At 29.7% G+C, this 115,599-nt stretch overlaps 3 protein-coding genes across 4 annotated transcripts in view; 2 read left to right on the top strand and 1 right to left on the bottom strand.

Moving 5' to 3' along the window:
• Nucleotides 1-3,993: 3,993 nt before the first annotated feature.
• On the bottom strand, nucleotides 3,994-21,591 carry LOC107451562 (cysteine-rich secretory protein 2-like). The gene is made up of 8 exons (XM_016067701.4): nucleotides 21,463-21,591; nucleotides 19,638-19,718; nucleotides 19,186-19,322; nucleotides 16,810-16,903; nucleotides 13,262-13,407; nucleotides 10,402-10,508; nucleotides 6,619-6,710; nucleotides 3,994-4,213 (listed from the first exon to the last, which is right to left on the bottom strand). The coding sequence occupies exons 2-8, from the start codon at nucleotides 19,705-19,707 to the stop codon at nucleotides 4,071-4,073; spliced, it is 789 nt and encodes a 262-aa protein (XP_015923187.1). The 5' UTR covers nucleotides 19,708-19,718; nucleotides 21,463-21,591; the 3' UTR covers nucleotides 3,994-4,070.
• Nucleotides 21,592-45,130: 23,539 nt separating this feature from the next.
• LOC107451564 (uncharacterized) lies at nucleotides 45,131-82,477 on the top strand. Its single transcript, XM_016067703.5, has 3 exons — nucleotides 45,131-45,255; nucleotides 80,335-80,445; nucleotides 81,893-82,477. Exons 2-3 carry the CDS (start codon nucleotides 80,352-80,354, stop codon nucleotides 82,318-82,320), a joined length of 522 nt encoding a protein of 173 aa, XP_015923189.1. The 5' UTR covers nucleotides 45,131-45,255; nucleotides 80,335-80,351; the 3' UTR covers nucleotides 82,321-82,477.
• A 28,901-nt stretch (nucleotides 82,478-111,378) lies between these two features.
• LOC107451566 (F-box only protein 28) overlaps nucleotides 111,379-115,599 on the top strand; it is a 24,006-nt gene continuing 19,785 nt past the window's right edge. Inside the window, exons 1-2 of one of the 2 annotated variants that reach the window (XM_016067707.4) lie at nucleotides 111,379-111,798; nucleotides 115,488-115,599. The exon at nucleotides 115,488-115,599 is cut by the window's right edge and continues 137 nt beyond it. In XM_016067707.4, coding sequence (XP_015923193.2) covers nucleotides 111,715-111,798; nucleotides 115,488-115,599 — 196 coding nt within the window. In that variant the 5' untranslated portion in view covers nucleotides 111,379-111,714. The remainder of the gene's footprint in view (nucleotides 111,799-115,487) is intronic. The other variant, XM_016067705.4, reaches the window with a different exon arrangement.

Below are 115,599 nucleotides of genomic sequence, written 5' to 3'. Positions count from 1 at the left end.
ATAGAGAAAAATTTTTTTTTAGTGTGGATATTTTGCTATTAAAGTGATAAATATTAAAGGTAAATAACAAATAAAGTGAAATAAAGACAATACTGAAGTCTTGGTCTTCAGAATAACAACCACTGTGAGATTTTTTATTTTATTTTGTTTTCAAACAAGGTAAACAATACTCAAATCTAATTTCAGATTGAAATTTTTCCTGTAAAACTGTATTTTGGTATTTTGTGTTTTACATTTTAAATTACACATTTTTAACACATGTTTATAAATTTTTGTCATCTTGATTGAAGAGTTAACTTAAATAGTGTTTTTATGAAAAATACTTCTTATAGTGAAAAAGCTGTGTTGTGATTTTTAAACAAAAGACTTTTGAAACTGATAAACTGTTAAGTAAAAAAAAAAAACTGTTGAAAATGAAAATTTTAAAATTGCTGATAATGCTACTACAGATTTTTGATTGTGTTAAATTTTTTACAATGAGAACATATGTAAATGTTTTATAATTTATATTACTTTTATATATTGTTACCATTACAAATTTGGTTATTTTAATTGTGCTTCTACCAAAGGGAAGATTTTGCAAATGGATAATTTTTAAAATTTTTGGATTGTAATTAAACATTATTGGCGAGGGGGGATGTAACATAAAAAGCTTCAATTAATCTTTTTATGTTAGTTTCTTTGCTATAAAACTTCATCCTAATTAATTATTCTAAACGAAATACTTTCTCACACTTTTAAAAGCCACATCCTGTTCTTAAATCTATTTTTGGCTCAAGTATGCATTTAATTAAGAGCAGGACATTTTTCCCTTTGCTATGCGTGGGAAACATTCGATCTATTTCATAAACCAATAGCAACTACTAAGATTTCCCTCTTTCCCTAAATGAAGACATATTACGGATTTTACTTTGCAAGATTTTCCCTAACATATAACCAAGGAGCACAACTTTTCGTGTGCACTTTTACTCATTCTCATGACTGCTCTTGTCTAATAATTAATAAATAAATTTTGTACCCTCCTTCCCGACCTATGACCTGTTTTAATCCTTCCACTCGGCAACGACGTTATATATATATATATATATATATATATATATATATATATATATATATATATATATATATATATATATATATATATATATATATATATATATATATATATATATATATATATATATATATATATACACAAATTAACATGAAAAACATGAATAAAATAAAAATAAAAAACTAAATGGTAGAGAAACAAGAATGGTAAAGGCAAATAGTCGTTGTCAAGACACATCTAATTGCCATAAATAATGCGATATTTCTGAATAAAGAATAATTATCCTAAGATAAAAATTATTCTTTATATGTGTCGATATCGCAAAAACCTAATGTAGTAAAAAATCATGAAATAAAAGAAAAATGTAAAAGGAAATCAAACTTACCGGCGTGAATTAAAACGCGGTTTAGGTTTAAAAGTACAATAATAAAACAGTTAACAAAAATCGCGAAGATGAAAAATATTGCTTATAGCTTGAATCGAATAAAATAAAATTAAAAAAACATTTGATCGAAGAAGAAGAAAAAAATGTTTAGGTAAAATATTAGTGCTGCCATCTATGAGAAACAATTAGTAAAAAGGTAATAAAATTGAAATAATAATAAAAATGTTTAACGGATTGAATAAATTAGCAGTCTTAAAAAAAAAAAAAAAAAAAAAATCATTAATAGGGAAATTAATTTAAAAGTCAGTCTGTCAGGATAGAAAGCCGTTTATAGACTTATCCTTCATTCATAAAATCTAACAGAATATAATATTACAGAATACACATATCCATCTTTCATAGGGTGACTTATTTAAAAATCAGAGCCTGCATACGGGAATAGAAAACCGTTTATAGGTTTTATTCTTCATTCATACAACCTTACATAATTTTAAAGTATACACGTATCACCTGCATTCATTTGGGGTGGTTCTTTACGAACCAGAGCCCATTCCACTTATACAAAAATAAAAATAATTAAATAAATAAATAAATAAATAAATAAACTGTTTATTATACTAGACAATTAAAATTAAATTAATTTTAAGAGGCTACAAATATTAAAAAGTAACTAAAAAATATTTAACTAATCCAGTATAAAAGGTCATACATCCAAACCATTCCGTCCAGTGGCTTTAGGAATAGTTTATCATAGTTAGTTCCTACCTTGAAAAAATCAGAGCTTATTCTTAAAACAGAAAAATTAAATAAAAATTAAAAATTAATGTACCAAGTTTTTTAAGATTTTTTTAAAATAGAAATTAATGAACTAGGAAAATGGCTATTAATTAAATCGTTTTTATATATATCAGTATCTAATAAAAACTCGTTATAGTTAGAATTATTCCTGTAAAATCTATGAATTTGATTGGCAATAATATTAGAAAAAACCTTATTGGCTAAGTTAGAGTTGAAATCTATGCATTTTTTAACTGGAAATTTAAATTCATTTCTTTTGTCAAAAAGTTTAAATGTAATATTTTTATCTGCATTAATATTAAGAGTCAAATCTAAAAAATTTGCTGAAGAATTACTATTATTTGTTTTATTAAGAATTAATTCATTTGGATAAATATGTTTTGCTAGAATATCGAAATCATTAAAATTAATAACTAATAGATCATCAATGAATCTGAGAAAGAGAGAATCAATTGGAAGATTAACATGTGATTTTACAAATCTATATTCTTGTAGAAAAAGAAAAATATTGCAGATGTTAGTACTGAAATTATTTCCCATGGGAATACCATTAATTTGTTGAAAAAGGTGGTCATTGAAAAGAATATAATTGTTGTTAAGGTTAATATGTACTAGAAAGTTCCAGTTATCTTCATTAATAATATCACTGAGATTAAACATGCTATGAATTTGAAGAAGGTCATCTTGAATTTTATTAGTTGGAAGGGAAGTATAGAGGTTTTCGAAATCAAAACAGTGAATTGAATCTACATTTTTTAAAGTTTTTAGTGTATTTAAAACCTGAATGCTATTTTTAATATTCCAATTTAAATAGTTATTATTATTAGTAAGTTTATTAATTTTGTTATAAACTTCAGGTATTAACAGCTTTAACCAATCCGATTATTAATAATGGCCGTTTTCCATGCACTAACGTTTCCATTAATCTTTTGTAACGATGTTGAAATTTATGAACTCAATATTTCACAAATTATCTATCATCAATAGATATGATGATAGATAAAAATAAATTGAATTTCTAATTATTTTATTTCAAATTGAGACATAGGTAAATATCCACAATTCGCGTAGAGCAGCTTTATTATCACAGCACATAGACACATTAAACTTACGTTTGAGTTGAAGTTTCAGTAAATTATACCCAATTTATTACATTTACCAAACTTCATTCACGCACCAAATTAGGCGTATAAAATATTCGTAAGTATGATGGTCTTCAATATCACAACTCCCTCGTTTGTTAATTAAAATATTTTTTTAAAAAGTAGATGAAGACTACAATGGCCCAGATAAGGCGTTTCCTTCCCACTGCGACAACCTGGGTTCTAATGACTGTGCTGGTTGGTTACTTGGTAAAATGCTCCCGACTAGCTCGTACCAAAGAATATATAAATGAGTATCTCATTTATATATTCTTTGCTCGTACTACAGTGATGGAACAAAACATCTTCAGTTTCAAATTAACCCATAAATTAGAGCCTCCTTTTGTCGTTCGGCTAACCGTGTGAAGTTTTCTTTTTCGTGTAAATAAAGATAGGTTTGTTCAAAATTCCTTAAAGGGTTCAAGTTAGCCGAAGAAATTTCAGTGCTTTTTGGATTGGGATTAAATAATAACTATTCAGAGATAAAGAGAAAACTAACTTCTGACCAAAGTACAAATCCGTTTCATAGATCGAATGTTCACGCTGGTAATAAAGGAAATGCAATACAATTATCAAAAAATATAACACTTAAAAATTCAAAATAAAAGCCTTTTCGAACCTTTAAAAATTTTATTTACGAGTTTACAGCCTTTATTAATAAATTGTTCATTCCTGTTTCAAAAATCTATTTTTATCGAATTGCACCATCACATTTGCATGTTGCACGACATGCTTGATATCGATCAGTTGTCTCATCCTCACACAACCAGCTGTGCCAAGTGGAGTTCAGCTCACCACAGTTCGTCCAAAAATCAGCATAATTGCAGCCATTTGCTAAATGATTATATAAAAATTTAAATTAAGCTTGAACACACCTTTTTAAAATATGCACATCTTTTACTTCTATTATAAAACAAGATTTTTTTTTCTTTTGTCGTATGCCTGTTTAGGCAGCGGGGTGCGATTGTTCCTGTTTTTAGTGGCGCCATCTATGGCCAGGAATTCGACTTCTGCCACGCCATTCACACAACCACAACCCGTTTATAGGGCGGGTCACATTCACACACAAACGAGAAAGGACATAGAACACACAGATAGAGAAAGAAACAAAAACAATAAATGACAAACTATTGTGAAAACTACAGTAATTACTATTAAACTTTAACTATGTTTCTTGATACAATATGGTTAGTTCTCGAAGGTGCATCGATTTGAGCTGTACGACAAAAGCGAATAAACGAATTCCATAAATTATCTAGAATTCGTCAGTTGATTTGTCAGTTGTTTATAATGTTATAATTCCTCTTCTTAATTTATTTTTGACATTTTGGTGAACATCCTGTTAATTTGTTAATTCAAAAGCAAAATAAAGTTGTTATCGACAAAAAGAAGAAAAAAGAATAGTGGTATGCCTGATTAAATTATTGTAGCAAAAAATTTCATGCGAATTACTTACACTGTAAAAAAAAATTTTTTTATCTAACTCAACACCAAAAAGGGGGGTAACTAGTTTACAAAGTGGCCATACATAACTCTTTTCAATCTGAAATTAGTTTTGCTCCTATAACTATAATTTTTTTTAGATTACAGTAATAGTTTATTTTTTGTCAAAATTTACAAATTTTAAAACGTTATATTTAACAAAGGGTTTAACAAAGCATTGATGTGACTAACTCCTAAGGGAACAAGGCACATCATCAGGATTAAACTTTCATAGGACTTCATGATATGAAATGTCGTTGTATGCTTTCCTATTATAACCTGTTCTGAAGCACACGAAGAAGGAGTTCATAATATGAACGAGGTCCTAACAGCTCACAACGAAATTTTTAGGCATGGGTTCCAACGCAACTTTAATCTTAATGATGAACCTTGCGTCTCCATGAAGTTTTTTGTAACATTTAAATGACTCCTCGTTGCATATAACGTTTTTAAACTTGTACGTTTCGGCAAAAATTGGAGTAAAATCGTCATATTTAAAATTAAAAAAACTGCAGCTTAGAGAGAGACTGATTGCAGATTTGAATTTAAAATTATGGAAGTAACTAAGATCTGTAACAAAAATTTAATGCAACAGAAAACAAAAAAAATTTTCCTCAGTGTAATCTATAGAATAACTGATGACTATACTTATATCGTATGCACATTGCATGCTGATAAGTCTAGTAGCTACGAGCTACAAACGAAATTATATTTCGTAGAAAAGAATATGATTTTGAATTTTTATTCTTGATTTTCTTGAAAACTTGAAAATGACAGTTCTATCTCATACAGTAAAACTTGTGTAAGTTGACCACTTGTGGTACATTGTTTTAGTGGTCAACTTAGACAAGTGGTTAACTTATAGAGGGGGTGGGTAATTGTTTACTTTTTCGTTTCCTATATCATGTTGATATATATTTAATTTTTTTTTACTTGATTTAGGAAATATTCAAATGAATATCTTAAGAAATGAGTTTAAACCTGAATGAACTTCAATTTGATACATATAATTCTAATATTTAACTAATTTCTTTAAAAAAAATTTTCGTAAGTTACGCATGTAAAGTCTTTAATAAATATAATTTCTTAAAATATCAGAACACAAAAACATGTAATTTGAAACCTTTAACAAAATAAAATTATTTGAACACTTTAAAATTTATTTACTACACTTAAAGATCAAAGACCATAAATAAAGGATCAAAGCATATTTCAGAGCATTCATTTATTCAAATGCTCACTATTGCAACTGGAAGAGCAACTTTTCAACTAACACACCTGTTTTCAATGAACGGATGAAAGAATTGGTCAAAAGCTGACCCTTTACAGTTTCCCCTGATGGTCAACTTACAAAAGGGTTTAGATTAGTTTTTTACACTATTTCACCAAACAAGTGAAATTTTAACATACATTGCCAAAATGACAGAAAATTTTCTGAATTATTTTTTCTGGTCAACTTATGAGGGTTTTAGAATAGAATTTCATAATACTCCTAGACAAAATTAACTTATTTCAGTGGTCAACATACAAGATAGACAGGTGGTCAAGGTGGTGGCTTTATATTATATAGGAAAAATTCCGTTCTTGATAATTGAGGTCAACTTATGCAGGTGCCCAACTTACAAGGGTGGTCAACTTGGCTGGTTTCACTGTATATCCTAAAGTCCGCAACATTCCTAAGCCTGCATATTTCAGAAGTCCGTATTGATTAAAAAAAAACGTTGGACAGGCTTAAATCATACTTAATGGATACTTACTACAAAATTTTTTAAACTTGCATTGTCCTTCACAAATAGAACATGCCGTGCCATTAGTATATGGATAGTCAAATCGTTCTGGGTGGTTTCCTCTGAAATAATAAATCCAATTTCTTAAATTATAAGTTAATGAAATACATATTGAAATCTACATCAAAAGCCTTTAATAAAAATATCTTCGATTAAAAACTATAAAATCAAGTGGCAAAAGAGTTATAATTCAATAAGTTATTTTCTACTATATTCAGTAGAGGAGAGTAGCCTGAATCTTGCCATTTTTCCCATTTAAGTTTTTGTCAGTCAAGGATCACCGACAATAAAATACTATCATTCAACTACACCTATATTATTTTTTAGTAACAATATTTACGCAGTATGTTCTGAAAATTAATTCTTTCTGGAAGGTTCGCAAGTATTATGATTTAGGAAACCGGTTGCCTAATTGCAAATTGGTTCGGTTGAAGCCTTCAACATAGATGGCACCGACAAATCGGTCGATCAAATCGCATTGCAACCCGATAATTGCACGATCACTACTTGACTAACCAGTAGGCTCATCATTTAGATATTTTTCAATAGTCTTTCTTTTTCCTTGGAATGAGGAAAATAAATCTCATCATAAATATATTAAATCTCATTAAAATTTACTGAAATAATTTATTTTTTTCCCGGACTGATTCACGTATACAGCATGTTTTTCTGCTGTCAAAATGGTTTTAGCTTAATCAAGGCATCTGATTTGTTAAGTCATTTTAAATATTGTTCTCAGTAGTTGCAGACTTATTTTAAGCCTCACTCACGATCTTAGAAATTTGGTTAATTGTACGTTTATTTAGTGAAAAATAGTTTTGAGCCACTTTTTGATAGTTTGGATTGGTAGGTAGGTACTTGATTTACGTCGCACTAGAGCTGCACTATGAGCTAGTGACGACGGTCTGGGAAACATCCCTGAGGATGACCCGAGGACATGCCATCACAATTTTGATCCTCTGCAGAGGGAATGGCTCCCCTGCTTTGGTAGCCCGATGACCTGAGCGCGTAGTCGAGCACTTTACGGTATAACAGTTTAACGAGGACCGATACAGCGCACCCTCGGTCCTTACGCAGGCTGATCAAGGTGGTCACCCACCCGTTTACTGACAGCGGTCAGGGATGCTTGACTTCGGTGTTCTACTGGGAACCATGTCCTTACGATCCACTGCTGGACTTGACAGTTTGAAAAAGTACCAGTTCAAATGGCTTAAAATCAAATCAATTCAAATGGCCTGTTCAGTATTTGAAGTTGATACGTTGCTCCTAAATCGTACCAGTCGATTTAGAAATGCACATGAGGTGCTATTTAGGTCACAACAAAAAGTTTTAAATAAAGTGTTGTTCCAAGCCTCAAACAACAGTTAGCTAACAAAAATAAAAAAATGCATAAAAGACTTGAACATAACAGAATATGTAACTTGAAAAGTCATATAATGTATAAAATAATCTGTTCATTTCTGTAGATTTGCTACACCCTTACACAATATGTTCAAAAATTACATTGAAAATGAATTTACATGAAAGATTATTTGAAATAAACACGTTTCGTGAGTACACAGCGACTGGATTCTTCTGCACGAATCTCCATGTGAAAAAAGCTTCATAATTTATCCACTAAACCGTTCTCTATACGATGTTGCTTCAGAAATTAGGGATGTTACTATTTAGGTACAGAACGATTTAGTCAATATGGTCATTACGGAGCTCACAACATATGTTTCAATTTTAATGAACCCGTTTGATTGGCTATTCGTTATATGTGACTTATTATTAGTTTTAAACTTTTTCATACGTTTTTGATTTCTGAGTATACTACCAAAAGTGACCAAGTCAATAATTGGCAAAAGTTATAACGTGTACTCAAGTCGTTAAAAAAACTGTTTTCTTTTTGGAAAAGGAAATTAGTCCGAATTATGTATAGCAATATAGCTAATAGTAACATATATTATCATGTACCAAAAATGAAGAAGTCTATTAAATCGAAATTTCTACAGTTAAAAATATTTAAGTCTAGTTGTCCATTTATATTTGATAGCATAATTATCGACGGAAAAGTAGACAATTTAAATATTTACTTCGATTATATAGCTTTTCAGCTATATTAAAAACTTTAAGCATTATAAACATTTCCGATTACACAATAATATTTATTATTATTGTTATTATTATTATTATTAACATATTATTATTTTCATTGCGTCTGTTTACAAGTGATCCCCAAAACTGCATCAATAAGATTTGAAAGCTCACTTGCAACACTACCTGTTATAATCTGAAGTCCAATTAATTTTTAGGATTTTCACAATTTTCTAAGTGAAGGTAATATTAAACTTCAACAGCAGTGGAATACTTCCTTTTCGTTCTGAAGAATTTTAGAATGAAGGGTGTGACTAAATTATACTCCACAATCAAACTACATGCACTAAATGACTGGAGTTTCACCTGTAGTATTTTTGACCTTCAAGATGTTCTACATCTTCTCTCATACAGTTGTAAATATAGTACAGTACCATTTATGAGTCAACATCAGCAAAAATGAATTCTGTTTTAGTTGGTCTGAACTTTCGATGTCCTAAACAGAAATGTGATATCGGTACTGACATTCTATAGCGAATTTTGAAAATTCTAAATTATGCAACATAAATTACTTTATTTTCCAATGCATTCAATGGCCAAAATCGTAACTAGTTTATGAAAGCTCTTTTGTTAATTAATTTATTATTATTTTATGTGCTGTATAAAACACGCCTCGAGTAGTTGAACTCACATTTAAGAAGGTAAGTTATGCCTTTCTGAATGGAGTATGACCCTATTAGTGATGAGATGGATTCAACCTGAGTCTGACATGGGCTCGGGCTTTTTAACAAATTGAAGTTCACAGGCTAATGATAAATCTTTCATGCACGAAAGATTGCATAACTTGCAAGGTAAATAATTCCCAATCACTCACAATCGTCAATAACTATGATGATCACACCTAACACAAAAATAATAATTTTCTTAATTTTATAAGAGTTTTTTAAATAAGAATTTTTCAAACAGAAAAATTTAAGAAGGTTTAAAAGATATGGAAGTAAATGATCCTAAAGAGAGAGAAATTAAAAAAAAAAAACTGAAATATTAGTTTTTACAACTACGACTTGGTCACTTTTGGCATGGTCACTTTAAACATAATTGGTATATCCGTGAACCCGAGAAATACATCATGCTATTTTAAAAAGCGCAATTAAATGGTTCTAATCTGAATAAAATACTCATTAGCTTTCACGAGAATTCCCCTTAACCAAAAATCTGAGAAATCTTGTCTGCTGCTATGAGAGCAAACGCAAAACCACTTCTAAGGATGGAGAAGTGAACAAACAACTTAACACGTAACCACAGCAACAGTCAGCACGGAAGGCTAAGGCTCTGAATACCTGTATAGTTTGTTTACAGAAAAAACTTCCCTTATCACAAAGACTTAGCCCGTCTGTTGCTATGAAAACAAGAAATAGCACATTTCAACGAGGGAAACCTCTCTCTCTCTCTCTTTCTCTCTCTCTCACAGAGCCAAAACCTGTTATAAATATTCACCAAACATCCCTACTTGAAGTAGTTGAATCTCGTAACCACAGTCACCGCCACTGCTCCAAACGAATGGCGAGGGAATTTCTTTACATAGACAGACTATACGAACGGATTAACGTTAGGCTGACGTCTGGAGGAGTTCTCATGAAAGTCAGAAAATACATTATTTGAATGGATACTCACATTGGGCAGTAGTTACATACATAAGTAAAGTAAGGGAATTTTGTGACATTATTTGCCTCACAGTAATTAAAACCACATCCCATTCTATGAGTGCTGTACCAAACCATCTGAGGAAAGAAAAACATAAGCATATCAATAAACAAATACAATTTTGAAAGGATTTTATTCGAATTTGAATTCTTTCCAGTTTGTAATTTTCTTTTAAAATAAGTTTCATAAATCAGTAATGATATCACACAGGTTTTTCTTATGATTAACACTGTCTCGCTCTTGAACTCAGATTTAAATTAAGATGGAAAAAAATGCTTTTGCTAATAAGAATATTGTATAACTGCTATTTTAAGCTAATTTATAACAAATGCAAAATTTCTTTTTTAATTTAAAGTATTGTTTCAATTAAAGAGCCTTGCACAAAGGAGAAGATATAAAAAATAAACTTAATCTTTTTCAAAAATACTTTCTTTAATTTATCCATCAGTCTATAACGTTCATTTAAACAGGCAGGTAATGTTTCCCATAAAGAGAAAATAGCGTCACAATCTTATTTAATTATTAGAATTTATTTAGAAAAAAAAAACATTTAGTATATGTTAAAATATATTAATACGTAAAATAATAATTTAGAAAAATATTTGAATCCAAAACTATATCTTTATGATGTTTCAAATCTAAATTGTAGTTCACATAAAGAAAAACAATCACTTAATTTTAACATATAGGCGTCGACCATTTTTTATTTAGTATTTGTTATTGGTACATGCAATAACAGGCCTTTTTTCGCGAAGCATAGCTTTTTTTTATTTAGAATTCTTAATGTTATTATTTTGTTGATAAAAATACTAGACGAAGATTCCACTGTATCAATATTAAAATAATTCTGATTTAATTAAATTACATTTATTAAACTTTATTCTGCACGGAAGACAAGCAAATATTTATATAATTATAAACTTTACAGTTAAAACTAGAGTCTAAAATTAATTTCTTATAAAAACTTTAAGATAAATATTATGAGAAAACCCATTTTTCAGAAAAAAAGAAAGGCGGAAATGAAAAATACTTCTCAAATTTTTACCTAAAGTTTAACTTGGATAAATCTAAAATTTTTTTTTTTGCTTATTTTATAAAAAAAAATTTATGAATGAAAGAAAAATTCTTTAAAAAAAAAGCGTGTTTGCGTATTTTTGGAGGTTGGTTACAAGAAAAATATCTGTGAAGAGTCATATTATTTAAACGTTATCTTTTTATTATTATTATTATTAATGTATTTTTTTGCATTGAGGGTTTGAGAGTTATGTTTTAAGTGCGAATCACGCTTTATAATATTTGAATCAGTAATGTAAGATTAACACTTTATCCATAATGAAAAATATATGGTTTATGTATGAATTTTTCTTAAAAAATGCCATAAATGTCTTGTACAATTATCAGAATGTAAGCAATCAGGTTAAAAAAAGAACATTGATTTTTCATAACATTTTATGGAAGAAAGTTTGTTTGTTTGAGAAAAAAAAAGAAAATCACATTTTTAAGTCAGAAAAATGTTAAGTTATATATATTTAAAATAAGCTTTTAGATAAAATCACTATTGTATGTTAAAAAAAGCACTGCACCAGTAAATTTTGACGAGAAATACTAATTCCATAACAGAAAAAAATTAAGTTTGCTATTCTTAAGCCAAAAAACTGTGCCTGAATTGTTCAAAAAATGGGTGAAAGCATTTGCATATTTTTCATTCTTTTGATAGGAATTATTTTGAGGGAAAACATTAATGTCTGAATAATAACATCGGGGGACAATTGTTTTTTTTCTTTCTTTTTCTGTTGCATGCGATTTTTTAACAGATTTGTAATGCTTTCGCATCACTGATTTCAAATTTACAATAGGTTTCTTTATCTTTTAATTACAGCTTTTTCTTCTTAAATTGCATTTTATATCTATTTTTTCGAGAGGTATTGATTTGTTATGGGAACATAGAGGACTTTGCGACTCGAGAAAATTTTAACGTGCATCAGTCACAAACTATACGCGGAGTGTTCAGTCTGCGGGGTTTGAACCCATGAACTGTAGGACATGGGCCCAGCGCCTTACCGACTAGGCTATCCCGGTCTGCCAGTTTTTCTACGTTTTGGAATGAACTGGTGAGGGATTGTTTTTGTTCTGTTTTGCAACGCTGATATTCATCAAGAGAAACAAAAATTCGCCATTAAATATGTATGCTTTTAATTTTAATAAAGATAATTACATTTTAAGTTACATATCTCTGAAAATGATTTAATTTCTATCCATTTCCGTCCTGTTAAGCCTAGTTCGAATTCATTTTAATATTCTTTCTGTGCTACGTGTATGTCCGATTTACAAATTAATTTTATTTTAAGAATTATTGTATAAATGCATTCTAAATTTATGATTATTACTTTATATTGTATTGTAAAAATAACTTTATTGACTCTTATGTATATCTTATTCTATTGTAATTATTAAATTTCTGATCAGGTAGTGTAAAAGAACATTAGTGAAACACTACATTAATGGCTATGCATGGTGGTTCGCTACACCACTTTGCCCTAGTGTAGCTGCCACCATGTTTAGCGTTGAGTTACACTAAAAAATTTTATAGCATAACTGAGTTCAATAGAATACATTTGAATGAATAAATTGAAACAAAAATATTCAAAAATAGCAATACATTAATTAATAAGTAAGGAAATTTTGTTTATATAAATCCCCATAGGTTGATTGCCTTGGAGAAAATTGACTCTCTTTTTACGTCTGAATAGCACCGTTAATGTAATGGTCCTTAATGAAGTAGAGTGAAAATTAAATTCTAAGAATTAGGAAATGGACAAAATTTACGTACTTGCGTGTAATGTCCAACAACATTTGGATCATTTACGTCTTCTCCATATGTAAAATTTAGTTTTTCAAGGAACCACGCTTTGGCAGCAAAAAACCAAGGAACTTGAACATTTGCTACAAAGATGTTCTGTCCGCAAGAGCCAAAATCTGAGTGAATATGAGACAGCTTTCATAAACAAATAAATGCCACATAGCTGAACTAGATATTTAAAAAAACATTTTCTTCTGTCAATTAATATAAAATAACTTATGAGTAGGCGAAAAAATACGGATTATGATAGAAGTTATCTTTTTTTGATATATTTACAGATCTGAATCAAATAAATTTTAACTACAGAATTCCAGATCTAAGAATCTATGTAGGTAAGGTAAAGATATACATGATGTTTCGTAATGACTATCCTTAATGTAAATAAATGTTTAGAATTATTGTGACGAAAGAAACCAGGAAAGTATATGCTATGCTTAAGGGATCGCAAAAACAAAACCGAAAATGTAAACATTATCGAAATATAACAAATAAATATTGCGGAAAATGGTATTAAAATCTCCAAAATGAGTTTGATTGTGGGCTGATAAATACTTTTCCACTTCTCATAGTTTCACTGGCAATCAAACCAGTTTTTAGAATTTTTTAAACACCTTTCTTCCTTAATAGTGATTTGTAGGATATTGATAAGCTTCTTTTTTTTTCTCTCCAAAATAATTTTAGTGAATACTTTCTCTATTTCGTTTTTGGCGGTGATTTTATAAATATATATGAAGCGATAATGGTTACGGAACATTCGTACATGTTTCGCTTTAAGTTATAGATCCGGGTATTGTACTTTATAGTATCCGATAATTATTTGTAATAGCATCACGTCTCTTGGTCAATGTGTTGGATAATATAATAATCACATAAAAGGGTAATTATATTATAAAGGATTATCAATGAAGTTTGGTAATAAGTTGAAATTATTAATAATATAATAGGTAATGGATAATTATTAAAGATATAGATAATTAAATTAGTTAAATCAATAATAGATAATATTGAAAATTATTAAATAAATTATCTTAAAATAACCAAGGAGTTACTAATGAATAACTGACCAAGAACTATACTAATTCTAGTTAGTAATGATACTTATCAAACGTGTACTTATCAGCTTATATTCGTGACTGTTAATATAATGGTTAGTTAATGAAATAATAAGACTTTCATTTTCATAGGTTAGTCATTATTAATAATAAGTGGCGGTTTACTTTTAATGATGCTGTAATATAGAACGCGCGCTAGCCAAAAAAAAAGAAGAAAGAAAAAAAAAGAAAAAGCGGATTACTTTGAATAATTTTTTATGTAATGATTGGATCTCCACGTTCTCAATCTTAATGGATCGAGGGGTTGGCCTCAAATTGGATAATTAATAAGTGCAGACTATATTTTAAGTTACGAAATCAGACGCAAAAACGGACTTGCTCTGAATAAACATACCTTTCTTTCGATGGTTTCGGATTTCTGACACCGAAAATATAGGAGGTAGCCACAACATAGGAAATATGGTCCCAATTGTTTGTTCAAGCGAGAGTTCTAAAGTTTCGACTCCTTAATGTTAATTTTACTTTTATCGTATTTCGCTGTATCTCGAAAACTTTTTAAACAAATAGAAAAATTTTTACACGTGATTCTAAAATTCTTTTATCCAAATATAATTCTCTGAAAAATATAATTTTTAGTTACTATTTGTTATTTTTTTATTTATTAATGGTTGAAAAAATTTTGACTAGTAAGTTACATAATTTTTCAGGATATAATTTTAAAGAATATAATTTTACAAGGCAAAATGCAAAATTTGAGCGAAATTGGTCGAATAATTTCTGAGAAATTGAATTTCAAAATTCGATTTCTCATTACTATTCGGCGAATTTTGCTTAAATTTTGTATTTTGCAATGTGAAATTACATTCTTTAAAATGATGTAAATAATTTTATACCTTACAATTTAAAATATTTTCGATCATTCTTTAATAAAATAACAAAAAATAATAAATATTTACTAAGCGTTATTTTTGCATTGAGTCATCTTTGGATAAACGAATTTGATAATTGAGTGCAAAAAATTTTCAATTCACTTAATTAGTTGAGATATAGAGAAATTCGAAGAAGTAAAATTAACATTAAAGAATCCAAACTTTGGAGCGTTCTCCCTACTTAACTATGGGGACCATATTTTTCTGATTGCTGCTACCCCCTATATTTTGGAGATCAGAAATCAGAGTCCTCCGTAAAAAAAAGGTATGTTTATTCAAAGAAACTACGTTTTTGTGTCTAATTTCGTAACTTAAAGTATCGTATGCAATTATTAATTAGGATATTAGAGGTCACACCCTCGAGCCATTAAGATTGAGTTCTAGAACGTGAAAATCCGATCATTAGATCAAAAGTTATTCAGGGTAATCAGTTTTTTTTTCTCCTCTCACTGCACTAGTTTCATTAGACTTGATGGAGATTTGGATGGTATTTCTATTGCACATAGTGTTTTATTACACCTTTCTATTTATTTTAGTATTTTTGTTAAGACTTATTTGAGTACGATATGTCATTGTTGGACTACTGGAGTTATAATTTGCGAAATCAGACAGTCCGTAATTTGTAATTTTGAAGCCAACCTGCAAGGGAACATTTTTTCCATTGGGACAAACGTGGAGTACTTCTTGCATGAAAATATCCTCATTTACGTTGCATAGAGAGGACAACCACGAAAACCTCTCACGGTTAGCCCAACGGCATGGGGATTCTAACCCATGATCCGTCAACCACTGAGTATATTTTGCGTGCCGGGGGCTGAATTCTCATCAATAGCCACCACTGGGATTCGAACCTGGGGCACATTCATTGGGCGATTGAGCCGCCATGGCCCTAATCCGGACATTTAAAAATATCAGCGATAATTAGCATAAAATGACGAAACTTTTTTATTTTACAATTTTAGAAGCGTTACGCCATTTTGACGCAACGGAGTGCTGAATTTATTTCTTAAAACTCATTAAGGCCAAGAACAGGTCAGTAATTTTCTTAAAATAAAATATTTAACGATAAATTATGTAAATTTTAAGATATGCAAATACGCCTTAAATTAAAATGATTTCAAATTAATTATGTTAAAAATAAAGGGGGTGGGGGAAGCATACTGGCAAATATTCAGGTTTTGTGGATCCACACCTCTTGTAACTTTTGTAATTTTTTTTTTACTCCCTTTCCTTTTGCAAAAAAGGAAATGTTATGGACGATATTTAAGTAGAGCTGATAAACTAAACCCCTTAATTTATTCAAAAGCCATTTTTAATGTAACTATGCATTATTAGAAAATCTTTTATGCATACTATCATGTTAATACCTATGTTGTTACTTACATAAGTAAATTTTCATGATTTTTCAGAATGTATTTTTGTATAGAACCTTAATTTCAATAAGGAAGTTTGTATGTTTTTGACTAAATTAGAACTTATTTAACACTCGCAAAAAGCGTAAATATTTTAACTTATTTAACAGCGATGAATTTTTTACCTTCCGTCCATCGCCCAGTGACGTTGTCATGTAAAAGTAGTTGGCAAGACTCAGCCCAGCGCTGTGCATCTTCTGCTGCTTCTTCATGCCAGGACTTGTATAAGAAAAAAAAAGAATGAGTTCATTTTTCAGCAAAGAGAAATAGAGGTGCATACAGTGGTTTATACCAGAGTTGCCCATAATATAACACTTGAACCAAAACCTTTCCAGAAGCATCACTGACATGCTATGTATCTAGATATTCTTGACAGCTTACAACGTGAATAAATTTTACGAAATATATTAATCAAAAGAAACACAATAACATACATCGAAGAGCCCTTACATTATGACCACCCTGCTAATAACATATAGGACCACCTTTAGCCCTCAAAACTGCTAGCATCCGCAGTGGCATTGATTCCAAAAGGGGCTGATAGGTAGTCTGAGGTATCTGATACCAAGCGCTCATCAACTGGTCTTGCAATTCCCTCACATTGCGAGGGGGTAGCGTGGCAGTACGAATTTGGTTTTCCAAGTAGGACCACAAATGCTCTATTGGATTAAGATCAGGTGCATTTGGGGGCCAAGACATGACTTGAAAGTCACTGGAATGTTCCTCGAACCAATCCATGACGATTCGACCCTTATGACACGGTGCATTATCATATTGGTAAACACCATCCCCCGCAGGAAAAACTGTTGCCATGAATGGGTGAACCTGGTCTGCAACTATGTTCATGTAGCTTACAGCCGTCAGGGATTGTTCTATGGGGATTATGGGTCCTAATGTGCCCCATGAAAACATTGTTCCAGGGTGAGCCCATTGTTACAGATGGAGGGTGGTCATAATGTAATGGCTCTTCAGTGTAAGTTGTCCTAAATTTAAGGAAGGGTTGCAAAATTTATAGGAGCAAAACATAAAGTAGAGAGAAGTAGACATAACATCCGGAAAGTTAAGTCATACCCTCACAGAAGCTGCCATATTCCGTGGTTCCTAGGCCACGATCGAACCCTTCCTCGCAACCATAATTGAAAGAGTTATTTTTAATTCTAATAAAACAATTTAACGGTTCTAAACCTTATGAATAAGTGAGATAAAAAGTTTTTTCTTCTTAACTGCAACATCAATTTGGTAATGACCCAGTTGATAATCATTAAATACAATTCATCAGAACAGTCATTCAAATATATTTGAAATGCACACATACTTTTTTTTAAAAAATTGAACTGTTGAACAATGTGTTCAATAGCTGTTAACGAAAACTATCCTTTTCTCAGGTAGTAGTATTGTGTTTTAATTAATTTCTTTTTTTCTTTAGTCTGATTAAATGTAAGAGCATTGAAGTTTTTTTTTTGAAGTGAAGTTTTGCCGTAAGAATTTTTTTCTTTACTCTTAACTGCGATTTCCAGTAAGTTTGCGAAAATTATCAACCCAATTTAGGTGCCACAGCTATTCCTCTAACATATGGGGTATTCCCTCTGATTCTACAATGATGTCAGTAACTGTCTCTGTAATCCGGCAGATTAATAGACATGAAAGACATAGACTTGCTTCTTCACGAAGCCTAAAAGGTTTGAGATCAGATGAGCTTGGGGGTTAACTGGGAAAACTTTTGTTTTATTTTATGTCTTGCTTGAACCTATTTAACAATACTTTAGAAAAATTTAATTGAAAAAAGTAACTGCCATCGCTCCTTCATCTCCGATATTTCAGAAAGCTATTGGATAGAAGTATATGAAATTGTTGACATTTATAGAAAACTGATTAAGAAACACTTTTATATGACAATGTTGCTGATGTGATCTCAGAGTCCCCTTTAAGTCAAAACTGATTTTTTTTCTTTATGTACGTTGCTTAGTTTGGGGAAGACTGTTATCAGGACAATTAGAATTTATTGCTGTCGCATACTCTTATAACTGAAGATAAGCACAACCTCTCACATTTTTTAAATTTCGAATTGGTTTTGAAATGATTAAATATTTTATTTTCGTTCATTTTACGTTTTATAAGGATTTTACGTTGTAGAGGAAAAACTAGTAAATTATAGTTTTTGCAGCCACAACTTTTATGTCTGGATATGAAAAATCTTAGCCATTTATTTTAGATTTCGAATTAGTTTTAAAGTTATTATATTTCATGAAGAATAGCAAACTATTATTACAGCAAACTGCGCAAGGAGTTATGAGGGTTTCTAAGCGAAAATTAGCAATGGCATAGCCTCCGATATATTTTTAATTAAGTATAAAAGTGCTTAAATTATAAAACGCTAATATGATTAAGATTTATGGAAAATGATTAAGCAAATTGATCTGATAAGAACTGCGCAAGAATTTTCGGGAGTTGGCGAGTGACTGCGAGCATGAAGCGAAACCCCTAGAAGTGTTTAAAATTACCATTTCCAGCATATCAGCTGCTGGTGGATCAACCTTAGACCGAAAAAAATTGTGCGCTAGCAGTATTTTCCTTTTCGTTGAATTGTTTGTAGGGTCCAACTCAGAAGGGGGAATAGCTGTTCCATACAATTTAGGACCTATAATGTAATAAAGAAATATAACAATTGAAAAAAATTTGCCTTGCAATATAGAGTAAATAAATAAATGCCCTGTATTTCGTCAATAATTTAAATTAAAAAGAGAAATTGTTATAATATTTTAGTTAGTTTACTATTCATTTTTAGAAATGAATAAATGAAAAGTTTGATTTTTGCTCAGTAAAAAAATTATAATAAATTAAAGTTTTTTTCAGATAGAGTTCTTTTTAGGAACTTAAAAATTTATTAATAAACTTAAAAAAACTAAATCAAAGCAGAAAAACTAAATTAAATACCATAGAAGTTGGAACTTACGAGAAAGCTTTGGAATCGCCACGCATATTGTCACCAGAATCAAAATAAAGCCAAGTTCTTCAATTCTCATATTTTCTTCCTCTGCAGAGAATTTTTAAAATTTTTGATTTTTCAATGACACAAGCTGATATAAATAATTATGCTAGGTAGTTACAGTGAAACTTGTTCGAATCGGAGTAATCTGTTATTTTAAATAAAATGCAGATTGATTCAAAATTTTGTTGAAAAAGTTGGTAAAAGTTATGAAAGGTAAAGATAACTAATTTAGTGACTTATAATTTTAAAAAAAATCGGTTTTTGAGTAGAATTTAATGCAGAACGTTTTTCTGTAGGGGTAATTGTAATATTACTATCATATGATATCTTGGTGAGTATACAGCTCGTGACAGTGGGGTATAATTTTGCATAAAAATATAAACTAGCTCTCGGGGCAATTTTTTTAACATGATTTTCAACATCTCTCTTTAAACATATAATTAAAAAAAATTTCAAATCAAGTTGAAATGATATTTTTAACATTAGTGTTGGCTCAGACAAAGAGAATAAAATGAAACACACTGTAAAGAAATACCTGATAAAAAGTTCTGGCACCTAAAATGCAGCATTTGTAAACTAGACTTTACTGTAAAATTAATTTTGAGCTTAAAATTTTATACTTTGACAATAATCTTTTCTGTGATACTTTTTACGGTAATATTTATAAAATTAAAGTAACTCAGTGATCTTAGAGGCAATATTACAGTAAAAATTACGGTACGTTAGATTTTTTGTGCCTTAAAATGTTGCGGTAAAAAATGGATTTAACAGTAAAAATTCCTGGCAGACATAGTACAGGTACTTTTTACCGTTATGTGATGCAGAATTTTTTTTACAGTTTTCCCGTTATCATCAGAATACCTTCAGTAGGAAAAAATATCTGAAAAGGTGAAAATTTCTAATATACTTTTTTCTTCATCCCTGCCCAGCGCCTCTGTTTTACATGCTAAACATATAATTTAAACTCTTTTTCAAATTTTTTTGTTGTGTGGACTACTTTTCGTTAAAAAAAAAAGTAGATATTAAAATTCAAAAATGTGGAAATTTTTTTCTTTAACTTTTTCCGTGAGAGCTGTAAAATCCTTTCTAACTCTATTCCTTTTTAACTCTATGTAAAATCCTTTTTATAAAATATATAAAAATTTTATATTCACTTCTCTCAAAAAGTACGCTAACTCTTATGTATCGAAATAATTTCATAATAACTATATATTATTTACTATACCTTACAAAACTATTTATCTTAGTGTAGCCAAGCTTCATTAAATTTTTTCTCATTTGATAGTTGTAATAAATACATACTTCAAATCTTGTTGCTTTAATCTTTATTTTCACCAAAACGAGTTTTTTTTTTTTTTTTTTTTAAATTTTTGGGGCAACTCGATAATTAACATTTATGAAAGATTATGACTGTAACTTTCTTAAATATTTGAGGCTATATACTGAATTAAAAAATTCATATCTAAAAATTTTTTAAGTCCAGATGGAATGGAGAGCTTTAAAAAACAATTTTTAATTAGCTTATTTTTTATCTCCTTATCATAATTACTGATGCTTTCGGAATATTTTCTTTATTTCATTCTTATTTTTTGCATTAAATAACAATAAATTATATTGTAGTCAGACTTCAAAATTTAAAGACAAATTGCAAATTTCCTTTATGACAATCAATTTGAGGTATTTGACGATAATTTCGATTGAAATATAGACTAACAAGTTTGGAATAGGAAATATTGGCTAATCACTAAAATTAATTGAAACAAATAATTTCTAACACTATTGAACTTACTTAAATGAAAATCAAACTTTCTAGTGACTAATGCACAGGAATAGAAAAGTATTAATATGAGTGAAGATATTATCCTTAATGTAAATTACTTTGACTAGAGAAGAGAAATTTTATCCGCGACGAAATGGGAGTTGCAATGCGAAAAAAAGATCATTGAACTCAAGCAACTGTAATACTAGAAACATTCGATTTAATTTTGTAAACATTTCAGCAAACACTGCCTTAATTAAGAAATGTTAAAATTAATACTTATTAATCAATTAGCAATGCAAACTATTAAGAAAAAAATCTTATATCGGATTTTGCATTCACTAAAATGAAGTTAATCAGCTTATTACTAAAATGACATATATATATATATATATATATATATATATACAAGGCCCAGAGGTCGACCAAAGCTGAGATGGGCCGACTGCGTGGAAAGAGACTTTTCAGTCTTAAAAGTCTCAAACTGGAAGACAACTGCCAGGCGGAGGCAGGCCTGGAGGAAGTTGATTGAGAAGGCCAGGGCCCACTCGGGGCTGTCGTGTCATTGAGGAAGGAAGGATATATATATATATATATATATATATATATATATATATATATATATATATATATATATATATATATATATATATATATATATATATATATATATATATATATATATATACCGGAGAGCCATTACATTATGACCACCCTTCATCTATAACAATGGGAACAATGTTTTCATGGGGCAGATTAGGACCCATAATCCTCATAGAACAATCCCTGACGTCTGTAAGCTACTTGACCATAGTTGCGGATCACGTTCACCCATTCATGGCAACAGTTTTTCCTGCGGGGGATGGTGTTTACCAACAGGATAATGCACCATGTCATAAGCGTCGAATCGTCGAGGAGCATTCCAGTGACTTTCAAGTCATATCTTGGCCCCCAAATTCACCTGACCTTAATGCAATAGAGCATTTGTGGTCCTACTAGGAAAACCAAATTCGTACTGCCACGCTACCCCCTCGCAATGTCCTTTCAAATTATATATCTTGGTGAGGTAAATAATTAAAGGATTAAAAAAATATTAATTTTCTCACCCTCATATGCACATAGTTTACTAATACTACTTTAAATTTTAAACTGTTGGTGTAAAAATTTTAAATACATTAAATAATTTCACGAAAAAGTTTCGAACCGGCCAGAAGAGAGACGTTTAGGTAATTTTAATTTTTTTAAATTAAACTGTCAAAGGATATCGTTCTCATATCCATGGGAATGCATTCGAATGGTCATGACTTAAAATTTCAATAAGTAACACTTTTCTACCTTAAATCAATATTTTAATATTTTGTTTGCCGCGATACTCTTTTGGTTTTTGGTTTGGGAGAATCACCCTCATACATATTTATGCAATGTATTTCTTAACAATTCTAAATATTTCTACATTCTGTTTATTATCAATTGACATATTTCTAAAATTCAATTACTGGCATTTCCAAATATAATTAATAATTCTAATTAATAATAATATAATTATTAAGTAATAATTCTAAAAAATTAATAATTCTTAACAATTCTAAATATTTCCATATTTTGTTTATTATCAATTGACATATTTCTAAAAATTAATTACTGGCATTTCTAAATATTATAATTAACAATTAATAATTGTAAACAATAATACAATTAATAAGTAATAATTCTAAAAAGTTAAAAATTCTTAACAATTCTAAATATTTCTATATTCTGTTTATTATCAATTGACATATTTCTAAAATTTAATTACTGGCATTTCTAAATATAAATAATAATTCTAATTAATAATTCTAAATAATAATATAATTAATAAGTAATAATTCTAAAAAATTAATAATTCTTTACAATTCTAAATATTTCTATATTCTATTTAGTATCAATTGACATATTTCTAAAATTTAATTACTGACATTTTTAAATGTAATTAATAATTCTAATTAATAATGAATAATTCTAAATAATAATATAATTAATAATTAATAATTTTAATTAATAATTCCAAATAATAATATAATTAATAAGTAATAATTCTAAAAAATTAATAATTCTTAACAATTCTAAATCTTTCGACATTCTGCTTATTATCAATTGACATATTTCTAAAATTTAATTATTGGCATTTCTAAATATAATTAATAAGTCTAATTAATTATTAATAATTCTAATTAATAATTAATAATTCTACATAATAATAATAATATAATTAATAAGGAATAATTCTAAAAAATTTATAATTCTTAGCAATTCTAAATATTTCTATATTCTGTTTATTATCATTTGACATATTTCTAAAATTTAATTATTGGCATTTTTAGAAATTTTTCTCAACAAACTTTCATGTCCATACATATTTATTATCAATCTTATGGATTATGGACAATTTGTTTATGCATGTTTTCAATGCAAAACCTTTCTTATAATACCTCATGAGTCCACTGAAAACTCATCAATTTCTAAACAGAACATAATTCTGCTGATTTACCAAAATTATATAAAATTTTTGAAAATTGCAATAAAATATAAGGTAATTGAAATATGAATTAGTACTTATGCTTCATATCAGCAATCATTTACTTTATTAGAGTCATGAGTCATTAATAAACATATAATCATAAATTTTTCCTTTATATACTTCTTCATAATAATGTGTAATTTAGTGATCAATCTGATGGCTGACTTCAAAATCTATTTTCTTTATGGGAGAAAGTCACGAAAACCGATGAGGGGAGGGGGAGAAACATCGCATAATTCATAGAAATGTCACTGACACAAAAACGTGTTTTAGCGTTTATTACATTTTGACTAAAATTTTATTTAATAAAATAAGAAAAATTACAAAACATGAGATATTTTTCTTCCATTATGTTCATTTTTTTTATTTGTTTGAAATGTGAGCTATTTTTCGCCAAAATGGTGACCATAATTATCAATGATATAGATGATAGAAAGAAATCGATTATATATTTTATAGGGTGTTATAAAAAACACCCTATATATGACCACGTTGAGTATATATTTCTGAAATCCTTGTAAAAAAGTAATTTTAAAAAGTATTCGCTTTGAGAGTCGCAAAAGAATATTTAAGTTAAAAAATAATAAAAGCACTTTTGAAATGATGATTCATTCATAACTGATTCTAATGATTCATAACTGAGAAAGGTAGCACAGGAAGCATCAAAACCTATTTTATTGCCAAACGAAACAGTGAGGAGTAATTAGAAACACTTTGAATTTTCATCAAACAATCAAACTGATTTTTTTGATTCTGTCTTTCTCATTAGTGATTCAGCAGGTTCCAATATTGTTTTTTTCCTCACTTAAATATTAACTTGTTATGTCTTAGGTGTTTACTTTTCTATTTATTTCTTGAAAATAATTAGGTTAAAATCCCAGCAATACGAATTCTGTACACGGCTCGCACTGACCCCATTTTTGACGTAAAATATCCTCAGTGGCAGACAAAAGTTAGAATCTCCATGCCGCCGGACTAACCGTGGGAGGGTTTCGTGGTTTTCCTCTCCATATAACGGAAACATGAGTTATTTCCATCAAAAGGTCTTCCATGAAGAATAATTTATCCGGATGCTTGATCAAGGAGCTTCCTCGTCTTCTGGATTGGGATCAAAATTACAAGGCTTTAGTGTTAAACAATAATTGTCGTAAACTCAGAAATGAATCGGCTGTTCAACGCTAGTTATAAAATAAATTATAACAAAAATGTTTGTGAAAAATGATCCAATCGCTTAAAAATATGACATATTACATACGTAAGTGAAAGAAAAAAGATAAGTATATACATAAATTAAAAGATAATGAATATTTAAAGAAATAAAAATAAATTATTTACATAATTGAATCGATGAGTCCAAAGACCAGTCATCTCCACTTTTTTTCCTTCAAAATTGAGATTCTTTCAATTTTAACTAACGTAGATACATAGTTAGAATATAAAAATATCATGTCTCCTTCTTGGTATAGAGAATTTTATTTAATAAACGTCGTTGAACAACAGACCCAATTCTGGGGTTACGACTACCAATGTTCAACTTCGTATCCTTGTAATTTTGATCCCAATCCAAAAGACAAGGGAGCTCCTGGATCAGCACCTCCAGAAGTATTGATTTGTTACGGAAACACGGAGGACTTTGAGACCTGACGGATTTAACGTGCATCAGTCACCATTTACTACACGTGGAGTTTTCGACCAACGGGGATCGAACCCACAATCTCTTCGACAATGGCCCAGTGACCTACCAACCAGGAAATCCCGGCCTTGGTATAGAATATTGTGGTTAGTGAAATTTCAATTTAGTTCAAAAACATACCATATCCCGTACATGACCTGTTCTCGGAATAAACTTGAAATTACACTGCTAGATAGCTGACGTTGTTGCTTAATGAAATTCCACATAACCTGACAATTAATTATTTAGTTTGAGCTTTTTATTTTTTTGATGCTTTTTATCACACACTGCGTGATTCAGAGGGTTTTCGTTAGATGGTATGTTCAAGAAAATAAAGAGGAATGAAAGTAACTATGAACTGAAAAGGAGGTGACTGCAAGCAATATACTACTTGATTTCGAAAGCTGGTATCTAGAGCAACGTAGGAAAAATGTGTTATCAAAATGCTCCGATGGAAAAGCAAGAAAGAAGAACAGTTTCAGTTGTCACATTACAGCAATTTTACTTATAAGAGCACTACACCTGGTGAAGTTGAAGCATCCTCTTTCATTGATGGTTTATGCAGATATCAAAAAGGCTTTTACAATATAAAGAAAAGGAGATTTTGTCTTTCTATGAAGAAATTTGTAGGTGGTCCAGCTCAAATAGTCATAATCCAAAAGATTTCTTAATCTATGCAAATATCCATGAGAATGTATTCTAGGATTTAAATACTTTATTATTATTTTTTTTTTAATAATGGCAGGCACTGAACTTTTGTTCTTTGCCTTAGAAGATGCCGGAAGTGTTGCTCATTTATCGTTACCCAGTGGGCACCTGTGAACCAAACTCACGGAGGCGAGCAACATTACCCACGCCACACATACCCGTTCATAGAGTGGGCCACATTCATACATTCACACATCAGAAGACAACACAGCGTGAAACATCCATGCCCAGATCGGGATTCGAACCCGCAGCCATTGGCTTCGCAGTCAGGCACGCTAACCACTCGGCCACCTGGCCGGCTTAAATACTTAATTCTCATACTATCTTAAGTGTCTAAAGTGTAAAAGTCTTAGTGTCTTGTAAATACAATTAATAAAAGTTCAATACACTTGAAAATATATCTATTAATAATATAAACTGTTAACTAATTATAGTATTAGGAATGAATAGTTAAAATGAGTATTTAAAATAAAGTTAATGGGAGAGCACTAAACATTAAAATGTACCTGTTAATTATCTAGACTCTAGAGCCTAAATCAATTATTATAATTTAAGTTTCAAAATGCAGTCAATAGGAGTATATACTATAAAATCTATATTTTAAACTATAATTAGCCTATCAATTGTCAGAATAAAATTTTTAGACTAACTAAGGTAAAATACACTTTAAAACATATCTATTAACTAAAACGAGCTTTTTAACTATTAGAATATTAAAATATTATTTTACATATATGCTACGTATAAATTTTGTAAAAACAAAGGAAAGTATTAATAAAAATCTATGTATTTAGATTTTATAATCATGAACGTTTTGTTTGTAGATTTAAAAAAAAAAGATAAAATAGAAAAGGCTTAACAAAGCCCGCCATTGCATTTTAAAGAAAATAGTGTTCCCTCAAATTTTTTACTGAAACAAAAGTTCCTGTTTGCTTAAGGCAGCTGTCATCTTTATCTGTCTTTTGGCTATTTGCATTTCTTCCATTATTATTATTGTTTCTTTTCTTCTCATCGTTAACTTTAACAAAATCCTTCAAAAGTTTGTCTTATTTAATTTTCCTATTTTCACTTTTTTATGCTAAAAAAATGCAAAGCATCCTTCATATCCAAAACAGAAAAAAAAATTCTGAGCTCTGAAATGTTTATCTTTTCTCATAGATTTTATAAAGATAAATGCATGCCCGAAAAAACAAAATGTTCAGTTTTTTAAACAATTTATATCAAATATAAATATCAATTTCAGCTTGAAAATATTGACTGAATTGGTCAGATTTGCCAAAAGTTTGAAGATAATCGTTTTAGTAAAAAATTTTTACCTTATGAAATTTCAGATATTTCTGTACTCAATATCATGAACTTTTCTTTGTTTTTGTCGAAACCTTTTTCTACTAGTAGATAAAATTAAGTTAAGAAGTACCGACACTCGAGGTGCTTGTACTTTTTACCGTAAAGTTCATTTTTACGGAACAAAATTCTGATATACCGTAATTTCTACAGTAATAATTACCGTAAAATCACTGACTCACTCTAAATAATAAAGATTACTGTAAAAATTATGGTATAATATTTGTCGCGTCAAATTTAAATTAAAATTTTCCAATTAAATTACGTTATTTTAATTCAATTATCTTCTTCGTATATATTTTTTTAAACAATTGTAGAATAATTCCTTCTAATATATAATTTATAATTCCACTTTTAAGATATCAGTACATATTTTTAACATTTTATAATGAATTGTCATTTTTGAACGAAAAATTTGTCTAAATTTTCATTGTTTAATAAAAATAAAATGTTCAGAAAAAATAAAAGAATCTGAAAGAAGACTTAAATGATAATAAATTTTTAAAAAAACTAATATTAAGGAAATTAAAAGTAAATGCATTTTTAGCTTCACTGTGTACTAAGCTATGTCTGTATGACTTTTTTACTTGAAATTAATTTTTCAGGTGAATTAAAAAAACTGAACTTTTGAGTTTATGAAATTTATGAATTTTAAGTTCGAAACTGGTATTTAGATTCAAATCGTTGTATCCCAACAATTGAATAGTCCTTATTTCATGTTGAATGGTTGAAAAGACAGTGGAGGTGCTTTTGTTCTATTATAGTGAACAAACAATTCAACAAAATATCATCAATAATGTGTTTCTGTTCATGAAACCCACAAATATACTCTTTGAGGTTGATTTAATGCTTCATTCAAATTAGAGTAGCTGACTTCTACTTCAAAATTACCACTTTCAACTCCATGCATGTAATATGAAAATTATATTTTCAGACTATTTGTTGGTGCAGTTATCAAATTATTATGAGAAAACTTGAAGTTATTTTTATCGTAATTTGGTGACTAAATTGCATGAGACGAAAAAATTCCCAGTTCTATTTAAATTTTATTAATTTTGTTTTATATTACATTTTGTTTTATATTTGTTTTATATTACATATACAGCGTTTTTGTTTCAATGTATATTTGATCAATATATAATGACTGAATAAATAAAATTAAAAAAGAAAATTTTTGTACAAACTGCCAGAATATGGTAAAATTTATCATGTTTCTGACTCTATGATAACGCCAAAAAGTTTGCTAGGTATTACTGAAGTGATTTAGCTATAATTTCGGCAAAATTAACATTAAAATATTGTTTTTAATAAGTGATTAAATTTGGTAAAATTAGGAAATTTTGGGTAACTTTAGGGTATCTTTGGGTAACTTTAACTTAAGATAAAATTAGGTAACTTTATCATTAACCCTTAAAGTATGCCATGAAAACCATTTATCCGGTTAAATTTACTTTTCAACTTTGTATTTTTTACTAAATGTGTGATAAAAAAAACATAATTCTAAAAAGCGGAATTTTACGAAAACATATGAATAGAAAAATTTCCAAATGATAGGTTTAAATACCGTATATTTTGTTTTTATTAACCAGAATTATGCTTTTTTTTAATCAGAAATGTCATTACCATGCAGTTCTGTAATTTTACCAGATTGTTTTTTCGTCCGTGTAGAATTATGAAGATTTCTACTTAACCATTTTGCCATATTTTTCAAATTACAACGGATATCCTGTTGAAAGAAAATTAACTTTACTTCGAGAAACTAACTATATTTATATTGCTTGTTATTTCATAGTCATCTGAATTAATTACCATATCCCATGCAAGCCAATAAAAAAATAAAATATGTACTTATATTGAAGATAAAAAACTAGTAATTTGATCAAAAGGTGCTTAGATAATTTCATTTTTTTTAATTACACACTGTCAACCTGTTTAATGTGTTTCATTAACATTAGGGTATAATTGAAAGAAGGAAAAAAAACTGAACAACTTTTTTTTTTTAAATTATATTGGTACACTGTTAGAAAGTTTTTGGAAAAAATGGTTAAATAGCAGTTTATTTAATTATTACCATATTTAAACAAAATAATCAAATAGACATAAATAACATGGTATTCAAACTGTAAACTGTGAAAACAATTGTTTATTAACTGTTTACACCTAATATGGTGAAACAACCAGAATATAATCGCACCAATTAGGCCCACCTAATAAAGCCACCTAGTTCCTTGCAGCTGGGTCCATATTGTAGACGAGAGGGCTAATCTGTCAATCTCATGATCGAGATCGCTGGTTCGAGTCCCAGTGTTGACACTACTATATCCCTCCCATTCCCTTCAACAGATGAAGAGATTCCAGTGTCCTGTACTCCCCAAATTGTGACCCTGGATTATTGGAAGGCGAAACTCTCATTCAGGTATAGGTATCAGCATCATAAAACAGCTTAACACAAAAGTACAGTAAGTATTTCTTAGGATTTCGAAACCATGCTAGTTGTAAATGGTTTAAAAAAATCCTTTAGTGTTGTATTCATGATATTTTAACCCAACAAGTTTTAAACGGTTTCAAAACAATAAATGTAAAAAATATTCTGTACCATAAACCTTACGGTTAATTGGATGGGCAGACATCAATCTGCCCATCCAATTGCTGGTTATTTTATCAAAATTCTAACAATGTTAGACAGATTGATTTTCAACATTAAGAAATATTATAAAATTTATTTAAAACTAAATACTAATTAACATTTTAAACAGGTTGGCTGAAAAAACATAGACATTTTTCACTTGCTTGCAATATAATTATAAAGATAAATGCATCATTCAGAGGACAGATTTCTATGTCTGTCGAAAGATTCAATCAAATATTTAATTTGAAATAATATTCGATAACAACAAGTGACTGTGAATTCTAAAATTGAAAGAGAAGATTCCCAATTAAAAGTTATATGTTCTGGATCTAAAACAAAACAAAGCAATAGATAGTTCTTTAGCGTTTTCTTTAAGCAGAAAATAAAATTTGGTACCGGAGTCAAAATTTTAATAGCGGTAACACCCAAAATTCGATATCATAATTTTACATTTTTTGTCGTTTTTTGAGAAATATATATTATACAAAACAATACCCCAAAACGATTTTTTTTCATTTAATTTATTTTGCAAGATATTAACAATAAAAATTTAAAGCTCTTTTTAATTAAAAAATAAATATCTAAGGATAGAATGAATGGATTTTAAAAAAATGCATCTCATTTTACGCGGAAATAATTGAAGTTTTTGATAAAATAATTATAATAAAACAAATGTTTAAAAAATTTAATTTTTATTGCAAAATTAAGTTGTAAAATGAAAAACAAAAATGTTGTTAATGTCGTACAAAGCTCAAACAAAACCCATTTCAAAGTAAATTTTATTCTGAACAAAATGGCTTTTCAAAAAAAAATGGATCGCAATTCCATAAAAAGTTATAGCTTTTTCCGCGAAACGCTGCACCGCGGAGGACTCTGTTAGTTATTTATAATTTATGCGCTGATTACCTCACACGCTGCGCGTTTTTTCATGTTTATACTTGAATTGTAACGACCGTTTGTTAAAGTAGTTCGGAGTGCTGATCTACGTGATAATAATTATCAAAGAAGGTAACTTTCAATTGTTACTTAACTTAGTAATATCAACTTTAATAATAATTATTGTTTTTTTTAACATAAAATTACATTTCTAAGAAATACATTAATTGTAAGAATTTGATTTGTATATTTATCACGAAATTCAATTATAAACTTACAGATAAAATCAAGAAATGGTGAACTATTGCTGCAACCCGCTGAACGAATTAAAGCATCGAAGTGTCTACAAAAATGTTACGCTTCTCATGGCGAAGGGGCATGCGATGGTATTGGTGGGACGGTGAAGAGGGAAGCAGGAAAGAGTAGTTTACAAACACAAAATATAACAACACCTAAAAAATTGTTCGATTGGGCATGTAAATTTTTCGATAATATTCAGTTTGACTTCTGCAAAAAACTGAACTTGAGAATGAAAAAAATTGGAAACAAGATCTAAGAAAGCTTCAACAATTTATGGAACTAAAGAATACCATACTTATTTATTTGAAAATTTTGAAACTCTCAAATGTAAAATATATTCTTCTAGTTCCAAGTTTGAGCTCAAAAAAATATGTAAATAAATTATAAATAACTAATTATTCATAATATTATTCACCTACAATTATAAATGAAAAATTTATTATTTAGTATAATGTTTGTTATTTTGTGAAACTTTGGTTGAGGTTTTTAAATTCCCTCCAAGTTAACTAATACAGCGCAATTGAGCGATCAGCGGAGTGGAGTGGCAGAGCCCACCGCGGTGCAGCGTTCCGCGAAAAAAGCTGGAATTACGATCCATTTTTTTTTGAAAAGCCATTTTGTTCATAATAAAATTTACTTTGAAATGGGTTTTGTTTGAACTTTGTACGACATTAACAACATTTTTGTTTTTCATTTTACAACTTAATTTTGCAATAAAAATTAAATTTTTTAAACATTTGCTTTATTATAATTATTTTATCAAAAACTTCAATTATTTCCGCGTAAAATGAGATACATTTTTTTAAAATCCATTCATTCTATCCTTAGATATTTATTTTTTAATTAAAAAGAGCTTTAAATTTTTATTGTTAATATCTTGTAAAATAAATTAAATTAAAAAAAATCGTTTTGGGGTATTGTTTTGTATAATATATACTTTTTAAAAAACAACAAAAAATGTAAAAATTATGATATCGAATTTTGGGTGTTACCGCTATTAAAATTTTGACTCACCGTTATATTGATAATAATATTACGCTTGTTACACTTGAATCAGTTGTCTTGCCCATTAGCCTGAAAATATCACTTGGAAAACTTGTTTTATATATTAGGTGAGAAATGACATTTTGAACGATTTTTGCATCTATTGGTAGAAAATACCGCTTGAAACAGCCACTTTATATTCTGGAAATAAAATAATAATTGAAACAGTTGTTTCGACATTTGATAAGAAAATAGCCCTTGAAAATGTTGTTTTGCAAATTGGTAAGATATAAAAGCAAATAATAGCAGACGCTAGCTGCAAATTGGGAAAAATAAAAGTTATTTTTATCGTCAATTATTTCAGTCAAATAGCGCTTAACGGTTAATGTAGCAAAACACAAATATTTAAAATTTCGGTGAAAAGAAACGTAAATATATCGTACTGTATAGTAATGATATTTCTTGTAAGACAAAAAAACATAATTTTGGTTAATAAAACTAATATACGGTATTTCAACGATATTTTAAGATATTTTCAAACGATTTTACGATATTTACGATATTCTGGTTTTCAAAATTATAGTTCTTATTACTACACACTTTGTAAAAAATACAAAACTGAAAAGTATATTTTACCAAATAAATGTTTTTAGACCATATTCTAAAGTGTCATGGTAAATTAACACATTTTACCACATTTACCAAATTTTAATTAACATATATATTTTAATTAACATATAAATGGAAATTAAAAATTGAAATATAAAACTATATTTTAGTGACAATTTTACCAAAATGATAATCGGTAAAAAATGCCTAGCTTTTGAGTATTCCCATAGAACCAGAAACACGGTAAATTTTACCATATTCTGGTTAATTTTGACCAAACTTATTTTCGCAGTGCGCGATCAAAAATTCTGAAATAATAAATGACAAATTTTTATACATTTTTAACGATATTTTAAACCATTAAAAAAGTTGCTTGAAACTGTGAAAAGGTACTATTTCAATTTAGGAGTGAGAAAAATAATGAATCAAATTTTAAATTCTGTTATTTTATAACAGACCCTAATGCAATTTATATTAGTAAAACGCAGTTTCAAGTTTATAAATGTTTTGATAACACTTAAGTTAAGCACCATCTCGGTTTCTAATTTTGCAGCTTTTAGGTTTCGAAAGAAAAGCATAAGTACATTCCCAACTCGAAATTGAATAATTTACATTTGGTTAGCTCTGCTACATAACTTGTTCTCTAATAAAAAAAATAAAATATTCCTTCAGAAAAATTGATTTTGTGAACTAAATCCTTTTTATTTATATTAATGAATTTATAAAGAAGTCTTTATTGTTTTAAACTCGTGATAGATTATATAATTTCATAATGAAATTAATTCTTTTGATTTAATCAAGAAAAAAAACTATTTTTGGAGAAGAAAATTATCAAAAAACTTTTTTTCTTGCCAACTGAACGAATCCTTTAAAAATCAATCAATAAAATGTCTTGTTTCTTAATCAACTTGCATTTAGAAGTCAATGAGTTATTGACCCTTCTGATCAAACTTTCTTTGAAAAGTCATGTTATATATAGGGGTGTGGTGCCTGGTTTTGCTTAAATGTTATGGCAAATGTAAGCATTCATTTTTTCGGCCTTTTGCTTGCTTTTGTTTTTATAGTACAATTGACTAAAAAAATCAATTATACTGAAGCCGATTGAAATTCTAGGAATATTAACAACTTTTTTAAAAATAATTTAGTATTATTTACAATTCGTTATAATTAATAAAAGTTACATAATGATAATAGAAATTTGTCACACTCTCAGAAAATAAACTCACACTTTTAATGATTCATCAATCCGCGAGAAGCATTTCATTAATTTTGTGAATCACTTCGTGGCGGAAAACAAACTCTCAAATATATGACGAAAATGTTTTCTTAACTCGAAACCTCATCGTAGGGCATTGTGAGAGATTATTAACTAGAAGGACAAAACTAGAATAAACACTAGACAATCGAAAATAAAGGGGCATATCAAGACGACCAGCTTGAATGGTGTTCAAAAAGTTGGTGTCATTCCAGGAAGATCCGGGGTTCGAATCCCGCCTTGATTATGAGAGTACTTTATCTCACTGTTCTATCTGTCTTTGTTGTGTTATTCCACCTATATGGAACCCGCGTTATAGTGTATATTAAAAAAGTAAAAGACATTAGGCACTACGAGTTATTTTTATTTTCTCGAAAAAAATGTAATAACGAAATACATTTTTTCATTTTTAAGAAATTCGTTTCCTTGAAGAAGTGAATATAGTTATTTCTTCGCTTAAATGAAATTCTTACTCGGAACCTATCGCTGGTTTAAAACTAAAACGACACTTCTGCACTCACTTCTGATGTTATTTGAATGAGAAGTGAGTGCAGAAGTGTCGTTTTAGTTTTGAATCAGCGATATACCAGGAAACGATCTCGTCAAAAACAAAAAAAGTTTCAGGATATTTGAGTATCCATTTTTTACAGGGCAATCATTATACACATTCAGTATTATGAATGGGCCTGGTTGGTAGGGTGCCTGACTTACGTTAGTGAGAATGGGAATCTGAATCCAACCGGCCTAAGACTCTTTGTAATGGTGACTGGTGCACGTTAAATCTGCCGGGCCACAAAATCATCCATGTTCCCATTACAAATTCTACATCTGGGGATACTAGATTGGAGATAGATCGTTCTCTGGTTCAGGTAAGGTTCTAGTTCAGATCTGTGGATGAATGAATGGGTTCCCCCTACAAATGGGTGTGACGTTGAAGAAGTTGAACTCTTGGTCATAGATAGCACCACTGGAAAATAAGAGCAATCGTAATTGGAAAATAAGAGCCTTAACGGCCTACGACGACAACATTATTATGGATATTGGGTAAATTCAAAAAGTTGCATTTATCATATGTATCTGCTTAACAAAATAATTAAATTTAAATAACATTTTGAAAATCATATGGCTTATGAAGTAATATAACAAGAAAAGTAAATTTCATAAAAATAAGGATTTTATTCCGTGGTCTTTCTGAACAGAAAATTTACATGTTTCCTCTCTGCTAGAAAGACTATAATCTTTACATTTTTCGGTAAATATAAACTTCTCTGCCAACTGGTCTGTGTAATGGACAGGGAACTGGCCTTGCTTCAGAAAGGTCCTGGGTTCGAATCCCGGGGAAGGCACGGATGTTATTTCATTATCCGTACAATCTGTCCTTACTGTGAGGGAAACGTTGGCCCACCTAATATGGTACCCCTGAAAAAGTGGCTAGCAAATCTGCCGTGCAAATGCCTGTATGACGAAAGGCCATTCCGCAGAAAGGCCATTCCACATTGGAAAAAAATTAAATAAGCGTCTCTTGAAAATAACTGAGGAATCATTCAAATATTGTCTTGAAAAACGAAAACCTTAATTCAACTCCCCACTTCTAAATTATAACGTTTATACTCCGGACTTCAAAATTTTAGTTCATATCAGGGCTTTAAATTGAATTTTAATATTTTACCACGTTTATAACAATTTATCTTTGTGTATATCTGTTCGGGTGGAATTTTGAAATCGATTTTAATTTACCACGTTTATATCAACTTGCTTTCGTATATGTCTGTTCGGGTGGAATTTTGAAATCGATTTTAATTTACCACGTTTATATCAACTTGCCTTCGTATATGTCTGTTCGGGTGGAATTTTGAAATAGATTTTAAACTAACTTCCCGACTAGCTACAGACTTCAAATTTGGCACATAATTCAGAATCGGATGACAATGCATGAAAATGAAGAGAAAAAAGACATACGAAGTAAAATAAAATTAAAATTAAAGAAAAATTAATATTTTTGCGATTGTCTTTTGTTGTCGATTCGATTATTTCAAATTAGTGTCACATGTCAGTTGAAAAGTTTTGTGTACAGTGAGTGAAAAAATTGAGATTTTGGAAGTGAGTAAAAAAATAATAATAATAATAATAATAATATTTTTTAAAAACCACGTTTTTGTAGTGGAGAATAATAATTAAAAAACAAAAATTTGAAAACGAAAAACGTGGGGCACATGAAATACATAACAGTACATATACACATACATATACACATTTTCTTACTCATACACAACCACATGCACATCCACGTTCAGATACAATTACAGATATGCATACTCATATTCTCATAAGCACGCATACTGTTACTGTTATGCACCCCACTTTTTTCGTTTTTCAAATTTTTGTTTTTTAATTATTATTCTCCACTACAAAAACGTGGTATTTAAAAATATTATTTTTATTTTTATTTTTTTCCCTTTTAAATATCATTGTACATTATCAACGTAACTGTGGAAAATCCTCATTGCGTCATGAATTACAATTCCAGTACTCTCCGAGTATCTTCGTTATTAAAAATAGTAGTGTTAAATATCCACTTTTATTAATTCCCCCAATTCCAATATACATTGTTTTTATTGAAATAAATACAAATGAATATGAAATGAATTATTCCAAGAAGTTGTATCAGTAAAATATCATCTGCTCATCTTGACACTCAGAACTAGTTTCGCTTATATGATTGTCGATTTCTTAGTTAATGATATCAATTCAGTTATTTTTCAACCATGGTTATCCTATGACTGTTTTATAGTTTTAATTTACTAAGCTTTATGTTTCAACCTCTTAATAAATCACTTTATTATTTTCATCACTTTAAAAGGACGTTTATTTTCCAATTGTAACAAAATTTAATACTAATCGATTTATTTGAATCTGTTTTAATTAATAATTCTATTTTGAAATATTTACTCTCACTTTTTAAAGCATATGACACAAAGAAAAAAAATTTGGTAAAATTACTATTCTGTATTTCTGGAAAAAAATATAAAGGAAATAAATAAACATTATTCTGGTAATAAAGACTAAAATATACGGTATTCAAACTATTCAGTTGATAATTTTTCCGTTCTTATATTAACGGCTTAGATAAAATTTTAGTTTTTAAAATTATAGTTCTTATTACGACATATTTAGTAAAGAATACAGAACTGAAAATTAAATTTAACCGAATAAATGGTTTTCTATGCCATAAGCTTTAAGGCATCGCGATAAAATTGACAATTTGTACTTCATTTACCAATTTTTATCTCATATCTCATATTATAAAATCACTTTTTATTGTTAATTTTACCTAAATGATTACCAAAGTGCTTCGCAAATAACTAACGAGCTTTTTGGAGTTCCCATGGAGTAAACTTTACAATGTTCTGTTTATTTCGAACGTACTTTTTTACTCGGTGATAAGCTGTTTAATATTGTGCATGTTTAAGTATAACATTATCAAGAATTTGTACTTAATAAATTTTTATTTTCATTTCTAGAAAAAATTTACAAAAAAAGTACGCATTTTTTTTGTGAATAAATACAAGTTGATGCACTAAACACGAAATGAGAAATGCAATTTGCAACCAACCAATATGACATCTTGGTTTGTTTCTTCAGTTTTGAGAGGAATTTTATATTTTTACCTAGTTTGCTTTTTTCATTCTCTATAAATAGTTTCACGGTGCTAAAATCTACCTCGTAAAAATAGGTATTATTAATTTTTAAAGTTAATGAAAAATTAATGTTTTTTTCCATTTATTGAATTTTGAAATTGGTAATAAAGTAGAAACATAACGGCAGTGCTAAATCTTGCTGACAACCGCATTTTAATTGCAATTTACTAGAGTAAAAAATGATTAAATACGTAATTATAACACTCAAAATTCTTTATGTGCATTGTATTTTATAGAAGACAGATCCTAACATGCAAAGAACTATTTCAATATAAATGAGAAAATTAACTGTAACTTTCATTTTTCTTTTATCGCATGATAGAAATTCGGTAGTTAAGATGTTACGAGTTTGTTTAGGCGTGGTTCGTATTTAACTCTTTTGTTTGAGACAAAATAGTATTTTTATATATTTTTGAAATGTGCCTCTGAATGGGTTTCAGTTAAATGGCCAGGAAAACAACTTTTTTGTTTAACCATGATCTATCATAACAATAGGATTTGTGAAGCTATTTTTTGAGGTACTATTATTATACAATATAATAGAACACGTAACATTTCCTTTTATTAAAACATTTTTAATTAAAACATAACACATAACATCTTTTATCTATATATTAACAAGCACTTGAAATTAGAATCGAGTAACTTTATCATACAAAAAAATTGATCGAAATTTTTTTTTCGGGCAAGCTGCTGTATAATTTAAAAAATAATATTTTTACTATTACAATATAACTGCTCTAACTCTTATTGATCACAATATCAGTTGATTAAATAACATATTTATTACCTAACATATCTCTAGTTTATATCCACTTGGATCAGTCTGCGTAGGGACCGAGGGTGTGCGGTATTGGTTCTCGTTGAACTGTTCTACCGTAAAGTGCTTGCCTACGCGTGCAGGTCGTCAGGCTACTGAAGCGGGGGTGCCATCTCCATCTCAGAGGATCAAAATTGTGATGCCATGTCTTCGGATCATTATCAGGGCTGTTTCCCAGACCTTCGCTAATAGCCCATTGTGCAGCTCTAGTGCGACCTAAATGAACTAACACTACAACTCTAGTTCGTGTCTTTAAAACTATCTTTCTATCGTGTTCTTCCTTTTTGCACTATAAAAGAATAAATAAAAGCAAAATCTCTGAAAAACAATATTTTGCTTTCACATCAATTTCAGATGGCAAAATTTATATAAAATATACAAATACTTGACAAAACTTTAGCATAAATCTGTAGTTTTTAATTTTTAAAAATTCATTATTTTAGCACCCAAAAAATGAGATATCTTTTAATAAGGACATATAATTCAGATTTCTGTTTTTGATTGTGTTATCTTATAAAGAATTAACTTAAATTAATAAGTTTGATAAAAGTGATAATGCTCATAAGTTTATTAAAAAATTCAATTTTTAGTGCATAAAGTATAGATAATATAGTACAGTGTGTAAATGCTCTTTCGTCGAATGCTTCGACAGATTTTTCACAACTATGGTTGAATTTTAGCAGCTCTCGGCAAGCTATGGTAAGTATGTCAATACAATCTTTTAAGAACTCACTCACAAAATACATATCATGTAAACAAACCGTCATCTTGAACAACATATTGTCAATACCTTGAGCATTTTTTATATTTTTAAACCAGAATTACAAACATTTTAAAGAAGAATTCAGTGAATAGTTATTTAAATGTACAATAATTATTCGCCAAATTTACGGAGCTCCAAAATTCACAATCTTCTTCATCAACGAGCAGCAGATTAGTGTATGCTTTATGAATTATTGGTGTTAAGATTCATGTTCCCTTTCGAGTGTAAAAAAAAAAAACTTGAAATAAAGTAATCATTCACACTATTTTTAGAGTTTTTTGGCATTAAAGTAGGATATGTATTACACTCCAGTTTTTACATTTTAAACTCAAATGCGTTTACTCCATTCCTGAATTATTTTTACCAATTTTCGGGCACGTTTGGAAACGGTAGATTATTTATAACAGAAAAAGCGAAGGTGAAAATTTGTTTTCGCTTTCAGAAATTTAAATTTTTTTTTTTAAAGACTTGTACGTATTTACTTATATAACAAAAATAATTATATTCTCATACGGAGATTTACATAAATAGCTTACTTGTATTAAATAATTTTATTATAGCGCATTGAAAAAATATAACGCGTCTATTTTTTAATACGCGTTTTGTACGATATCCACGCTTTCAAACAACACGCACCCATTTTTTAAATATGTATTGTGAACTTTATCCAATTTTACAAATGTGTATTTCAAGCTATGTCAATTTTCTTAAAAAAACGTGCATTTAGAATTTTTATCAGACTGTATAGCGAACAGTCTTTTAAAACCATCAGATCAATATTGATTTCAGATAAATATCTTTGCACTTTCAGGCGAGTTAGCTGAGTTGTAGCAATTCTTATTTTACACTGAGAGAAGTTTGATGTTCGTAGATGAAACCGCTGTCAGTATTAATGAGTATCTGAAAATTTATGACCAGTTTTCGCAAGAAATTCGATCAAATTGACAGAGAACTAAACCATTGAAAATCTACAATAATTCGTTGTGTCATTATAGAAAACCTTTCGCAGGACGAAATACGCATTACATTGAATGGGTATCAACAGAAGTTCAATGATCAGAAATAGTAACTAGCTGAAGAATATAGTATGAAGTGTTGAAAAATTCTAAAGGAGATGTCTAAAATCTTATAGAGCGGATGTTTTAAATCTGTTCCGAAAATAACTTAGTAAAATGCTCGATTAACATATTAATAAAATGTTTTTGCATGAAACTATAAACTATGTAACTATAAATCTCTTCAGTAAACTGGATTTGTTTCTTGCCAGTGACAAAGGCATTATCTCAATTCTGTTAATAAAAAAAAAGGAAAGAAAAGAAAAGGGGGACATTGTACTAGTACTTTTGAGTTTTTGCACTTCAAGATCACATGTACCCACACATGTGACATATGACGTTAGCACCAGATGATAGTTTGTAAGCAAAATGGTGTGTTAAAGTTGAGCTAAGTTTCACCACATAAGTTAAACTATTAATAGTTAAAGTGAAGTTAATTAAATACAGTGACGTATTGCACATCGAATTTGTTGAAATATATTTCCTCCTCGTCTATGTCTTTACTTACTTAACTTAGATTTGTTATTTTTTTATCTATTTTATTATAACCGTGATATATTTTTGTTTTATGCACCTAGCAACTTCAATGCATTATTATTTTCCTTTTGTTCTACACGGCTTCGTGTCTTTCGTTGTGTTAAATTTTAAAAAAAGGGGAAAGAATTGAAATCTTTGTAAAAGAATATAGTATGTGTCACTTAAGATAATTCATACTTGACGGGCTTGTCTTTCTCGAAATAGAATGGAAAGAACAGTTGCTAACGTAAGCAAGTGCCAGGTTTCAACAACCAATCAGGATGGAGATAACCAAACTACGTCACTTGCATGCATCTCATTGTAAAGAAATGACAGTGGAAAAGAAATGTTGGTAATATTGAAGTGGTTGGGAAACGCTTGACATGATGTAATTGTACCCAAAAAACTGCATGAAGGAATGTTTTATTTTAATAACATTAAATTGAGTGTTCTGGTACATTTTAAAAGGTACAGTTAAAAAAAAGATGCTTGCACAAAACTCACGCGCATTCACTGGCTATTATGTGAAAAGGACCTAACGATATCGGTAACCGATTCATTAGGTTTGAGAATAAAAAGAAGTGACTACTAAGTTATTACCGGCTATTGCTACTAACTGAAAATTTAAATTTTTACGTTAAATGATAATAGTTTCGCATCTTTTATACTTTGTTTTTAGTAGAATTAAAGATATTTTATAGACAAGGGTATGCTCAGTCCAGATTGTTCAATCGATTTAAGCATAAAAAAATAAATCCCTCAGAATTTTTAAGAAAAATTTAGTTTGTTAATTTTAATGTGAAAGAGCAGCCTATTAATTTAATTCTATAATACGAAGAAATTAAGCACACTTAATCTTTTTTTTGCTCGATAAATTTATTGCATCGATCATTAAATCCAATCCTTTTCTAAATTGAACTTAATAAACTGAAAAATATTTCTCAGTACTTAAATTAATCCTCTTTTATTATGGTAATTTAGATTTCGGACACTTTCATAAAGTATTTTTAGTATTCAATTTGCATTATTAAAAAAAGAAACGAGATGATCGATATTTAAATTTATGAGGTTGAATTTGCTTTCTACTTGATAATTTATAGTTATAGTTAAAAGTATGAAGTCAATTAATAGGAACGTTTTTTTAGAATTATTAATGTTATTAAAAGTCAGATATAAAGCTTTTTCTATTTAATAGTCAACGCTGTTTTAATTACATGTAAAATTCATTTTTAATCACTTTCGTGAAAAGAGAACTTGCAAACTCGCAATACATTGAGCATTTCAACATTAAGAACAAAAACCATTGAGCATAATGAAAAAATTAGTAGTTTTGAAATTGGGCAAATTATTTGCTTGAAGTGAGATAGCAGAGTGGATGAAAGTTACTTGTGAGGATGCTTGTTAAAATTGTCCCTTTAAAAAAAAATCAATTTTTCATAAATTTGTTAAATTTATTCAATGTGAAAAGTACCAACACAAATTTCTTACAAAAATTAATTCGACATTTTTTTTTAAGATTAATAATTTACGATACAATAAGTGAAGGGTTGAAAATTGGGGTAGGAATTAAAAAGGTTGAAAGAATTGTTCTTTTTTTTTTTTTCTTTTCAAAAAAAGATGCTTTTTTTTTTTTAGAGATATGACTTTTCAACTGCTTTGTCTTGCATATAAAATGTTCTTAAGATCGAAAAGTTTTTTTTATATATTCCGGGGGGAGAATTCCAAAATTCGAAAAAAAGACAGGATTCCAATGGTTTAGTTAGGTTAGAAGAAAAGCGAGTTCAATTACAATGTTTTTAGTGAGGTAACAATGTATTGCAGTTCTTGCATGATCTCTGCGAACACATTCTATAATGAAGCGGAAAACTAAAACTAAACGCCTTTTCCGAAATCATAAAACAAATTAAAAACTCCTGAAAAAAATTACGATAAAACTGAGCTGTCCTGAGCTGAATAACAATAAAAAAGAGTAAACATAATTAAGAGAAATTAAAAACTGACAACTAAAGCACGTGTCAAACGGACGCTTACGGCATTCACGAGAAATCTCTTTTTCGTAGATTTATTTTTTGGAAAATATCCATTCATTAACTCTATTAGGTTTTACCTTTTCATTTGATTTTTGAAATGCTAGAATGTGCATATGCCTAAAATGTGTATGCATAATATATAGGGTTTAGGTAAACTTCAGATCTCTGCAAAATAATCTTGAAAATTAATTACTGTAAAAAGTAACAACACTCTGGTTTCTAGTTTTTTAAATTTTTTATTGCAAATTTATTATTTACGTTAACTATACACGGTAGGGGGGGGGGGAGTAGCAGAGTACTCTATTGTCATCAAGATACGAACCGGGGAAAGCTCTTACTGAAGCAGACATTCTATCCTATGAACAATCCTGTCATGACATATAAATAGTTAGAGTTATAAGATGTAAAAAAAACGGTCATATCGTCCTATTCAGAGAAAAAACATTCTGGTTAAATTACGGTACTAATTATAATGACAATTCTGTTTTTTTTTTCTTTCTAAAAAATCGTAATTATGATAATAAAACCAAAATATATGGTATTTATACTAATCTATTTCGTATTTTTCTCCGTTCATATGATTAAGGCTTACCTGATTTTCAAAATTACAGTTCTTATTATACATAACTGAAAAGTAAATTTATCCATATAAAAGTTTTTTTTTTTAAACCCTACTCGAATGTATCATTATAAAATTACCAGATTTTGCAATGTTTACCAGGTTTTATAGCATATTATAAAACCATACTTTATTTTTAATTTTATAAAAATTCTTACCAAAGAGCTTCAATGAGAATTACAGAGCTTTTTGTTGTTCCCATAAAGTCAGCAACACTGTATATTTTACCACATTCTATTAGTTTTGACCCTACTTTTTTTCTCAGCCTAGAAGAAAAGAAAGCCAGCCTGGCCTCTATTCGATACTAATCTAAACTATTTTCCCTGAACAATTTATTTTGTTTTATAACCAACCCAATTATGAGTTTACGACTATCAATGTTCAACCCCGTAACCTTGAAATTTTGAACCCAACTCAGATGCCAACTTCTGGATCAAGGGCAACTTCTGGATCTTGAACTAGCCTGCGTGGATAACTTTTTAATGGAAGTAACCCGCATTTGATTTGCAATAAGAGGAAAACCACTAAAACCTACCGCAATTGTCCCGATGCCAAAGGAATTTTAAACCATGATCTGTCTACCACTGAGCATATTTAATGCCCTGTAATTTAGATTCCAATCCAGAAGACGAGGGAAATCAAGTAAATTTGTCTTCATATAGGACGTTCGATGGAACTAACCTGCATTTGCGTTACATGGAGAAGAAAACAAGGAAAAGCTCCCATGGTTAGCCTGACTTGCGAAGACTCTTACCAATTATCCGTCTACCATTAAGGATATTTTACGTCAGCACTGTGGTAAATGAGCAGAATTCGTATCAACGAGCTACCGCTAGGATTGGAATGTTCTACCTCATTGGGAGACAAATGCTCTATCCCCAATTAATGAAACAGTGCAGACTGCATTTTACAATGATATTTACCCTAAAAATTTTCGGTCTAATAATCGATAACAGCAAGCACTCGTTTTTCCTTTTTATTTAAATACTCATTAAGAAATAGTTTGAACAATTAAATGGAAACATTCAAATTAAGAGCGGTTGACCTATAACTGTTAGTTAAGAATGCACCTACTCCTTAAGAGATTTTTCATTAAAAAGACATATTATCTTGATTTTCAAGAAGCGAGATGGCCTAATGATCGCATGTTTGATCTCTAGGGTGCATTTAGTTCCAATTCCCCGAGGAGCTTAGCGCAACAAGAGGGCGTGGTTCATAATTCTCCGCCTATCATTACGTCATAGCTACTGCTCCTCTAGTTGTGGGAGTTAGAACTCTATAAAACTGTTTCACAGACCACATAAAGTCCTCTGAACTCAAGGAGGCATTTTTAAAAAGTTTAGAAATCAACGAATACTATTTTGGGAACAAATTTGAAGGAAACGCAAGTGAGTTTCACTTCTTTTTTTCATATTTATTAAAACGTATAGGATTATTTTTCACATTTTCACTTATTTACTACGGGCTAACAACTGAATGAAGTTTGTAATTACATTATAAATAAAATCTTTATGCTCAAATTAAAATCTCTTAAATATTATAAATGATATTCACATTTTAATTATTTTATGAATGTTATGTAGGGCTGTAAGGTAATGGAATTTCATCGTGATTTGTTATCATAAAATAACAATAATTACGATATTTTTTTTTTTCATTTTGATTTTATTTTTATGAATTTCTCATTCGATAATTTTCATGTCAGCTAAAAGGAAAAATATTTATTTTAAATTGCTTTTAACAATTTTTATAATAATTAATTAAAAAACTTCTAATCGAAGTAGTACACTTATAATATGGCTGCCGATATTATTTTGAGAATCCATTGTCGATATTATGTGTAAACATCATTTTCGATAATTATTACGAAATTTTTGCATTCGATAATTATTACTATCTACAATGATCCCGTTACTATTGTTTTCTGTATTTATCATTGCTGATAATGAACGCGTGATTGTCACATACCCGTTATTTATCATAAAACACGATATATCCTGATACAATGTGGGAATACTTTTTAAAACATTATTATCGCAGTGCAAAAAATGTAGATATTTCACGGTATATCGCCTAGTCCAGGTGTTTCCAAAGTTGGTTTATAATTGTCTCCTATCATCCTGTAGAATATTTTTCTTCCGCATTATGTTTATTATACACACATAATGCAACTTTCATAAACATAAGATTAATAAAAATTGAACAATGGCAGAATAAAGAGAAGAAATGTATGCATCTCAATTTAAAATTCACTCAAGTATTTTAAGTTTATTTTAATTTATGACCGTCAATGAACAACCGATCCAATTTTGGGTTTATGACTACTAAAGTTCAACTCCGTTGCCTTGTAATTTCGAACCCAAACCAGAAGACAAAGGAACTCCTGGATCAAGTATTGGGAGAAATCTGTTTTTGATGGAACTAGCCCGCATTTGCGTTACATGGAGAGGAAAACTATGAAAATCTACCCTGGTTAGCCTTACGGCGAGGGCACTCAAATCCATGATCCTTCTTCTATTGAGGATATTTTTACGTCAGCACTGTGAGCGGAGCGAACCGGGTGTGAAATTCGTATCGATCAGTCATTGCTGGGATTCGAACCCGGTTTACCTCATTGGGAGGCAAACGCTCTATCCCCTGAGCCACCACGGCTCTTTAATTGTAATCATAAAATAAATATTATAAGCAGAGTAAAAGTCCGTTGTAAAGACAACGCATAATAGGGAATAAAATTGTCGTACTATCGCACTTGTCAAAGAAAGTAGAAACACATATTTAATGCTAAAATTCAATAAAAAGTATAAAAAAATTATGATATTAATCTCTATCTTTTTTTATTTTGGAGAATTGTCTTCATTTAAAATACAGCTCCTGTCATAGACTGCTCCTGTCAGGACACAGAACTTCTTGGCTCTGTGCTGTGCATAATAAAGGACAAAAATGTGTAATTGTTTGAATAAGTTTCCAATTCGTTACATCCTTTTTAAAAAGAAAATGGAATGCACAAGCCTTTACAGTTCCATAACAGTGAATGTTGATTTTAATAATAAGTTGTCAGGAAGGGAAATAACAGGCATTCGGTGTATGAAATGTGCATTTTTTAATAAGAGTGCTGACGTATCACTAAAAACGGAAGATCTTTTTGTTGAGAAAGGGATAACCAAGCTGGTGGTCGCCTACACATTGCTTTATAAAAAATAATAAATCGAAATGTAAGGCGAAAGTGATATTTGGTTTTGTCTTTTCCGTATTAATACTAGAAATAAATAAAAATGTCTTCCATTTAAGGTTTTTCTTAAAATATTTGTTCATTCGAACATCAGAAAAACGTACTATATTAAGGTAACATAAACGTACTTTATTAAGAAATTTTTTGTCGTGATGGCAGAAAACTACTAATTTCAAAACGCACCTGCATCTTTGATATTAAAAAATTTTGAAGATGGCGTAGAAATTTGTCGTAAAAGCGGATTTCTTTTAATATGCCATTCTCGTTATATCAAGATTTTATTGTATTAATCAAAAGAATAGAAATAAAGCGAAATTACAATATATGCCAAGATATAAGGAAATCGTTTCGTGAAAGTGTTTTTGATGAGATACCTTTAAATCTTCGACGCAGAATTTTAATTTAACACAATTTTCATACTTTTTTATTATTTTGATTTAATTTAAGGTGAAAAAAATAAGAGGAGAATATTATAATTAATATTTTAATTATTTATGGTTATGAAGTACAACATTAAACGCAGGTGCCTTTATCGGAGGTTAGAGGTAGAATTTTTACCACACGCCTCACTTTCAAACAATGATTTTTCCAATATGCAGTTATTTTCAGTTATTTAGGTCTAAGAGAAACAAATATTTATCAACGAAATTTCTTTGATTTACAAAATAAAATGTTGAGAAATTTTTGAATATGAATGAAAAAAAAATCAAACTACTTTTTTTTTTGGATTTTATATTTAAGGGAAAATATAATGACAATAACCGAACAGATTTTTTTTAGTAATTATTGGACTGTTTTTTTTTATTATTATTTTTTCTTGTAATTGGAGAGTCAGAAAAATATATATAAAAAGGGAACAGCTGTGACCACCGTCTTCAAAGGGTAAAACTTTGTTTTTTCCTTTCAAGGGATACAGATAACTTTATTATTACTTCTCAGTCGAATTTTTTTTTTTTGAATTTCCAAACCAAAAAAGGCATTTCGTCTAATTGCTGAAAATTAATATATGCTCCATCTAAAATTCGAAAATGAAAAATATTTTTGTCCTCAAGTAGTTTTTTGCTTGACCTATTGGTAGTGAAATATGTGATGTACCGTCCACTAATCTCCAGTTTACCCTGCAAGGAATCCAAGTTTTACCTTAAAAAAATACACTGTGACAACATATTTATTAACTCCATGCTTTGAAATGTTTAAGAGAAATATCTGCATGAAATGATCATTAAAATTAGTTAAAAATTATTTTGGAAAATAATTTTCCAACCTCGAAGTTCAAACAACTTTACAATCAGTCTTGGGGCATCAGACCGCAAAAATCTCATTTATCACGAAACTATATCAACTATTTTGACATGCAATAGTTACACTAATGAAAACGAAGTTACGGAACGAATAAAATTTATTTTGATTTCAATTTCAGGCAGGAAATCTCATTGCGAAACTTGGGAAGAAAGTTGGACTAGTTGCACCATCTCTTAGCAATATTCAGAAATACAAAAATATTCGCGGGGTTTAAAAATACGTGTAAGTAGCGACGAATTCCTTTTCAATGATGCAATTATTATCTTCGTTGCAAGGCGTGCCACTCTGACCATATGGGCACAAAAATGCCATACGTAGCAGATGTGACGCGGTCAGAGAAGGGTAAAGGATTAGTCTTAGACTTGACGTGACGCCGTCAGAGAAGGGTAAAGGATTAGTCTTAGACTTGACGCGACGCCGTCAGAGAAGGGTAAAGGATTAGTCTTAGACTTGAAGACGCAGATACCTCAAGTCACGGGAAGCATTTTTTGAGCCCCTTATACAGTTCTAGTATTCATTGGTTGTTGCGTTAAGACCTCCGTCATTTCATGCAAAGAGCAAAATAAAAAATAACTCAGCTATTTTCATACTTGAAAGTAATTGATTATAACTGTCGAAAGTCATATTATTTATGAATTTACAATTTTCTTTGGGTGAAAAAATTCTTTTTCTCGAATAGGCAAAAAAATTGCTTTTGTTTTTATAGAAGATCACTCTGCCTCTTTCCAATGATTTAAACCAAATGATATACTTAAGCATTTGTTGCTTCTAATGACAATTGGAGACTCCAAGCTCGCCAGCCAAGCAAATTAAGTGCGGAAGGTGCACCCTTCGTTTGATACGAGAGCACCACAAGGGTGAAAGTATGTCTTAGTTCAGAACTCCACGAACAGATGGCAGCACCAATTATTCGTGAGCCCACTCAATTAGATATAGACAATTTCGACAAAGATCAGAAGGGGAAGGAAATTTTACCCAGATCTCACTCTCATTACCCATGGCATAGCTCAGCGACCAACCACGGAACTTTTTATTCCACAGATTTTACGAGCACGTATATCGCATATACTCGTTGGATCTCAACTCGTTGAGTTAAGGATCCTCGACCTCTCTGGACCGGAGTCGGATTCTCTAACCACTGAGCTACCACGGCCCTCCTAAGCATTTTTTTCTTTTTTTTTTCTTCATTCAACGTGTTTTACTACCCATTTCATAATTCCAGATTCGTAAACAGTAATAGTAATTTTATATATAGAATATGAATTTCGATTCATGATTCGTAAATCTTGAAAGTATGAATTGTGATGTAGAAAGTCGTGAATCATGTGAATATTCACCTGTAAATCGTGATTCACGTGGATAAGAAAACTTAAAGTGTAATTCAGAAATTGCAGGAATATAATTCGTGATGTAGACAATTTAATTGAAGAAAATATTATTATGGTGTTGAATAGAACAGTTTCAATTACTGGCATTTTCATTATTTTAAAGTGAGATTCGCTGTATCGGATTTTTTTTTAACCCTAAACAGATGAGATATTGTTGTTGTTGTTAACTTATGTTGCACTAGAGCTGCACAATGGGCTATTGGCGACGGTCTGGGAAACATCCCTGAGGATGATCCGAAGACAAGCCATCACAATTTTGATCCTCTGCGGAGGGGATGGCACCCCCGCTTCGGGAGCCCGACGACCTGCGCGCGAAGTCGAGCACTTTACTGTAGCGCAGTTTAACGAGGACCAATACCGCACATCCTCGGTCCCTACGCAGTCTGATCCAAGTGGTCACCCACCCGCATACTGATCGCAACCAGTGATGCTTGACTTCGGTGATCTGCTGGGAACCGTGTCTTAACGATCAGTCCACTGCGGGACTAAACAGATGAGATACAAAATTTCTTTTCTACTTTTATACATGTTTAATAATTTTATTCATTGTTTTAATATTTAATGAAAATGTTTTTAAAACCATTCAAAGTTAAAAGAATAGCAAAGCTACGAAATGTTTTCGAACATGCGTAGTACGTTAAACCAAATGGTATTATACAGTTGAGGTTAAAGCTTCATAATCTATCCTTAATGCAATGCTTTTTACTTGTTTTAAAAGTACTTTAAACATGTTCGTTTTTAAATTAATTACTCCTGCAGCAATAAATACATGCTTAATAAAATCGTGAGTTTTTTTTAAAATTTAAAATCATACTAAATCATAATAGTGGAAAAATAATTTTATTGCATTAAAAAAAATTTAAATTTGTTCAGAAATATGTTCAGTTTGAAATAACTTTAAGACTTTAAATGCAATAAACACTATAACATCTCAAAGATAAATAAATATTATATGAATATAGTATAAATGTAATGTAAATAAATGTAAATTTTAAGGAAAAAACTTGGGAATAAATATTAAATTCACTCGTCTACTTTCGAATCTAGTATTTTAACTCTCAGTGTATCAAATATTTATTGTAAAAGTTACCCTTGCGCTTTCGTAAAAATTAAATAGTAATTGAATATTCTATACCAAAATCATAATTATTTCAGTTTCTAAACTTCGTAAATATTTGAATTTATGAAGATTTTACTCTGAGAAAAAGATATTTTGTGAGTTGTAAAATTGAATTGCGTGTAAATGTAAAGTTCCAGAATTAATGAAAGGAAAAAAATAAGAAGAAATTCAATACGGCATACTTTGAATCGAACATTTCTTCTCTTCTTTTTTTTTACATTTGCAGACGCAGTTAATTGTATCGACATTTTAATGGAAGCAATAGAAAGTACATTTTTTGAACCACTGGAAGACTCCCCTCATCACCTTTACTTCGAATTTTGTCAACACTTCATAATAATCACTATTTAAAAAAAAAGACGAAGATTATTTTCTGATAGAATATTATAATTCTAAGATCGAATGTTTCGTTAGTGTATTCGTTTCGATATCACTTTTTTTTTAAAAAATGGAGATTATTTTCTAATAAAATATTATAACTTTTAGTGAGAATATTTCGAAAATATTTTAATCGTAAGAAAATGAACAATAACCAATATTAGAAAAATAATCAACTGGACTCGGAAATAAACGTAACGTAAGGAATAAGTGAAAAGAAATTTTACTCATCATCATACTATCTTATCACATTTAATATATATATATATACAGTGGTGGCCAAAAGTGTGGACACTTTTTGAATGTTTCATGTTTTTCATCTTTGTGTGCTTGTAGAATACATTAATTTTCCCTTAAATACAAACGTTTACGTATCAAATTGAAGGTAATTTAATGTAGAATTTAATAATAAATACAGTATTACAATATCTGTATTACAAAAAAAGTTATGTAATTAATAGTAAGATCTATCTTAGATTTGCATTTTTTTAAAGTGATGCTTACACAATCAATACTTAGTAGGATAACCCTTAATTTTTAAGACAGCTTCCCAGCGTCTTTTCATCGAGTGAACGAGTGTTTGGAGTTCATCTTTCGTAATCACATGGTGCCAAGAATCAATTATAGCTTCACTTAGTTGTCTTTTATTGGATGGACGTTTTTTTCGTACAAGAATTTTCAAACGTCGCCACAAATTTTCAATTAGATTGAGATCAGGGCTGTTTCCTGGCCATGGTAATATATCTATGCCTTTATTTTGATTGCATACTTTTGCTGTGTGGCATGGAGCTGAATCCTGCTGAAAAATAAATAGTGCGTTGTTGGAGAAGAGATCCCTGATGGAAGGTATAAATTTTGGCTTTAGGGCAGTTTCGATGTATTTTTTGGCATTCAGGATGCCATCAATCACTTGAATTCGCCCACACCATCTGCAGATATACATGCCCAAATCATGACATTTGTTGGATTTTTAGTAGTTGCTTCAATGCAATCAGGATGAAGCGCTTCACCTACTCTACGTCTCACGTATTTTCTACCATTACTTCCAAAGAGCGATATTTTACTCTCATCACTCCAGATTACTTGCTTCCATTGATTTTCTGACCATTTAATGTGTTCTTTTGCCGACTTAACTCATTTTTCGCGTTTCTTTTGATTTAAATATGGTTCTTTCCTTGGAATTCTAGTTTGTAGTCCAAATCCTGATAAGCTTATTCTTATTGTTCTTGAACTTACTGCAATACCAGTTGCATTCATTTCACATCTAATGGCATCTGATGACATTTTTCTATCTTGAAGGCATAGCCATTTAATTTTTCTATCGATAGTAGCACTTGTGCAATTTTTTCGGCCTGATTTGGCATCCTGAATGCCAAAAAATACAGCGAAACTGTCCTGAAACCAAAATTGATACCTTCCATCAGGGATCTCTTCCCCAACAACGAACCATTTATTTTTCAGCAGGATTCAGCTCCATGCCACACAGCAAAAGTATGCAAAGCATGCTTTCAAAATAAAGGCATAGATATATTACCATGGCCAGGAAACAGCCCTGATCTCAATCCAATTGAAAATTTGTGGCAACGTTTGAAAATTCTTGTACGAAAAAAACGTCCATCCAATAAAAGACAACTAAGTGAAGCTATAATTGATTCTTGGCACCATGTGATTACGAAGGATGAACTCTAAACACTCGTTCACTCGATGAAAAGACGCTGTGAAGCTGTCTTAAAAATTAAGGGTTATCCTACTAAGTATTGATTGCGTAAGTATCACTTTAAAAAAATGCAAATCTAAGATAGATCTTACTATTAATTGCATAACTTCTTTTGCAATACATATATTGTAATACTTCATTTATTATTAAATTCTACATTAAATTACCTTCAATTTGATATATAAACTTTTGTATTTAAGTGAAAATTAATATATTCTACAAGCACACAAAGTTGAAAAACATGAAACTTTAAAAAAGTGTCCACACTTTTGGCCACCACTGTATATATATATATATATATATAGCACTCTTTTTTGCGGATATAATCGTGTGGGCTGATAAAAAGATTATACCTTTTATTTTCCGGATTTTTTTTAAAAATTTCATCCTTTTATTTATTTATTTCTTTAATGAGTTGTTTGTTATTTTGTTGTTTTTCTTCATTATTCCCCCCCCCCTTTTTTTTCATACGTCTATAATTTTCCTTTGTTTTATCTTCATTTTGAACTTATCTAATGGGTTCTGTTTACTTGCAGCTTATGCGCAATAAATGAAACTTGTTGTTTTTATTAACTTTCGTGTTTTCTTGTATTTATTTATTTTGTTATATATATATATATATATGTATTAAAAGTTTCCATGTATGTAAATGGCAGCATACAATATCAGGAAACATTTAATATCTATCTTTCTTTCTTATTATTTTCGTCATCTGCTCTTGCGCGAACTTTTAAAATAAATATCTCGGTAGAGATAAATACAATTTCCTGCAAAAATAGATTGCCATTACATAAAGGATAGATTGTCATTATATAAAGCAAAAACACTGAGAAAAATTTTCGAAAAAGCACTTACAACTGTAATAACTTTCAAGCTAATTGAAATTTTGAAAAAAAAACAACAAAAAAAACTCGAGTTAAGTAAATAACAACTTCAAGGCATTAAATTTCAACTCTGTAGTTGCATTCCTGCACCAACACGTGAAAAGATCTGCAAAGTATTTTTTTATTTTTACTTTTTACTACAAGTTTAACTCTTATTGTTTCTCGAACTAATAACTGAATTGTATTTTTTTTTAAATTCTATGTTTCGTTTATCTACAAGCCTTCCATGTTTCAAATATCTTAGTCTCATAGTTTTTGAGCTTAACAATAAAGTATAAAAATAATGTTAAAATGTTAAATATAATGTATAATGTTAAAATATAATGTAAAGTATAAATTGAAAAGAAGTGAGAAAAAAACTTAAAACTGCATTAACTTTCTAACGAAATGAAATTTCAAAAAAAAAAAAAAAAAAAAACATTGAAAATGGTCTTTTTAGTGCAAGAAATTTCAACTCTAGAGTTGCTTTTGTGCTGTTAGAAGCGTGACTTGCCTGATATTTTTTACTGGCAATTTTCAAATTAATTGTTTATCAAATGTTTGCTTTTATTTCATCTTAATCCATGTATATTTTTCCACGCATTTCTGTAATTTAAAGTTCTTTATTTTTATAGTTTATCGAAACAAAATGTGGCATAAAGACGAACACTGAAAACAGCGAAGGTGGTGCTTAAGACTTTTTAATATCGAGAGTTATTATCAATTAAATCAATATATCGAAATAAAATACTTCAAACTTTATCGTACTATTGTGTAAGGAAAAAGAGTATCCAGTAAAAAAATTTCTACTGAACCATTCCATTAATTACATTGAAATTAATTTTTAAAATTGTTTAAATTATGATGTCTCAATTTAAAGAAGCAAAACAAAAATATCTGATTATGTATCAAATTTTTAAAAAAAATATCTCTAATTTAAATTACATGTTTTTTTTCATAAGGAATCTAATCTTACTAATAAATATACTTTTTGTCACTAAAAAGCATTATTTCTGAGTGTTATATATTATCTGTCTTATTTTAAATGGAACATTTAGTAAAATAGTTTATAAATTAATTATTTTCAGTAATTTTCTTTTGAAAAAATATCAGTTTTTTCATGTCAATAATAGTTAGATGTATTCAAATGCTACTAAAAACATATTAATGGGACAAACATAGGGGACATAGTTAGAAATAAATTATTAACAAAAACTCTTTAGAAACTACAGCTTTTGATTACTCGATAGTACACCGAGGAAAAAGTTCTTGAAATAATAATATATTTTTTAACGTAAAGACATTTTGAAAAAAGACGAGATTTCGGATAATAAACATCAGAATTTACGGTATTCATGTTATTTATTTGATAATCATATTATTTGTTATGGTAACGGTTTACCGGAAATTCTAATTTTCAAAATTATAGTTCTTATATAACACACTTTTTAGCTGAAGTACAACGTTGAAAAGTTAATTTAGTTGCAAAAATTGTTTTTCACATCACCCTTCTTTTTTCTTTTTCTTTTTCGTAGATGATTCTAGATAAAATTACAACGCCATGTTCTTCAGAACAAATCATTACTATTTATTTGGAAATGTTAGGATATTTATGACAATCTTCAACCACATGAAATGGTAATGGCTAACATGCCTCTTGTTATAGTTAATTTAAATTGAAGGTCATTACCGGGATTACCATAACGACTGCTCTTAATAGAGAGATTTTGCAGTCTCACTTATTATCCAGGAGATTCCTGTATGTAAATTTCGAAGAAACAGTGCGGACTAACTTTCTTTTAGATCCTGCGTATCTTTACGTTTTGTGGACTTGGTTAGCATCATAAAGTTACTGCCAGGCTATTGAAGATGTCAAAATGAAAGAAATCGGTCAAGTACAAGAATGAACTTTTTGTACCTTTTGTATGTATTAATTATAAAAACAAAAATAAAACAAAAATGGAATAATAAAAAAAAAATTTAGATTTAAATTAGATTAAAAAATTTTTTAAAAAAAAAAATTTAAAAAAAATCTATTTTAAAATGATCACATTGCAGGCGTTAGAGGTTTGTCTACTATTAACGCACGTAGCAATTAAAAATACTATTTAAAAATATTATTAATTTTATCTTTAATTTAATATTTGATTAACTTTGTAACCAGTTATTTCATTTTTTACGATTTAATTCTTTCAGATTTATTTCTGTAACTAAAAGCTATATGATTTTTAAAGTTTTACTCGCCTTTTATAGATTCCCTTATTTTTTTTAAGTTTTTCCCTTACATTTAGATTTATGTTGTCGGTCTGGTTTCGACTGCCGCCTGTGGCACAGCCACCCTGTGGGTTTGGATTCGTGATCTGGAGCTGACTCGGGGCCTTGTGCCAGTGAGTCCGCAATTGCTAAGTACTCTTATACTTTTGAACTCAAATGTCTTAATCCTAACAAAACTAAGTAATATAAAATGTGCTTCAATTATCATTGAAATATTGAGTTTCAAAAATGTAAATGAACATATTAGTATCTACACTGAAGAGCTAAAAAAACTGGTATACCTGCCTAATATCGTGTAGGGTACCCGCGAGTACGCAGAAGCGCCGCAACACGACGTGGCATGGATTCGATCAATGTGTGAAGTAGTGCTGGAGATAATTGACACCATGAATCCTGCAGGGCTGTCCATAAACCAGTGGGAGTAAGAGGAGGTGGGAATATCTTCTGAACATCACGTTGCAAGGCATCCCAAATACGTTCAATAATGTTCATGTCTGGGGATTTTGGTAGCCATCGGCACTCTTCTGAATTTAGACACTTCCGCTGGCCACCAAAATCCCCAGACATGAACATTATTGAACATATTTGGGATGCCTTGCAGCATGATATTCAGAAGATATCCTCGCCCCCTCTTACTCCCACTTATGGACAGCCCTGCAGGATTTATGGTGTCAATTATCTCCAGCACTACTTCACACATTGATCGAATCCATGCCACGTCGTGTTGCGGCACTTCTGCGTGCTCGCGGGTACCCTACGCGAGATTAGGCAGGTATACCAGTTTTTTTGGCTCTTCAGTGTACTAATTAGACTTCCAGAAAGTTACATTTTTCTGATCTCTTTCATTTAATTGATATAAAACTAATTCTAATTAGTATTTCTTTGGTCGCACTACAAAATCATTCGATCTATGAGATTTTCCGCTTTTGGGGAAAACTCTTTTCAAACTTGATTACTTAATATGATACTTGTTGTTTAAGAATATTATGTTGTTTTCATTCCTGTTTTGAATCCTTTTGCGAGAAAAAGCCTAATCATATACTTTGTAGAATGCATTCATTATAGTGTATTTTAATGTACTATTACAATTTTTCCAAGAGTCTACAATAATAGTCTAAAAATTCATATAATTCTAAGTTCATGAAGCTATAATCCGGCGCTCCTTCACTGTCGGTGTTTTTTTCTAGAGATTCACTTCATTTTGGAGACATTTGATACACGCGGACGTGTTTTTTGTAAAATAAGTAATAAAAAACATAGCATGAGCATACGGGCCCTGAACTCTGAGAATAGTGTCTAAAGACGAAGATTCTCTAAATGAATGTTATTTATTTATTATTAACAGTATTTTTTAATTCTTTCTCTTCTGATAAATCAAGATTTGATTTGCATATTTCTACATTTTGTAACACATTATTAGTTTAATTTATTATTTATTACTTTATAGACAAAAATCTTTTAGTGTCTATGCTCTTATTGAAATTATATGAATAATATAAATAAAGTTTGATTTTCTTACTTAATTTCAAAAAATTATTTTTGTATTCTATTCAAGATTCGGAACTTAGAATATATTTTACTGCCAAATGAAGCAATATTTTAAAATTTTTTTACAGGTTTTACAGGCATTTTGATTTCTTTAAAGAAGTTTTAAAATTGAGACTTGACTTTGAAAATTGAAAACCGTATGTTTCTAAAAGGGGACAAACCGAAGTTGATGTTCAAGGATCAAGTTCACCCTAATCAAAAATAAGTCAAATGGTAGAAATTAACACTTTACTTTGGAAAAAACAGATACAATACTGTAACAGATCCAAAATATCCCTTAACAGAAATATTAATTGGAATACATGAAATTATTTTTAGATCATGCCATAAGTTTCAAAATACTATCTGAAATATACCTAAAAACTGATTTTTTTTTTTTTTTTGAAAAAAACACTGCAGCCTTTTAACAGTATTTTTTAATTTTTTTATTCTGCTTTAAATTCTGAATTTCTGTCGTATTTTGTTAAAAAAAACAAAAACCTTGAAATATTAAACAAAAAAAGAGTTTTTTATTGTAAGTCAGATCTTGAGTTGTTTATTTGTACCTTCTCCGTCTGATGATAATTAAAGAAAAAATCCGTATCAATAATGTAATCTTCGATTTATCAGAACAGGCTTTATCAGGCTGGCTTTGGCAAAGCATTTTAGAGAAATAAATTCAAGGATTCAAGGAGCTTTAAAGGTACAAAAAGTTATTTAGAGTGGATTCTTAAACTATGTATAAAAAATATCTTTTTAAACTCAGTTTACCTTGTGCTGTATAAAAAAAACATTTGCAGGCATATGAAAACCATTTTCTTTCCTTCTTTTAACAAATAAAACATGAAATAGATAAAAGAACTAAAAGGATTCAATCGTGTTTTTGCTTTCAAAAAATTCTTTTTCTGTTATAGAAATATTTTTAGAAAATTTCTGTACATCTTATAAGTTAGTAAGCATAATGAGCATTACTTTTATTCATAGTAACTTTTAAGGCCTTTGTTTGCAGGTAAAAATACAAAGCCAAAGCATTTTTATCTGAAATTAGTTTAAATTTTTTATTAATTTAAAAAATTTTAATGGGTTTTTTATTTGTCTTATTTTACTAATATGTAATATTTGGTGAAAAGATCGATAATTTTGAAAATTCAATTTTTGGTGAACCGTTACCATATGAGTTGTAAAGTTACTAAATAAATGGTTTATAAATACCATATATTTCTTTTCCTTACCAAAATTAAGTTTTTTTTTACCAAAATTATAATTTCTATACAGTAAGGTAATTTCACAAAAATTCTTTTTCTCCGTGTGAGTATTCGAAGAAGTTTATATCTAAAAATTGCTATCAAAAACATTTCTAACAGACTAAAAAATAAAAAATGTACTATAAAAACTGGTACTTACTCCAATAACAAAAAAAAAATTTAAAAAAATATATGGAAATTTGATAAAACATACAGTTGGTACACGCACTGGGCATTTTATTTATGGGAGGGGTTATCCTTAATATGTAATTTCATAATCATTTTTAAAATGAAATAAACAAGTACAAAAAAGTATAATTAAGCGAGAAAGGAACAAACACGCCGCGAAATCTGCAGCATAATTAAAGTAGAAGTTGGAATTAAAAGTATTAAAACCAATTTTATTACCTGGTGGAACTTGGAAGTACTGCTACAAATCACTTTTCACTTCTTTGTGTTTCTTCCGGAACTCAAACAGGTTTTGATGTTTTCAGTTCCATTTTCCTCAGTAGTGATTCGTTAGATTTTAACAGCAGTTATGCTTTTTCTTTGATAAAATGTTAAATATGAAACTTTTGATGTGTGCATATCTTAAAAATATTAAGTCATTACTAAACCTTTAGTCACTACTATACCTAGCGAAACAACATGAGATTTAAAAGGTTAAATTAATTATTCTAAATACTTTTCTAATAAACAGAAGTATCTTTCAGAAATTTTATTCCAAATTCACGTAAAAAAATTCTGGCAAAATTAGCATTTCTGGTAATAAAAAAAACACACAACAACAGTATAATTCTGGTTAATAAAACAAAAATGTGTGGTATTTAAGCTATTCATCGATATTTTTTTTCGATGGTAACGATTTACTAGAAATTCTACTTTTGAAAATTATAGTTCTTATTACTACCCATTTAGCAAAAAATTTAAAACTTGAATTTAACCGAATAAATAGTTTTTATGTCATGCTCTACGGTATTATGATAAAATAAGCAAATTTTACCACGCTTACAAAATTTTATTACACGTCATAAATGTTGATGCGTTAGCTGAGTAAGCACAGTAGTGAGTGAAAGTATTAACTCATATAAAGAAACTTGAGGATTTATACATTTCTTTATTTCATACAGTACCTTCTCGATACAGCGTACAACTGAAGATATTAACTATAAATACAGCTAAACAAAAATTTGGTACATCATCGGAAACAACAACATAGTGAAGTTACATCGTGAAGAGACAAGATACATGCTTACAACAATGCATGCCTTATATACAGATTCCATAATGATATGCACGGATGACGTCACTTACGTTATCTGAAAAGAAAATATCTGTTGCCAACACACGACCGAAACTTAATTCTGTTAATTTAATGTATTCAGAGGAGTAACAAACCACTCCAACAATAAAACGATATTTTATTGCTAATTTAAATAAAATCTTTTTCCAATAAAAATTACAGATCTTTTTGGTGTTTCCACAAATCCTGATGAATTTTACAATATCATCGCAGTTTTTAACATATTTTTTTCTCAGTATAGATATGAGATTTCTAAAGATAAAGATCAAAATATTACACCTTAACTCTTACAAATCAACATTTTATGCATACCAATTTGTAAAATTACAAATAAAAACATTAGTTTTGTTACTTAATGATTTTACATGTAAAAATAAATGCACAAACAAATGTATAACTAACGTATAAGAAATGTCTAAAATGTGATAAAAAATTTCCAAACAGATGTATAACAAACGTTCAAACAAATGTATTACAAACATAATAAGAAATATCTGAACAAATGTATAACAAACGTAGTAAGAAATGCACAAGCAAATGTATAACAAATGTAATTAGAAATGTTCAAACAAATGCGTAACAAACGTAATAAGAAGTGCCCAAACATATTCAAAGTACGACACTAAATTCACTGTGATACCAAAATAGAATGTCTGAATTACAATTTTATTTAATTAATGCGCACTTTAAAGTTTTTATCAAAACTCTACATTTTTCCGCTAACTTCAAACTCAGTTTTAAAGTTTTCAATGAAATAAGTACAAAAAAAAGTCTAACTGGCAAGGAAATGTCAAAGGAGTTTATTTCAAACAATTCTAATTTAAAGTGACTTTGTATAACTTAAAAAATATTTGTAAAATGAAACATGATGCATTTAAAAAAATTTTTTTTTAATGAAATGCGCTTATTTTATATGTCAGTGTTAACGGTATTAAATTTAATCAAAATATCAAGGGAATTGATATTAAACTTGCAAAAATGCCATTAGATATGATTTGGATAATAAATGAAATTCCCAATCAGTTTCTGCAGAACTTTTCAATGATTTTCAGTAATTTCAATATCTTTTATTTAATTTTAACGCACGTTAAACTAATTTAAAATAATTTTTAGAAATTAGATCTAAATTTAAAGTAATATTAGTAAAGTATATAGGATACATATTATAGTTACGTTGACTTTTTTTTTACTTTTATGAAAGTGGAAAATTGTGTAGTAAAAAATCTAATAAATTATTGAATATAAACTTTTTAGTCGTAGCTCCTTCAATTTCGCTAATTAGGAGAAAATAGTTTATCGTAGTTTCTGAAGGAACTACGACAAAACTAAAAAGAGACATAAATTCACATAATGTTCCATTACTCCTTTTAAAGATATTAAATAAGGAATATGTATATTTAATTGCTTCCAAAGCGTATTTTTAGGAAGATTTTAACTTATAATAATTTCAAACTTATTAAAGTAAAACGAATTTGGATTTTTTTTAATTATGCCGAAAAGTCAATATATCTCAAACTTGAGATTGAAGATCTCTGCATTAGAGCAGACTGTACTAATTAAATGGAAAAAAAGTTGATAAATTTTTATCTTAAAATCTTTTTGTTTATTTTTTTATTTAAACTTAAAATTTTTAATTAATTGAATCGGGTTTAAATTTAGTATTTTAAAACATTTTTTGCATCTTAGGAAATTTTCGTTTACATTTTTTGCTTCTTTTTGTAAGTTAAAAGAAACATGTAATAAAATTCTTGAATATTTCATGAAAGTTAACCATCTAATAATCTTTTACTCCTATTTATTTTTATCATAAATTTTACCAATTGTTTTAAGTCCCATACGAATAAAAAACTTCAAGTATTTATAAGCATTATTATTATTAAATCCTAATGACTTCCGTAGGAAAAAAAAATGCTAAAATAACTGAGGCAATTAGTAAAATTATTTGAATTAAATTATTTGAATTTCATTCATTTTTAAAGCCACAATAATATTATTTCTTTTTTCATCAATTTTTTTTACCCCCTCATTATCGTTTATTTCTTAAGAACTCAATTCTGTTCATTAACATTAAAAGAAACTAATAATAACTCTAAGTTGATTTTGACATATCTTTAAAGAAAGCCTAAAAGTTTTGAAATCGATTTTGATTGCATTTTTTGAGCTGATTTTAAGTATGGAAACAGTTTCTCTACTAGTTCAGAGGAAGATAGTTTTAAGTATTTATTTATTTATTTGCAATGATTGATATTTACCCAATCAAGATCTTGTTTAACAATACGAAATTGATTTACTGTTTTTTATGGAGGAAATTACTAAATGACAATCCTGCTTTCAAAGTAGAAGAAGTTTAAGAATGATTTTTTCTATTTGTAATGTTTTCACTTAAATCTTCTGTGGCAAAAGTTGTATCAAACATATATTTTCATATTTTCCTTATTTTGTAGTTAATTAATTTAGATTTAATGATTTTAGGTCAAAATAAATTAAAAAATAGAATATTTAGCATTTTAGTAATTTATAATTATGAAATACAGCATGAGGCACTGTGACTTTTTCTGTGTTTAAGGTTTCTGTGTTTAAGGTTTCTGTGTTTTGTGTGTTTCTGTGTTACTTTTTCTGTGTTTTCTGTGTTAAATTTTCTAAACACTGCTCACTTAGAAACAATAGTTTTTCAAATTTGCACTCATTTGGAATCGTTTAGATGTAAGAGAAACAGTTATTTATCATTGAAATTTACTTAATTTGCGAAATCAATTATTGATAAATTGTAAATTCTTGAATATAAATGGGGAAAAAATTTAAAACATTTTGAGATTTCATATTTTGGTACAAATTTAATCCCAATAATCTAGCAGATCTTTTTCAGTTAATATTAGACTGTTTTTTATAGTTAAAAAGCTACAAAGGGCATTTTTATTTGTGATTTGAACATCAGAAGAAATACGTAAAAGGAACAACAGTATCCCGTCTATGTCAAAGGGTTAAAGTAATTTACTCAAATTGGACAATATATATTACTCGAAGCCTTCATCCACTGAGTTTTTCATTTTTCAATGTTGATTTTTGAGATTTAATGTAAGCATACTGAATCTCTAAAATAATTTTGAGTCTACTGAAACAGTTTTGGTGAACTTCAAAAAGATCAGATTAAACTTTTAAGTTAGTGCTAAAAGATAAAACTGTTTTCATATTTAAAATCAGCTCACCAAATATATCAAAATCTGTTCGAAAAACAAAATTATTAATATCATTATTATTATTATTTTTGGACTGGTTTTGGAAAATCTATTTATTAATTTTTATATTCTTAATATCAAAATATTGTGAAAAAATGGATACTAACATGTGACAAAGCTTTCTTCGTTTTTGAAGGAACCGTTTCCTGGTGTAGGCTCCAAGCAAATTTTTTGTCAACGTGACAAAATGACTTCTTCAAGGAAAGGAATTTCGTCAAAATTCAGGACATTTTTCGTCATTCTTTGGCTAAAAGAAGAAAAAAAATCTTATAGTGCCTAATGTGTCTAACTTATTTAATAATCACTTTAATCACGTGGGCATCTTGCCCTTACAATGCAAGGACAGATAGAACAGGGAGATAAATTACACCCAAGCCCGAAGCGAGATTCGATCCCGCGATCTGTCTGGTACGAGGCTAACTCCTTAACCGCCATACAAACAGTCGGCTTTATTCGTCACTTTTTTCCTAGTCTTCCTTTTCATTTCAGTTTGACTAATATTTTCATTCATAGCTTGTCGTTTCAGATTTTTTTTGTCAAAAACGTTTTTTTTCCTCCTAATCTTTATTCTAATTTCCTCATTCTAGTTAACAATCTCCCATAATGCACTATGATGATGTTCCGAATTGGGGAAACATTTTCGTCATATATTTGAGAGTTCTCGAGATCATGTGATTTCGTGACGAAATTTTTTTCAAAATTAATGAAATACAACTCAAGGATTGCTGGATCATCCAAAGTGAGAGTTTTATTTCTGCGAGTGAAATTTAAAATTTGTATTGATAAAGAAATGATTTTCCCACATTTGAAACCAGTATAACAGACATGCTAAAATTCAGTGTAAAAAACCTAAATGAAGAATTGCTTTGTATATGATACCAGCATGGTTGACAGTCCAGCATTTAATGCAATGCAGAAAAAAAAATTATAATAGAACATATAAATAAAAAAAAACTTTTTTACTTGATACGTTCTATTTTCGTTTAAATTTCCTTGGGTGCTCCTCAAACTATTGCATTAGTATATTTTGCTTTGGCTATATAAATACAGTATTAGAAAGCACTATTCTTTGCGGATATAATCGTGTGAGCTGATGAAGAGATTATATTTTTTCATCATTTTGTTTTTCAACTTTTTAATTTTTAATTTTATTTTAATAAAATTCTTAATTTTTTTTCAAAAATATTTCATTTTTACAATATTTTTTTCCTCTCTTTTCATAAATCTTTATTATATTTTTACCATGTTTTCTCTATATTTTTTGTTATATAAGTAATATATTATATATATATATACATATATATATATATATATATATATATATATATATATATATATATATATATATATATATATATATATATATATATATATATATATATATATATATATATATATATATATATATATATATATATATATATATATATATATATATATATATATATATATATATATATATGTAGATACATAAATATATATATATTGAAACCATGTTGACCTAGCGTGACCTATACGTCACGCATATTACTAGAGTTCTACGAGGATTTTACTAATCTGAAAAAGGACTTTTTTCTCATCAAACAAATGCTTTTTTAACTCTTTTCAAAAATTAAATAGTAGATAACATTAGAAAGTATTCATTTAGTTAAAAAAAGTTACTATTTTTTTAATATGAGCTTTTTTCCGTCACGGCACATGACGTGACGGCGTTAATGAGTTTAATGAAGTCAACAAACCGACATATTAATATTTCATTAAAAACACTAATGTTATGAGCATATGGCGAATCATTATTGAAATCGCAGTGAATGTTGGATTAAAATAATCAACAACTACTTTATTTGCAGGAAGAAACTGAAAAATGACTCCAAACGAATTCCAACTTCTACTAATAATTAATTTTTAGTAGTGACCTATGCTAAAATTAACTCATATTTAAGCTTTTCAAAACATTTAACCGTTTTCATAATAGTAGCATACTGTTTGTAGCATTTGTTTCAAAATTATAAAAAGGTAAATTATGATGTTACTATAGCATATATGTATTTTTTTTAATGACATAAATTCTTGTCCTATATTTTATTGAGAAATTGGAGAAGGATTTATTAGAATATATTCTAAGAGGGGAAATACCCGTTAAATAATTAAATTCAATACAAATTCTAATAACAATCAAATTATTTACCTCAATTAACTTGGAGTTGATTAAGCACCCTATGAATTAAATTAACACACTTAACTATGAATATAATCTTCAAGATTATCGAAGAAATCCTCAGATAATGCAGAGATAAGCACTCCTTATTGCATTAATGGCAATACGATTAATTAATGTTTCGGCTGATTGCGTATTTAGAGTCAATACTGAGCACGTAGATGAGTACTTAAACACAAATATTTCATCGATCGTAAACTTTATTAACTAGACTTTTGGGCCCAATTTTCGATGTTGGAGCAAAACATGTTTTTGAAATTTATCTTCCTCGAACAAAATATTGGTTTGGATTCTTGCACATTTTAATGATAATAGTTTAGCGAAGAAAAAAGTTTAAAAAATTTAAATTTCTGGTTTAAAAAAATAGCATTGGAATATATCATTAAATTAAGCATTGTCATAAATAACTGCAGTATTGAATGTATGCATAAAGAAATACTTAAATTAAGTTTAGTTAAAAATTCTAAGTTTTAACTTAAGACGCCATAAAGATTATTTTCCTCCAGAAATTCATAAAATGCAATAAATTAATTTTTTAATATTATAATACTAGCTGTTAAATCCGGCTTTGCTTATGTAAACAAGTGCATTACACTTAAAAAATTCTGGAACATATTACTTTCGTCCTTTTTACCGTAAAATCCATTTTTACCAGAGCATGTTGAAAAACATAAAAATAACATTTTACAAAGCATAATTTTTACCTTAAAATCACTCAAATCGAATCATTCAAATCAAATAAATATTATTATAAAAATTACGTTATAATATTTCACGGTGAAAATAGATTTCACATTAAAATGGATTTTACGGATAATGCACCCAAAGTGCTGGTACTTTATATAGTAATTTAAGACGAAATTTTTTTACCATGCATTGATTAAATAATCAGTATGAAAAGTATATAATTGTGTTAACTACACTGATTAATGATTAATGATCAAAGCAATACGGTGCTAGACGTACTCTTTTTCTTTTATTTAGATCAGCTATAAATTTTCCTGCTCAACTGGCACTTCGTAAGCAACTTCATTTTGTCCTGGACTTGACATTATAAGACTTATCAAAACACATTTTAGGAAAATGTCCAAAGGAAAATCTTAAAAGTTTTCACAATACTAATTCATAACATCCGAGGTTCGCCGCAATCATAATCTTAATAATCGGAGATAATTAATGTCACTTATATTTTAATAATCATTTTTGATGATCCAAGCAGCCTGCTAGTGGTAAATATATTAATTTTGCAACAAATTATGCAACAATTACATATATAATATAACAATTACTTAATTACATAACAAACTATGTAATAATTTTTTAATTACATAGCAAATTATATAATAATAATTCAATTATGCAACAAATTCTATAACAATTATTTAATTATATAACAAATTATATAACACTTACTTAACTATATAACAAATTATATAACAGTCATTTAATTATATAACAAACTATTTGACAATTATGTATATTATATATCAATTATATAATTCTACGTAAAATAATAATATACTCTATTGCTTAATATACATAATTCTGGTAAAAATACCGTACTATATAGTAATGCTATTTCTGGTAATAAAATCCATAGTTCTGGCTAATATAATTTAAATATACTGTGTTTAAACCATTATAAAAACTAAATTAAACTCAGTCGTTAGACAGCCCCTTGAAAGCCCATCCCAGTTTTCTTTATTTTGGTAATTCAGTTGGTAATTTTTCCGTTCATATGGCGACGGTTTTCTAGAAATTCTGGTTTTCATTATTATAGTTTTATTTACCACATATTTAGTACAAATGACAAAACTGAAAAGTAAATTCCCCCGAATAAATAGTTCTTAGGGCATGATAAAATTACCAAGGAATACTGTGCCCATCCCAGTTTCTTTTAACTAGGTAATTCATTTAGTAATTTTCCCGTTTATATGTTAACAGTTTATCGAAAATTCTGGTTTTTAAGATTATAGTTCTCATGACCACACAAATATTACAAAAGACAAAACTGTAGCTGACAATTAAATTCAACCGAATAAGTGATTATTATGATCAGATTTTACAATGATACAGAATTATGATACAGAATACAGAATTTCATTATAGTTCAAAAAACCATATTTTATTGTTAATTTTACCGAAATCATTACCAAAGCACTTCGGTAAAAAATTACCGTGCTTTTTGGTGTTTCTATAGAGCCAGAAACACGGTAAATTTTGCCTTATTCTAGTATTTTTTACCATACTTTTTTTCTTAACGTATAATTATTTACTTTATTCTTATTACTTACTTATATGTATTATTTAACTTATTATATAACTTATTACTTACTTATATATATTACTATATTACTTACTCTATTTACTTATTATATATTACTTATATATTACTTACTATATTTACTTATATATTAGTTACATTATTGCTTACTTATTTAAGCTCAACACCCTCATAAATTTCAAAAGAACCCAATTTGTCAGTTATATTTAAAATGAAGAATAAATTAGTTTAGTTCGACAGACGTAAAAAAACAATTATTCTAGACAACTCCTGGCAGAACAAGTCTTTCATCTTTATTTATTTATGCAAACTACAGATTTAATAAGTTTTAAAAGTACTTATATTTAATTTAAACAAACATAAAATTAAATGGATATAATTAAAATATGTATATTAAACAGCAAATTATTTTACTTACAAATAATGGAAAATTGTAATTAAAATTTCAGACACTTTAATCACCATTTAGTCTCTTTTTTTAGCTATCAGTCTGTTTTAAAAATCAAATAAAAATTTTAACATATCTCTGGATAAAATTCTCAATATTAATAAAAGCAGATTTTTGAAAAATGCTTTGAATCAAATCAATTATTTCTTTTAAATTGACTAATTAAAAAATTTATTGACTCAATTTAGTATTATTTTTGAAAAAAATCAAGTGGTTTAAATCTTGTCAACACTGGTAGCATTTGTACTAAATGAATTAAACATATATTTAGTTGAACAGTAGCTTTTTTTTATAACCGTTGTTGAACAGCAAACCCAATTTTGGGTTTACGACTACTAATGTTTTACTCCGTAGCCTTATAATTTTGAACCCAGTCCAGAAGACAAGGAAACTCCTGGATCAGTACCCCTGGAAGTATGATTTCTTATGGGAAAATAAAGGACTTTGTGACTTGACAAATTTAACGGACATCAGTCACTATTTACTATATGGGGAGTCTTCGGTTGGAGGGGCTCCCACGTCCTCTAGGGCATGAGTTCAGTGCCCTACTAGCCAGGCTATCCCGGCCTAACAGTAGTTTACCGAGAAAATTTTATCTTAATATTATACCTCACATTCGATTTCAAAACCAATTTCCCCCGTTTCGATATTCATTTTAACTGGTCCACGCCCTTCCTCAATATTACTTAAGCCAATAAAAAGATAAGTTCATTTTTCCATCTGTTATTTATTTTTATGGATCTTTGCTTGCAGGTAACAGATAAATTTCCGATTTGATTGAGATCCGGAGAGTTTCCCAGCCACTCAACTAACAATTACTTTGCTTTGTGGCAATGCCCTCCATCAATGTTATTTTACTTTTTATTTATTTATAATGCCTTTCCTCCCTACTAACTTACTTAAACTACCAACTACTACTAACAAACCTACTACTAGACCACTTACCCTACCCTATTCTATCAACCTACAGTCTCTACCCTACAGTCTCTACTCTACCCTACGGAAGCAAAAAGCTTCCATGGGGTAGATCTAGCTGAAAATTTTTATCTTCCTTTTTGGATGCAAACTTTAGTTTAATTCTGTCCTCATAATTTTTCTCATCATTTTCTTGTCACTGCTCGTATATTCTTTCAAAAGGAATAAGCCATCATGTGTTGACAGTCAGCTCTATATAAATTTCAAGACAAACCTATTTCAATCCTGAAACAAGCAATCCGGAAATTATGGAAATTATTATGAAATTTAAGGAATATTTTAATGCGCATGATTATAACATAAATATAACTAATATTTAATATTACCTGATTAAAAACTTCATTCGATTTAAACTTATCCAAATTGGAAATAACAGTCTGTAAGTTTTAAACGCTTCAAAAATAGTCTAATTTTTAAAACATTTTTGAAGCGTTTAAAACTTGCCAACTGTAATTTCCGATTAGTTAATTTTTTAAGCGAATGAAGTTTTTAATCGGGTAATATCTTACCACTTCATTTCCATGGGATTATTTATTTAATATTTAATAGTGGTTCTCTATTACGTTTCTTTGACGATTGCAGTGCCCGAGACGTGCAATCCATTAAGTGGGCAATGTTACTGTTGTTGTTGTTGTTGTGACGACTCACCAATGACTTCGTTGACTTTTCTTAATAGTGGTTCTCTATTACGTTTCCTTAACGACTGCACTCTGAAATTCCAATGCCTAAGCGAGTGTTGGTCAAATTAATTGCTTGGGATCATATGTTTAATTTTTAATAGTGGTTCTCTATTACGTTTCCTTAACGACTGCACTCTGAAATTCCAACGCTTATGCAAGTGTTGGTTAAATCATTTGCTTGGAATCATACGTTTAATTTTTAATAGTGGTTCTCTATTACGTTTCCTTAACGACTGCACTGCCCGAGACGTGCAATCCATTAAGTGGGTAATGTTACTGTTGTTGTTGTTGTTGTGACGACTCACCAATGACTTCGTTGACTTTTCTTAATAGTGGTTCTCTATTACGTTTCCTTAACGACTGCACTCTGAAATTCCAATGCCTAAGCGAGTGTTGGTAAAATTAATTGCTTGGGATCATATGTTTAATTTTTAATAGTGGTTCTCCATTACGTTTCCTTAACGACTGCACTCTGAAATTCCAACGCTTATGCAAGTGTTGGTTAAATCATTTGCTTGGGATCATATGTTTAATTTTTAATAGTGGTTCTCTATTACGTTTCCTTAGCGACTGCACTGCCCGAGACGTGCAATCCATTAAGTGGGCAATGTTACTGAAGTTCTGATGCTTATGCGAGTGTTAATTAAATTAATAGCTTGAAATTATTTATTTAATATTTAATAGTTGTTCTCTATTATGTTCCCTAGACGATTGCACTGCCCTAGACGTACAATCCATTAAGTAGGCAATGTCACTGAAGTTCCGACATCTATGCGAGTGTTAGTTAAATTAATTGTTGAAATTGTATCTAGTAAGCTAAAAGCTGTCTTATGGAGTAATGATGATTATTCACCGGACTTTGATAAGACAATAAAAATCAGTATAATAATAAAGTTAAGCGATAAGCAGAGTGTTCGCCGCACTTAACTATACTCAATACTCAATAATAAAGTTAAGGGAGTTGATGTTGGTTCTGAAATCAGAACTGTTATAATGAAATCGATGAAACATTTTCATAAACATAAGTTTTCTTTTACAATGGATTTTAGCTCAATTCATAAAACTTAATAAGTTCAAATATTTTAAAAGCATAGCGAAAACTATTTCCCCTCTCTGTTTGCACAAAATATACCATTGTCAATCCCGTCACATGAATAGGGAATGCTGCTCTTATTAAAGCATAGTTTAGGTGAGCTGTCGTAATATTGTTTTATAATTTAAAAGCAATTATTGACGAAATGTCCATCGCAAAGGCATTTCATATAATGAATTCAATGCTATCAGATCAATATAAATATAGTATTTGATGTATTAAATCCGGCAGATAGAGAATGTTTTCAAATGTTGAGAGCTCCTTATCGAGTGTGGTGGAAAAAACATTATTAAAGTATCGATTTTAAAAACGTTGAATCTGATTTTAACATAAAGAAAATTATTTAAAATGTAAATCTTTTCCTTACTCGTTGCTTGTACAGTCTGGGTTTGGGTTATTTTATTTAAAAACTAGCTGAATACTCATTTTTCCTATAAGTTAAAAAAAAAAGTGAATGATCAATAAATTAGTATTAATCAACACTACGAAATCATGCATAAAACTGAAAGACATATACCGGCACAATTAATTAACCTAAAAGAATTTTTTTTTTATTAGAGGAAAAGGTGTAAATATGGGCACCCTCTTTTGTTTTTTGGATAAAGTTACTTTCAATTTGAAAATTTCTAGATTTTTGTCTTTCATTAACAACTATAACAAGTTTCCTAAATGCGAGAGGGCAAAACAATGATTAACATCAATTATTTCATTTCAAAAACGACGATTTTCAAAAATCTTTTAAAAAAGCACCAGAAAAAATGGGGTGTAAATATGGGCCCTCTTCAAAAAAGTCACCAAAAATAGTTTAAAAACAGGATAAAACAATACAAAATGGTAGAGAATTTATTTATTACAGGAAAAAAAATTATTTACAGAAATCGCAAACATAACTGGCTCTTTCACCCCCGGCACAGTGCCCACATTTGGCACATAACGCATCTTACTCACACCTCTCCTCGAGTGTCTTCAGAGAACTTTCCATCACAATAGCTGCAAGTTGCATTGCTTGAGTCTGGTTTATCCCCACCGTTGACATTTATTAGATTCGTATCATCATCGCTGTAGATAAGAGGAGGGTCATCGAGTCTGATGAGTCCGATGATGAATCGTATCGTTGCGTGGGCCGAATTTTCTTTTTTTGAAGGCCTTTCGTCTTCACACCCTGCCCTCTGGCCGGTCTCTTACCCCGGGAAAACTCAAGGACGTCTTCTTGAGAGCACTTGTCCAGCGTCTTGGTCAACTGATCCTTGTATGGCAATCCGGTGATGAGGCTGGACCTTGCTGCTTTGCGTTCACGAGTAGTGATTATCTTCTTAATGTTGGGAACAGGAGATATGTCGAAAGGAGAAATTGCACTTGAAGTTCCCGGGGAACACTGAGGTATTTCAGCTGCCTTATCAATTGGCATAACTAGAGCCTGATGTACTAAACTCCACTAAAGAAAGTTGGTGTAATTATGGGCACCCTTTAAATGGGGGCCCATATTTACACCAACCCCACCTAAGAAGGATAGCCACTATCACAAGTAACCTAAAAGCGTGCGTGACTAAAGGTGTGCTTCAAAAAATAGCTTAAGATCTCCGCTTTCCGGATATCACTGTCAAATTATTTTTAACTGAACATAAGTACGTGAAAAGAAAACGATTTCACATACCTCTCAAAAGTTTGCAGTCCAGAATAAGCACCAATTTGCACAATAACTCACGCTGCATCCACACTACTTGAAAAAATGGTTTCAACTGCTCTGTACAATCTTATATTAGCAACTGGCGCCATATACAGTCCTCGCCGCCAGTCTTCAGTACCTCCCATAGCTACTAGGGAGGGGTGCCCATATTTACACCTGTGCCCATTTTTACACCTTCTCCTCTATTATTTATGACCGTTCCCAGTGGCTTTATGTCATTAAATTAAGCAAAACAGCTTTTTGAGGTTCACTCCTTCAAAATAATAATTAATTACATCAAGTAATTAATTATGGATTAATTAACTATTATTTTGAAGGATTATTTTTACGTAAGTGGCGTGATGCTGTAACTTGAGGACGATTCATACTGGTCAAAAATTACCATGATCAACAATTTCTTTAGGTACCTATTCTTTTTTTATGCCCTTACCTATGGCTTTTTGCTGTCAAATTAAGTAAAGCATTTTTTTCATAGTTCATCTCTTCTTTAAAAAAGATAATTATATTCAGAATCTATTGACATAATACTATTACTCGAGATCAACTCCTGATCTTGGTACCACCTATATTACTATATTTAGCACTTATCAGAAAAGTACTTTACATAATAGTTGTAGTACCCATTGCTAAAATTAATCAAGCATAATTAACGTCAATAATAATGAGGTGGTATTTTGTGGTTTTCTAGGTAGAGAAACAGTGAAGGAGAGAATGAAGACTTTTCCCCATTAATTTAGTTTTTTAGTACACAATATACTTTTTAATTTCATTTTGTAGTTAATGACGAAATTAATTAAGTATCATTGGCGCCAATAAAAATATGGTGATTTTTTACGGTTTATGTACACGAATTATGTACACATTTATGCACAGTTTATGTATTTATGTACACACCTTTTCTACATTAATTTATCATTTTAATGTATAAAAATTTTTCATTTTAATTTGCACTAATTACCAAAATTAATTGTAATTCTCAAAAATCATTGTCAGCTATAAATAATTTTATATTCAGCTATTAATAATTTTATAATCATTTTTGAAAATGAGCTAATATCGGTACTTATCTCAAAGGCTGTAAAAAATCGCCCATTGACGCCAGTAATTATGACAGTATTAATGACACCAGGAAGTATTTAATACCACATAATTAAATGTGGTATTAAATACTTCTGGTAATGCCTTTTTAAGTACTGTGGTAATGAGAACCTATAACTCCAAGGTTGGTACTGTGGTAATAAATTTCTTACCACCCACCGAAGAAAGTACCTTAATATCTCCATCCTACACATTCATGAAACTTAAAATGCAACTTTTATTTTTTGTTATTTGTTAGATATTCCAGTGTGGCTTCCTACAATTAGATCTACCATAATCTGAATTAGAAGAATCTGAATTCATTAGATTAGAATTGTATTAGAATCTGAATTCAACTCACTAAAAGAAAGATTGATTATATACATTTACTATAATTTAAAATGTGATATTCATAATTTTTCCATGGCTTAATTGATAACGTCAATTTTATTTCATTAGTTCGTGTTGAGTTTCGACTAATTAAGTTTATAGAAATATGCTTTAAAAGCGTAAATTTCAATGTAAGAAACACCTGGCTTCATACACTTTTTAAAATACGAATTCGGTATGGTGGTAGCATTTCCATCTTACGTTGCAAAATTATTGATCTTGATTTTTCTTCTGATAACAGAACATAGGAAACCTAATGTAAATAATTCATAAGAACTGCGTAATTGAACTTGTTTTTGATCAATTAATGCTGCAAGCTATCGAATAACTCATTTTATTAAATATTTATCATATCAAACGGAAAGTTCTTTCTTTTGGATGTAGTACGTGAACCGGTGAGGAATAAGAGTTCTGAAGTAGACAGTTAGGTCCGCAGTTTCTTTGAAAGTATATACACCAAATTTAGTGTGGACCGGTTCAGAATTGTGGATTTATTTAAGGTACATACCCACACACATATGCACACGTTCTACTCTATTTATATAGATTTTCAATACTTTATAAATCATTATTTGTAAATAATTATTAATTTTGCAATTTATTTTATCCAGCTTGTAAAGTGAAACACATAAATCTTCATACATAACTTCGAAATTAACCGTACGAAAGATGGAGGTAGTAAATGTTAAAACATCTCTGTATTCTAAATAAGGAAACTTCTCATTTGTCCAGTACAGTAGCTAACCGACACCATGTCAGTCAGAGAAAAATATATTTCATTGAGAGTATGATCGCTTCTAACAGCTACACAACTTTTGCATTGGTGTTTCATACCGTTTACCAGGGTCTATATCAATACATATGAGAACCGCACCCATTCTTGCACCAAGGCATTCTTCAGCTCATCAATGGTCGTTGGAGCTGGCCTTCGAGTTTCAACTGAGCATCCTAGGAAGTCCCATACGTGTTCGTTGATATTATCAAGGGACATAGCAGGCCTCTCCAATCATAAAATGTCCTCCAATAGGAGATATTCGTCTATCAAGTGAGACCTGTGAAGAATGACGTTATCGTTCATAAAGATGAAATTCGGTCCATATGCTCCGCTGAAAAGTCTCACATAAAGTGCAAGAATCCTGTCCATGTACCACTGACCTGTCAGAGTACCTCTATCAAACGCATGAAGATCGGTATGCGCCATTGTGCCAAACCAGACTATCAAACCACTTCGACCATAGTTGTCCTCTTCGCCAATGTTCGAGGAACGATATCGACTACTGAGTTCTCTCCAGAGGAAAACACGTCTTGAGTCGCAGTTGAGACTGCATAGTGACTCATCACTGACGAGAATCGTACCTCAAATATAATATGTCCAAGACAGGTGTTTTCGGCGCCATGCTAGATGGTCCTTATTGTGGTTCACAGTCGAAGATATGCAGACTACAGGGGGCATGGCATACAGGCAACCTGCATTAAGTCTTTGGGCAACTGTTATTCAGGTATTTGAGTAACTGTTATCCAGTATTGGGCAACTGTTATTCCTGCTGCAATATATAGGTTGCGAGACTATTGTGTCTCTGTCGGGGTCCTATCTCTTTTGACTAAAAGTCTCAAAATAACAGTCTTGAGCTGACGTCGTTGCTACCTTTTGCTCCCTTGACCGGATCGGTGGACTATTGTTCCTTATATACATATACGAGACTGTTCCTGTCTCTGTTCTCTGTAAGTTCCTGTCTCTGTAAGCTGTTTCTACTGAGTGTACACCACATTTCGTGAAACCCCGAGGTCCCTATAACAAGTAGCCTGCAATTGACCCACCTCGTGTCTTCCAACCAAAGAATATAACCCTCTATATTCTCTGTTTCAACTATTCGAAATTTTTCAGCATCGTCCATACGATTTAGACTGGCCATACTAACGTTGAGTTAACAAAAAAGCAAGGATTTGGCAAAGTTAAGATGATTCAAAGCGTCCACACGCTGCAAACTTGGGTCTAACAAAGGTGGTACCTCTAGACTCTAGACAAACGCAATCATAGCTCCACTGCCTTACTACGTCACAAGCCATTAAGTGACAGAAGTATCAGCGAAGAGCTTAGCTATCATCTGAGAGTGTTTATAAATTAGAAACATCATAGACTTAATGAATTAAAGTAACGTTTCCCTTCAGGATGCACATTCCTTTACGACAGAGGGATTTCGAATGTATATATATATTCAGCTCCTCTTTCTTGCCCGGCAATTAAACACATTATAATATTTTCTACATCTACCTGTCTCAGCAGTGATTTTTCTTCTATAACAAAATATTCGCGTTTTCAAAATCCTGCCTGCTTTACCTCTATCAAACTCTTTGCATTCTATTCTTTATAAATTTTGTATATAATCTTTTTGCGTGCTTAAAATACCTTTACCAAATAAAAAAAAATTACATTTCGCATGAAAAAATTAACACTAAAAGAATACATTCTAAATGCATTAAGTGCAAAATAAAAAGAACATTTTTACTCCTAAAATATCACTACTATTTTGATCAATAAAAAAATATATCACAACTATGATAATATGTATAATTAACTATGTTTTAGTTGAATTTATGAACAGTTACAATTGACCCTGTAAGTGGGGACAAATGTAATAAGTGCACAACTGTCAAAAATTGTTAATAACTAATATAATATCATTTAAAATGAAATATTTACCCCGACCTGCCCCAATTTAGGGCATACGGGTAAATGTTTATTAAAATCAAGAAAACAAAAAAGTACATAAAATACAAAAAAGTAACATTACTGAGTAACATTATGTAAACATTACAGAGTCTGATGGCAACAGCAGTAAAATAATTAAAATGCTCCGAGAGTAAAGTGGTAAAACAAACAATTATCAAATACGATTAAAAGGAGACGCTAAAAATTGTAAAGCAAGGAAAGGCAATGTAAATAAGCCAATTAAAAAACACAATGTAGTGAATAAATAGATTAAAACAGAATTAAAAAGCGAATGAGATAGATAAAACAACAAAACGTTGTCAAAATAACGGGAAGCGAACAGGCGGGCAGCCTAACAACCGGGACTGAGATTAATTCGTGTAGAGCGATTCGTGTGAGATTAATTCGTGTATCATTTAAAATAATGTATTTATTTTTTTTCTAGTAGAGGATAGTCTACTTTACTCGTCTGTCTATTAATACTAATAATATATTGGATTTTTTGTTAGTTAAAAATAGTTAAGTAAGAAACGTTACAATTGACCCCACTTTCCCCTATATTAAAACTCCATTTTTACTGAGGTGATTTACTAAGCGTCTTTCGCAAAGCGTCTTATACTAATTGACGCCTTCTGACAGAAAAGTTTTGTAGTTGTTTAGAAAAGCACTCCAAACAAATTAAAAATAAAACGTCTTATTCTAAAACGCGAAACAAAGACAAACTAAACATTTAATCCAGATAAAATAAATGAAATTTTCTTTTTCTTTTATTCTAAAAAAAAAGAAAACAAAGACAACTTAGAAAAAGTATTCCCTAAAGTGCCTAAAATACATTTCAAATAAAGTATTAAACCCCTTTCTAGGATTCGCAAAAGTGCAAAAAACTACTTTAATTTCCAAATTGCGCTTTACCATTTTTGGTTATGTGTTAGTAAATTCCAGTTTTTCAAGTCCCCAAGGAGTTACAGATACTATATTTGAATTTTTTTTTTTTTTTTAATCTGGACGTTAAATTTGTAACTTTTTTCCGCAAGTTGAACTTAAATACTTATCATTTTATTATTAATGAGATTTTAGAATTATGTTGAGTGCAGCAAAAAAAAAAATGCTTTTTCATTTTTAGTAGAAAATATGCTCTATATTTAAAAAAATAAAGAAAATTTATTTTTTTGCATAACTTATGATAATCATTATGGTATTTCTAACGTTAATGATTTACAAATTGTAGAACATGAAGCAGCATACATATTAGCTACCCTTTTCCCAATTGGGACATTTTTAAATCAAAATGTTCCTTAGTGTTTCCAAATTTCTATTTTACAGAAGTTTGAAATTTATGTTTAAAAGTTCAATTTTATTGCCTACGTGGAAATTTTATCGTAGTGTTTTTCCCCAAAACGCTCTCCTGAATGATTTGATTATGTAGCTTATCATTAAGAGCCCGTTTTATTAAGAGTGAGGCAGGATTGAATGCTTGCAATGTTTCATTTTGTTGAAATTTTCATAATATGTTCTTCGAGTAAAACTGTTATACAAGCGCTTTTCTTTTATATTTTTTAGCTTGAGAATTTTTTTTTATTTACTTTTTTTATAAAGTTTTGGGGGATTAAAGCTCCAGATACTCTGAAGTTTTAAGAAAAACGCATCTATTCGAAAGTTGCTATACTTTTTGTTAAACGAGTGGATCATGGCACTGACAATTATTTTATGATCTACTACGTATTAAATATTTCTGGAACTATTAATAATAAATAAGTTTTGATTTCATTTAACTTAATTTTACCTCATTAGTTTAATCCGAAAATATTCATAAGATCTCAAACTTTGTCAGCAGCAGCAATGTACTGTACTATTTTTTCACAAAAACTTTTATAACTTTTGATCTATTAGTTGTACCGACTTGGGTAATATTTTATTCGATTCAGTGTAAAAAAACATATTAAAACTACAAGTCACTTGCTTAGATAACAAAGTGAAAGATCTCCCCTCATTTGCCCCTTCCCCCTCAGTGAGTTCTGGATTGAGACTACCGCTAACCCCCGGAGGAGGTGATAACTTCAGATATTCATATTTTATTTTTTTATTTTATCACCGTCGTTGAGCAGCTGACGCAATTTTTTGTTTACAACTACCAATGTTCAACAGATAATCCTATTATGCATAAATCACAGTTTTTAAAACAATTTACAACATTCTCAAAAACTATTCCTCTGTTCTCAGTATCAAACTTCAGAGCCTGGCTATAAAAGAAGTTGAATCAATCACCTTAAATCAGTTGATTGGTTTTGCTATACTTAAGGCTGCTATTCCTGATGATTTCATACTTGTTTATTTTTGGCGAAGGCAGTTAATAGCCTTGAAAGTTGTCCAAAATTTTAGTTTCTCGTTGCTTTCCTATTAGGTCACGCCAAATATACACTACGCATTTCTTTATTCTTTTAGGTACTACTCATTGTAATGTATTCACAAAAATCTAAACCTTTGTGGTTCGCCAACAGTGCTAGTAGATTTTGACTGTCAAAATATAACAAAATCGCCTTTTCTGAATTTTTTTGAGAGATATTTGGCCTTTGATGCAAAGGTCCACTGAAAGTAAATATTTATTTCTTAACCCGCTGACTGTTCAGCTCGTTAAAAATCGTATTTTAACCAGCAGTCTTCTCAGTTTAGTAAAACTGGTTTTTCTATGTTATTAGATAGGGAAATAATGTATGGGGGTGAAAAAATCCTCCAAATTCTGCCCTTTACTAAACCACCAATGGGTTAATAGATAATATAAACGTAGTTGAACATAAAATAACGGTTGATTCCGTGATTCATTCGTTTCATAAAGAGTATTCCACTTGTAAATTGATGCGATTTTCTCAAAATTCCAAAAAGTCTTCTTTTTTAATCCACACAAAACAATTTTCTCATAAATCAAAAAATAAGTTTAATAGTTTCACATAAAGAACATATCCTATAAATTTCGGAAAATCTGAAATGTCAAGTATCCAAACTTGCCTCATTTTCCCACTTTATAATAAAATTAGCTCTTAAATTTTCCCTTTAATCAATAAATATCTTCATTAAGAAAGTTAAGTAGCTTATTAATTCAATAGCTTTCGAAAAATGTTATTGAGTTTTTACTGTACGACATTTATATAAAAATACTGATCAGGTCAAAATCTAGAGATTAAAGTGTTTTATTAAAAGGAAATCTATTTTAATATTTTTTAAATTTTTCAGATAGGAAATTATCAAATAATGTCTTTTGTGGTTATGTTGAAACATGCACTAAAATTTTAGATTGCGCATTATATGTTGGCTTATTTTTTTTTTCAGATAATCATAGATAAAGCATGTTGAAAAGTTGGAAAACATTAGTGTTCGTGACCGTAACTTGTTTTGAAGCTGTTCTAATTCCTCAAAAAACATTTGCGCACAGTTTGCCAGGTAAACTGCATTTTTATCTTACATGAACGATACTGGTAAGCGGCTAGTCACTGTATTTTTTTTCATTGTATATAAATACTTTAAATTTATGTGGTAGACATTTTAGTCAATTTCATTCAGATTATGAATATATTAGGAGAACCGGCCCATGTCGTTTCGGTGCACTTGATATTTGTTATCAAGATTTTATTTTCAATCAATAATGTATTCACCCCCTCGTTAGCAACAACCATACAATTCCGGATCGAAAATGAATCGAAATGGATCGGGAAAAAAATGAATTGGTTTAAAAGACTAACGAATATTTAATGCGCCGAAACGACGTTACGTTCCGGTCCCCCTAATATTTCTTTTTAAGGATGCCGGTCGTAAAAAGCTATTTAAATAAAAACCAACTTAGCTCAAAATGTTTCGAAATGCAATCAGATTTGAGTACACATTTCACGGAAGTGATCTGAAAACGGCATTTATCAAGTTGATTTGAAGCTCATCAATTGAGCTTTCACACCATGTAAAACTAAATTAGCAGCAATCTCAACGTAAATAAAAAAAATTTAAAAATTAAAAAACCCAGTTTATAACTCCTGAAACTGAGTATAACGTTCATCCACCCAATGGAGCTATATTCAAAATTCCAGAGTGTTTAATTTAAAAAGAAATTTTTCCTTATTTTACTTTCATTTTCTTAAATCGTAGATTTAATATCATTTTTAATACTTATTTCATCAATACATTTGTTGTTAACTCTATCGTTTATTAATATCCCTCTATTATAGCAAAATTTAGAAGGTTTTTACCATTGTTCAACGATATCTTCATCTGATATTAAGCTTCTTCAAGGACCAGCTACTACTACGGTTTTCAAATGGGTTACCTTGTGGTTTCAATACAATAATAATTTTGGTAAATGGTACTCCAATGTAAACCATGAGTCAAACATTGGTAATTTTTAGGGAAAATAAAGCAGCAACAGAAATTTATCTAGCTTATTCCATTTCTGTAACATCTTTTTGATATTATTTTTGCAATACATGTGTGTTGATGGCGTCAAAAATTCAAAAAACACAACTCAAAAATTCCCTAACTGTTACATTGTTTAACCACCATAAGAAAGATCATGGTAGGAAGTCATTAGTGTTGATATTTGAAGCCATGAAAGGGGTTCAACTGTTCTATTGAGCAACGAACTCAGCTTGTTTCTTTGTATGAAAGGGACAAGCACGCTTTAAAACCAGTAATTATTTAGATTTGAGACAAAGTTGCCGTAACTTCGATTCAAATCTAATGACTTCTGTCATAAAATGAATAGATGACAACGGGTTCATCCTTCCACACAAAGACATCTCCGCGTCAAAAAAAAACCCTAAAATTGATTGTCTTCTTAGGGTGTCTTAGTTAGTTACACTTTATTTCACCATCTAAAATCACTGAATTTCTATGTATTTAGATTCATCATCTGCCAATAGCAGTGAGGATTTCTCAGAATCGCAGGAGCGTAACCTCATTGACAAGGATCCTGGCTACTTTCTTCACAAAAACAGTTTCTCTTCAGACAACAGCATCATTGGTATTGCTCGCCCTCGAATGGAAGATTTAGAAGAGAACACGATGGCCATCGAACTTCAGAAACGGGTCTCCAGACTTGTGGATGAGTCCCAGAGAAGACGACGGCAGGACCTCCTTAATGAATTGCCCAGAATGTTCTTCCTTCCTAACCGGAACGGTCTGCCGAAATACTTCAGAGTTCAACCATTTGCGTGGAAGCCGAGGAATGGTAACATGAAGTCGTTTCTAGCAGACAAGAGACCAGTTGATAAAAAGTATTATGCTGAACCAGAGGGGTCGGAATTTCTTGGTGGGCCCGGCAGACGATAAAGTACTATTATAGGGAGAAAAATAAGCGTAAAACCTTAATGACTTTTCTCTTTCATCTGTGTTAATTCCATGGTTTTCAGTATTCTTAAGTGTAAGACGTGATGCAATGAAGTGACAGCTGTGTTCATGAATAGAAATAAAATTGTTTTATTCAAAATGTCTATGACTCATAATCATTTCTTTATTGAAATAGGGATAAATTTTAAAAATATTAGGGGAACCGTAAAGTAACGTCGTTTCGGCCCATTAAATATTCGATCGTCTTAAGCAATTCATTTTTTTTTTCCGATCCATTTCGATTTATTTTAGATCTGTAGTTGCCAATTGATTAAAAATAAAATCTTGATAGGAAATATCAAATGCGCCGAAATGACATTACTTTCCAATCCCCCTAATATTTATCTCTCTGAAATCTATATTTTTCCATAGAATAGTAAATAGTAATAGAATAGTAATAGTAATAGTAATAGAAAATTTCCTATAAAGAAACAGTTTAAATTTCCATTAACTAAAATAAGGGCGCTCAATGGCTGATCAAATGCAGTACAAATCAACTACTAATATCTACTGTTAGTACTAGAAAAAAAGTTTGAAGTTCGATTTCTTTACTAAAGTATAAGCAAAAGATTATTAAAAAAACAATCACTTCATACTGTAAAAAAGGGCAAAGCAGTAAAAACTAAAGATGTAAAATCACAAACGTATCCCAAATATCACTCTCCAATTGCGGCTTTCGAAAAAAAGACATTTGAATAATACCTAGATAGCATTAAAACGGTGGTTATAATATAGCAGCAACCTTTACCACGAGGCCCCAGCAATATTTATAAATAATAAGCAAATAAACCATGCAAACTTGAAACAATGTTAAATTTAACTGTGCTAGTTTACACACAATGAGGTTCGCATTAAGCTTGAATAAACAGTTCTTTTATATCGAAATTGAATCTAAAAATACTTCACATCATCATTAAAAAAAAGTTGCGCGTGAGAGTCTTAACATACAAAGGAAAAAAAAGTTCGAAAATGAAGTTTGCAATTAAAACTAAGAAATTATATTTTTTGTTAAGGTTTTTGGCCGCCTTTATTCATTTTTAAAAAAAAATAATAATATAGATATAGTAACAATTCTGCTTTGTAGAAATAATGATTAACCAGTCAACCTTATAGTATCAATCAAAAGAAATCGTAAATGCAACGTTTGCTATCAGGATATAGTCTGATAAATTTTATTAAGATCTCTACTTTACAAAAATATATATTTCTATAACAAATCAATAATCCAAGCATGCGATATAGCTATACCAGAGCAAAACAGACTATACTTCAATCAAATATGATTACAAAATATCTAAGTATTATATTTACGTGTAATTTGTAAGTGGGACTTCGGATATCTTCCATAAAGGACTATAAGAAAGTGTATAAATCACGTTTCACATTGTTCGTGAAAAACCCCATTAGATGTTTATCGAGTAAACGTTCGAAATACTTGCACAGTACCTATTTAGAAAAAACACTAAGAATAGGTTTTTTTAAGAGTTAATAATAAGTAAATAGTTTACACAATAAATATATTGCACCCTATTTCTTTATGGGTAAGAAATTTATATCGTTAAAAAACGTTTTATACAAAAAATTATGGTTATAAATTTCTTCCTACGGAAAAAGCTATACAAATTTTTATACCTCACAAAAAAATTCTTTAAAAACCTTCAAAATTTCTAAAAAGGTTTATAATAATCTATATTTTCATTCTAATAATTAGAAATGTTTGAAAAAATGAAGTTTAAATTATACTCGGCAGGATTAAGACCTTCTTTTTTAGGAGTGCCTCTATATTGGCTACATAAAAAAGCATTAAACAAACCACACAAAAAAGGATCAAATAAACAGGAAAAGAAATAAGATGCAATTATTTTATCCAATAAACTTATTTAGCTTCGTTCATACTACTGATTATGACTACTTTATAGATGAAAACTTAACTCATAACTCATAGTAAGAAAAATAACATCATATGAAATGCAAAATAGTTTAAATGTTTAATTTCATTAATTACTCTGTCAGAAAGGTGAAACACAATAAAGAAAAAGTTGTCGGTGCAACAGAAACTAAAATAGTACTTTACTCTTCAGTAAATAGGAGGAAAATTAGAGAACATTTCTATAAAATAAATACAGTTATGAAAAAAAGTTATTCAACATTACAAATGCGTATGCGTCAATGAAAAATGAGCTGCATTTCTGCTATTATATGTTCTTCAAGTGAAAAAAACATGTGTTTTAAAACAGTTTAGAAAAAAAATATTGTTGAATGATAAAAAAATAATTAAAATGACTATCTTTTGATACTTTTAGTATTAAAAGAAAGATTTAAAAATTACACAAATTGTTTATGGGAGGCTCATAGTTTTCACAAGTTTAAACGAAGAAACAAACAAAGAATATGCACTTCTGCATTTAATTTTTTTTCGAGAAGTTGGTAAAAATTTTGTTTCTTTCTAAAATACTTTCAGATTAATTAAAAAAGTTCTACACGGAGTAGAAAATTCATTGAACAATTTACCGAAAATTGTGGTTTTCAGAATTATTGTTCTTATTTTCACACATTTAGTAAAAAATACGAAACTGAAAAGTAAATTCAAAAATATGGTTTTTATGCCATGCTCTAAGGTATCATGACAAAATTACTACAAAATTTTATCACATATTATAAAATTATATTTTAATTGCTAATTTTATCAATGTCATTACCAAAGCGCTTCGGTAAAAATTACAAAGGATTTCGGTGTTTCCATAGAGCCAGAAACATGGTAAATTTTACAATATTTTCTTCAATACTTTGTCCATACTTTCTTTCTCAGTGTAGAAGGTCTTAAAAATATTAATTTGACAATGATTAAGACATAATAATAATTAACAATGCGTAGTTGCATATCATAAAAAGATAGCAGCCGTCTATAAAAACTAATTGATATGGTCATTAATAAACAAAAAAGGTACAAATATCTTTGACTGTCATAAAATCGATGAGTTATCACAGTATTTACCATTAAAGTTTGAACTAATGTTTTTCCTATGGTATTTACTAGGTATTTAATATCAACATTTCATAATATTACTCTTTCTTGTGCTCTTAAATTTAATTATTGTTCAAAGTTTAAGGATCAAAACTAAAAATTTTGCTTCTTTAATCTAAAAGTAATTCAATCATATTACAATAATATGCAACATTTTATTCAAAAGTCATATAATACAGTTCGACAATTTTTAAACAGTAAGTAAATTATATTTATTTTTTAATCCGTTATATCAACTTTAACAATAAACTTTATGTAAAACTGTGTTCAGCAAACGTGTACAATAAAAATAATAAATGCAAAATAACTGTTTTAGATTCAATAGGGATATTAAGAATCGATTTTTCGCACTATCAGCAAATTTTTTCTTTAAAAAATATAACTTGCTTTTATAGTAACGAAAAAAATGCACGTCTGAAAGGTTATCGATGAAAATTATTAGGATTAGTTTTTATCTTACATAATCACTGAGGAAAAGGTGTGAACAAAACTGTCAGAATATGATAAAATGTACCGTTTCTCTGGTTCTTAACCCCTTCCTTCTCGCTCCCGTGATATTGACGGGCTGGAGCGTTCAGTAGTAACGAACCAATAAGAAGTCATTTCTTTTGCCCGGAAAACATTTTATTTCTCATTTTACACACCTGATGGCAGTACCAGGATATTTTTAAGGTAATTGTAGATAGTTAGTTTATTTTAAACTAGTTGCAGCACTTTGGCAAATACAAAAGCCAAAAAATAGGCACTTTTATGACCGTTTTCTTGAAAATTAACCGATCGCTAAGGGGTTAAGGAACACCCAAAATCTCGATAAATTTTTTGAAGCACTTTGGTAATTTTGGCAAATTAACATTAAAACATTGTTTTATAATACGTGATAAAATTTGATAATTTTATGATACCTTAGAGCATAGCATAAAAACCATTTTGCTTCTTCAAACTTTTCCATTTTGCATTTTTTACTAAATGTGTGGTAATAAGAACTATCATTATGAAAATCAGAATTTCGGGTAAACCGTTTCTATATATTATCAAAAAAATTAATAAATGATTATTTTAAATACCATATATTTTGATTTTGTTTGCAGAATTATGTTGTTGTTTTTTTTACCCGAAACACCATTACCATGCACTACAGTAATATAACCAGAATTTTTTTCTCCGCAATCAGAAACTAAATTTGTGTAAATACAATAAAAATAAATTGTGACCTTATAATTTAATAATATATTTGGTGTAAAAATATGTTTATCGTTAAAAAACAAAACGATTACAGATTAACCATGGTTTGGTAAGCGATGCGAGCAGAGAGCGGAATCTCCTTGTTTAAAGCATAATAATTTCATTACTTTGCCATAATGCTTTTCTTAGTCTCTGTGCTTCTTTAAAGCGTTTACCTTCTTCCCAGAACACATATATATATATATTTTTGCTTGTGATTTTGGTCTATTTTATGGAACGTTTGTTTCTTTCCTAAGTGCTCTTTTCAGAAAAAAATTGGCCTCGTAAGAAAAGTCACTTTAAATTGCTCTGAAAATGAGTTTTTCTTTCTCACCTCACAAATGCTTATTTCTTTTTAATAACCTTATTTAAATTCTGTTGTTGTCATCGCATTCTCTCACTGTTTCCTTTTTTAAAATTTGAACTTAATTTAAAATCTGCATAAGCTTTTTTTTTTAAAGATAGAATTTTTGAAGTAAATTAGAAAAAGTTTTGGGAAAAATGAGAAAAAAAAGTGAGTTATAAATATTTTGTTAATTTTGAGTTCTTTAGACAGATATCTTTAAGAAATGTGATCCCTTACAAGGAGAGAGATCGGCTCTGGAAATTCACATTGGGATTAAATTTTGTATATTAGTATAATGCTTTCAGGGTATTTCACCTAAAAATAATAAATCGCACTAGCCGGCCAGTTTTTTTTTTTTTTTTTTTTTTTTTTTTTAAATAAACGCTATTAAACAGCTGACCCAATTTTTGGGCTTACTATTATTAACGTTCAACTACATATCTTTGTAATTTTGAACCCAATCCAGAAAACAAGGGAACTCCTGGATAAAGTATAGGGAGAAATCTTGCCTTCGTGGAGGACTTCTCTATGGAACTAACCCGTAATTGCGTTACAGGGAGAGGAAGACCACGAGAACCTCCCACGGTTAGCCTGATGGCAAGGGGACTCTAACCCATGATCCGTCTACCACTGAGCATAAGCAAGTACTGTGGTCGGTGCAAGCCGGATTCGTAATTCTTATTTACCAGTCATCGCTGGGAATTGAACCTGTTTCACCTCATTGGAAGGCGAACGCTCTATCTCCTGAACAATCGCGGCTCACTAGCTAACCACAGTATCAAGAAAAACGCATTTGAAAATCTAAGCGTATACTTTAATAAGGTAACTAAGCGTATACTTTAATAAAGTAACTAAGCGTATACTAATACTTCGATAACGAGGCAGTGGACTAGCAATGCTTGGGTCGAGTCGTGTAATAAGCCTTTTTTTTTAATTACAAACAGTATTAATTTTACTTTATTTTATCTACCATATTTTTCAATTTTGAATATTACTTGATGTTTAAATTACAGCTTTTTTCTTTTTTGACTTTTTTTCGTACAAATTTTTCTGTTTACAAGTTGCATTAATTTAAAAATAAATTATTTTATTTTATTTATTGACTTTTTTTTTAGTTACTAGATATTACTTGAAGTTTTAATTATAGTAACAATGAAATCTTTTAATAAAAGGATATCGGATAAATATTAATAAAAAGGTTGGCCCTCCAAAATGTATTAATCTGTCACAACTTGTGTCGTTTATTTCTATAGAGAGAAAAATATATCTAATGAAGCGAGTGCAGAATTCTGCATGGTAAATTTAACAAAATCGAGAAATAAATTCTTATGAAGAATATATTAAAATAAAAAAAGGCCTGAACATGATCAATTTCATTGCTAAATTTTAATAAATTGATAAAACATGATTTGTATGCTTTTTAGTATGATTGAGAAATCTTTTCAAATGTTAATGAAGTAAGTTTTTTAGCAGATTAACTTCAAAAATGTTTTTGTAGTTGTTTCGATTGCCACTTGCCAATGCCAGCAAGCCTGCTTGGGAAACCAAGCGAATTTAAGGCAAAGGGTGCGTTTCTTGTTTTTCAATGAGCCTTTTATGGCCAAGAATATGATTCACACACGTCACAGCCCGTTTTACAGGCTGACCCATTCATACATCCATTCATTCATTCACAGATCGTGCGGCAGTCACCATTTAAACACAGGGTTTCTTCGGTCGGCAAGATTCGAACTCCCGTTCTCGAGAATTCGGAAATCCTACCTACCAGGAAGTTCGAAAGTCCTATCCAAAGTCCTACGAACCAGGCCATTCAGGCCAAAAATGTTATTCATGTAAACAAAGTTTTTTGTTAACTATACAAAATGATAAATAATTTTTAGTTTTCATTGTTTTCATTATAATTAGAAAGCCTATTACCACTATTAAAAAAATAAAATATATATATATATATTTAAATTAACGAAAATCTAACTATTATAATCTCTTGTGCTCTTAGTGAAAAGGGGCCGTTCAAAAAGTACGTACGCAAAAATGGAGAAATTTTAACCCCCTCCCCCTCTTTCGTACATTACCGTACATAAGGTCTTACTCCCCCCCCCCCTTAGAGTACGTACATTTTATTAGTCTACCCCCTTTTTCATAAAAATTAAAATAATTATGTTTTAAATAAAATTAAATATTTATTTAAGGAGTAAAAAAAGTCAAATTTAAATTTGGTGTATGCTTATAATGTACGTACTTTGTATAATACCTTCCCCCCCCCACCCCATCATACAAAACCCTACAAAATAGCAAATACCCTCTCCCCCCCCCTTCGGGATGTACGTACTTTTTGAACGGCCCCAAAAACGTAGAGATGTTTTCAAAATATGCAATTATTGTGGCTTTATGGAAGAACATTTCGCTAGCATGTTAATCATTATAAAATGGACGATTACTTGGATATGAAAAATGATCATCAGAACTTGAAGGAAAAAAAGTTTAACCTAAAGAACACAGAATGTGTGACTCTATAACAAGAAATAAATTAAAGGTAATTTTACTCGATTTTGAAAGTGATTGGAATTTAAATAAGGAACAGTTCTTATATCTCCTTATAAAGTTTTTTTTTTTAATTTTTAAAAAAGTCACTATAAATGTTAAGGTTTAAATCAGACAAATGAAATCTCTCTCACTTTTTTTGCTATTTCATTTCTGAAGTTGCATTCATGCTGCCAGTAGAGAGGCCCCTATAGTAATTTTTCCTTAGGGTTTAACAGATAATAATTCTCGAATTATATACCAAATATTAATTTTTCTCTCCAATTTACTCCCAGTACTGTTTTCTATAAACCTTTGCAGATTTAGGTTCCTAAGTCTCATAGTTTTTGCTCAGCAAAACGTAACTTAAAGTAGAACACACAAGATAGTGGCGGTCCTTATGATTTTTTAATATAGAGATATTATTATTTTGTTGTTGTTTCTATTGCCACTTGCCAATGCCAGCAAGCCTGCTTGGAAAAACCAAGCGAATTTAAAGCAGAGGGTGCGTTTCTTGTTTGTCAGTGGCACCATCTATGACCAAGAATACGATACAGCCCCACACGTCACAGTCCATTTTACTGGTCAGACTTATTCATACATCCATTCATTCATCCACGGATCGTAATTTTGACCTGAACCCGAGAACGATCAACCTCCAATTCAGCACCCCGAGGTATTGATTTGTTATGGTAACTTGGAGGACTTCGTGAGCCTGACAGATTTAACGTGCACCAGTCACCAATTAATACACGAGGTTTATTTGGCCGGCGGGATTCGAACTCCTGTTCTCACGGAATACGAGTACAACCTTCCACCAGCCAAGCTATCCCGGCCCGATTAATATTTTTGCCATTATTATTTCATTGAAAGATTTAATTACTATAAATTAAATATCAAGAAATAGCTAATAAAAATACAAGAAATTAAATATATATTTAAATTATCTGGAAAAGAAACTTTATTGAATAAAAGAAATTCGTACAATCGATCGCAGTGAAGAACTTTGACTCCGATGGAATTAGTTGTTGGATTGTTAAAATCTGCACGAAAACGTTAATTCGTGAGGGAAAAAATTAAGATTACAGAGGTAAATTAGAAAATCTGTCATCGAATTTTAATGTTTAGTTATCGCTATCGGACAGTAAGCAATCGGACAATCGAGTTAATTATGTTATGGAAAGTATATTTTAGCTGAATTTTTAATTGCACACCTATATTAACATGTCATTGTTTGTAGTTACAGACATCTAAATTTAAATCTATACTACACATTTACATCTACATATTTACATATATCTCTTTATGCATATCTAGATCATCGCAACACTTTTTGATTTTTGAATATAAATATTTATTATTTAATTTTTGTTTGTTTACAATATATATTTCGTCTTTTTATCTTTTTACATTTCATTTATGCTTTAAAAGGTTTTTTTTTTCTTTTAAAATGCAAAAAAACATTTTAAAAAATTATCTTTGTAGTATTTTTAATTTAAAAAGAAAAATACACCAGTAATATTTTGGTTGTAATTTTGTTTATGAAGCTTTTTTCATTGTTTTTAAATATATAAAGTAAATATAACCTTTGAAGGTCTTTTGCAACCGTTCGAAATTTAATCATTCTGCATAATTACGAATAATACTTAATATTTGAAAGCATTGGGATAATACAATTTTGTAAATTTCTTATATGAATTATTAATTATTATCTTTATTTTATTAATTATCACTCAATTCCACATAAAGTTTTAACTTTCAATGGAACAATTCGGTACTAAACAAAAATCAACAATTTCAGCATTGACAGCTTCAGAAGTTTAGAAACAGTGACATGTAAGGATTAAATATTTAACTACCTATCAAATTTAGACCGACATAATAAATCCTGAACTAAGCACATTTCGGGTGATGCCTCGTTGAGCGAAAATTATTTAAAAAGATCAGATATTGACCACGGTTTCCAGAATTTAGTTTATTTCTATGCATAAGTTTTACAAAAAAGGTAAAAATAGTAGTTTGCGAATGTTTTTTTTTATTAATTTTTATTTTATTTTATTTTTTAGTAAGTTTTATTCTGCATAGATACTAAACAATGAACAGCATGAATATTAATATCTTGCAAGAATTATTGAATTCTTTGCTTGTTTATTTTATAACTAGCTAATTACCCGTTCATTGTAAGGGGTACCGACCGGCCTGTGTAGGGGGCAGGGAACTGTCCTTGCATCAGAAAGGTCCTGGATTCGAATCCCGGGCAAAGACATGGATGTTTCTTTCTCTGTGTTCTATGTCCTTTCTCCTTTGTGTGTGAATATGACCAGCCCTATTAACGGGTTGTGGTTGTGTGAGTGGCGTGGCAGAAGTCGAATTCCTGGCCATAGATGGCGCCACTGAAAAACAGGAACAATGGCACCCCCACTGCCTAAACAGGCATACGACAAAGGAAAAAAAATGTTGTAAGGTGTGAAAAAATAAGCATGAATAAATCCGTACTGAACAACACTACAAAATCGAGCACAAAACGGTAAGATATGTACTGATGCAAATAATAGAGCTAAAATAATTTCAATGTTCTTTACTATTCGCGGCCCCTGTCGGTGACTTTGCGTTATTAAATTGAGCAAAAACGTGTTTTTTATTTCTTCAAACATATAACGTATCAAACAAAAACGTATTTATTCCCATCAAACAAAAACGTATTTACTATTTCATCAATAAAGATTAACTGTATTCAGTACCATCTTTCATAATGCTGTTGCTCAAGGCTACTCGTGATGTTTAAAATTTAACATAAGCAGGCTACTTTCCTTTGTACTTTTATCTTCAAGGGGCCGTAAAAATCTATAATGAAAATGTAGAGTATTGGTGCACTTGTAATCGGCATTAAACTTACTCTTAAAATACTTTGTAGCTATAAAAGAGTATATTTGGTATAAACAGTACTAATTACCATAAGGCCAGTAATTTCTAATACCAAAATTAAGCATCATTGATATCAATAATAGTATGGAGACTTTTTACGATTTTCCATAGCTAATAAGTACATTTTCTTCAATAATTTTACTTCAAAAAATCATACTTTTTACATCTACTTCAAAATGATATGCATATTTTTTTTTATTTCAATTAGTACCTATTACCAAAATTAAATTAGCAACGATGACGTTAATAATAGTTTGTGATTTCTTACACCCTCCAAATAAATTAGTAACATTTCTCCGTTAATTTTGCATTCTTTTACTTCAGTTAGTAACTACTGCTAAAATAATTATCATTGACGTCAATATTAATATCGGCGTTTCCTTATGTTTATCCTCAGCGAATAAGTTCCATTTTTCCATTAATGCTGCTTTTCAGTACAAAACGCTTCGTTTTTAATTTAAATTACCATTGATTTTAAATTATTTAGTTGCATTGTAACACGCTTTAAAAACATAACTATAGACAAAATAAACACGTAGTTCCAGATAACCTTAGGAATACTAATTTGGTGACGTAGTTCATCTATGCTACCATGATTACGTTGATCTTTGAAATAACCAGGCAAAACAAATAAAAAATAATTAATCATTACAGTGCGTGCAATTAACAATTTTTTTTTTATTGGAGCTAGCAAATATCGCTGATGTTCTTTCAAATATCGCTGGTCAATATCGCGGATGATCTATAAAATATTTGACAAAACTAAATCATCCATAGTTTAGTTTATAACAATGGCTTCCGTTAAGCTAATGAGAAAATTCGATTTTTTAAATGCCTCTATATTAAAAATATAATTAAATATTAAAAATCGTATCATTTAGATTCATGTTTAATGTTGTATTGTTAGAGACCCACAATCCAGCATTGCACTCGCACAGACGCTCAAATTCTTTATTTTATTGCACGTATAGATGTGTATATATTTATTGCATGTAAATATTTATTGTATGTAAGTCGTTTTAAAATGCTTCTGGAATTCAAATTTTCATCCGATTTAGCTAATCCATTAGTTATTTTATTTGAAAAATAATTTCATTTGTCTTTCTTTTTGAAAATTCTGAAATAACTCTTCTTGTGTAATTTTTTCAATCTCCGTTGGATCATAGAAAAAAGAAGAAAACGAAAAACAAAAATAATTATTACTAAATGATATTTAAGAGCATACTTTTGTAAAATAAGTAAAAAAGCCTGGATATTTTCTCTTCGAAAAACGTCAATGATGTCAGCATCCAATCTGATCACTATACTATATTTTCGCATAGTTTTAAAGACGTTCTAAGAAATTAATTTAACATTCAAACAAAAAGGTTAATTAATTCTCATGTAATTTACAAATTAATTAAAAAATGAGTATTTATATTTCTTCTGTGAATTTTTACACAGATGAAGTGGTGATGTAAATACGAATTTATTCATCATTCAAATGTACCTATACACAAAAGATAACTATTGCATAGTCTAGTTCGTTTACATCATTTTCTTAATTTTTCGCTTCTTTGAATTAAAACAGTTGAATTGAAACAAAAAACTAGTATATTTAATTCGCCTGTAAAATTTATTTAAAAGTAGAGATTATTCGATTTACAACCAGACAATATTTATAACCAAACAGTACGGTAATAAATCCATATTTAATTTGTAATTTACCAAAAATCATTATCAAAGCATTACGGAAAAAAATTACCGTACTTTTTGTTGTTCCCGTAAAACCAGAAAACGAGCTAAATTTTACAATATTCTGCTAGTTCAGACCGTACTTTTTTTCTCAGCGTAGAAAAAATAAAAACAAATCAAAAACGAAAATAGTTTATTACTAAATGACATTTAAATTACTTTAGTGACATTGGTAATTTCAACTTTTTGGAAAACTTCGTCATCAAGAATGTAAATATCCGTACTTATCCTTTCACTTTTTTTGAATAATATGTAAGAAATTCGAAGAAAAAAATTTAACTAAATTCCAACTAAAATGTTGATTAATTATCTTGCAATTTACAAAATAAATAAAACTGGGACTTCTTCATTTTTTCAGAGGCTTTTTACAAAGGGGTGATTTAACTAGGAACCTAATCATTATTCAAACGTTTTCTTCAGAAAATGAAGGCAAATTATTGCGTATTTTACTTCCTATTCCTAGATTTTTGTTTCCTTCAAATCAAAACAATTTAAATGAACCAAAAAATAATAGCATATTTGATACTGTAAAAGTTCCAGTTTAAAAGTAAAGAGAATTAGATGATAAAGATGGGGAATATTCTTAATTTCTCAATATTTGTTTTGTCAGAATAACATTTCTTATCGATTGTTATTTTTCTCTACCACAGCGTCTTTAAATTGTTAAATTCTATATCGGTACGTAAAATAATACATTTATGATTTGAAAAAATATGGTAACTACTTTGTAAAAAATTTCGGATCAAATTACGGTATAAAGTACCGGCATTTCGGGTGCATCATCCGTAAAATTCATTTTTCCCGTAAAATATCGTACCGTATTTTTCAAAGGTACATTTATTTATTTAGAGTAATTTTACTGTAATTATTACACTGTAAAAGTAGCGGCTTCATTTTTTTAGTTTTTCACTTCCTTCAAATCGAAACAAATGAAATTTTTTTTTAAAAAAAACAGCATATTTAATTTTTTTGTTAAATTCTAAGGAAAACCTTATGTGTAAATCGCGCATTTGAATGACACAGAAAATAAAATTTATGCATATTGCAAAATGGTGTTTCAACAAAGCATAATTCCAATATTTTAATAGACAGTATTTATATTAGGTCAGTCAACGTCACAGAATAAAATTATTTTCATGCATTTGCAATAGGAGAAAAAATTTCTGGTTAATTTACCGTACTAAGGTATTGACTCTTCTGGTAAAAAAAAAAATTTAAAAGACTAATTCTGGTTATTAAATTCAAAATATGCAGTATTTAAACCATTTATTTGGTAGAGTTTCTACTTAAATGATAATGGTTTCCCCAAAATTTTGGTTCTCAAATTTATAGTTTTTATTACCCCACATTTAGTCAAAAATACGAAACTGAAATAAAATTTAACCAAATAAATTATGCTTTTTATGCCATGCTCTAAAGAATCATGATAAAATTTCCGAATTTTACCACGTTTACCGAAATTTTATCACAGATTATATATCGATATTTTATTGTTCATTTTACCAAAATCATTATTAAATCGTTTTGGAAAAATTATCGAGCTTTTTGGTGTTCTACAAAGAGCCGTAAACATGGTAAAATGCACCATATGCTGACATTTTTTTAATATTCCTATGTCAGTGTACTAAAACAGTTATATGTGATTTTACAATATTTTTTGACAAATATATTCTATTTTATATCCATCGTTGAACAGTTGACCCATTGCTTCACCGACAGCAACGGGCTTACGACTACTGATGCTCAGCTCCGTAGCCTTTTAATTTTGAACCTAATCCAGAAAAAAAAGGGAACTCCATGATAAAATATAGGGAGAAATGTTGCCTTCGTGGAGAACTTTTTGATGGAACTAAACCGCATTTGTGATTCATGGAGAGGAAAACCACGAAAACCTCCCATGGTTAACCTGGAGGCAAGCGACTCTAACCATGATCCGTCTACTGAGGATATTTTACGTCGGAGCTGTGGTCGGTGTGAGCTGGGTGCGGAACTGGCAATCACTGGGATTCGAACCCGTTCACCTAATTGAAAGGCGAACGATCTGACCCCTGAGCTACCACGACTCTGGCAAACGTGTTAATTAATTTAATGCATCTCAAAATCATGAAATTACCTTTAATCAAAAAATGGAGAGAAAAAACTTATTATTTCTCGCTTAAAAAATTTGTAACAAAATTCGACTCAAAGTAAACAAACAAGCAAAAAGTATTTTGCATCTACCTTTTATAAATTTATTTAGTAAAAAAGCTTACTGTTTCTAACTTTAAAGCGTTTTGAGCAAAATAAACAAACAGACAAAAAGTATTCTGTATCTACCTTTTGTAAATTTATTTAGTAAAAAAGCCTACTGTTTCTAGCATTACAGCTTTTTAAACAAAATAAACAAACCGACAAAAAGTATTTTGCATCTATCTACCTTTTATAAATTTATTTAGTAAAAAAGCCTACTGTTTTCGTTTAAAGAGCATTACAGCTCTTTAAACAAAATAAACAAGCAGACAAAAAGTATTTTGCATCTACCTTTCATAAATTTACTAAGTAAAGAAGCCTACTGTTTCTAGCATTACAGCTTTTTAATCAAAATAAATAAACAGACAAAAAGTATTTTGCATCTACCTTTCGTTAATTTATTTAGTAAAAAAGTCTACTGTTTCTAGCATTGCAGCTTTTTAAACAAAATAAGCAAACAGACAAAAAGTATTTTGCATCTGCCTTTTGTAAACTTATTTAGTAAAAAAAGTCTACTGCTTCTTGCATTACAGCTTTTAAAGCAAAATAAACAAACAGACAAAAAGTATTTTGCATCTACCTTTCATAAATTTATTTAGTAAAAGAGCCTACTGTTTCTAGCATTACAGATTTTTAAGCAAAATAAACAATCAGACAAAAAGTATTTTGCATCTACTTTTCAAAAATTTATTTAGTAAAAAAGCCTACTGTTTCTAGTTTTAAAGCTTTTTAAACAAAATTGGTCACAAATGGGAGGAAAACACTAAGCATTTTACTTTTGTTAAACAGAAGTGAACATAAAAAAAAATTTTTTTAAAAATTAATATTAAATATCTCTCAACTTCTTTACAGTAGATATTCACATCAAATGTTTTCACTCACTATGTCTAAATTGCCAAGACAAAACACCCAATTGCGTGACGTTATGACTCTATTCCAAGTAATTCTACCCTTATGATATCTGGCAACCGCAAATAATACGTCAATCGGCTGTCTACAGCAGGGGCAATGTTCTCACCAATTCTAGTTGCATTCGAGGCAAAGTGATTAGTATTCGAACAATTGAATACATTCCACAGGCGATATCTACTCAGGGGATGTTTAATAATTGTGAAACTTGTCCGGCTTCTGCACTATTTCTCGCGAAACATATTTAAATTAATTTGCATATAAATTCATGCGTTTGCTTCTGGTACCACTTTTAGAAGAAAAAGTAAATACTGTGCTCTTTTGAAGCAGTCTGAGTAAAAAGAATTTTTCTTGTAATTATTAATTCTAACCAGTACTCTACTTTTGTAAGAAAATTAAAAGAATTTCTTAGAAAAAATTTCAGCAGAAAAATTTTTTTCATTAGTAGGTATTTTTTTTTCTTCAAATTTTTAATGAGTTCCTTTATTATCAATCACAACTTCTAAAACGATAACTTAAATTATAATTTTAGCTGTCATACACTTGAAAATTTATTTTAAATGTTCTGAGAAAATGTATTTTCTGTTTGATAAAGAACATGAGTTTTATATTTATTTTACTTCGTTATCCCTTTTAATTGTATCAAATTTGGATACGGTATTGGACAAAAAATAATATTTGATTAAAAATAAAATAGATATAGTACTGTAGAAATATGTGCTTATAAGTACCCCTGTACAAAATATTGCTTATCCTAAAACCAGAGCACATTGTGGAATTTTCAAGGCATTGTGGAATTTTCAGGCATTGTGGAATTTTCAACATGGCAATATTATATTACTTTTTATTTCATAAAGTTTAGCTCGACTCCAAAGAATCTTTAGCCTTTTTCTTTTTTTAAAACAAAAGAGAAAAATTATAGAAGGCATAAAAGAAATTTAAAGAAAAAGTTTATGCTCTAAATATTGCTGTTCGTAAAATCTGGAGATAAGGGGATTGTAGAATTTATTATAACAACACGACGCTATTGCATCGCTTTATATTTCAAGTTTTTTTTTTAACCGTTGTTGAACAGCCTATCCAATTTACGATTTACGACTACTAATGCTCAACTCCGTAGCCTTGTAGTTTTGCCAGAAGACAAGAGAACTCCTGGATCAAATACAGGGAGAAATTTGCCTTCGTGGAAAACTTTTTACTGGAACAAATAAGCATTTGCGTTACATGGAGAGGAAAACCACGAGAACCTCCCACGGTTTGCCTGTCTGCAAGGGGACTCTGACCCATGATCTGCCTACCACTGAGGATATTTTACGTCAGCACTGTGATCGGTGCTAGCCGGGTGCGGAATTCGTATCGACCAGCCAATAATGAGATTCGAACCCGGTTCACCTCATTAGAAAGCGAATGTTCTATCCCCTGAGCCACCACGGCTCTTGATGAAGTTTTGTCGACTCTAAAGTTTCGGGACCTTCATTTCTTTTAAAATGAAACAAATAAGATAAGTTCAAAAGGACATAAGAAATAATTATTACACTAAATATTGATACACGTAAAATCTGGACTCCAAAGGATTTTGGAATTTACAGTTACAGCTCGTTACTTCATTGTTTTTTGGAATTCATCAAGTTTAGTCGATTTAAAAAGCTTCTTAAGCCTTTATTTTAGTTTTTTTTTCCTTTTGAAAGAAAAAAAAAGATTTAAGGTGCTATTAAAAAATTTTCTCTGCATTGCTCATTACAAACTCTGAACACGAAACAATAAAAAAAACTTCATGGGGACAAAAAAAAAACCAACAAAAAAAAAACACTTATGCACTGATCACAAAATTGGAGATTATTGAGTTTGCAATTAAAATACGAATATTTCATTGTTCTTAAATTCATAAAATTTTTTGAAACTTTCTCGTTAAAAAATTGTAATTAAAATAATTACGAAAGAAAAAACGAATGTGAAAATCAGGTGTTAAGCAATTTACAACTATTGCGTGGCTTTTAACCGAATTAAGTTAACTTAACTAAAAAATTATTAAACCTTTTTCCGAATATTGTGTTCTTCAGAAGAAAAGAGGTGTTATCATAAAAAGAAAAGTTTAAAAGTTTAAAAATTAAGGATTTTCCACGCAAAATCTTTATTTTTCTAAAATACGAAAATCAATATTTTCTCTGATTCTTAATCAATTCTTGTTCAATCTTCAAACTTTTGCATGTGCGCAGTATGTTTCTTTAAAAATTATTTCCACTTACATAAAAATCTGATGAAAATAATAACCGGTATGTACATTCTCATAGGACAAATAAATTACGTAGTAACATGTAAAATAACTACAGAAATGTTAGAATTTCATTAACAGGAAACTAATAAAAAAATGTTAAGTTATTTTCAATCGTTATTTATCAATTGTTTGTTATAATATCATTTTCTTTTCTTTTCATATATTTTCGAATTTGCATCCGAAGAGTGGAGCTGAAAGAGCCATTTTTGTTTATGAACTTAATGCAAATTTTGCTTTGAAATTCCAATTTGTTCGAAAATTGTTGCAAATTTAAATGATTTTTCTCGGAATTTTTCCTGCTTTTCTGCTTTAAATATTGTTCGATTGCTGTCCATCGTTCATCTATTTGTGTCCCGCAGTGGACTGATCGTTAAGACACGGTTCCCAGCAGATCACCGAAGTCAAGCATCACTGGCTGCGGTCAGTGTGCGGGTGGGTGACCACTTGGATCAGTCTGCGTAGAGACCGAGGGTGTGCGGTATGGGTCCTCGTTAAACTGATCTACCGTAAAGTGCTCGACTTCGCGTGCAGGTCGTCGGGCTACCGAAGCGGGGGTGCCATCCCCTCTGTGGAGGATCAAAATTGTGATGGCATGTCTTCGGATCATCCTCAGGGATGTTTCCCAGACCATCGCCAATAGCCCATTGTGCAGCTCCAGTGCGACGTAAATGAACAAATCAATCAATCATCCATTTGTCTATTGTTGTAGGAATTTTTTTTCCTAGCGAAATCTTTATTTCTTTTTCGGCCAGCTTTCCAGTCTTCTTCCTTTTCGTTGTCCAGCCTACGACAATTTTTCTTTTAAAGAAATAATTTTTTTCGCTGAGCAATATCAGAGAGCAATATCGCACGACAAAAGTTCACATGGAAATTTTTCCAACTTATTTCTGATATCAATGTAGGACAATTTTAACCATTCATTTTTATAAAACAATATATGTGCGACCACTTACTAAAATATATTCTTCTTAACAAAAGAAAAGTTCAGCTACTTTTAGAAATCCTGCTGTGCACTTCAAAAGACTGCGCCTTTTGTTGAGTACATATTTTTAGTACCCTTTTACTTCCCAACTTGTCAACTTAATATTAAAATCAACATTCAATGTTATCAGTGACATGAAAATGCTCTGCGCTTCATTTTCTTCTGACAAAAGCTTGTTATGATTTGGTAACTAGTCATTCAAATATTCCTGCCGTACACATTTCGGCCTGTCGATCTAATCAATCTACTACCTGTAGATAAAAACAGTCTACACTAAATATGTATTTTAAATCAAAATAGTTATTCAAAATGAAAGAAAAAGAGTAAAATATGTCAGAATCATTTTAAGTTACTTAACTGCCATTTTAAAATTAAATATGTGCATTTTCATATTACTATACAAGCACGCTGTAACTGCAATTTTATCAGCTATTAGGAATTGTCGTTATTATAACGGACTTTTACTCTACTTTAAAATTAGCCTTTTAAGACAAAATCATTAAAATTTCCTATTGAATGAGAAAAAGTGCCATAATTTTAAGCAATCATATCAATAATAATAAGTAGAACTTGGCGGCATTTTCAAAGAAAAAATTATGGTTTTTAGTAATTTATAAATTAATTATTATTTCAAAATAAGTAAACTAATTTTATTATATTATTTCCTCAGCAAAAAGAAAAAAAATATCTTTAGAACAATAAAAATTCAACATGATTGCCGAGAGACACTTCGTTGTAACTTCCTGCAAGACTAAGATGAGTAATGAAAAAATGACTTCCCCGACAATTTCGAAGTCAGTTCCACTCAGAAGAAAATACTAATTTCTTTTTTCTTTTTTGGAAAGGGATAGAACATTTCGTGTCTTTTGCGAATACCACATGGCGAGCAAAAGCAATCTCCACTGACAAAATGTTCTGACATTTATTCGCCTTTTTTTCTGAAAGCAAATTTATTTGAAAACCATTTGGTGAAAAGGATATTATCTGTGGATAATGATGAAAACGATTCATTTGTGTTTTTATGCCTCTAAAAGCTTTCGAAAACTATAAAACTTTATTTATACGAATCAAGAAAAATTATGACGAACTCTTTGTGCATTTATAACAGAGTTTTATAATTTCTATCTAAATTGTTTTGTTTTTGTAAATAAAAATAAGAAAAGAAATAAAAGTTTAGCTTTGCCTTACCGTGTATGCGCATTTTTTTTGCTTTGAATACCAAGAACATAAATCATTCAACCAAAAAATATCATTCTGTATAGTATCAAATAAGTTGTTATTCTTTATTTTCAAAATTTGGTATTTGTGTAAAATCTCGTCGACCATTTTCAGCAAAACCAAAGAATGGTGCCCAACAGCACGCTTTTTTGTTAACAACCTATTGGCCAGTACGTGGTTATTCTTTTAAGGTTTTTCGCTGAAATAGCTCTCCCTTTTTAATATATATATATATATATATATATATATATATATATATATATCTGTGTGTGTGTGTTCAAAATGAAGAATAAAACAAAGAAAAATAATAGACAAATTAAAAAAAGGGGGGGAAATAATAAGTAAAAAAATAACAAACAACAGTTTAAGGAAAAGGAAAAAGAAAAAAAAAGTGAAATTTTATTTAAAAAAACTGGGAGAAAAAAAGATATAATCTTTTCTTCAGCCCACACGATTATATCCGCAAAACAGAGTGCTTTCTGATATTGTATCAATAAAGCCGCTGTGCAAATCCATTTCGGGCAAATCCGTGTTAAAATTATCGATCAAAATTTTTTTCTTTGATAATTTAAATAATTTTTCTACGTGCTAATCCATATCGTGCAAATCCACGGCTAAAATTATTTGCAAAAACAGGCAATTTATGTTTCTCTTTTCTATTTTATATGTTTTCTTAAATAAATATCTATCTTCTAATACTATTTATGATCAATTTCTAAAATTATCCAGTATAATATTACCTTGCGCACATCCATTTCGGGCCCATCCTTGGTAACTAACAAATCAAAGCTCAGAATAACAAATCACTTCAGCAGTGCAGTAAGAACGACACTTTAAAACCCTCTTGTTACACTCAATTTGCGTTTTTGTTTTCATATTTTGTAATCTGGCAATCATTCTGCGAAAGCATTTTTAAATCATTCTTGAAACATTTTCTGTCCTTGTAAGTTGATCTGATTTTGCTACTCGCTTTATAGTCCCCTTTTTAATGTTTTTTTCTTTTATTTTATTTTCTGTTTTTACATGTTACTTATTTTTACTTTTTGTGATCTATTTTATTTGCTGTTATTTTTTTTAAAAAATTTTTTGAGTGCTCCTCACACTATTGTATTAATATATTTTGCTTCGGCTTTATTGATACAATATCAGAAAGCACTCTGTTTTGCGGATATAATCGTGTGGGCTGAAGAAAAGATTATATCTTTTTTTCCCGGTTTTTTTAAATAAAATTTAACCTTTTTTTTTTTCTTTTCTTCTTAAACTGTTGTTTGTTATTTTTTTTACTTATTATTCCCCCCCCTTTTTTTTTTAATTTGTCTATTATTTTTCTTTGTTTTATTCTTCATTTTGAACATATCTAATGAGTTCTGTTTACTTGCAGCTTAAGCGCATTAAATGATACTTATTGTTTTTCTTAACTTTCTTCGTGTTTTCTTGTATTTATTTATTTATTATTTTATATATATATATATATATATATATATATATATATATATATATATATATATATATATATATATATATATATATATATATATATATATATAAAGCAATTAAAATTCTTATATGTTTGGTTATTTTTACAAATAAACTATAACCCAATTTTTTAATCGTATGATCTAAAACATTAATTTCAATATTTTTTTAATTAACTTTTCGCTTTAATTCCTGTTCAATATGGTTTTAAAATGGAGCGATTTTGTGTTAGTTTGACGGAATTTGAAGGTAAATTTTCTGGTTGGCAGGATTTTACACAAATGTAGTATATTAAATAACATAAAATAAACTCATATAAAATAAATAATGGATTACTAATTGGATTGAAATGTCATAACAGATTTCAAAAATGTTTTTAAAAAAAGCATCTAAATTAAAATCCCAACTATCGGAGCCCCTTTAAATCTTCCACGGAACCCTAGGATTTCGAGGAACACCATTTGGGAACCCCCGCTCTCAGTTATCCTGCATACTATCGCGCATTCATGCATCAAATATCAAACTTTACCCCAATTATCAATTTTATGGCATATTATAAGACCATATTTTATTGTTTGTTTCACCAAAAAAACAAATTACCGAGATTTTTGGTGGTCCCACAGAAATGTAAATGTTACCATATTCTGGTAGTTTTGACCTTACTTTTTTCCTCAGTGTAGCATCAATTAATAAATTTGTTTTATTTTGTAAAATGCAAATCATATCAACAGATTTATTTTCCCTTTATCATACGTTTCAAAATCTACTTTATTAAATGTTTATGTTCGCTTATTCGAATTTATAAAACATCTTTTTACGACCTTTGTTGCCAACGTTTAAATCATAAAATGTAGTTTTTACATGAGAGGTTAGATAAAATGAGCATCTGTAACAACTTATTTAAAGTCATTTCTTCATTAATGTTTTAATTAGCTGCGTTGTGTATCGTTTCTCTTATCATAAGTGTAAAATTGTTTTAAAAAGGTCATACTCTTTCAAATCTATAGTGAATAAGTTTTCTAGAATATAGCCATAATGACTTAATTTTAATTAAACATCTTAATGTGAATAATTCATTTTAAAAATAACAAATCAATTTTTCGAAAACTTTATCTTTCTAATTCTTGCATATATAGCTTGAAAGGCATTCATATCATAATCCAGGATCTTAATTATTCTTTTCCTTTATACGTTGACATTTAAAAGGTGTTTAAGAACTATACTAAATTCGAATTTCACAGTTTGAACACCAAAATCCTATTAATTTTATGCAAAAGATACTCTTTTCAAAATATGAACACATGCTTTGTTTTAGGAAATTCTCCACATTTGACAATCTTTTCTGAGACGTAAAATGAATAAATCAACATGCTCTATGCCAGAAATATCGTTTACGATGCAAGATGAATTGGTAGTATCGTTTTGCAAGTTCATATTTATTTTCATTATTTGTCTATTATGTCTTAAAATAATTGTATAAAGAAGAATTCAACGATTTTTTTTATTACATTTAATAATATTACTGAAAACTATCATTACCTTACGCTGAAATAATGCAAATGTAAAACTAATCTTTATTATTTTCTTATTATGAAAAGAAGAGAGTTAAAACTATTTTTTAAATTATTATGAAAAAGTTTAACAGAGTAATTAAAACAAAATGATAGCACAAAAGTATTTACTTTTGTACCTATAAATACATTGTTTCTTTTCCATTGTGTGTGCCATCATTTTTATTTTATTCGCGTTGTTAAACTAGATTCATTAGTGACACAAAGTATGCTCCTATACATTGTAAAAAATTCAGAATGAAATTACAGTATAAAGTACCGGCACTTTGGATGTATCATCCATAAAATCCATTTTACCATAAAATCTATTTTTACAATTAAATATTATACCTTAAATTTTATTGTAATATTTAATTAATTAATGTGATTCAGTGATTTTCGGATAATTAAACATGTTTAGGTTACGGTATATCAGATTTTTTGTTTGGTAACACGTTTCGGTGAAAACGGATTTTATGGTAAAAACTTAAAAGCTTTGATCAGGAAATTTTTACAGCGTATTGAATTATTGTAAAATTTTTTATTATTTATAAGGAGCATTGATACATTACTTTCAATAAACTTAAATTTGGTTTAAAAAAAACTATTCAAAAATAAAATAAATCGTTCTAAAAAGATGGTATTAAATTTTTAAAAACGAAATGGCATACTTTTCAAGGTCGGGAAAAAAATATTTAAATAATCCATTCCAAAAAGATTTTATTTTTATTTTATAAACAAGGTTGAACAGTTGAACCATTTTCAGGTCAACTCAGTAACCTCGTAATTGTAAATCCAACCTTGAAACACAAAGGAACTTCTGAATCAACAATCGGAACAAACTAAAGCTATTATGAAGAACTTTGTGATGGAACATGGACATTTTGCATTACATGGAAATTTTGTGCATTGCGTTACATGGAAAGTATAAAACCACACAAACCTTCCTCAGTCAGCCCGACGGCCAAGGTATTCTAACCCAAAATCCATCTACCAAGAGGGTTTTTTACATCAATACGGTATGAAAATAAGCGTTCACAATTATACTTTAAAAAAGTGTCCGGCAATATTAAAATATTTCGATTATCTACATTTTCATTTTTTTCTTATTCTTTCTTTGATCATTTTCAATGTCAGGCAAGCTTTTATCCGAGTCAGATCGACACTGTACTTTCAGAGTCAGAGCACACATTACAAAAATAAAGAATTGTGCTTAGTTTACAATTACCTTCTTCTTTTAAAATATTGCGGGTAATTGTAAACTAGAAAATTTCATACCCATTATAAGAAATTCCGAATTAAATTACTGTATAACGTACCAGCACTTTAGGTGCATGATACGCAAAATCCATTTTTATTGTAAAATATAACAGTAATATTTACTTAATTAGAGAAATTCAGTGATTTTGCGACAATTGTTGTTATAAAAATAACTATATAATTATTATTTTTTCTGTAATATTTATTTAATTAGAGTAATTCAGCTATTTTACGGCAATTTTTATTTTATTTTTTATATTATAACCGTCGTTGAACAGCCGACCCAATTTTATGGGTTTACGATTACTAATGTTCAACTCCGTAGCCTCGTAATTTTGAAACCAGTCCAGAAGACAAGTGAACTCCTGGATCGAATATTGGGAGAATTTCGCAGTCGTGGAGGACTTTTTGGTGGAGCTAACCCGCATTTGGGTTACATCGAGAGGAAGACCACGAGAACCTCCCACGGTTAGCCTGATGACAAGGTGACTCTAACACATGATCCGTCTACCACTGAGGATATTTCGCGTCAGCACTGTGGTCGGTGCAAGCCGGATGCGGAATTCGTATCTACTGGGATTTGAAACCCGTTAGCCTCATTGAAAGGCGAGCGCTCTATCCCCTGAACCATGTAAAAATTACGTTATATCAGATTTTTCTTATTCCGTATCATGTTTCAGTAAAAATGGATTTTACGGTACGACTGAGAACACCGGCACCCAGAACTACAGGGCACGAAAGTATACCGGAACCCTGAGTGCCGGCACTTTTTGCCGAAATTTTTTGCAGTCCATTAAATAATTTACTAAAGAGTAATTTACTAAAGAGTAATCAATCTAAACACTCTATTACGCAAAAAAAATTAACAATTATTATGATTTATATGGAAAATATTTTAATTTCTTACATAATTTTCGTTTTGTAAGCAATTTCACTATTTGTCAAAAAAAAATACAAATATTTTATTCACATATGTTTTAAAATTAAATATATTACGAAACTACTCTAAATTTTGCAAAAGGTAAAAAAATAATTGAAGTTCGCGTAAAGCGTTGTATTGTGCTTAAAAAATTAACAAGAGTTATTTACGACTTCTCGCATTGACCTTCCAGCATTAATTTTTCGATGCATTTCTAATAATTATATTGTAGTTCTAAATGCTCATTAACGGATCGAAAAAAGCAATAATTTTCCCTCTACAAACAATGATTGCATATAATCAGGAAATAATATATAAATAGTTAATGGCTGGAAAACTAGAATACACAATAAATGCAAGTGTAATAATAAGTCTTTTACTATTTATTACGATATGTGTTTATTTACATTCAATTTCCTTCAGAGAAACCTTCAGAAAAACCTATAAAAAGAAATAACTATGCTAATTCAGAAAAATTTATTAACATAAAAAGAATCTGTGAGTAGAATCAACGAAAACAGCTCCGATTTTCTTTAACTCCTGTTTAAATCGTTTTTCCGATGTTATAACTTTATTTGTCAAAATAATCTGATTTATTTTATTTCGCACCATGTTAACAAGAATTATAAAACTTCTTTGATTCAAAAGCATTATTTGTTGTTCGAATTCTCATGATTTTATCGTTCTACTTGTTGGTTATTAATGCAAAACGGATCTGAAGTAGCCGCCGCCCAACTAAGCTAAGATTTCTTCTGGTGCAATAATGCTTTGCATAAAAGTATTCGAAAGATATGATTTCCCAAAGGGACCATACCCACGAAAATTACAACTCACGTAATGAGAAAGAAGGCGTGTTTCTAGATGATGCATTTCTTTTAAAACAAAATGGAATATTCAAATATGTGAAAATAAATATTATGCTCCAATTTACACTCTCAGAAACTATTAATTGTTTTGCTAACTTAACGAAGTAATAAATAAATCAATTTTTTTCTGCTTGTTTATTAAGGGAAACTCAATAATAAAATGACGTTCAATTCCCGATAACAAAAAATATAACAATAAAATATGTCTGCAGCGAAATGAAATAAATGAAGCATGCATTTTTATCAGGCAAAAACTTTCCGCATCGATTTGGGCTCACTAGCTAGTAGAAAAGTGGTCGAAATTGCGATTTCATGATTTCTCCCTCACATACGAGATTTTGAGTAAATCAAAGGTTGTTAAAGTACTGAGAAAAAATGTCTACCTTTACTAAGTGTCAACACAACCAAAGGTAATAAGCACCTAGTATTATTTTTACTAATGTTTGCACAGTAAAATAAATAATAATTAAGCTGCGGATTTTTTTTTTTTTTTTTTTTTTTTTTTTTTTGCATCACATTTTTTAACGTATCTTGGATATTTTCACGTTGCTGACTTCATATCTGAAATCGGCGGTTTCTCTCTCCAAGCTATAATGCAATATGTTGAAATTAGTTTTGCTTCTAAAGCTACAAATTTCTCTTAATAATATTTTAGTCTATTTTTTGTCAAAATGTGCGAAGTTCGAAAAGATTATATATAACAGGGTAGCAGAAATGCTGCGACAAACTTGTAGCGGAATTAAGGCACAGAATCAGAATTAAAATTGCATAGAAACTCATCCCCGGAAGCGACCTCATACGCCGCTAGTGGTGCTTCCCCTATTGTAAACTGTTTATTTGTGTGCTTCGATCTGAACAAGTCATAATAAAGAAGAGATCTTAGCCGCTTATTTCGACATCTCCGGGCATTGATTCCTATGCACTTTTAATCCTGATTGTGTGTCCTAACTCCCCTAAAAGTTTATCGCAACATTTACGTAGTCCCCTGTTTTGTGTATCGTTTTTAAACTTGGCAATTCGAAAAAAAGTCAAAAATTTAATTTTAAAAATAAATTTGTAGCTTTAGGAGCAAAACTCATTTCATAATTGAAAGCCTCATATATAAATTCAGCAAAATCAAACATAAGGATAGATAAAGCAAAAAAAAAAAAAAAAAAAAAAATTCTCCATTTTTATTTATACGCAGCATATTAAAAAAAATGATTAGATGTAAAATTTACATTTGAAATCAATGCCATTGCATTTTGTAATAACAAAATATGTGATTTATGTAAATTTAGTGAGACGACTTTGACCAACCGTGGCAATGACCACTTTATCCTTCTCCATGCTATTAAAAAATGTATGGTTGAAAGCGAAAAACGTAAACCAATGGCATGCATGCCATTAGGTGGAACACTAACACAAGAGGTACTTCGATGGCATGCGAGAAGTACATATTAAAATACTTTTGTTCCTAGCATTCACTAAAAACAGCAATTCAAAATAATATTTATAAACTCTAATTCTAGCTTTGATTTTGGGTGCTATTACGGTATTTTTCAGGACGTATAGCTACTGATTCGTGTCCCCTCACGTTGTTGAGGACACAGACTTTCTTTTGGAAAGTAAGTGAATGCGAGTAATTTTAAAAAGAGAACCGCCACTAAAGGCACGGAAATTTGGCCCTCGATGGCCAACTTAACTCAGTCACCTTTCAAAATTATCTTGCACAACCTATAAACTTTAATGGTAACCAAACCAAATACACAGCACAACTCCCACAATATTCACGGGGAAGTTATTTGATTTCAATTTTAATTATTTTTAAGAGGCGTCTGCGATATTGTCAAAATTCTTTTGTATTGAATTTTAGTTATAACTTAAAATCTGACCGGCTGTCACTAAATCACACAAGCAAACAGTTTGCATTAGCGAGGGACATTTTAGCACGGTAGGTAACAGAAGTATTAAAATTATTTCCATGCTAGGAGATAAGATAGAAAACTGATTAGACATACACGCATAAATACTTAATGTATAGTTTTTAACACTACATAAATTAAGACAATCTAACAAAATGAATTATAACTATATATTATGCTATAGTGCCCATAGATGGCGCCACTGGAAAACAAGAGCAATCGTATCCCCTCGCTGCCTAAACAGGCATACGTCAACGACATGCTTTAGTGTAGTTTGTTGCCAATAGAATCACGAAATCGGTATTTTACTGCTCACAATATATTATGCTATATATTATGCTATAGTGCCCATAGATGGCGCCACTGGAAAACAAGAGCAATCGTACCCCCTCGCTGCCTGAACAGGCATACGTCAACGACATGCGTATCCGAACATAATTTCCTTAAAAAAAGTATACCATATTATTTAATTTTTAGTTTAATAATAATAGTTTTTTTCTAACTGTAAAGTAAAGAAATTTTAACATCAATTTAAATTATGTAATGACGAGTGTAGTAAGTGGAAGAGTTTCTGAGCGATATAAACTTTATCATGTCATGAAAAATTGGTCTATTTTTTTCAATTCAATATGTTTATAATCATTTATTTAATTTTATAAATAATAAAATAAAATATTGTATTTTATATTAAATATCTTTGGAGAAACAACTTTTTAAATTAAATGATTTTTTTTTTAATTTATAATTTGCTTGAATAAAGTCACAGATATAGTGAAATATGCAAATAATGAAACTAAAAATATAGAACTCAAACTTTTTACCGTCATCCTGTGAATCCACATTTTCTAGATTTCGAGTATCTACATATTTTTGAGGTCAAGAATCCTTATCCTTTAAAAAATAAAAACTATTTTTTAGAATATTTTTTAAACCGAATTTTTAACTAGAAATATCGCCTCTCTATAAATCAATTCATTGAAATAGACACTACTATATTATACTTACATTAGTATGTAACCCATTAGCATTTTTTTTTCAAATGAACAAATTTTTCTCACCTCTTTATTTTCTTATTTCCTAAATATTATCAAATCGCAGTACATGGATTGAATATTTAAAATTTTTAAATCAATCTATTAATTATTGAGCTGCTGCCTTTTGAATAATTTGAATTTTTTTTTTCTATCTTTTGTTTAAACAGTAAACTGTTAAACAAAACACGTGGAATTTGGGTTTATGTTTTTAGGATCAATATTTTTTTAAAAATTCATATCCTTAATGACAAGAAAAAGTCAGAAAACATTATTTTGATTTGTTGCACATAAGCTCTATCAATTAACTATCGAGCTGAAAAAATATCTGCGTATCCTTTCCCTTTATTCAAAAGGAATCACCCTTCGGAGGTGAATTCTCTTCTCAAAACTGCATTGCCGCATGTATGAAAATCAGTCCTTCAATCAAGCTAGTATGAATGCAACTAATGAAACATTTACTCAAAATGTTCGGGAAATATTGTTTAAAAGTAAATAGAAATATGCGTAAGTATTTTTTTTTTCTAAATTTAATTTCAGAACTTGTAACTTTTTCTGTAATAAACCTCAGACTATCTTCCTTTCTTTTCTTTTTTTTTTGTGAAAGAGACATATACAACTAGTCTCAGGTCTAATCTGGCAGCTGTTTCATTACGGTGCTAGTTACTGCTCTAAATGTTTTAAACTTTTGAGTTTGAACAGTTTCTTGGCATATCTTGTTTATACAACTATTTACGAACGATATTGAATGGAGAAATTTTAGTATAAATTGCAAGGTCTAAATTTTGAAAATACCTTCTGTAATTGTAGTGGCATATCAAAACTAAATTTAATTTTATATAATTCTCTGACATGGTCTGAATTTTAGTCTATTTACTTCTTTTCGTAGAAATGCAGTTTTATAAATATTTAACTTCGTTCTAACATTTTATTTACTAATAGTCGCAATGAGTTTATTGAACTTACCTGATGATGTGTTAGAGAAAGTGCTATCATATATTAGTTATGATGAAGTCAGTCGTTGTAGATTGGTGAGTTTAAAACTTACAGAATTACGAAGAATATATCTAATATTTTTATGTATTTAGTAAAATAATTTCTTTTTATTTCGTATTACAATATAAGTTAAGTTCCCATGCTGTTCTAAAAGCTATTAATTTCATTAACTTTAAATTTCTGAGATATATATGCACTACAAACAAAGTTTTACGGCTTTTGTAGTATTTTCTACTGTTAATGAATTGTATTGTCTATTTATCTAAACCGTTACCAATTGCCCATACTGTATTTACGACATCAACAATCAAAGCTAACAAGTAGTGCTAATTTTAGAACGAAATTCGAACCTTTTTTGAACAGTAAAAAGTGTAATTTTCTTATATTGTAAACTTTTTAGAGCATTCTTTTGAAAATGGTAATTTGTCTTTCATACTTGAAATATCTATTTCATAATCACAATCTATTTTAAATATTTTTTTATTTTAGTACTTATTTCTACTGAAGACTTAATATTACCTGATTTCTGTCATAATAATATGCTTTAAAAGGAAGATTTCTGTATCAGTATTTACACCGGGATATTTCTGTATCATGGTCTGTCGCGTGAACTACAACCGCCAATGTGCCAAATAGATTTTAAACTTAATTATATTTAAAAAAAAGACGTGTAGATGTTTGCCCAAGGGTGGCTACAAGTTTTAATCGTAATTTCAAGTTCGTCTTTTTCTGTGATTTTTTTTTTTTTTTTTTAAATTTCGAGTCTCACAGGTTGCTAACTGGAAGTTGCCAAGATTTGCAATCACTCGACCACAGATCACAATATGGAAATGTCCTCTTTACGCCATAATAATCACCAACTTCGAGGCATTAGACTACGAGGGAAGAAACATTATAGATGAGGACAACTCAAAGAGTACAACTTGTAGCCACCCCAGGAAAAAGTCTATATGTTTTGTATTTTAAATTTCAAGTTTAAATTCCCTAGTGCCATGGCAATTGTTGTTGTCATAGGCAGTTCAGATATGAAGATATCCCTTATACGAAAAATTCTTTCACTAAAATTGTGGAGCATTACATATTCAAATTATTTTATATTAATTTTATACATTTTTCTATAAACGTTTAAAGAAATTATAAAGGTTAATATGCAAAGGGTTGGCAGGATTTTGCCGCAGGTGGAAAAAACCAGGATAAAAACCGTCCTGCAAAAACAGGTTTTTGCCAAGCAAAGTAGCAAAAACCTATATTTTCCAAGATGAGAGGACAAAAACACGTTTTTGTTAAAAAATTATTCCTAAAATTGAAATATATAGTATAAATATATATAATTGACAAAGATTAACAAAATTATTGTTCCATAATTAAATCATAATGTATTAATATATCATTTTAGTAGATTAAAACATTATTGATCGGAAAATTAGTGATTCTCTTTTTTCCAGTGAAATGAACTTATTTTAAGTAATATAACTGTAATTTAAAGCATAAAATGTCTATCAACATGTGTAGTTAATTAAAATATGCAAGTTTCAATGCAATTTTTTAACTTAGCGCGAATTCAATACTTATTCATCATCACAATACAATTTGTGCTGTCTCAACATAGCATAACAGAACACTAGTTTTGAAACATTATTTACAGTCAACCTATTCCGAATTTTAGAATGTACAAATGAAAAATTCGAAAACAATCTTTCAATGGCAGCAATACTGGAAGGACATGAGTGTAAATGAGACATTAATTCACAAAATTCTCTGGGATTTCACAAGAATTTTGCACACTCCACCACCATTTACTAGCATCAATTGTGGCTATGACCTGCTCTGAGAATAATGTTTTAGGGAATGGTTTTTCTTGTAATTCAAAATTCAAGACATATCAAACTAATGAGGGATTTTTCCTGCAAGAAATTCTCTGTCCTTCTCTTTCTGTACATTGCTGAGAGGCTACCCTTTATATTTTGGGTGTAATATGTATTCTGCTGTCTTTTTGTGGGCTCCTGCATTTTCTACATCAACAATGTATGCTTTTCCATCAACTTGAGCACATGATGCAGTTATAGGTTCGTTGTGTATGTTACTCCACCCATCAACATCAAGGGTATCTTCTTTACCTTTGAAGCTTTCATCTATTAAATTTTCTAGTTCACAGTGAACTGAATCTAGAAGGGCACCTGATAAAGCTTTACGTGAAGGCAATTTATAAATTGGTTTAAGATACGAATTAAATCATAAAATGCAAGACTTTCAACATCCATTTAATGGTATTCCACATGCGTAAAAGAATTTTGCCACAGTAAGATCAATTTTCTTTTTCTCCTTTTCTGAAGTTTTTGAAACAACCCTAACTATATTACCTTCTAACAGTCTCTGTTTTTTTAAAAGGGGTGAAGGCTCAACATCTTCGGTTTCTAAATGAATGCATCTCTTGTTCTGATTTGAATTCATCTCTGTTGGTATTAGAGATTAAGAATTAATTTCTGAAGACTCATATGTAAATTTTTTCATACAAATTGTAACATGCTTCTTCATTCTCTCAGTTTTATTACTTTGAATTCTATCACAATTTTTGCATTTTTCAACTATTTTTCCAACACCTAATCTATGGAAGTATTCCCAAACTGAATCTTGTCTCCTTCCTCCTTTGTCCATTATTTCATACAACTATCTGAGAATTCACTTGCTGTAGCCAAGATTAAAGGCTATTTGCAAAAAAATGATAGAAAAAAAGGAAGTTGTGTAACAGATTTCCTAGAACTCACTTGTGCTCCTCAGTGATTGAAGGAAAAACTTGCTGCTCTGATTGGTTACCTGTGATTGGTGCTAGACACTTGTGTGGATAGGGTGAGATGAGTATAGCTAATACCACCCACCTTTTTTGTGTGAAGTCAAAGGGAACTCGTTTGTGAGTGAAAAGGATCAAGGGGATTTAAATTGTGTGGTTTTATTTGCATTTTCGGTTCCCAGTCAATCACCGAAATCAAGCATCACCGGCTTCGGTCAGGGTGCGGGTGCATGACCATTTGGATTAGTCTGCGTAGGGACCGGGGGTGTGCGCTACTGGTCCTCGTTAAACTGTTCTACCGTAAAGTGCTGGACTTCGCGTGCAGGCCGTTGGGCTACCGAAGCTGGGGTGCCATCCCCTCTGCAGAGGATCAAAATTGTGATGACATGTCTTCGGATCATCCTCAGGGATGTTTCCCAGAACGTCGCCAATAGCCCATTGTGTCGCTTTAGTGCAATTTAAATGAACTGCAACAAAAAAAACTGCGTGTGGGAAAATATTAAAACAATTTTCAGCACACCATCCAGTTTCTATTGTGAATGCTTTCTCGGTAAGCTCTACTGTTTGAGTTTTCATGTAGCTATTAGTAGATTAATTTCTGCACTTTGTTGAGAAGCTCTGCTGGCTAAATCTCTAAAATTTGGTGTGACACAGAATATTTTATACCATTACACTATATATAATCTTAGTTGCAAATTTCAGCTAAAAAAAAAAATTGCCCTTCTAGTAGAATGCTTTAATGATGTGTTTTTTAAACTCAAATATTCAACTTCACTATTTTGCTTGCATTTATTCTATAATGCACTCTACATAAAACTTTAATTGTGAATAAACTAAATAATTTTTTGCATTTAAATTTGTAGTTTTAAGCATTGTTCACTGTGAAACATATATTATTTATTCAGTGAATGATATTATTTGATTATATTTTTATAGGTTTGTCGTAGAATTAACTATGTCTGTAAAAGAGTTCTGAATAGAGGATTTCATAAAGTTGAAAAGTACCATGCCCAGTGTTTGCGCCATGTTAAATCGCAATTACCAAGGC

This window comes from Parasteatoda tepidariorum, chromosome 7, assembly GCF_982258835.1.
Source record: "Parasteatoda tepidariorum strain Cologne lab strain chromosome 7, Ptep-v5.0, whole genome shotgun sequence".
Lineage (NCBI taxonomy): Eukaryota > Metazoa > Arthropoda > Arachnida > Araneae > Theridiidae > Parasteatoda > Parasteatoda tepidariorum.
The sequence above is the reverse complement of the archived record's forward strand: the minus strand, read 5'-3'. Positions and strand labels throughout refer to the sequence as shown.

Bases quoted from the DNA above. Each gene is read 5' to 3' on its own strand.
- LOC107451562 (XM_016067701.4), bottom strand. From the start codon at position 19,707: ATGAGAATTGAAGAACTTGGCTTTATTTTGATTCTGGTGACAATATGC. The intron at 13,408-16,809 runs GTAAAAAATTCA...ATATTCACTCAG, and splicing joins CACTGGGCGATGGACGGAAG to ATTTTGGCTCTTGCGGACAG. The intron at 4,214-6,618 runs GTAAGTATCCAT...ATAATCATTTAG, and splicing joins CAAGTTTAAAAAATTTTGTA to CAAATGGCTGCAATTATGCT.
- LOC107451564 (XM_016067703.5), top strand. From the start codon at position 80,352: ATGTTGAAAAGTTGGAAAACATTAGTGTTCGTGACCGTAACTTGTTTT. The intron at 80,446-81,892 runs GTAAACTGCATT...CTATGTATTTAG, and splicing joins ATTTGCGCACAGTTTGCCAG to ATTCATCATCTGCCAATAGC.